Source organism: Copadichromis virginalis, linkage group LG4, assembly GCF_057382275.1.
Source record: "Copadichromis virginalis isolate Kocher_CV1m ecotype Utaka linkage group LG4, C_Virginalis_male_GT1.1, whole genome shotgun sequence".
Lineage (NCBI taxonomy): Eukaryota > Metazoa > Chordata > Actinopteri > Cichliformes > Cichlidae > Copadichromis > Copadichromis virginalis.
In genome coordinates, this window is record NC_140621.1 from 26,712,847 (window position 1) to 26,835,786 (window position 122,940).

The 122,940-nt window shown below is 39.3% G+C and overlaps 2 protein-coding genes across 2 annotated transcripts; one reads left to right on the forward strand and one right to left on the reverse strand.

Moving 5' to 3' along the window:
• Nucleotides 1–21,881: 21,881 nt before the first annotated feature.
• On the reverse strand, nt 21,882–71,439 carry baiap3 (BAI1 associated protein 3). The gene is made up of 34 exons (XM_085454617.1): nt 71,245–71,439; nt 60,500–60,645; nt 49,455–49,542; nt 47,730–47,813; nt 47,430–47,537; nt 46,854–46,913; nt 43,757–43,823; nt 43,282–43,495; nt 42,970–43,014; nt 40,589–40,666; nt 39,864–39,969; nt 39,004–39,111; nt 38,824–38,916; nt 38,419–38,522; nt 38,212–38,329; nt 37,908–38,032; nt 37,026–37,116; nt 35,319–35,375; nt 35,116–35,213; nt 34,900–34,951; nt 34,621–34,772; nt 34,401–34,524; nt 33,426–33,566; nt 33,185–33,280; nt 32,705–32,920; nt 32,505–32,573; nt 32,340–32,419; nt 29,304–29,412; nt 28,790–28,861; nt 27,683–27,766; nt 27,351–27,471; nt 27,155–27,278; nt 26,865–27,070; nt 21,882–26,629 (listed from the first exon to the last, which is right to left on the reverse strand). Exons 2-34 carry the CDS (start codon nt 60,634–60,636, stop codon nt 26,526–26,528), a joined length of 3,531 nt encoding a protein of 1,176 aa, XP_085310743.1. The 5' UTR covers nt 60,637–60,645; nt 71,245–71,439; the 3' UTR covers nt 21,882–26,525.
• Nucleotides 71,440–77,949: 6,510 nt separating this feature from the next.
• On the forward strand, nt 77,950–96,912 carry usp31 (ubiquitin specific peptidase 31). The gene is made up of 16 exons (XM_085454618.1): nt 77,950–78,916; nt 79,566–79,700; nt 80,064–80,158; nt 80,249–80,341; nt 81,787–81,922; nt 82,240–82,387; nt 82,496–82,676; nt 82,898–83,009; nt 84,898–84,992; nt 85,980–86,057; nt 87,302–87,431; nt 87,674–87,793; nt 87,993–88,218; nt 88,818–88,976; nt 89,104–89,256; nt 90,341–96,912. The coding sequence occupies exons 1-16, from the start codon at nt 78,392–78,394 to the stop codon at nt 91,825–91,827; spliced, it is 3,873 nt and encodes a 1,290-aa protein (XP_085310744.1). The 5' UTR covers nt 77,950–78,391; the 3' UTR covers nt 91,828–96,912.
• The last annotated feature ends 26,028 nt before the right edge of the window (nt 96,913–122,940 follow it).

Sequence of the window (122,940 nt, forward strand, 5' to 3'; positions counted from 1 at the left end):
TTTAAAGTTGTTTTTAGTTGATTCTATGCTGTTTTATCGTGTTTTCTTTTTAATATAGGGCTGTTTTAATGTTTACGTATTATGTGTTTTATTTATTTATTTATTTTTGCTGTTTTCTGTTATTCTATTGTTTTTAACTTATTTTCTGTACAGCATTTTGGTCCTGTGCTGGGTATTTTAAAGTTCTTTATAAATAAAATTGGATTGGATTGGGATGATGTACGTTGGTCCACCAGTTAAGGGGGAGAGGCAAAATAGAGATATAGATACTTACATGTGCCACAAACGTTATAGTATGGTATTATTTATATTTTTTATCTGATGTAAATCAATCATTTATTATAAATGATTGTCTGCAAACTATTTTTGAATGAACCCTAGTTTTATGTTGAGGGAGAACCTATTTTAAGACCAGTTTGAGCAGATGGTTAGACATCCTTTCAAAGATGTTTTAATTGCAATGACAGTGTAAAAATGTGACGCAGCTTCCAGGTCTGAAAAGTGGACCAAGTGCTGAAGTGTCTTAAAGCTCTTTCTAATAGCTTGTAGGTGGTGAGCAAGATTTGTCGATGTCTACGGGGACAATAACCCTCAGCTGCCCTGCTGACCAACGAACCAACGAACTTAAAAAAGGTTCGTTGGTTGAGGCCTTGTCAATCACAAGTCACCAGCCAATGAGATGGCAGTGTTAGAATTAGTTCTAGTGCTGTTTCCTTGCCAAAATTAAACTTTTGTCATTTGACATGTTTTGGATTTTTTTTTTTTAGTTAAATTATGCATTTTCTACCGATTGCAATATAAAGTGGCAATTGATAAACAATATCTCAAACTAGAAAGTATCCCTGCAAGGTTTAATGAACTTTCCCATACAGCATTTTTACATCTATAAATCTACAAAGTTGTAGTCGGACAGAAATGTTAATTTGAATTCTTTTTGTGTCATAGCAAATTCAGGACTGACATAACAAATTTAGGAAACTGAGTGTCTTTCATATATACACAAGTCTACCTTCATCTGTCTGAGGGGGAAGTCGCCAACTGTGATCAGCCCAAACATCTTTGCTTTCTCTATCAGCGTTCAGTTTCATTCTGCCTACAAATTGTGGTGCCACTTGAGAGTGCAACGCATAAATCAGTTTTTATTGATATTTTATGCCATATCTCAGTATACACCGCTTTCCACTGCCTAGACTTCAACAATGGATTGGCCTCATGATGACTAAAGTGTTATGTAAACATGCAACTAAGAAAAAGTTCCATTTGAGCACAAGTGGATTGATTTATGAAACCGCATACTTCTGCTTTTAAATTTTCTGTGTGGAATCCTGTTGACAGGGACATGCATTGTTTTAAAACAGAAGTGTTTTTTTATTGTGAATATGTAATGCCCTAGGGCATGCCAGTGTGGGTTCCCCCTGAAGTCATTGTTAGAATAACTAAAGCAGAGACAGACAGGAACTTTGCAAGGACTGATTGGAAGCGAGAAAAAGTGATCGGGATCTTGTCCAATCGAGGACCTCTGTGTTTATGACTTTTGATCGGCATGAGGAGTTTGTCTCTGCTGCTTGGCTGTATGAGCTTTTGGCTGTGACTCAGGGCAGCCTCTCTGAGTGTGAAGAATTGAATTGGTGTGGGTATTTGTACAAGGGACTGGATGATGGCAGGGGAGGAAATGCTAATGATCTTTATGGGGCAATAAACAATAAACTTTGCTGTGATTTAGTTCCACTGAGTGAGTGTCAGGGGAAGAATGACGTCAAAAGGCATTTTGGCTTTTTAGTGAAGCAGAGATGACAAAACACAGAAGTTGAAAAGCTCTTTGCCAGGACATGCTGTTGACTCTAGATCATTTCTGTTCTTCTGAGCATCATATTTCGCAACACCTACTGTCTTAAAATAGTTTCCCAACTTCCCAACTTTCAATCTATGAATGACTTACTAACGTTGATGTGTCACCTTTCGACTACATCTGTGTGTGTCATTTGTTGTAACATTATTGATCATTCTGGTATATCCCAGTTATTGACCTCTGGTTTACTATTTAATAAGGTAAGGGAAGACTAGTAGGACACTTCACAGTATGCACACTCCTTGGTGCCAATTCTACAAGGCCTCAGTAACACAGGCCTAGAGACCAGTGGGTGACTGCTTGTCATCCACCAGATGCTAGGAAAATAGGTTATTCGTGCACACTCATCAATTGCTTGCCAAGTAGTAAACAAATGGTGAAAAGTGTGACAAAAACCCCCAGAAACAGTTTGCCTTCAGAGTAAATGTGCCTTTTGAAACTTGTTGGTTTCATTGGCAAGACACCAATGTTAGTTGGTGAGTGTTTTTACTTACTCTTCCGTGCAAGTTAAGGCCACCACTGGTAATCTGCTGATTGGTCACTAGGCCTGTGCCACTAATGGTGGCATAAGTCTTATGCCTCTTATGCCGCCATTAGTGGTGAAGAGATACAACTGATTTTGAACTTCTTCAAAAACATAGTACTAACTTTCTTGCTGATGCACCACCAATGGCTTTATGGTCAAATTATAAGTACTACTAAAACATAATATTTAAACAACAGTCACTTCCTCGGCTGGAACTTGCTTCTTCTTTGCACAATTAGTTCCTTTGGAAAGAACTGGTTCTAGTTCATACATTAGCTTTAAAGCCTCTTCAGTAGCTTAGGCGATTGTGCTACAACTGTTGTATAGTGTTGGAAAATGTTAGTGTTAATTTGCAAACTGCATAAATAAGTCAAATAAAGTTTAAGAGCTGTGAGAAATACCTTTCCCAAAGAAGAATGATTTACTGCCTGAAATAAAAAAGCTTTACTTCCTGGAGCTTAACATACATACCATAGCAGTCACTTTTTTTGTACAAATTAAACAAACAAGACGTGACCTGTTTAGTGTCATTCCTAAACATGTCATGTCACACCGTCACCCTGTCTAGGGTTAACATAGCTACTATAGCTATATTAGGGTAAGCTAGTAAGCGATAGAATGGCACATATTTCATAAAATTCTAAAGTCAAATACACAAGTAATCTCACCCTTCTACTAGTTTCATCAACCTGCCAGTTTTTTTTAACTACTTAGTGATTTCTGCATGCAAAGATATGCTCTATTGTGTAATTTAATAACAATAACCAAAAAGCAAGACGTTTTATGACTTCATGCTGTGGTTGTGGCAAATGTTGTAGCTTTAACACGAGATCAGGCTGAAACCATAATTTGTAAGACGTTTCTCTTTTCACACCGTTGTGGTGTGCCAAACAGCCACCAGCGGGTGATCTAACATTAACCATGCATTTTTTGGGAAAAAAGCCGCAGAATCAGACCACATGTTTCATGCACAGTCCCATAAGGTACATGCTGGCTCGCAAGTGTTTGAATGAAACAGCTCAAATAATGATTTCTACATGGGGAACATGTACTGTGTAATAATATACTTCAGGGAGAAGTTGACTGTGCTAGCAGATGAATGCAATCCAGCCTTAAATTCATTATTTATGCGGCTTCCTCCTTTTCATCACCCTCAGCTGTTAGGCCTAGACTTCTAGATGAAAGCACTCTTAGTGTCACTTGCCTATACTTGTGTTTCAGTTTTTCAGCCCCATATACCTGATAGTACAGTCAGTGTATGAGGTGGGACTATTTAAATTCTGAATTCATTATCCTAAGCTTCTTTTCAAGTTGTTAAAATTTCTAAAGCCACAAAACATACAGCTGTCATTTTTGCACAACCAGCTTCAAACGCTGATAATCCACATTCCTGGATTCAAGTTCAAAGAGTGCTTTTTCTCTCAGAGCTCAAATTATATGAAACTACATACGCATGAAGTCCATTGATCTCGCGCTGATGCTCATTATATGGATGACTGGCTCCATGAGATCTCTTAGTGTTAAAAGCTAGCGCACCCAAATTAAAACATCTGCTGTGTGCATGATGTTTAAGTGGCTGTAGCACCTGTTCCAGCTTGATGAATAGTGCAGATACAGATCAGGTTACACTTGCACAAAAGTTGATTTTGTATTATTTTTGTCTATTTTTCTCAACTTGAGCTTTTCCAAGCAGGGGAATGCTTTTGTTAAAGGAGAGGAAGGAAAGCGAATGGATGTGAAAACATGCGCAAAAACAGTGTATTCATCAGAGACGAGGTGGGTTCATGTTGAAATAGCCCCCGAAAGATTAATCATTAGCTTCCTTACAAAATACACATTTCTGCTTTGACTCATGTGGGGATAAAAAGGAAGGTTAAACAATATCAGCCTTTCTGGCACACTAAGTTGTACGATTAAAACATCTTCTTGACTGTAGGGAAATCTTTGGTTACCATGGCTCAAGCCACAGTTAGGGAGGTCTGGACAAAGTTACCCAACATAGCGTGGTTGAGAAAAGGCAATAAATCTGAAGGCTATTATCATAACTCAAACCTGTCATATTTCTGTATTGTGTGGTAATAGGCACTTTAATACTGTGAAGCAAAGCCGTCAAGTTACAAACATGTAAATGACTAAAACAGCTGTGTTTTGTGCATAATGCCAGAAACATGTCTTAGATTCACTGTAAACATGTACTGTTCTTGCCTTTGTTTTTAAATTCTGCTGGCAAACATGATATAACTGGAAGTGAAATCTTGCAGCTTGCTGTTGTTTTACTAATGTTACACAGATGCCCTGAGAAAACACTATAATTTTTGTTATAAAAAAAAAATCAAGTTCATAAGTGATGTCATAATGAGTAGAGTTGGGCGTGTAAAGGCTGGGCTGAAGCTGTACAATTTGAAATGCGCCTTTTTTCTTGTTTAGAAACACACACACACACTCACTACAGCTTTCTAGGACTTGTTTGGACCCTCTTTTGCTTTTAAACTGCCTTAATTCTTTGTTGCATACATTCAACGAGATATTTTCAGATATTTTAGTCCATATTAACATCATAGCATGATGAAGTGGACCAAAAAAGTGTTCCCCACACCTTACACCACTATTACTAGCCTGAACTAATGAAACATGGCTGGCTGGACACATGCCATCATACTGATAACGCCGAAGTTCTGATCATACCATGTAGATGTTGCAGCAGAACTCGAGACTCATCATACCAAAGCAGCTTTTTCCTTTCTTCTGTTGTACAGTTTTGATGAGCCTGTTCGAGCTGTAGCCTCAGTTTACTCTGAGACGAGTGACACCCAGTGTTGTTTTCTACTGCTCTTGGCCATCTGCTTCAGGATTTTCAGAGATACTCATTTGAATATGTTGGCTGTAGCCCGTGGTTGTTTGAGTTACAGTTGCCTTCTTGACATCTCAAAGCAGTCTGACCATTCTCCTCTGACCCCTGGCATCAACAAAGGATTTTCACCCAAAGACCTTTTGCTCACTGGATATTTCCTGTTTTTCTCTGTAAATTCCAGCAGATCAGCATTTTCAGCAACACACATGGCACATTCAGTCACTTAAATTAATCTTTAAGCCTATTTTGATTCAGCAGGTCAGGTGGCTATGTCTGCCTTATAAAGTGGCCTGCTGGTATAAAAAGGAGAACTTTTCCAAGTTTCTCACAGACAAGTCTGAGCTAGCTTATTCAGTTGTACAGTGAAAAATAAAATAAATACACCAATAGTCCACCTGAGTCAACTACAACCTTGGTTGTGGTTGTTCTGAAGAACAGCCAATAAAACCAATTGTGTTTTCAGCAAAAACTAATCAATGTGCACACTGAGCTTCCAGATGTGCTTGTAGGCAGATGTTGTTTTCTTGAGAGGGAGTTAAATCAAAATGCTTCTTAGCATGCAAAAGAATGCTGTTAATCTTTTCATCCAACCTCTTTCTTATTTTGACTTTAGCTGGATCACTATAGAACTGACCCGTGCAATAAGCTGTTGGTCTGTCTGTATCTTGTACCCATTTGGTAAAAAATCTTCAATTAGAAGATCATTTGAAATGGAAAATAAAATGGACTCTTTTCAGTAGTACTCTTGTCTCCTAGAGAAAAGAAACGCACACAGTATTTGAATCTAACCTTGGTTGGTGTTGAGAAAAGATGCGGTTTAAATGAAATAAACACATCGTCTCTCAGGTCACTGTAAACTTTATTTGTGTAGACTTCAATATTTTGCCAACCTGACCTCAAGGCTGTGAGGGTTGCAGTCACCACAAAAGTAATTGTACTGCAAGATGCAATAACTTAACAATTACTTGATGAATTAAGTTAGAAAATGTCATCCTTTCTTCCCAAAACATATTACAGTTGCAGTTTAACTGTTAATACATTTCTTTTCTACATAACTGTTTAAATTCTTCCACAAAAGCCCCTTTTTAATGAGAGGTCTGCTCAACACACACACATACACCCAGTACTAGTCTGTTGCCTCCATGTTAGTGACATGATGACATGACAGACTTAAAAAAAAACCCCATCAAACTTTGTATTTTAATTTATTCCAAGCTCCAGAGTCATTCCCTAAAACCAGTTCCTTTCATCAGCTGATCTTACGGTTGGAATATTGGCCGGTTTTGGTATCTGAGTTACGAAATGTAGTTGCTGATCTGTGAAATAGTGCAAGCAAAACACATTAGCTATGCTGTTTTCAGAGTGGTGCTGTGTGTGTGTGTCTCTCTCTGTCTGGCTACACTGTGGGCCTTTTCAGTTGCCCCTCTCTGGGCCTCCTTCCCCTCCAAAACCCTCCTACTCGCTATTGTTCATCTGTTTGGTGCTTTGTTTGAGGCTTTCTCTTATCATCTGTACAGGCTCCAACTGTCCTATTTATAAACATCTCAAATTCTCCCCCCGTTGTGCACTAACTGCCTGGCTCCCGAAAGCTGCAATAACAAATATAACATTAAACACAGCTAATTAGTTGACAAATCTGCAGGACATATTTGTCTGCATCCATCACATTTACCAAGTTTTCCTCACTCTCAGGACATTCTCCACCCTTTGCCTGCCAGCAGCCCCTTTTATTGGCCCTTTTAGTGCATTGTGGGAGGCTTGTGTGGAGGTAGAGTTAAGGCTGCCCGCCCTTGTCTGGAAGGTTTGTTTTATGGGAGGTCTGCGTTCACCGCACAGGATTTTCTAGAGACATGCAGAGTTTAGCAGATGACAGACTTACCTCTCTGTCTGCACGCAGAGTTAGAATCTACACGATGCAGGTACATAAGGGATTGTTCCCATGTTTGTAAAATTCTTATTATTTATATGCTTAAGCTGCAAGACCGGAAAGTCGTGTTGGGAAAGTAAAGCTATATAGGTGCGACTAGGACCACTGAACCGCAAGGGTGTCATTACACAGTTTTGCTTACATCAGCCACATATCCTTCACACCCCAAAACACATGACTGTAGTGCAAACAAAGAGCATGTCTCCGCTCTGTCCAGAAACTCAAAGGCAGACTGACTGCCCTCACCGCAAAGTTTGACTTCCCAAAGTCCTGGGTTTTCCAGGGTGACATCTTGAACTTGAGTTACTCCAGAGCAGCTGTGCAGGAGAGGCAGACTTCAAGCTTAAATGACTTGTACAAGAAAGCCTGAATAAATGCATGGGCCTCCATGTGCTTTCAATCAGATAAGAGTAAGTCTCTGAGCATTCCTGTGCTGCTACACAAGACGGCTTTTGTCTTCCCTCCGTAGCTGTGGCCCCTATTTCACTGGGAGTGTTAGATGTGTGCTGTTTTTAAGATGCAAAAGGCTTTATCTGCTTGTGCCTAACTGGATCACACAGAAAGATGATGCGATTAGAGCCTACATCTACTGTAGATAATGGGCCACCCAGCTGTACGTGGCATTAAATGCCATATAAACTCCAGAGAGACAGTACTGCATCTGCATATTAAATAACCAACTTAAAGTTTAATTTAGCTGCACTTACATAATTATTATATACGTACAACATTTTATGTTTTGTTCACCTTTCAATAACGATTCCCTTTCGTGTGTCTGAGAAACTGCATCAGACAGCACATGTAAGTTCGAATTCATCTTGAGCTTTGCACTGTAGCATTCAGCTGGAGATACAAGGGGTTAATGTTCTTTGCTGGGACACAGGGAGAAGTACTATCATTATATTCAAAGCCCTCTAGGGCATTTCTGAATTTCCGACACCTGGCTACATTAAATTCAAAGAAAATATGCTGCACAAGTAAAAAAAAAAGATCATTTACATTTCTGTGGTAGATGTAGTCTTACCTGCCAAGACTTTTAGGATCTCTTAATCACAAAGAAAAGGATGAAATATAATCTGGCCATTTGATTAGGTACATATCACTAGCATTGGGCTGGACCCCCTTTTTCCTTATGAACTACCTTAGTGTTTCATGATTTAGAAATAACAAGGCAGTCGAAACATTTTGAAAGTGAAAGCAGTTTGAGATTACTTTTTGACGTGGTGCGTTATCCCGCTGGTAGCCATCAGAAGATGAGTACACTGCGTTCATGAAGGGATGGAAAGGGTCAGCAGCAACACTCACAATCCAGCCTTTAACAAGCCTGCTGCGCAGTCAACTTTACAGTAAAAGTATAAGGATCACTTGCACATTTGATTATGTTATTTTTACCATATGTTCACTTTATTACTTCGATCTTGTATCCTGTGTTTTATCACTTTACTATTTTGTGTACCTGCAGGGAATACAGATGGAAATTAACTAGCAGCTAAATCTGGAATGAGAAATTTTTTTTCTCATGAGATCAATATTTTTGTGCATAATCCCTAACAAATAAAGAATAAAACTAAATTAACATAAAACATCTTTTCGTATCTAGAAAGTACATCTTTCTTTTTAGTCAGAATTTCTTATTAGGTAATGTCTGCATATAATTGCAGGTTCTAACTTTTTCCTTTAGACTCCTGCTTCCTGATTTTCATACATTGCATCTAAATCTTCTGTCCATCAAATCAAAAGTCACACTTATGTTGTCAACCAGCTTTCATCACAAATTGCTGTTAAAACTGTAAATCTTTTTCCGTTTACGGTAACACACCTCCCGAGTTTTGCTGATGGATGAAGTCATCATGAAGTATTTCCATCCCATTAATATCTGATGTCATTATGCTGGCGTTTATTTTTGCAGCATTCAGTTTTCCTTAAGTAATATTTCATTAAGTCTAATGGCTTGTTTACTAGTTTTGGCTCGACGAAGAGTGTGATGTATGGTTCTTTAAATGTTGTGCACTACACTGCAGTTTAGCCGGGACAGAGATTTATGACACCGATTATTGTCTAAGTGTGTGCATACAAGACAAAAAAAATGATTTTAAACTGAGGGGTAACTATGTGTACGTGAGGCTCGTGAACTATTTTGAATTCAATTCACTGAGAACATTGAACATTTAATGGTTTCTACTTTTTGTGTGCTCTATCCACCTGGGAAACTGAAGATGTAGATTAACACAGAGCCAGACTAACCTGTTTGTTATCTCCATTCAGACATCTGCTCCTGCAATAACGGCGAGATAAATGTTAGATGAACAGACAGAGCATGGTTTTACAGTAGGGTTTCATCCTCAGATGATAAAAAAACAACCACTCCCCACTCTCCTCACTTCAAAGAGAGCAGTGCATTCTGGGGCAAACTGCAGGATTTTACTGTTGTGTAACAACCATGGGGTGTTTCTAGGATCTGAGTGAAAGGGAAGCTGTATGTGTGTGTGTGTGTGCGTATGTGCGTGCGTCTGGCTGGCTGGGTTGATATGTGTGAGCGTGTGGATGTTTGTATGCACTTGATCTGATAAAGTACAGTCTGTCTGCTCATGCACTGATTACCGAGGCTGTTTGGTATTTTCCATTGAAGCTTTGGGAGATGTGCATATAAACGAAGACTGGATAACCTCGGTTTACATTCACGTCAATTGTTCAGCTTATATAAATGTTATTTCATGACATAATACGTTGTTCTTTTTTTGTCTTATTTTGATAGAGAATCCTGACAATTTACTGACAATTACTAAGCTTTGAAAAAGTGGAAGACCTGCTCACGTTTTTGTCTGATTTTGGATAAATTTGCTGTTAAAGCAAAGCTCCGCTGCTATGTGAGGAATCAGCCATGTTGTTAGTGGAATCCACTCAGGGGTATAGGATGAGACAGTGCTGGTGTTGCCAAATAGCAGGCATCTGGATTGAGTTTCATCACGCTGAGGCCTGGTCCTCAGCAGATGGTGCTCGCCAAACAAGCAACGCTGATTAGAACCAGAGGGGCAGCCCTCTCACTTATATGCACACATTTCACGCATGCTTGTCCAAAGGCCAGTTTTAATAACATGTAAGGAAAGTGAGTGCCGTACACGCCTCTGTGATCAGGGTAGGGGAAGCTTCATTTACAGTAAAAAGCTGGTGGTGACTGATTAACAGCATTGTCTTTCTGTTTCTGTCCACTTTATTGCGAACCTTTGAGTGCTGATTGTAACCTTTACTGGCATTTTGGGTAAGAACAAAGTCTACAAATTTGTTTGCATGTTACTTTAGGATTTAGGGGAATTTAGGGGCAAATGGTCTTTGTCAAGCATGCCAGCAAGAACAAACAAGTACATTAGCATAAAGAACTGCATACTACTGAGCATGAGAGGGATGCCCGAGCTACATTTCCACTGGAATACAGGATGGCAATTTTTTCTTTCTAAATCTCACCACATGATGTCCACATGATATGAAAATACGGAGCAGTGCTTACCCACAGTGGCCACAGAGTTTTTTAACTGCGTGGGAGCTGATGAGAGCAGACTGTGAGTGTTGGCAGCTGCCATGGTGGTCCCAGGGACTCAATGATGGCATCCATTGGGGCTCTGAGCAAACTAAATAGGCTGAATGTGGGTTTTTGGCTGAAGTCTAACTGTAGAGCATTTTGACTTGTCGAGGCCAAATAGTTTGCTTAAACTGTCACCTTTGAGCCGTTTGTCTCCTTCTGTGTATGCATCTTTGTTCCAGTGACACACTCAAATAATATACTGCTTATACAATACAGAGAAAAGAGCTTTTTAAAATTTTTGAATTTCTTCAGCTTTGTGGTCACATACTGTGTTTAACTGAGGCTGTTTATTTATGCAGACATGGCATGGCTGGAAGAATGTTTTGGAGACAACAGGACTATTTCTGACAGCCTCAGCTTTCCCCTTTGGCTCATGTGAAATCATTTGCATGTTTCAACACCAGTAAGACAAGCTAGGGTCTGTGCCTTTGTTCCCGCCTTTCGTGGTAGATTTCCTACCTGCTCTGATGATCTGTTAAGAGGCGTTTAAAGTCAAGATCACAGGAGACTGCAAAACAAAACGTGGGACAGCTGAGCCGGCTGTAAAATATGTGATTGGACAGGGTGTTAGGATAACATTTTAACAGCTGCTCCCGTCCATGAAAAAACACACAATTTGAAAGTGCCAACACCCCCATAACTGAGACCCCATCCACCTACTCTCCACCACCCAGGGAAAGTTGATTTGGCTTATGTGGAGGTCTGGGGGCATGGGAGAGAGGCTGACATTTATACACTACACCCACAGGCCGAGTAACCGCAGATTTGTGTTAGATTTGTGTTTCTTACCCTTATTCTCTTTTGGGAGGATTCTTTGAATCTATTCCCACAGCCTCCATGCAAGAGGTCCGGTCAGGAAAGAGAAAGGGGGGCACTGTTTACAGCTGTACCCTCTACCTTGTGAACCTCGACTTTATGGCACTTTCAGGAAGTGCTGCAGGAATAGCCCCCATTATTGCAAATCTCCTCATCGTCCACGAAGAAATGTGTGCTATTTTATTTCATCTGAAATTGTTGAGGATATGCGTTTCCCTGTTCAATACAGTTATATTTCACCACTTCATTTGCACACTGCATTGTTCAGTCATCCAGCTAATGCTCGCAGTGAAAGAGGGCATGAGATCCTTCATGTGAGCTGACTGGAAATCTTCCAAGGAAACGGAATAGCTGGCACTGAAAAACAAGACAGCTCTTTAGAGCTCTCACGTATACTTTATGAATTTGCAGTCATACAAAAGCCCCCAAGGGATGCGAGAGGAAACACATTGTGGTGGAGTCTGCTTCGGCAGCCAGCGTTTCCTGTATGAATCATCACAAGCCTATGAAAGTTATAAAGGAGCGGTAAAGGTTTGGTACACAATTTATATCTTGTCCAAAAAAAAGTTGGGGAAGTGTGAAAAGTCTGCTGACCTTGAAATGAACTGGGAGATTTCAACTGCAGTGACTGGTCACATTCTCCCTCTTTCACCACTGGTGGCCATGGATACAGTTGTCTTTATTAGTTAGTCACCTTCAAAGACTTCAAAGATGGAGCTGTGGGCACTTTGGCTTTAAGACTGACCACTTGACCCTCAGATGCCCTGCTCGTGGAGAGCTGTGATAGGAAATGAACTGAAGATTAGTCTGCCTACAATCAGTCAGGGGATAAAAAGAGGCTTTACACCAGAGGATATTAGCCTTTGCAACAAGAAGCGAGAAGAATACACCGGGCACTCAGAGATAAATACTAGGGTGGTGGTCCTTCAGATTCAATTAATCCTGACTTTGGGTGGCACGGCGGCTACTTTGAAGAATTCAGACTTTGGTTCTGTTATTTCTTGCCTGTGAAAAGGGCAGCGGTGACAACGAATGAATAACAAGAGGTCTAAACAACTCTGGTCAAAATGTCATCTTTAATGTCACCCCAGGCATTGGTGCAATGGTTTGCATTCTTTGATATGCATGAGATACAGATCCATTCTTTTGGATGTGGTCCCCACCTTTTGTGACCTTCTTGCTCTCTCGTGAAATTAGAGTGAGCGCATTTTTTTTTCTTCCCCATTTTTTAAAGGAAGTGAAATAACTTTCATTGCATCCATCAACACAGCCAGCATGAGCCAGAAAGAGGAAAGGTTTAGGTTTGCTTGTGCAGTTGTAGTAAAAGTAAGGCTGCGTCACATCGTATGACTAATGTGATGAAAAATAGATTTAGTGCTGGATAAAAATTATTCACTTTGAACTTTTTTATCAATGCCAGATTGCTGGCACGATCCCTAAATTCAGTTCTCCTTAAAGCCTGCCAATGTTCTCTCTCAGTGCCAAAGCAAACAGCATGAATAAGTGCACATTGTGTTGAAATAGTGTGTTTTTCTAATTAATGCTATTGACTGCATATAAGGAGTGAGGTATCGAAAGCTATTAGGGAAACACGCAACAATTAAAAAGTCGTTTATTTAGCTTTGCTCTTATAATAAGCAGACCAGAAGTATAAACAAGTAGAGATGGCACGATACCACTTTTTTATGTCCGATACCGATACCGATATCATAAATTTGGATATCTGCCGATACCAATATGAATCCGATATAATGTTTTTTAATCAACAAAACTGTTTTTTTAAATATCTTGCTGCATTTTGTATAAGTTCATACTCAAGTTTAAAACAACAACTACACTAAAGCTATTCTGTTATACCTGTATGCAAAAAAAAATATTTCATAGTTCAGCAATACTGATCAATCTAATAAACTCAAACCTGCACCATCCTCCCTATTCTGGTATTTTAAAGAGTACTTAGCATAAATATTAAGCAACCTAACTAATAGGGTTCCAACTCCCAGCAACAACAAAAATAAATAAATAAAAAATAGGGAACCACCCCTCACACTCCACCTCATGATGCTTAATCAACGTAATCAACCTTAATTTGATGCAGTGTGAAAAAAAAATGCACAGAAATCAATTATTTTTCAAGAAATATTAAATAGATTCAACATCTTTCTTCAACAAAATTGCAGACTGCACAGATGGTACCTTCCCAAAGGAAAAAGTACTATAGCTTACTAGGGTATATATATTAGACTTAATAGTCACTATATACAGTAATGGACTTCTATACATTTTACATCAGATTAAAACTTTGGGTGTAAGATTCAGATAAATATTAAATAATTAAAAGCTCGACATTTTAAATGAGAATAAGAAAGAAAAGTATGTCTTTGTGCCCCCTTTTCCCTGTTAATGCCCTATCGGCCCCCCTGGCTAAACTTTGCTAGATCCGCCCCTGCACAGTTACCAGCGTCAGCTACGTAGAAAAAGATCCTGGAGTAGAAAGTAATATTAAATAAATTCTAACAACAGCTGATCAAGCTTAAACGTGCTGCTGTTGTTCAGCCGCTGGTTTCCTCTTTCTGGTGCAAAGTGGGCCAAAAACAAACAAGAGACACGGACTCGCGACAGAAAAGCCGATCAGCTGATCATTAAGCAGTTTCATGACTGAAGTAGCAGCCGGAGAGCGAGAGGCAGTCGCTAGTTAAGCTTAACGCAGGAATGCTTTACAAACATTCAGAGATGGACTTACACACTTGCTTTACTTCTCTCGGGGTAACTTTGTCGGAGATGAAATGCCGGGTTGCTAGCGAAGCTCCACATGCTATCCAGACCACCGACAGGTCCCGCATGCCACAGCCGCTCTATCACGTGATGCATACTGCTCCGACGTGCTAACGTTCTGAGGTGAGTTACGGCGTGTTGCAAGTTTTGTGAGGTGCTTTCGTGATATTTAATGGATCGGATTACATTTTTTATTTTTCTCCGATATCCGATCCAGTAATTTAGGTCAGTATCGGACCGATACCGATACGTAATATCGGATCGGTCCATCTCTATAAACAAGTCCCCCTGATTGTAAATGAAACTAAGAAAATAAAAACATCCTTGTGGTGAGATATGTTTTCTCATGTATTCAAAACCTTAAATACAACCTGCATTTACATCCAAAATTAAAATCACACACATTCAACTGAAATGACCATTTATGGTATGTGTTTTTCTACCAAGCGCTATATTGTGGCGAGTTGTGCACAGTCTAGCGTCTAGCTCAGGTTTTTAATCTCAAACTTTCCGTCATTTACCATTTTACATCTGCTCTGAACCATATGTTCGCTGATGAACGTTAAATTTTAGCGGCATCTTACTGATGAAGACTTGAAGACTCGAAGAAATCAGCAGCTTGAGGCCAGCCTTGCATGTAAAGTCCTGCCAAGCAGCAAATTATGTTGGCCTCCTGTTAAACTACGGGCTTATTTTAAGACTACAACCAAAGTTAGGAACAGTTAGTCTCTCCATTAAGACGCACTGCCAAGAGAAAATCAAGCATGAATGCCCATACTGTAGACAAAGGAGAATACCAGGGGGAGATAACAATGTTTAATGCTCACTTTCAGTCATATAATTACTGTGCCAACATGTTTTTCTTCCAGCGTTGTGATTTGTTTGGGAGCTTTGTGTAAGTACATACTGCTGTGGAAGTATAAGTCTTTTATAATGTTGCAGAAATAGCTGGGGATAGATGTGCGTGTTTGAGACCAACTGAGTGAACTGCGGTTAGTGTGCTCCCCGCACTGAGTGGATAAACAGAGGATTCATGTGGACATGCCCTGCCACAATAATGACTTCTTCACAGAAAGAAGAAAGAAAACCGTTCTGTTTTTATTTAAGTCCCAAAATGAACATCCTTCACCGACATCAAAGCGCAGAGCTGGCCTGCCTCAACTGTGAGCTCCTGTCTCTGCTTTTTAGGTTCTGGGTTTGTGCAGCTGACCTCCTCAGTCCATGGTCTACCAGCAAAGGAGTCATTCACATGCAAGCTGTCTAGTAATTCCTGGAGTATGACTAGAAAAAAATCCTCTGATAACCTTTTACAGATATCATAAGTCAAAAAAGGCCAGAATGCTGAATGTGTGCTGAGGCACTGCACATTTTTTGTGTATACGATCTATTGTTTAGCTGTCATAACTAATTATTTACAGCTCTTCAAAGCTTACAGCACAATTACTGTGTGAACACAATGGAGACATTTGAACAAGAGCATGAACAGAAAGATGGAGTGAAGGCTTTGAGGCAGACTCTGCAAGGGCACCAGCAGGGGAGGAGCGAGACAGCGGGGTGTCTCCTTGATTAGTTTGTTCTTTAAACTACTTCCAACTGTCACTCCTTCAAGTGAAGAATGAGGAAAAGTTAATTATTATTGCAACCCGGGAGTCATGTCATGTGGAGCAATTGTGGACAAAGAAAACAACAACATAATGCACAACACAGAGAGAAGAAGGGAGTTCAGTGGCGTGCGAGTGCATTGTGTAGACACAGGGTTAAACACAAATGTATTGAAGTGTCAAATAGTGTTGTGTAGGTTACTGATATTCTGACTTCTTTTTGTAACTGAATTGAAGAATTTTCTGGCCACTTGGGAGCAACTTTAACAAACCACTGGCATTTTAATATCTTTCAAATTCATAGGTAACTTATTGCAAATTCCTTCCTGCTCTCTCACAAATGTCTCAGAGGAATAAATATCTAAATGCTCTGCATTGCTAGGGCTGAGAAATTTAGCAGGACAAAAAAAACAAAAAACAGTTACCTGGTTTAAACTTTGAATGCTAGATGAAAATTGACAACCAGCCATTCACAATTTTAAGGCCCCAACGCTCCTTTTAATCTGAAAAACCTTCTGCAGGCCACCCAAACCTTTGATAACACCTCTGATCATCAAGCAAACCCAAAATAAAGTCTTTGGGGTTTTTTTAAAATTCATTTTATTCTAAAAATAATTTACCTCTTAAAGTCTATTCTACTTTAATGACTGTTCTTCGAGCACCATCGATTTAGCTCTATGACAATTAAACATATCTTTTTTTAAAAGCACAAAATTTAATGTAATTTAAAAAAAACAACTTTCAATAGTTTTCATTCTTTTAAAATAAATTTTTTATCACTGTTGAGCAAACAAGTTTTATTATATTTATTTATTTCAAATGATGTCAGCAGTACCTTCGCGACCCATCAGGGGGCCGAGCTCCACACAGTTTACTTACCCCTTGTGAAGCAATCTGGGTCACATTTGATTACTTAATTATTTGCAGTCTAAATTTGAATAGGTCCGGATGCATCCCTGACAAGTACACATCAAGGAAATATGTCATCACCTCAGTACTCTGAGGCTGATGTGGCAACACTACCGGTAGTAATTTGTATTTATGTAAATACATGCGCGCTAGCTTTTGAAATATTTCTGTTTTATTATGTAGCCTGGGGGTTGCGTCAAGAAGGGCATCCAGAGCAAAAGTCTGTGCCAAATCAAACATGCAAATCCATCCATTGTGGCAACCTCTCAGGAAATGAGGGTATTTAGCCTGTGCAAAATAAACCTGAATTAATAAATGTGTGTGGATCTCTTTCACTTTCTAAAAACACTGTTTCTTGGGAAATGAAATGAACAGTGATGTATCTTGGTAGTTGTTTCAAGGTAGTTCACTTGTTTGAGGTGAGGCCACAAGAAACTGGTAATCAAACAATATAGCACAGCTTTAATAGTTTAGAAAATCTGTATTTAATGGAATGTATATGAACTTTGCTGGTTTTGCTGGTCAGCCACGGTGGTTGGCACTTGTCACCCTTTGCCACGAGTGGTGACCTACATGCTTGCACTAACGTCACGGACAGGATAACATGAATGCATGAGGATAATAGCTCAAAATAGCATATTGCTCTTCATAGTGACCGGAGCGCAGGCATTTCTGTGGTCAGGGAAGTGAGGCTCATGTTTTGTATCTCATTAAATGAGTGTTACTAAAAGGGGGGATAATAATAAAGCCATATTGTTATTGGCTGAGATCATCTATAAACATTAGAAATTTGCTATTATTGGATGAACTCACTGCAATGGTGCCTGGCTATATTCTTGTAGGCCTAAACTTGTTCTTTCCAAATCTGGGGTCAAATCCAGGCTTTGGGTTTCCCTTGTTGTTCATTTTAATAATTTAATAACGCTATGAATCATGGGTAATGTCCCGACCAGCTGTCGCTCCCGATTCTTGGATTCTGACCTGGTGGAAACACACGACTCGAGGCGGACTTCTCAGTTCAAGAACTTCTTTATTCACCCATGAAGGGGAGATGTGCACAGCGCGAAGTCCCTCGATCTGTTACATTTATACTTTTTCAAAGTTCCTCATTCAGTGCCTACTTTTCCTGTTATTTAGTACTCTGTGTTCCTGTACCCTTCATACACAGTTTTGATCAAAACATCTCCTCCTTCCTTTAACATTCTTATCTTTTCCTTTTACAGTCTTACATGAATTCATCTCTCCTTCTCTGCACGCCCTCATTTTCTATGCACGTGGGTGCTGCATGTAGGGTCTCTAAATAAGCTAAGCTTTCTACCTAGTTCTACTTTTTTGATCTATACTTATCAAGATGTGTTAGACGGCAGTTAGTGCTGCCCTTTTCACCCACTCCTGTAATGCTGCTTCTGAACTCTTTCCTATAATGCTGTTTTATGTTGTAACTACTTGCTCCTGCAGTTACAAAGGGGCCTGCTAGTAGGGCTGTTCGATATAACGATATGTATCGGATGATGATATAAAAACGTCTATCGTTTCATTTTACGCTATCGCTTGTTTTGTGGTGTTGCAAAAGAAACTGTTTACGGCAATATTTTTTCATCGTTTTGATGGTCACTGTAGTGGCTCTATTAATTTCTTAAAGTTCTCTCTTTCTCTTATATTTAATATAACCACACTACCAACAGACAAGCGCCTGTTTTTATGTGTTGTCGTTAGCAACAACGATGGTAAAACCATCATGTGCCTGCGTGTTTATTTTCCACATAAGCCTTTCACAATAAAGCTCAAGATCCTGTTGAGACTTTTCAAAATAAACTGAATCGCGTGAAATAGTATGCAAAGAGTTTATGCATGAGAAGCAAAAAAGAGCCGCCAGGTGCTAAAAAATAAACCTTAGACTCAAACGTTAGAACAGGTTTTTCCCCGCAGCACGCGTAATAAATACTCACAAAGAAAACGGCGGCCGTTACAACCTATGTCTAAAAATGTGTAGTTTCGTGCATCAATAAAACACTCGACTCCAGGTGCACACTGGAAACACTTCAGCTACCCGAGAATTCACAGAATTTACAGAAAATGTTAAATTTTTGTGATTTATATCATTATCGGACGATAGATGTTTTATATCGGGATATGAGATTTTGGTCATATCGCACAGCCCTACCTGCTAGCAGTATAATACTATATACAGTTCCACAGTAATTCTTTTAAAAAGTGTTGGTGGGACTGTAGACTTCAGAGAGACCTCAAGCACTTATTGCTTGAACATTGGGTTAAAGGTAATGTCTATGTCAAAACCCATGTGTCTATATTGATGGACCAGGAATAGACTCGCCTTCTCACTCTATAGAGATCAGTCGATACAACTTTGTGTGAAGATGATTCTGCGATGGGTCTCATTAAAAAGCTCACTGGCTTTGGCCCAAACACTGTCCTATTTGCATTCCTCATAGGCAAGCTGTCCAATATTATCTCTACTCACTCCATCACAGGCCCCTGAAACCACAAAGGACTTGCTGTGTTGGCTTCTTCCCACATCATATTTGCCGGAGAGGAGAGTCCAGACAGACTCTCCTCTCTAATAATGCTGACGCCACACCAAAGGATGCACCTGCAGTCAACAGGTGTTTTTGTCCTCAGCCTGCGAGGAGCCTTCCTTTATTCTGAGGAAAGCTTCTGAGGTCCTGCCAGTGTGCTGTGTCTATATATATTCACATTTTCCGTGAAGCCTCAAAGGTGGATCTTTCTCTGGAAGCGATTCAGATGTGAATTCTTTTCATTGTTTGAAGTGGAAGTTTTTAAAGATTTTTTTAAGTAACTCAAGCAAGCGAGTGCATGCTGATATACATGACAGATTGGTTAAGCTGAATTAATAACCTCCCTCTCCTCCTTCAGCACATGTATCAAGCTACAAAACTAAACCTGTGATATCAGTCTAAGAAAGCCATACAGTGCCATGTCTGGAAATCTGCAGGTGTGAAATTTTACATCTCAGACAAACAAAACAAAAGTGTCTGTGTGGGGGATCCAGGCTGACCTGCTGCAGTGGGAGGAGACGGCCTCTGCAGCGTAACATTACTGTGTGGAGTTGGAGGGTTGTTTGAGGGAAGATAAGAGATTGTGGGATCAGTGCGCTGTTAAATGTATCTGCCAGAGCCAGCAGAGGAGCTACAGCAATGCAGTGACTCTGCCAACATTCCTGGGGATCAACACGAGCTAAATGCTCCCACCTCTCTCCTCCACAGCCAGAAGTTAAAGAAAACCTGATAGATGGAGCTCACTGGAGCTTCCAGCACACTAAACTGTCTTCTTATGTCTCTATTGCTTTGTTTTAAATCAGGTTACTGTCCAAAAATAAAAAACTAAACTCTGTTGATGGAAAATACTTACACTGTAAAAAATGCCCCTGATAAAGAACAATACTGGCAGGAAAACACATCACAAAAATGGTATTATAGGCCTATTCTATGAATGAATATGGACTATACTTTATGATGCTGTCTGTTTGGTTGGTATTAAGTGTATTGATGTAATCTCCACAAAGTTTATTACTGTAAAATATAATTGCACACCCTCCCCCTGTACTCAGCAACTGTTGCCCATTACTTGCATTGCAAGGGGACAGAAGTCTGAATGTATTCATTGCAAATGTCATTCACATTGGCAGCTATACTTTAACACTGCTCTTGGTCACACAAACAGTGCAAACTGCATCACACTTCCACAACAAAGTCTACATATATTGTATTTTAAAAAAGTACAGTAGTTTGCTCTTATTTTCTTTTACCATAAAGGCCACCAATCTTGCAGTATAGCAGATTATTTTAGAAAACGTCCTGGGTTTTTTGCAGCAATTTGTTACATTGTTAGTACTTCATGTACTTCTACACCACTAAAGCTCAAAGAGCAACATTATTTCTCTCATTTCTGTCTCTCTGTTTGGTCCATTAAGATTTATTTAAGATTTGCCACACAAACATGACGATAAGAAATAATAACATGCATTTTCCCACAATTATTACACTTGCTTTTTATGTTTTGACTGAATCAAATCACTAGTCACAGCAGCAGGCGCTTATGTCTGTATGTCTGAAAACATGCATGCATGCATGCCCCAACACCCAGCGTCACCAGCTGAAGGCTGTCTAGTCCTTTCGATAGAGGAAGAACCTTAAAAGGATAAAGTAGTCACTTCTTATTCTGTGCTCCTATCACAAAATAATGTAAACAATCAAGTGACATCAGGCCTAGGGCGACCCCTATAAGGCTGAGTGAGGATTTGTAAAGTTACGACTACATCTAGTGGTTAGAACTGGAAATCCTTGGGACCATTTCTGTCTACTGAGCACCTCTCTAACACAAATACATGTTATCGCGCAAACACTGAATATAGCTTGTATTTTAGAATCCAGAATAGATGACAGTCAACCAGCGAGAGCATTAATAATCTGTACGTCGGCTCACAGGTGCACGGAGACAAAGACCAGAGAGCTGTCATATGCACCGACAGATGTAGTGAGCGCTGGCACTGACTAGAGGGCATAATGTCTGCATTAGATGACAAGTTCCTCTCCACACCTGAGCCAGCATGCAATTCAATACCCTTCAGTCATCACCAGGCTTCTAATTTAGAACGTATCGACTAGTGTTCAGTAGAGCACAAGCACTCGCAGACATTCATGTCCTCCAGCTGTGAGAAATTCTTGTCTAATCTACTATCACAGCAGCTCCTTGAGAAATGCGAACAGCAAGGCGATTGTGTCGAGGTATGTTTCACTGGCTGTGGAATATGATTTTTGTGGTCGTATGCGATTTTTCTGAAGGGCTGCTGCTGCGTTACAAGGTGCATTTGATCTTCATGTAACCGCTGCCAAGGGGATGTAAAACATTAAAGGTCATCCGAAAACCAGGGACACAAAACTTGGGGTGGGGGTGGGGTAGGAGGGCTGATGGTCGGGATGACGGAGTGAACAAATAGGTGTGAGCCTATAGCATGCCTCCACACTGACACAGATGCAGCAAATGCTATCTAAGTGACGGCACTGAGTTTAAAGTTAAATACAATCTTTATTGGGTTTGTAGACATTTCCCAAAGGTATAATCCAATAAACAGCAACACAGGCATTTACAATTCAAGGACAAATAATTCACTTTCACAATAACAAATTGAAAGAGTTTTGCCTCTTGCAGATACTTTTCACCAGCAGTGCCTTTGAATCGAAACGACCAAAGAAAGTGCTCAACTCAGCAACATATCACATAATAGTTTAAATAAACTATTGGTTAAGCCGTGACACTAGGTCATAATGACGGTGTGTTGATTCACAGTCTGATTTCCTTTGCCACACTTCCTGTATATTCAGAACTAAACATTTTACATCGTTTTCAATGAACCAAACACTATGTTAACACTTTGACTTAACTGAACATTTAACGACCAAAATGTTTCATTTGCTTCTGAATAATCAGCAGAACAAATCCATAATAATACTGACCGGATCTGCCTGTCTAAGGGCAACGTTAGGAAATTTACAAAACTGTGACTGAGTATAGACAAATCTTTAATAACTGGAAAATATAGTTGCGTTCTTCAACTGCATTCTGGAAAAAAAGGTTTTTGCTTCTTTTTCTAAAATTTAAAATCATCAGTGTTAGTTTTAATTTGACTATAAATATGCAACTTACTCCTGCATGTTGATCCTACAATATAAGACTTATCTTATAACATTTATTTGACTTTAAAATAGTTGCTTACGCTCAAAGTGAGGTTGCATTTTTCTTTGTAAACATCTGGCCCAGAAGAACTGGTTTTAAAATAATACGGAGAAAATATAATCGCAACACTGGTACTCACTCAAATATCACAGTTACATCCTTTTATCACGCCTATGAAAACCTGCAGACTTAACAGTGGAGATGCTGGGTGATTTTTTTTTCTGCAACAACGCCAACACTATTCTACCTGAAATATCCTAAGAACTAAATGTAAAGCCAAGTGCTCTTCAGATGGACTGAAAGCATTCCCAGCTCCTGTTTGTAAGGCAGGCTTATCGAACGCTTTAATAATGCCTGTAAATGCAGCACACTCTCCAGGCATAGATATGGTTTTTTGGGTGCTTCATCCTCACGACTCCACAGGTTAACGACAAAGCACTACACAAGCAGCTACTGTAAAGTTACATCACTATCAAAATGCTGTCGGTGTGAAGATTTTGGTGCTAAGTACTTGCTACAGTGTTTTTTCAGTGTTTCTTCACTACACCTCTGTTACTACTCTGTGATCCCGCTGTCTCGTCTAAAAAAGGTTCCATTCGTAATTAGAACTGCGATTTTAATACTTTCCAATAACCCGAATGTATTCCTGTTTTTTAAATGCTTTTAACATAGGTCTCAAATCCCCTTTGGGGTCACGTCAGGAAGGGCAACTGGCATGAAACACTCTGCCAGATCAAACATGCAGAGCTACCCGCTGTGGTGACCCCTTGTACCAAGGGAGCAGCTGAAAGTAGCTTGTTACAACAGCAGATGACTGTTCAGAGTTTCTAGTGCATTACAACTGTAAAACTTGAGCTACATTTTTGATATTAGGGGCAATTTCCTAGAAAAATATAGCATTAAACCTCCAATTTAAAAGTTCTGGTTGTCAATGAAAATAATTAAAGGTACAGTACTCGGCAGAACTCTTGAGCCACCCCTCATTTGTTTTTATTTTCCTTCCTTGCAGACTCAAGTGGTCTTGAGCAATAGTTCTCCAGCCTTTCTGATGCTCTTTCTGATTTTTTCTTTTGACATTGACTGCTTGTTTGTTAAGCCACTTAACACTGACCTATGAACCTATCAATTGACTCATTCAAGCATAAAAAAAGGTTCATATCTCAAGGTGTGGAATTAGTGTTGAGTCAGACCTTAACATTTTCAAGAAACCTGGAGAACTATTCCAGCAGACAACTTAAAGAAAAAACAAGAAAGCTGCTTAAGAGAATTTGGCTTGTGTCGAAGAATAAAGGTGGTCATAGCGAGTACTGACTTCTAAAATATGTTGTATTTCCAGGTGTGATAAGACATGTTTCAACAAATGTCTGCATGTATTTCTCAATTTCCTAGCAAAAGTCAAATAAATGAGGGGCGGCTGATTTCTTTGCAAAGTACTCCGCTCGTTTTCAATGTTTTGTTCCTTTTTTAAAATTTTGTTTGCTGAAAGATGGCTTGAGTTGTTGATATTATTCTCAATGTCACCAGACCTCTAACACTAAAGACTGAAATTAAGCTCATTAATCCACAACCTCCCCTTTAAAAGTAAATATGAGGTTTACTAAAAAGCCTCTTTTTAAAAGCATAATTGGCTAATTTTTATTTCAACCTTCCTAGGAAACGAGCCCTTTAGAATTAAATGAGTGTGAAATTGAGAATACTCCATTATTATATATTTTTTTAAATAAAATGGTTTGTTAATCTTTAAATTGCATAAAAATATAACAACAATCCCATGTGGTTAACAAGATAAATAGTGGCTGGATTTCTGGGTGTGGTTTAACCCTCACCTTAACATCCTAACCTCTCAGTTACTGGCACAGCTTTGAGAGACTGGCTAGTGTTATTTCTGTCAGCCACACGAGAGCAGCTGCTGGTAAGGAGAGCTTTCTTTACCCCTTAAGTATGATTAAGCCCCTGCGCAGGTTCATTAACCTTATTTCCTTTTGACCTCAAGAGATTAAACTTCAGAACACGACATAATGTTCATTTCTTTTCCTCGCAAAAGGACTACGATGAGTTCAAATGTGATCAATGGAGATCTTTTGATGTTTGATGGTTTTCTGAACACTACTGTTTCACCTAATGAATATTTTTTAACCTCTTTCATCGGGGTTTAGGGCCACACACTGTGCCACAAAGTGTATTACTTTTTGAGAGTGTCAGGGGATATATTCCCCCACCCATCAGATTGATCTAGATCTGATGTAGCAAAGAGTAATAGTTATTAAGGATTTCACATGTACTCAGTTGAAAAAAACAACAACTAATTTATCATGTTTAATAACGAAAACTTTAAAAAGGTGTCCTGCCTCTCTCTTTCGACTGTTCTTTGCAATTCCACTCTGCAATTCCCCGCGGCCTTGCAGATGCAGTGAAAGTCTTTTGGTGGTGAGTGGGCTTGATTGCATGATTTTCCACACTTGAGAAGATGTGGATAAAAGCATTACTAAGGTAACAGAGAGGGACACCACTTTTTACCATTGCTCTCCTGACTGTGCTTTTCAATAGCTCGCTCCTAGATTAGAATTTTGAATGTGCAGCGAGTTCAGTGCTGCTGTTTTCATAAGCTCTACTCTCCATCTCCCAACCACACTGCCTTGGATATCAGATCGTAATAATAAGTGACTAATAAGTCGACATGTGTGTGACGCATTAATGTAACAACACCCCCTGGATATCTGCTGTCATAAATGAACCAACTGTCTGTTTAGCAGGAACCTCTTATACTCTTTCATAACTGCATCTTTATTCTTGGACTCTACTAGAGTATCTCTGGATGAACAAGCTCTTTAAGCTCCTCTCACTTTGCCAACTTTCTACTGATTGGCTGCCTCTTGGAAACAAAAGCTTTGTACATCAGATGGGGAAAGCTTCTATGCTGAGATGACCATATTATAGATATCCCTCTCAGTGACATCATGTCAGATTGAAAAGCAGAAAAAAGTGTCTGAAATTGAGTGTTAGGGATTAGCTACACATATGATGCCCTCATTATCTGAAAGTTTGTCCATATTTTAATGAGCATCCACTAAGGAAATGCACAAACACGCAACATTTCAACCTTTTGCACACGGAGGATACATTTGTTTCTGGCGCTATGTCTGTAAAGTTAATCTGTCAGTTGAGGAGGTGGTGTCGCACAAAATACGGGAAGGAGTTCAAATGATAGAGCTTTCCAGCACTAAGGTAGCACTGTCTTTGGTCTCTTCACTGACCCATCACAATCTTTGTGAGGAACAATCTGAAAAGTTGAATGAACCCGAGCTGTGGCGTGTGCCTCAGGGGAACGTTAAGCCTTCCTGCTGCTCCTCCTGCTGCTCCTGCTGCTGCTGAGTGAATGACTGGTGCAGTTTCCCAAAGCTGTGCATTATGTTTTCATGAGTTCTACTACAAATTTCTATTTAAAATTCAACTTATGAAATGGAAACTAAATGCGGGTTCACGGTTTTACTTTCTTAATAGTCCTTCCCACAATTTATCTCCACAAAGTCATGAAGAATGTCAAACTTCCCTTCAACTAATGAGCATATCTGAGGTATAGACTTTGACTAAATACTATTGGATGTGTAAGCTACTTCCACAAAATAGTTCTAAAATGTTAAATCTATCATATCAAAGAGTATACAACAAAGATAACGATTACCTCATTACAAAAAATATAGACTAGTAACATTTAGGATCAGCTATCCACTGAATTCTAAAATATAGTTTAACTGAGACAGCATCGAGTTGCACAGTGACAGGACGTTCAATCAGTAAGAAAACAGAAATATGCTTCACTGTCTTCCTTTTCTTTTCATTTTGGTATAATTACTGAACAAACAATACATCAGGGAGGGGAAAAAATAATTTCAATAGTGTAAACATTGTACCAGTACAAAAGCACATGTCGCAAGACGTGGTCAGAAAACACCAACACAGGCAGCGCTGTCACCCTTTACTCTTCCTCCATTGACTTCTCAATCTCTTTCAGCCTGCGGACAAACTCCTGAGCCTCCCGGTCCCCGACGCGAGCTTCCAGCATCCCCATGATTGGCTTCTCTGGAGGCGAGAGAAAACAGATGAGCACAGTTTCTACACCTGACACAAATATCTCTTGATTGAATGGCTTTTCATGCTGCATTGAAGAAGTAATTGGAAACCCAGACTTACACCCCCTGGTCTTCAAGAAGCAAACATTATGTTTGAGTAAACAAAACGACGGCATAACCCCCCCCCCAAAAAAAACAAAAAAACAAAAAACAAAATAAATGATACAGCCCGGAGCCGTATGTACCGCTGGGTTTACTGCGAGACAGATGCAGAATGACAGGCTGGACGCTCTTGCCAGCCGCTGAGGCGTTCGGTCTCCCCGGCCAGCAGAAGTCGCTGAGAGGAGCGACGGCTTCTCCAGCGAAGTCGTTGGTGGACAGCCAATCGTAGTCCATCACAGTAAAGGTCAAACAGGCAAACCTGTGCCTGTACTGTTCAGGACTGACGTGGCTGGAAGACAATGGAATCAAACAAATCAGCCACAGGGTGTGTGCATATAAACAGGGAGACCTAACAAAAGGGCAGAGTACTCACAAGTAAAAGAGCTCATCGAACACTGGGTGCAGCGTCTTAAGCTTCACTTGCGTGCGTTGACTCTTGGCCATAGGAAACAGGTGGTGAGGACATAACTCCACTATGACGAAGGGATCACTCAGACCTGAGGAAGTAGTGTTCAACTTTAATATTTAATTTAAGACAAAAATTTAAATTCATAAATTCACATATTTACCATTGGCATCCAGTGCAATGATATCAGCAGCATGCAGGATCTCCACTGTCAGGCGCTGCTCTGGAGCATCATAGTAGCACTTCACGCTGATCCGACCGTAACGTGTATGTTTGAGAGTTTTCTGCAACATTAAGTATTGACAGAAATATTAAGCATGCATCCATCCTCATTTCGCGGGTTGTGTCGTGTCTTCAAAGGGCCGACGAGAAGGCAGATTTTTAATCAGAGGTATAACAACAGAAGAAAGAGCACTCTGCTGTCCAATCAATACTTCCTTCTTCACTTCAAAGGAGAACAAAATGAGATTGTCAGTCTTGTAGGTTGAAACGCACCTGGTGGGAAATCTTCTCCAGATAGTACTGTTCAATCAGCTCAAAGGATGAACATTTATTCAGCCTCAGCTCCTCATCCAAGACCTAAAACAGCATCGAGATTGTCACAAAGCGATCAATAGCATGATGGATAACGCAACATAAATCTGACCTTAAACCCATTTATCAAGATACCAGGAGCCAGACTAGTAGATGTACTAGTAGATGTTCACCACTAAAAGTGTGTGTAATGGAAAAAGTGCAGAAATTTGCTTCTTTTATAAATCTTTGGACTTTACAGAAAGTGGAACTTGTAGAGTTTAACAATTTAGCAGAGCATCTGTCATAAAAACAAAAATATTTTAGAAATCTTTCGAAAACTTTAAAACTAAAAACTATATCACTTATTAGCCAAATAACAAACTGAATTTAAATTTTTATACCCAAACTAAACTTCTCTGGAAAATTAGGAATTAATCAAGTGTTTTAATGACATTTTTTTTTAAATAAATAATGTATTTTACTGTTTTTTCCTTATGTAAAACTGAAAGGCTGCAGTTTTATGCAACATTTTAGCATTAAAAATATTATTTTAATTAAAGACCTTGCACATACTGGTGAATTAACCATAACAGAAACATAAAAATATTATTATTATTATTTGGCAATTACCAACAATGACAATTGAGGGCAGCTGTGGCATGTATAAATAAACCTGGCATTGGGTGCTGGTCTTATAACTTGGTTAAGCACTGTAGAAAATTTCCTTCCTTATGGAATCATGAACAGAAGAAAAATGCCAAAAATGTAAAAGTAAAAGTAACTGAAGCCATCAACTCTGTAAGTTCAGGGTAAAAGATCACGGCAGATTTAGGACTGGAAGACAAACATGAACCATTAGTAAAACAGAAGGACCACCTGCCAAAATAAGTATAATATTAAACGCAAGTTTTGTGAAAATTGTCTGTTTTGTTGCACTTTTTAAAATCTCAACTTTTTCATATCATGTGCAGTGTGCACAACATTTTTCATGCACTTTTTTGTTTATAAAAATCAGTATATGTTTGGGAAAAGATGTACATTATTTATACAGCCGGCTCCTGGTTGACAGATTGGACGAGTTCCTACCTTGTAGTCTCCGCTCTTCATGTCTTCCAGGAATAGACCCTCTCCCCTAGCATGAAAGAACTGCAACAGAGTCTAAAGCGATTGAACAAAAGCATTAAACTCGGGAGCTCATAACATTTATCCCTCTATTTTTGATAGACTTGTTGTTCACACAAACAGCATGAAACCTCTGGCAAACATTGCATCTGTCTGCCAGCCTCCGAATTCATGCCATGACTTTTCATGCAAATATGTCACGTCCTCTTCCAGCTGGTTAAATTGGAATTAGAATATACAACAGTTCCCACATTGTCATTCATAAGGGAGCTCACTTTGGCACTGAACTATTACCTAGTGTCTTCATGAATATCTGATATATGCTAATGATTGCACGCCAAAGGGCATACCGAGATAATTAAAGAATGCAAGTGGCAATGATAATCTTAACATATTAGACACGTCTTTTAAAACAGACCATTCTTTTCAGTGGGCACACAGACTAAAAGGATTATTGTGCGATGCAGTAATCACTGACCTCTACTGTGTACTGGAAGCGGTTGTAAAACTCCACCTGGACACCCCTGTTTTCAGTGACCGTGTCCAGGATCATCCGCAGGAGGAGCTCCCACATGCTCTGGAGAACTCTACCAGGAAGCAGACAATGAGACACCCACACATGTGTGTTTACCAGCTCTTCCAATTACACCCCATGTACTCTCACTATGTTTTCACAGATAATAGGCCGATAATGAATACTTGTAAGTAGTGTAAGTGCTAAAGGCTATTATTATTATTGCAACGCTTACATTCATACACAAGCGCAGCATCTTATTTGCTGAGCTGTCACACATTTTATGTAGTGCAACAGAATAGGGAAAATCTCTTTTTAAGACAAGGAAACAATGGATTTTGTTGTGTAACTGCGTTTGGAGTGAACCAGAAATCTATTTTGGGTTGGCTTGGATTCATTGTGGTTTTAACAATCAAATATATGCTGATCATGCAGTGTTTCATGTGCATGGGAAACATAAGGAACCAGGGGATATTTGGTGTGGTGCATACTGGCTGAACTCATATAAATCATATTTATAGTACAGTGCAAAAATCTTGAGCCACCCTTATACAGTTTGTACAGTTCTAACAAGCCTAAAATTCATATTTTGTATGGCCTCCTTTATTCTCAAACACGACCTGAACTCTTTTAGGCAAGCTTTCTTGTAATTTCTCTAAGTCGTCCTAAGGAACAGTTCTCCAGGCTTCTTCAGGGACATTAGAAGTTCTTCTTTGGAAACTGGCTGGCTTTTCTTTTGTTTTTATCAAGACGATCCCAAACTCCTTTAATAATATTGAGGTCCAGGCTTTGGGGATGCCAGTTCTTAACCAATAGTGTTCCATTGTGGGTTTCCCTATCCTGGTATCTTTCACTGCAGTGTGTTTGGGATCGTTGTTATAATGAAAAATGAAGCCGTGGCAGATGCTTTCCAGAGGGCATTGCATGATGGATCTGAGTTCATAATCCCATCAACTTTGACAAGATTCACAACAACACTGACTGAAATGTGGCTGAAATTTATGACAGAGCCTCTGCCAGATTTTATTGGTTAGTCCAGTTTTGTGTAATTTCACACACCTCAGCCTCCTTGATTCCCTTCCACTGACACCATTTCTGTTGAGGCTTTGGTGAACAGTAGCTGGATCAACTGGAGGGCAGATACATCTCTCAGGTCCTTCGTCAGGTCTTTTTTTGCTATTTCTTAAGGACATGACTTTGAGATACTGTTGATCTGCTGTAGATAGTTTTTCAGGCCTGCCACTTCTTTTTTTTGTCCTCCACTAGTCCAGTTTCCTGTGTCAAGATGTCAATTTTTGGCTAATAGCTCTTTGGGAATAACCTTGTTGTAGTGCAATAGGTGAATCCTAAAGCGCAAAAATAAAATCTTGCTATTTTATGCCTGTCAAACTGTGTTATCTGTGTCATCATTTCCCGTAGATTAAAAAATGGGGGCAATTATGTGCTTTTTCTGCAGGCTACTGAAAAACAAAAGGGTAAGAGTTTTAAATTTGACCTTTGTTTTTTTGAAAGTGGTGATTTGCTAAATGCACTGTTACATGTCTTTTTAGGCTTGAATGATTCATAGATCTGTGTTAAGTGGCTTAAATAAACCAAAAAACAAATAAAAACATTCCTCTGAAAAAGCCTGGAAAAGATACAAGCACTGGACGGAAAATTAGTGAAAAAGCAGTCAGTGTTAAAGAAATCATCCAAAGCTTCAGAAAGCCTGGAGAACTTTTGCTCAAGACCACCTTGAAACATTACGAGAAAGTCTAGATCCTTGGATGCTTGCATCAGTGTTATGCACATCTTAAGTTAGTATAAAGATACCATACTTTGAAATAAGCCTCAGAACAGTCTTTTCCTGCTACAGTCAAACTTATTTTCACAGTATTTTGACTATCACTCAAATTAATGTTGTGATTAGTTTTGCATGTATGCCTAAGGAGCTTGGAAAGAAAAGCGTCTGGACTTCTTTAAGTTGCTTGAAGACATTTCACCTCTCATCCGAGAAGCTTCTTCAGTTCTAGGGTCAAATGGTGGAGAGTCCCAGATTTAAGCTTTGTGGGAGTAACCCACCAAGAGGGACAATGAACCCCCTAATGATCCTCTACCTAATCACGTGAGCCAAGGTGTGGAAATAGGTGTAGGTCACAATCAGCCAAGGTTTCGGGTGAACTCATTGTGAAACCTAGCCCCACCCTGTGAATTCCTGAGGTCAGGTGACCCAGGATGTGAGAGGGCGTTAAGGCGTCTGAGAAGGGATCTCAAAACTGGATTGGCAGACAGTTGGTGTCGTAAACCACCGACTCTGTTCAAAGATGGTCGCTCACATCAGACACCAACTAGGGAGGATAAGAAGGACAAACGCAACAACATTGCCATCCCCTATGTAAGTTTCACAATGAGCTCACCCGAAGCCTTGGCTGATTGTGACCTACACCCATTTCCACACCTTGGCTCATGTGATTAGGTAGAGGATCATTAGGTGGTCCATTGTCCCTCTTGGTGGGTTACTCACACAGAGCTTAAATCTGAGACTCTCCACCATTTGACTCTAGAACTGAAGAAGCTTCTTGAATGAGAGGTGAAACGTCTTCAAGCAACTTAAAGAAGTCCAGACGCTTTTCTTTCCAAGCTCCTTAGACTACGATGACCTGGATGACTGAGAACCTTCACAGACATTTGCATGTATGCCTCTTCAACTATGAGCTCTATGTGCCCATTCTGATTTCTCATGTTCTTTGTTATGTTCATGTTTTGTCTTGTGTATGACATGATTCAGTGGTTTTGTACTGAATGTCTATTTCTTTTAGCACATTGTGACTCACAACAGTTATTAACACATTAAAGTCTACCTCCCCCCTGCCTTTTTTGGCATCTTGTGATGTCATTGCATAGTGACTCAAAAAGCAAGTTTTGCTGAAGGCAACAAAAGTCTGTGTGCTGTTTTTTTTTTAGAAAGAAATGCAAGAATAAGAACTTAATATTAATAGTAAAAAGAGAATTAAAAAGTACCTGGTTAGATTTTCTTTTACAAGGTTTTCTGTCAGGATGACCATAGTGTCTTGTAAGTACTTCATGAGAGGGGAAACAGCCTGGGAGAATGTCACACATTACATAAATACCACAAAACACCGCTAATATAAGGATAAAAAAGGCTAGGCGGCTATTGCTACATACATCATCATTGTTGATGGAGTCAGGAGACAGGCTGATGTGCTGGATGTACCTCCGCAGCTCAGGCAGCATCTGCACAGGAATATTTAGTCACAGATGTTCATGAAGGTGCATACTTCAAAGTATATAGATGTCCGGATACGCTCAAAAAGTTCTACAAACTGGTTTGTGAGAAACAGGAAAATTATACTCCTCGTGTTCACCTTGTCAGTGAGCAGTGTGATGAGGCGTTTAGCTTCTCTCTGCAGATCCAGGTCCATGTTGAACAGCTGTCCATTCAGAGCCTTGTAAACCTGCTCTTTCCCCTCCACCCCGCATGATTCCTCCATGGCGCGCTCCACACCCTGCCAGTCCAGGTCCCGGGGCAGGTGACCCAGGAAAACACGCACATGCTCTATGTTGTTCAGGGCGATGCAGAGCTAGCAGAAAGCGAGGAGGAGCAAAGGCGGAGAAACAGAGGGTAGAGATGGAGAAAAAAAGAAGGAAAAGAAGCAGGGCTACAGAGAAGTGGAGGGATTGAGTTTGAGTGTAAATGATTGATGACGACAAGAAGCAACTGCTTTGTTTTTGTGTGTATAACATATCTGCTCTCCCACTGAGCCCTTTGTGTTGACAGAGAGCTTGCTGACATCGTTGACGTAATTCTGTGCCCACCCCCGGTTCTGTCTTGCTACAGGCGTTACCTGCACTGTGAAACTCTTGTGGTCTCGGCCCAGCTGGTTCCTCTCAATCTTGTGCGTTATCATCTCTGAGTAGCACACGGCCTCACTGCAGAAATTCTGCAGTAGATAAAATCAGTCTTGTCATTACGGCACAGCTCCCTCAGTTTCCTTTATGATTTTGACTGATAAACTGTATGTGTCATGTTTCTATGTGCACAGAATATGAGTATGTGAGTGTGGCAACACTATAAGTGGCACTCACGTCTGTCAAACGTGTGACAAAGATGAAGGCCCCCGCAGAGTCTGGCCAGGCCAGCTGGACCCAGATCTCGCGTACCTGGCTGAAGCAAGCTGTCACTTCAACTGCTGAGGAACTGTGCTTGGCTTGCTGCAAAGGTCCAAGCTACTCACAAAAAATAAAATCAATCTTAAAAAAGACAAAGCATGGATTTCCTAATATTTACATTTTTTTTTTTACATGCATGAAAATCTGTAACATTTTAGCATATTTTGCAAGCAGGGAATGAATAACTGTTTTAAACTTAACACGGTAAAACATTTTAATGTAGTTCCAAGGAGGTACATGACCTGCGATTAAAAAATAGGCAGTTCATTCATAAAAAACAGACCTGATTTAAAATTTCCCCTTTAAGGTCATATAGTTGTAAAGCTCACTTCCAATGCTGCTCCTTCTAATTGGATCACTTCTATTACAGCTCATCTCAACTGATCGAGGGACTGGCTGATCAGTTAATGAATGCTAGCTTATAGCGCCAGACAAATAATTTATCAGCAGATTACTGCTTCTCCTTAAAGTGAATACTGTACATGTTTAATAATGGTGAATAAATCATTATTGTACAAAATATTTTAATTCTTAGGAAAAAATATAGAAAAACAAGAGAGCTGGGGGTCTCATAATTTTTTTACACCTTTGGTAACAATGGAACACCTTTGAGCAATAAGGATACAATATATATATATATATAATTAATTACAGGTTAATTGTACATTGATGCTGTGATAATGTGTTAATTGATAACACATTAAAGGTGCCTTTTACAGCTATTCACAGCTACAATCCTAATGGGTTTTAGCTTGTTCTAAAGCTTTAGACCTACTCTATGTGGCACACAGCTATATTTTACACACCTGCGTGTTCAGTACTTCTGTAAGTTGACTTGTTTTCTGAGAAAGAGTCTATTATGTTCCTTCTATTATTCATGCCATTTCTCACCTTATCTGTTTCCACTGCCTTGCGAATCCTGTCACAGGACCTGTCGTGAACAATCTGCAGCCACTTGTGAATTGAGGACTTGAACCAGTTATGGAAACCTGTCAAGGCCAACATTTTAGCATCCCTGTAAAAGAGAAATACATTCATTAGGACATGACTTCCAGTCAGAGCCTTTTACATTGTTACATCAATAGACGTTGGAGTCAAAAGGATAACCAACTTGAGAGGAAGAAATTCTCGAAAGCCTTTGAGGATTTTCAAGGACACGAAGAGCTCGAAGATGGTCTCTCCCATTGTCTGAGACAGTCTGGAGCTCTCCTGCTCGAGAGTCCCACACACCCGCTCCATCGCCACGTTCACATCATCAGCTACCTGTCAGGTCAAAGGAAGTCAGCGTGTTTCATCCGTGTAAAAGTTAGCAGCAACAACAACATATGACTCAGAAAGACTTGTCATGTCATGTTTACAGTGACCTGTCGCATCATTTTCAGTGACATACCTGCTTTTCCAACAGTCTGTATGATATGCTGAAGAAATCTACTTTCACTGCACTGTGGAGAAAACAAACAAACAAACAAACAAACAAAGAAAAATATAAAAATCCCATCAACAACCAAGCACACAAATCAGTGTGTCACCACTGAATAATATAGCATGACACTTATTGGTTGTTTTTTTTTCTCCCTCGGATTTCTTGCAGAAAACTGCTGTTCACCTGTAGAAAAGTTTATTGTAGATGTTCTGGGCCCTCTGGACATCTGCACATGCAGCATCAATCACCTGAACCAGCTTCTTCAGCTGTTCCTCCAGAGTCTGCATTGTCAGAATATAATGAACATCACCCTGGATGAAAAAACTCAAGGTACACTGTGTAAAAGATGTTAGGATATCTATGATTTAGGACCAAAACAAGCTTACTCCTTCCTCTGGTTTATATCGAGTGATTAAGCTCTCGTACCACTCAGCAGTTCCTTTCTGTTCAAAAGATTAAAAGGAGAATAACTGGGCTGAAGTAAAGGGCTCTTATTGACTAGTAAGTATTTCTTACATTCATCATTTCTCATCAAAAACACTCTATGAATCAATAAAAGCTCAAGTGTTAAACACATTTACTTCCTCATTTAAAACTAATATCCATATTTCCATATTTTATTGGTACTTTGCTCCATTAAGACCAACAATGACATCCACAGATATGCAGTACATCACTACACTCTGTACACTAAATGACTAGGTTATTAGGTACATCTGTTCAACTGCTAACCAGCTATGACAGCAACTCAAAATATTCACGTATGGTTGTCAGTTTATTTCAGAATTTCAGAAACTGCTGATCTGCCTGGACTTTCCCACACAACCATCTGTAGGTTTTACAGAGAATGGTCTGAAAAAGATAAAATGGCACTGGGTGCCACTCCTGTCAACTAAGAAAAATATCTACACAAGGTCAACAGACAATAGAAGATTGGAAAAACATTGCCAGGTCTGATGAATTTCACTTTCTTTCCGATGCTAGTGTCAGGATTTCTCATTAAATACATGAATGCACTGATCCATCCAGCCTTGTATTAATAGTTTGAGTTGCTGCTCTTGGTTTAACAACGTGGGGAATATTTTATTTGGGACACTTTGGGCCCTTAGTACCAAATGAGCATCATTTCAGTGTCACAGCGTACCTGACCATGTCCTCCATGGCAAGGTCACAAAATTCAAATCATCTCAAACAGTTTTTTAAACATGAAAACGAGTTTGTGTTCAAACTGTATCCACACCCAGCAGATCCTTCATGACAATATAGACCAAAATCTGTGAGGAACATTTCCAGCACCTTCTTGAATCTACACTATGAAGATTTAAGGTCAAGGTCAAATTTATTTATATAGCACATTTCCAGATAGATGATGCTGCACAAAGTGCTTAACAATATAAAAATGTCATAAAAAAGAAACAACGTAAAACAATAATAACAATATAAAACAATGATAGGACAATAAAAGAATTAAAACAATAACTAAGATTATTAAATAAGACCAAAATGCTTGGGTCATAGTGTGTTAAAAGCCAGGGCATAAAAATATGTCTTTAGTAGTGATTTAAATTGATCAAGTGTTTGTGCAGATCTAATATTTTGGGGAAGACTATTCCAAAGTCTGGGACCTGCCACAGAGAAGGCTCTATCGCTACGAGATTTGAGATTAGTCCGTGGGATGGATAGCATTAATTTTGAGCTAGACCTAATGGATTTTCCTGGAGCATAAACAGAAAGGAGCTCAGACAGGTAAGAAGGGGCTCCAGCGTTAAGTGACTTAAAAACAAAAAGTAAAAGTTTAAATTGGATCCTGTAGGAGACAGGAAGCCAGTGTAGAGAAGCTTGACTAGCTGTCTTAACTGAAAAAAGCAGGATTAGACTACTGCACTCACCTGCTTATTCAATTTAAAAGAACCATCAAGGTAGACACTGAGGTTTTTTACATGCAAGGTTTTTTTAGGGCAGTTCTAGCACCTGGTACCTAATAAAGTTTCATAAGTACATGCATGAAGGACAACAATTAATTTATGTACTACATTAAAAAAATCCTGCTGGTCAAAAACTTCATGAGTCACCCACACAGGTTTTCTTGTTACCTTAATAGCAGTAGTGATGTCGAGATGCAGGTCATTTCGAAGAGGACACACAGTCTTAAAGGCACGCATGTTTTGCATGTACCCAATCCCCCTGACAGTCACAGACAGAAAAAGCCAGCGACAATGTATGAGTGCGATTATATCATAAAGCAGTTATACAGTAACATAATGTTCTTTACACCTCAGAAAATATAAAAGCTATATCTATTGCACTTTAATTGTATGCAAGATTCTGCATATCTGTGGAGAAAATGAGAAAGATAACTTTAACTGTTAGTGAGTCACTTTATGTGTGTGTGTGTGTTTCAGAGTGTAGAAAAGAGTTCCCTTGAGGTGCTGATAACTGGGCAGAGCAAGACTTCTTACTGTAAAAGCTTCTATAAAAAGCCAGTCGCCTCTAAATTAGTCCAAACCAGGCACATGAACTTCAATAATTAGCTGCTTTTACTGCAATTTATAAGATACAGACTCCTCATCTCTGTGCTCTTACTTTCTTCCTTTGGTCACTGCTACGTACAAGCAAAAGCCAAAAGATGGCGATTCTTCTCTTGCTGATCCAGATTTTGCTTGTCGATGGCTTCTCATTTCTAGTTATCCAAGACTTCTAGTTAAAATTTCCCTCTTGGTACATTAGTCAGGTGTTAGTCTTTTTTTTTTTTTTTTACAACAAATTGGGCTTTGAGGAAAAGGTGTTATAGCTCTTTTGACATGAGTAATGAACAATGACATTTAAAACATTGTTTAGTGAGTAAGGAACCCAACACTGCTTCCTCCACAGAGTGTGACTCTCTGTAGTCTCTCTGTGTTTGTTGGGGTGAATGGCTGAACATGTTGGTATGAGAGCACGGGCGAGTGCGTGATGTGATGGTGGTGTGCCTTTACCTCAGCATGAGCTCGTAGCGTGTAATGGCAGCAGCGCTGGTGCAGGGGAAAACCTGACGCATGTTCTTCATCAGGCACAGGCAGTGCTCTGTGTACAGCCTGAAGCTGTCTGACAGCTGCCTCTCCTGGACACAGGAAGGGCCCTCAGTTATAGCTTCTAGTACACTGGCTGTGAGACATTTTTGGCTGAACCAAAAACCTTGATGAATGTCAGTGAGGAGCTGAGCTAATGAGGTGACTGTTTCTAGATGATGAAAGGTTTTTGTTTTTTTCCCTGTTGGGGGAGCAATGGTGTAGAACCTACTAGGTCTCCCCGCACAGCGGGAGGGTCCCACTCTGCATCGATAGTCCTCAGGAGGCGCAGCAGCAGGGAGTAGCACACCCTCTGGGTCCGATGGTGGCTGCTGTAGCACTGCCAGCGACTGCATTAAAAATAAAACACGCACCTTCCTCCTGATGCTAAAGCGTTCATATAACATTTGATCAATTTTATTCCTCCATTAATACTCACATAATAGCCTGTTGCAGAGGTGAGAGATCAGTTTGCACAGCATGGTGAGTTAGCACAGTCCATGCTGGAGGAGAAACCTGCCCGTTCCAGTTGTACGGCTCTCGCTGGAAATACATGTGGAAGATTACAGTCATTTCAACCACACTTCAATGTAAGAAGAAACTCTTTGTACAGTTTGTGCACTTTTGAGGCTTTGTTTCTAAATACAATCATTTTAGCCATGTGATAAACTGGCAGCCTATGCAGGGTGTACCCTGCCTTTCACTCTCTGACAGCAGGATTATTTCCATCTGTATAAGTTTACATTTAATGATAAAAAATATGACTAAATAGTTAAACAGAAAACAATAGAAGCTGTTATAAAAGTGTGTGCGTAGAAAAAAAAACCATCTAAAGGAAACTCACCTTAACATGAGCATGCTCATACTCCACAATCTGACTCAGCAGTTTCTTGTGAATGGAGACATTTGTCTCCTTCTTAGACAAAGCTGTGTCTCTCTGAAGGTCAAATGAACATTTGAAGTCTTATCGTACACAGAGGAAGACACATTTTTATATAATGAATAACTGTTGTACTTTTAATACCTGGCTGGTGAAGAGCTTCAGAATCAGGTGACATTCTCCCTGAACTTTAGATGCACTCGAGCGTGGCTCAAGCTTGAACCAGGTGTCGTAGCCCATAACGGGAATTTCCTGAAGAAGGAAAGCAGCTTGACTTGACATACTGACAAAACTTTTACAGTATGTCCTTTAATGTATATGAGTTTGTGTGAGATTTTGAAGATGCAAGGGGCAGGGGTAGAATTAATGGGCTAAACCATCTGAAGCCACAGATTGAGCATAAGAGAAGGGAAGAAGCATGGAGCGGGTGAAGTATTAGAGGTGATTCGTGACAGAAGGATAGCAGCAAGAGAAGGAGATGATTTACAAGATGGTGGGAGACGTGCTATGATGTTTGCTTTGGATGTGGTGGCACTGGAAAAAAACAAATAAACAATAACCAACCAATCAACAAAAAAAAGCCCAAAAGAGGCCAAGCGGAAGCTAGCAGAGTTAAAGACGGTAAGACTGTTAGTGACCAGAAGTGACAGGACAAAATTAGAAATGAGTATATCAGAGTGACATCTCAGGTTCAGCAGTTTGAAGACAAAGGTAGAGAGGCAAGGCTGACATGGTTTGGACATGTGCAGAGGAGGATGACATGTACAAAGGATGTTGAATATGGAGCTGCCGGGCAGGAGGATAAAGAAGATTTGTGACAGAGAAGATTCAGGGATTCAGTGAAGGAAGACATGCAGAGGGTTAGTGTGATGGAAGAAGATGCTAAGGATTGGGGTGAGACGGAGGCAGATGGTTCGCTGTGGTGACCCCTAAAGGGAGCAGCTGAAAGAAGAAAAGCTTGTGTGTGGTTTCTCTGCGGAGACAGTTGCACTTTGTTCACTCACATTCAAAGGAATATTGATGCATCCGAGGAAGTCATCTACATTCTCCTCAGAGCCCGATGATGCAGATCCATTCGCACGCACCGACTTTGCTATTTGCTTAAAATACCTGAGTGGAAAATGCGAGGAACAAAGTAAATGGTGAGTTTTCAGTTTTTCTGCATTTAGCTAATGCCTTCATTATGTGTGACTCACAATTAGAGATACTGCATTTATTTACTGATGCCAGCTGACCACTTGTTACTTTCTTGTTGGATTAAAATTGCAGATTTTTCACCACGGGATGAGGATCCTTTAATCCCTTGGCTATGGTTGGCATTCTCAGGTTTTCATTAGACATGTCTGCTATTTATTAGTCTCTCTGTGACCTGGCAGATCTCCTCATGTTTTCTGTGTGCACAGATTTATTGGCACCAGGGTTTTCTGTATGTCAGTCTTTCAAAGGGCAAATACCAAATGATCCCGTAAAATTAACAAGTAGGCTGCTATCAGCTTTTTGAACATGCGGAGACAAACCAGGTCTCTATACTCATCAGCTGGAACTTCTGGAATAATTCACATGGAAATTACATATTTAATGACTCATATTTTTACTGTTGCAATGTCAACTGGACTCACGAATTAACAAGTTTAATTGTTTCCAAAATTAGGAAAGTTTTAAGGATTTCTGACAAAATTACGCTGGAAATCCAGAATTACTGTAGTTAGCATGCAGTACTTTTTTCTACCTGCCCATTCCTCGAAGTCCACTGACTTCATTGAGCTTTTTGCAGGCCTCAGCAACAGATACGTCGTCATCGTGATCCCTGAAGGAAAGAAGACGAATAAAAGCTTGTTACACTCTCACTTACTGCAAAACATGAGAGGCTGTAAGACGCTGTAATAAACTGAGAAGAGAAGGTCATCTATAATCAAGGCCCATTGTTGTTTAAGAAAAGCAACTTTTACCATGACAAGAGGCAGGAAATGTTTCGGTAACAGCTGAATAATGGGGACATTTTGTAATTTAGAACATCACATTTTAACAGGCTATTTGATTTGCATAGTAATGATATTCACACTGAATGATGCGGATAAAATTGTTACATTTTTGCATAATTAGAAAGGATGATTGCTTCGCTTCACTTTGGACGTTTTCTCTTTTGCTTGTAAAACTTTGATCTGCTAAAATTGACAAAGTGAGCAGAACCAGGCACTAAACTGGGAAGATTGTAAAGCTTTTGACAAAGTAATAAAAAAGATAGAGCTCTGTGACTTTTCTAGAGCTGCAGTGATGAGCTATTTTAGAGGATTTTGTTGCTCAAATACAAAATATCAACTTTTTTTGACTGTTAATTTTCCAAAAAACCCAAAATGTGATGATTTATGTTTCTCAGCTGAAAGAGTATGCTGCCTTACATTTAATTTTAATTGAATTGATATACCTTTATTAGTCCCACAAGGGGAAATTTCATAAGGCTGCCGACCTATTGCACTCAATGGCAGCGCCATCTTACACTCTGACCATATATACATTACACAAAACATCACATGGGGAAGACAGGTCAGAGAGGTATAACAATGGAAAATGCCCCACATGAGGAAAGATAAGGAGAAAAAAATAACTCCAGACTGAGCTCCAACAGGGAGATCAGTTTGAGAACAGAAAAAAACACCTCTGCACATAGCACATGAAAAAACTCTTAATACACCAAAGAAACACATGACAAGCAACAGGGGTGGGTAAAGGGTGCAGCATCGGAAGGGAATAAGCGTCGAAGGCGTTTGGAAAGGGAGGGGGGATGAGTGTGTGCATATCAGTGTATATGTTTGTGTGTGCGTGTCCAGAGTTCAGCTGAGACAGTGTCCTTCGCCCTGCTAGGCTAAGTAAACAGTCTTCCAGCCAACCCAGGTGGCCTTGCATGGAATGGGAAGGAACAGACTAAACACAGTCGTTATCAGGGTGTTTTTGTTCGGCTCCAGCCCTGCGAACGCAGCTGGCGCCAAAGGGGTATCCGCATGAGGTGATGGTGCTTTTTACGTTAGTGCGAACAGCTCATATGAATTTCAAAGCAGTTCTACAGTCCAACACTGGTCTCTCAATCTCCCGTTGGAGAGCCGCGAGCTTCGCCATACTTGCGTTCTGTGATGTTGTCATTTCTTGTGCTCAAGGAGCAGATTTCTGAGAACTCACGGCAGTGTGCCTCCCCGAGATGTCATCCAATTTGCGCCCAGAGATGTTATTCCGAGCTAGCCCTTCTGAGATGTATCCAGTCTGCAGTCAGAGATCTTATTCTGAGTATTCACAGCAGCCGTAGCCTCTCCAAGATCTTATCCGTGCTGCACTCAATGAGCCCATTTTGAGAAACTCACGCCTCTTCCCATCGTTCCAATCCCAGCGGGCAGCCTTGTGGGGGTTTGAACAGCTGGTTCCGCTTTCTTAATTCTTTGATAAGTCAGGGCCAAGCCAGCTCCGATCCGCCAGAACCCTGTTACCATGGTTCCAAATAGGTAGATATCTTCAGCACTCAGGCTCACCCAAGCCCAAACTTCTCGTTGAGAAAGGGGTGTCAATTGCATTTAGGGACCAGTTGATCCAATCCATAATTCCTCTTTTAGGTTTTAGAGAACAGAGAGAGTGTTCCAGGGAAAAGTAATACAAAAAAACACGAGACTAGACAAGGACATAAGAGGCTAAGCAGGGAAGCTGAGGGAGAGGAGGAGGAGGAGAGGAGAAAAGTGCGACCGCCTTAGTCAAGAGCAAGAGCAGAAGAATTAACTCAATTGTATATCAATAGATTTTGACAGCTAACTGATCAAATCAAACACATTAGTTGAGAATAATTCAATTTGTCATGTTTTTCAAAAGTTTGCATAGATCTAATTATTAACTGATAAAGTAATCAGTTATTGTATACTTAATATATTTATTTACCACCTCTTGTTTCTCTGCTTCCATATATGTTTTCTTTTAAATTTCTGCAATGCAATGTAGTAATCTGGCATTAAAGCAAAATCAAATATACTGTAGGTTATGTTTGTAGCTGTAAGAGCTTGGCATTACTATGCACAGTCTCCTCAGATCACACACTGCATTAATAGGAAATAAAGTTGAATTGAATTATCTTACCATATGTCCAGATGTAAGAGGTCATTGTGGACATCGTCTATTTCACTGGAACACAACAACAGCAAAGCAACAATAAAAAACTAAAGACCCGGAAACATCATCGTTTAAGCGCTCAATTTCATCAGCAACACTGACAATAATCGGCTCAATTCTTCAGTGGCTCTTTTCACAGAAATGACATTGTGGCGCACTGGTCACATAACTAGCAGCTTTGGGCGTTAGTGTGAAACTAATGAAACCGTGATTCCTGCATATCACACATACCAGCGTGTGCAGCTCTCTGATAAAGGTTAGAATTTGTCTTATACTCACAACACGAAGTGCTCGTCCCACACTGGGTTCAGAGTCTCAGGTTTGACCTCAGTCACCTGAATACACCTGGCTGGTAACACTTCCTTGGTGCTGGAGCGTTTCTCCAGCTTGTCCTTCCTCTTCCTGAAGCTGAACTTTCTCTCCTTCTTCTCCTCCGTTTCCCGAGGGCTCTGGCCCACGAGGATGCCCAGCATGCAGTACGGGTCACTGTAGCCTGCAGGGTGACAACCAGAAGACAGTGTTGGATAGTTACTGTTATTGCTGTTTCATTAGCATAGTTCATTGGTCATAGAGTAAACATGATATCAGATTACTTGGATTATAACATCAGCACTCATCCTTACACTTTAGGCTTATTGGCTTCTTTTTGTACAAAGTGTCAGAGTAGAGAAGTAAAGTGATTAATCACAGTGAGTGGATGAAGCATTTCAATTAAATATTAGAAAAAGAACATGTAATGAATGAAATATCTCACCATTTGCATCCTTGGCCATTAGATTCTTTGCTTTCATAACAGAAACTCTCAAGGAAAAATTAGCTCTCTGTGGAAAAAGAATTTCATGCCTGTTTAGTTTAAAACATCTGAGTATATTTCAAGGATGATGGGCATGAATTTTAAAAAACAATAACTTCCTATTTCCTGATAAACTTCAAGTAAAAAGTCAGTAAAACTCAGGCAACCTCTATTTCAAAACACTTCAAAGTTCTTTACGTGGATATTAAAAAGTGCAAAGTGGCAGTCAAGTAAATAGCCAAAAAGCCCCAAAAAACATGCTGTAGCTTTTACTTGTTACTGTCACGGTTCTGGGTCTTTCTGACCCAGCTTTTTGAGTTCTTGTGTTTTTTATATTATGGTTCATGTTTTGAGTCCTTTGTTGTACTGTTTCTTATTTCCCTAGGTTTCAGTTATGGTTATCATAGGTTTAGTTCTTAGGTTTTGTAATATGGCTTCCCTGCGTTCCATGTTATGTCTACTGTGACTTTTTGTACCATGTTTCAGGTTCCTATGTTCCGTCTCCCCAGTTGCTGTTAAGTTGTCTAGAGTTCAGTCAGTGTGTTTCCTGTTTTACTTTGAAGGTCCGTGTATCATGTCAGTGTTTCTAGTTTTTCTTCCCTTGTCTCATCCAGCATGACTGCTCCCAGCTGTGCTCTCCTTCTGTCTCTCATTCCCTCGTTATCCCTCAGTGTATTTAAGCCCTGTGTTTCTCTTTGTCAGTGTTGTGTTGTAGAGTCCCTCATAGCTGTGTGATGGTCCCTGTGGCTCCTTGTGCTTTAGGTTTTTTAGTTTAGTTTAGTATTGTTTTTTGTGTCCCCCTACACCAGCAATAAAGCTGTGTTTTTGAGTTTACCTTTGTCTCTGCGAGTTTGCGTTTGGGTCCTTCTCTTGCCTGCACACAGCCGTATTGTGACAGAAGACTACGACCAGACAATGGACCCAGCAGCTCACAATCCCTCCGCTGAGCTCCAGGAGGACATGATTTACGTGGTGGAGTTTCTATGTCAGGAGTGGTTTGCCCTGCCTTTTAAGGAATACCAGGAGGAGCTAGCTATTCGGTTACAGAGAATGGTTTCTGGACTTCCCTGGCTATTTGGCGCACTACACCCACTCATTCAAGACTTCCTTGTTTCCATCGTACGCGTCCACCCTGAGCAGCCGCTCCTGTGTGAAGAGCTGGAGGATTTTCAGCCAAGAACGCTGGAGGATTCGCGGGCCGACCCGTCTCCTCCCTCTTCCAGGAGAAGGCAGTGTTCACGCCGCCGTCGCTCCACGGCAGCTGAGCAGATGACTTTCGTGAGTGAAAATGACTGTTTGCCACATTCTCCACATTCTGGTACCAGACTTACTGCCATTTCATCCATGGTTAATCACGCTCCTTCTATGAACACTTTGGTTTTTCAACCGACTCCTCTGAACCTCGATAATCCTGCTTCTGTGTCTGAGACTCCCAGTGTTGCTCCGCCAGTACCTCACCGTATTTTTTTCTGTACCTCAGTTGGAAAATGTGACTAGCAACAGAGTACCATCTGCCTTATTAAAACTGGCTAGCTTGGACTCAGTGCCTCAGAACCATTGAATCAAGTTGAGTTTTGTGTTTCAGAACCATTTCACCTTGACCCAGCTCACCATGCTTTTGTGTCCACCGTTAGAGTGGCTTTACCCCCGGACGGTGCTACTCACCAGCCCATTTACACAGAAACTGTCAGTGAAAATGCTCCTGAGCTCCAGTCCCTGCACCCAGGGCAGCTCGGGCCCAACTTTCCCCTGCACTTGTACCAGTCCCTCAGGTGAGGGAGGCTGAGGTCCAGCTGGTCCCTGCTCTGGTTTCCAGGCTGGCTGAGGCTCTGCCAGTCCCTGCACCTGTACCAGCTCCTCGGGTGGGGACAGCAGCTGCCCAGCTGTCGCCGGTACCTGTCCCGGCTCCCAGGGTGAGGCCAGCCAGGACACAGCCTACCTCTGCACCCGTACCTACTCCTCGGGTGGGTGGGCTCATGTCTGGCAGGTGCCTGCACCCATTCCTGTGTCCGCTGGAGGCTCAGGCAAGCCTATCCAGCCCCTGTCCTTGTGTTCTGGAGGCTCAGAGTTAAGTCAGCAACCACTACCACAGTCACTACAACCTCTCATTTTTTCCATAGTTCAGTCTGTTGCTCAGTTATTATCTCAGTCATTTGTTCCGTCATCAGTTTTGCCTCCAGGTCAGGCTTCAGTTTTGTCACCTATACCCCTTTCATTAGCCCAAACATCTGCACAGCCAACTGCTCAACAGTCTGTTCAGCACTCCGCGGCTCCCATGTCGCTGCATGTTCCAGCTGGAGGGCTCGGGTCTGTCCAGCCTCGTGCCACGTCAGCTGGGGGTTCTGGAGCACCCACCCAGCATCTCTCCGTGTCTGCTGACATCTCTGAGTCCGTTCAGCCACCACCTGCTCCACCACCTGTGGCTTGCAGCGCCGCCATCTGCTCCTTTGCACACAGCTGGACCTGCCTCGTCTGGTCCTGCCTCGTCTGGTCCTGCCTCGTCTGGTCCTGCTATTGCCACGCCACCACCTCGTCCACGCCTAGCACAGCTGGCTTTTCCACGGTCATCTCCTCGACATCACCGGCCACTTTCCAGGCCTCTGGCTGGGCGTCATGGCCATTGTGGGCGGCCCCCGGACCTGCTCCATCGCCGCCACTGCCGTCCGCACGGCTGGCCCCCTGAACCGTTTGATCATGAACTCCTGTGCCGCCGGCCTCTAACGAACTATGGATTTCTGGACCATCACCCTCCGGGTCGGCCCCTTGAGGGGTTATGAACTGTTCCCTGCATTCCTGTGCCTTTGATGGACACATCAAACACACATTTTGGACACATTTTTGTTTTTGTGCTCTGATTCTGCACCTCCTGCGGGGGCATGGCTGACTTTTTTCAGGATTTTTTTTTTTTCTACAATGTTTCACTTTAACTTAGGGATATCGTGAAAGGCTCACCCGAAAAAAGAATATTTGATAGAAGTCACATAATACTACAGCTGAATTCTGCCTGTCCTATAACAGAAGACACAAAATTTGCTTGAACACCACAAACAAATCTCACCTTGGATTCTTGAACTTTTTGGAGAATGATTTCATGTTCTTCCTCACCCATATCAAAAACCTTTAAGGAGGAGAGTGTCAGTCAAAAAAGACCTTTTAACCATATCTGACTTAGAGTTTCTTGGTAGCAAGATTAAAACCTACAAAATAGATAACAGAGTTACTGCTTAAATCTAACAAACCATCTCAGAAATATAAAAAAACATAATTCGGTCAAAGTCCCTGGCAGAAGCTAACCTTCTGTTAAAACAAGAAAGCCAGAAAAAGATGCCCACTTCAGAAAAAAACAAAAGGAGACTACGATTCATAGCATGACATCATCTGAATGAATGTAATATAACAGCTGAATATCAGTACACAGTGTAACTGGGCTTTGATGTTTAATCAGTTTTGAGCCAAGAGCATCTGCTCTGATTCTTACAGCCCGCTCACAACAAATAACGCTCTCTCTGAGGCTACCATCAGTGTTACTGACAGAGATTTAATGAAGCTCAAGAAATACAGTCTGCTCTTCTCATGTGTCCACGAGACAGAGAAAAAGACGGATGGACGGACGGACAGACAGACAAATAGATACCTTCAGCAGGTAAGCAAATAGCTCATCGTCACTTTTCACATGTTCGGGTGAGGGCACTCCAACCCTGTTGACCACCGTGTACACAGCTTCCTCATAAAGCAGGTCCAGCTACATGAAAACACACTCCAGTTAATAACAACCTTTCAAAAATAAAAAGCTCGTGTTCTTTTGCCCTTATGCGTTCTGCTCCACTGCACATCAAAAGCAGGAATAAAAAGCCTCAACTGTGTTGTTATTGTGAGTTTTGAGATTTAATCCCTGCTGAAATAAGATGAAAACAGAGAAGCTGAGCTCACGCACCTCTGTCCTGCTGATTCTGTCGGGGATAAAGGCCTGGTCCACATGCTCTTGGGGTGGTGGAACTGTGCAGGCCCCTCTTTGGCACTGCGAGAGGACAAAACCAGTTCAGCCAAAATAAAATTGGCCTTGGATAAAGGCTGTGTTGAGAGGAAGAACTTATAAGATACATGTTTGGCTTTTTTTTTTTTTTTGTTTTTTCAACCTAAAAAAATCTTCCAGTGGTAGGAGAAGTACAACGCCCATTTATTTGGGTAATAGCATCAATACAACAATATAAAAATAATAATCTTTTTGAACTAAAAACACAAAAGCAAAAATTACAATCTAAGACGTCTCACTGAAAACTGAGGAAATTTCATGGAAATTATCTTCAAGACACATATCTAATTAAAAAATTCCTACTGTGTCACAGATTTCAAATGATTTGCAGTTTTTCCATGAATGCACAACTCATCCTAAGAGCTGCTCTCTTTTGCGAAAAAGAATAAAAAATGAAATAATTTAACAGGATCTGCAGGTAATTGGTGGTGTCAAAAAATCATAAAAACTGAAGGGTAGTCAAATGCCTTTGTTCTCCAAAAAGAACATTACAGCAAACCTGCCACTGAACACAAGGATAAAAACCGTGCCTAAAAGAATGTGCTCTTGATGATGGGTCAAAGTCATTGGCCAACAAATATTTGTACAATATTTGTTTGTTGTTGACCAATGACAGCTATGAAAAGAACCTTATAAAGGCATAAAAACATTATGGTCTTGTCCCCATACCCTCAGGAGCCAGTCAGGTTGTAGTTATTGATTCAGCAATGTATTCTGCACAACATCAAAAAGTGCTGAAAGACAACATGATCACAACCAGACCGAAAGTTGAAACGGAACTCAAGTTGAACTTCCACTGACGACTGGTTCAAGAATGGAGAAATGGTCAATAGTTATGGACAGGTTTACAAGGGACAACTCGTAAATCAGTGCCAACATCAATGTCCAAACTCTTCTGAGCTCCTGGAAAAATGGTCAAAAACTTCTATAAACAAACTCCTAAACCTTGTGGAAAGGAATGGGCTGAAATCGGATTAGACCCAATGTATTAAGAATGGGATGTCACTCAATTTCATTTGCATGGAAAGCCCTCTGTAAAGCCCTTTGACTTACCTTGTGTTTGAATAGCACTATACAAATGAATCTGACTCAACTTGATCCCTCTGGTGGAATAGAAATTCAGAGTTCAATTGTCTTTCTATCTTGCACACACAAACAAAATAAATAAATAAGCGTAAATTTAGCCACCGACGGGTAGGGGAAAAACAAAACAAACAAACAAAAAAATCATGTTTCCAGAAGACAATATGATAAATGGCATGCTGAGTGAATATACCTTCTGTTTTGATCACAGTCAGCAGTTTGCTTTGGGCTTATTGGCTATTTTGCTGACAGCGATACAGCAATTTGGAAATGAAATCATCAAGCATTTGCTACAAATTTTTAAAAAGCATCACTGTCTAGCTTTGGCAGTAGGAGAAACTGAACACAGCCTCGACAGCAGTTTGTCACAGCCGAGTTTCCAGCCCTTTGAGCGCCCTGCTTGACCTAGTCCGTCTGTCCATAGACGTCAGAGTGGTCATGGTGGTGGGCTGAAAGACAGCGCAGAGATCTACACTCGCTACACATGCTGTACATGTTTCAAGCCTGTAACAGACAGAAATGAGGAGGTTAGGTGGGGGTTACCTCCGCCTGGGCCGCCCGCATCATGTTCTCCTGTTTCTGCAGGATGGCATTCATACGCTCAAAGAACTCCACGCTCTCCTCTGAAATCCTGCCAAGTAGACGGAACACATTGAAAATCGATTATCTCTAAAGATAGAGAGGGAAAATAAAAAAGTGAGTTGAAATGCATGTTGTACTCTGTTATACACCCACACAATCTGATCAACCTAAATTATTTATGGATGGTAATTACAGCAGGATTCAGTGACATTTGTGGGATCACACAGCATCCTGTTTGCAGACACTTTGAAGAAGCATCTGTCAATAAAGAGGATCTTTTTCTTTTAATGTTGAACTACTGGACTCCATCGCCTACCGTTCAGCTTTTTATTACTTATCAAACACCCTCTTGTCTCAAGCTTAAAAAAAGAAAAAGTGAGCATGTCTGCACCCTGCATGAACCATGTTAATCTGCTATGAGCCGGGCTGTGTGCAAAATGCAAATGATGTTTCTGTTTCCTCCAGGTGTGAGTGAATCCCCGGACTCCCGCCAGCCCCAGTTGTCATGGTGATTCGGGCACATTCACTGAGCTGGCTGAACACCTTGGGAATCCCCACCACCACCACCACCACCACTTACACCCCATCTCTCCCAGTATCGTCCAAATCTCTCTAGGGGGAATCTTCCCCTCAGCCTTTATGGAATTCACAGACACCGGCAGCCACTCTTATGTGAGCTATACACTGCAAAAACTCAAAATCTTACCAAGTATATTTGTCTTATTTCTAGTCAAAATTATCTCATTACACTTAAAATAAGACACAATCAGCTACAGGGCAACATTTCAGTAAGCTAATTATTATTATTTTAAGCTAAAATATCTTGTATTAAGTGAAAAAATCTGCCAGTGGAACAAGTGAAAAATCTCTAGTTTTTCTCTAGTTTCAAGATTCACTGTCTTGAAACAAGTTCCTTTAGCTTACTGAAATGTTGCCCTGTAGCTGATTGTGTCTTATTTTAAGTGTAATGAGATAATTTTGACTAGAAATAAGACAAATATACTTGGTAAGATTTTGAGTTTTTGCAGCTGTAGCGGAACCATCAGGATCAGCCATGCCGTCTGCCTTTAACTTCTCACCTCCACCACCTAACCCTACCACCACATCTACCTCTTTTCTTATCCTGGCATACTTTAAAAGAACTGTCCACAGAGGCCCTGACACACTCCTTTATTAGCATCCCAGCATCCCACATCCCAGCACTTACTGAATATCACAGTGGTGGGGCAGCAGATGGTAAACCCATGAGGTTTTTAATGGATACTAATTGCTGCCATGCTGGGTGAGTTGGTGAAGTTTCCACTGGGGTGAGGCCCAGTTGAACTGGAAAAGTGAAAGTTTCCTTGGGTAAACTTTTATAATCATATCAGAGTCACTAAAACATTCATTTTAACATAACACTCATGCATGGCTATAACTATACCACATAGTGTTTTTTTATGGGTTTATAATTGTGAACAGGGATAAAGAGAAAAACACTGCATTGCAATGGTATTTGATTTATCTTTGAGTGTCATGCCTTTGGTATACCCCCCCAAAAAAAAGAAAAAAAAGAAAAGTGAGGTGTACAGCTTGACAGTGAGGTCAGTCCTCCCAATATCAGTGTCTAATGTTAGGCCTTCAGTGGTTGTTTTTTTTTTAAATCTACAGCCAAGAAACCATTTTACCAAAGCAGTTTATTGGCATGATGCCATTTCATCTGACTCTGTTTGTAAAATTGATGGAGTTAGAAATCTTTTTTGTAGGTAAGTGACAGCTTATAGATATTTGGAGGGAATAAATCATGTATGAATATTTTCTAAAGAGTATTTTCTTCATTGCAGTTTCAACCCATAAAAAGTCGACAACTCATTTCAGGTGACTGAGCCATTGCAGCCTTACTGGTCATTATGGCAGGATTCACATGGCTGTATTTCAGGCTTCAGTGTTCTCACTTCTTGTCACTTTGAGTTGGTGATGTCATGCATTGCTGAAATGAATTCTCTTTTCTTACGCTACACGTGGCGAAAGTCAAGAGAAATTCAACTTCTGAAGTGCCAGCATGGCTGTTAGTCAATTAAATTTTTTATGCAAATATCCTGAGAGCATGAATTGGCCCGTCTGTTTATTTTTTATAGGAGTAATTGATCATTGCAGTGAATAATCAAGCTGTTGGATATAAACAAAGTTAGTAACAAGCATTAGCTAGCTTGGCTAATGCTAACATTAGTCAAAGCCCTGCTAGCTAGTCTTTTGATGACTGGTTATAGTTGCTATGACAATTGCCCTAGTAAAGATATCCTGACCTCAAAATTCTGGAAAGCCTGAATCCTCTGTGAATCTTGCCTTAGTGATTTGATCCCCAACTAATCTAATCTGAAGTTTCTTTGGGTCAGATACTAAATCCCAAATTTCCCTCAACACATCCCCAAAATAAAAATAAAACTTTTAAAAAACCCCAACCTTTTTGAATATGTTTGGAACTTGTTGAATGTCCATTAGTCAGTAAGACTAGCTAAGCATTATTTAATGTTTACTCAATAAAAAATTCGACACTCAAACTTGCTTCAGGATTTCTTGCCTATTCCCATCAAAAATCCCAAAACAAATGGTATCTTCTTTTGTCTAAGTGACATTTCAACAACAACAACAACAAAAAATCCAGCAATTAACTGATAACCAGGACAGCTGCTGAATTTGCTCTACATTAAAACAGTTCTGAATAAAACCCATAGCTATACTTTTCAACCACCCTCCTGCATTATACAGAAAATAAAACCACAGCTGTTTTTCGTAAGTAAACCTCCTCAGACAGCATTTGAAAGAAACCCCCAAACCGAGTCTGTCAAAGACAAAGCCTGTTCCACTAACAAGGGATTGGGAGCTTTGTTTCACGGAGCTTCAGTTTTCATTTGCACAAATAGTACAAATAAGCTTCATTCCACACTAAGACTTGTGTTTAGAGACACTCGGTTCTCTCCACATCCGGGTTGAATTGAGAGTATTTTTGTATCCAGAAATCTGTCCCATCTTTTGTCAGTCAGCTTGAGGATTTGTCCAAACAGTCTGGGATACTTTTTTTTCTTTCTGGGGGCTTGGGACAACATGTTCATGGGAAGCAGTACAGCACAAATGATGCAAATCAAGTCCATTTTAACATGATACATCAAAAAGATATATTAAAGATGTATTAAGTTAAATCGTTCTCTCCATCTCTCATCCACACACACACACACACACACACACACACACACACACACACACACACACACACACACACACACACACACACACACACACGCACGCTACCAGAATAACAAACTGATTTGATGTTGCTAGGAAACAGGTCCCTTTTTTTAAAACCTCATTTTATTGTAATTTATTTTCCGAATTCATTCAAATGCTTCAATTATGATTTCCTGTCTGGAGAGTAAATCAGAAGGAAAACAAATAAAAACAAGAATGTCTTCTGTCTAAAAGAATATCTCAGAATAAACCTGAACTGACTGAGAGTGCGAAGATGACAGAAGCCCTTCACTTCAAACCCCAATACATGATGGCAGTGCATACATAGTAATTAATATTGCCGACATCGCTGTCATCTGCGTCATCTTCTAGTAAAGTTAAATGTTGTTTTATTTATTTATTTATTTTTAATCTAATTCCTTATGGATGTCAATCCATAATATAAGCCTGTGGCTCCAATCATAAACTGAGATCTCTATGACAAGGAACCCCTCAAAACAACACAGAAGACTGTTTGTTATACTCTAATTACACATTTGATTAAGCAGCAAAACATTACAGGTGGAAGGCTTCAGCGCGGAGATAAAATCACAAAAGCTCTGATTGAATCTTTCCATTCAATACCGTGGAAGAATCTGCAGTCGCTCATGCAGCCAGTGGTACTGACAGACATAAAAGTAGCCTGGTGTGAAATTATTTCCAACTCAAGACTTCTTGGTTGCTTCCCAGTTGCGTTTCACAGTTTTTACTTTCTCATTCCGTGGGTCAGTGGCTGACTGTGGATCTGACATATTTTAAAACAGACCACTGTCAGGTTTAAAGTAAAGGTTTGGCATGCCTTCTGAAAACAAAAGCAGTGTCAACAAGAAATCTGACACAAAGACACAATTAAAGGATTGCTGAGGTAAAAGACAATTCTCCTGGATACTTTGAGTAAATGGCTATTCCTTCCTTCAACTTTTTCCCCACTTATCACATACTGTTTTCACAATTTTAAGTAAGATGTGCCCCCTCAGAGCTCTTTGAGCATGCACAATCTTATTCTTCTTTTGACGGCTCGCTTTAGGGGTCATTACAGCGGATCATTTGCCTTCATCTAACTATGTCTTAGTATCCTCTTCTGTCACACTAACTCTCTGCTTGTCTTGCTTCATTACATCCACAAATCTTCTAGGGTGGTCTTTCTCTTTTCTCCTGTCTGGCAGCTCTATATTTAACATCATTTGCCCAGTATATCCACTATGCTTCCACTGTATGTCCAAACCATCTCAGAATTTTATCGTCACTTTTGTCTCTGAATGTCTCAACTTCAGCTTTCCCTCTGATATACTTGTTCATAATTCTATCCATTCTCGTCACCCAAATGATAATCTTAGCATCTGCATCTCTGCCACGTCCTGCTCTGCGTCATGTCTTCTTGTTAGTGCTAGTGTCCCCAGGCCATGCATCACAGCATGTCTCATTACCATGAAGAATAGCGCATCACTATAACATTTCAAATGTTGTAAAAATGTGTGGGACCACTTTGTTTTTTTACACGTTTATTTTTGTGTTTGATTTGTCTTCTCTGTTGTTATTTGGTTATTTTTAAGGGAAAAAAAATGCAATTTAATGCATTTAGGCATGGAGACATGGTTAAGGCTACCGACTGAAGATCAAACCCAAAATTAGCATTGGGATAACAGGTCATTTAATAAATGACTTTGAATGTGACAAGATTGTTGTTGAAGACAGGCTTGTCAGTGTTTTTTTCCCACACCACCATCTCTAGGATTTACAGAGAATGGTCTCCAAAAGGGAAAATATCTACTGGTCTGCAGTGAAAGAGAAAATGCCTTGTTGATGCCAGAGTTCAGAGAAGAATGGCCAGTCTGCTTTGGATAGCCAATATTAACTCAAACATAATGTTGAATCTGGAAGCAGATGGGCTATAGTGGCAGAAGACCACACTGTGTCACTCCTATCAGCTAGGAACAAGAAGGTGAGGCTGACATTCAAAAGTGGACAAAAGAACTTTGGAAAAACATGATGCGGTCTGATGAGTATCAGAGCAGATCACCCCTTTTATCTTCAAAAATTAAGGATGTTTTGAGGGTAAAAGGGAGACCAGCCCAGTATTAGCAAGTTTTACCAAATAAAGTGGCCAGTGAGGGTATACAACATTAACCAGGAAATCTTTTCACATCTGCAACAAACCCATGATCTCATAAAACTCACAGTTGGCCAAAGTCTAGCTATTTAATTCTGTGGAACTATCCTGCCCACTGAAAAATGAAGTTAAATGGAGTCCCAGCGTACTACAATGCAATCCTTACAAGTGCTGACCAAGCGTTGTAACATTGTGCTTACTGACACAACTAAATGTGCATTAGAGGTTGCCTGTCTGGTAGTATTTTAGATTTTCATAATTTCCACAACTCCCACAACTAAAAACCAAATCCAAAACTGAACTTTAAACTAAACTAAAGCTTAACTACAAACTGAGTAATTTTCAAAGTGTTCCAATATCTGATCCAGAATGCTCTAAATGCCAGAAACCGGCTAATTAAATTTGACATTTTAATTCATTTTAATTCATGAAACATCCTTGTGCAACAATGTTTCACTCTATGTCATGTTCATTCATTACAATTATAATATGTACTGTGATATAAGATACATTCTGATATTTATATCAGTTAAAGGAAAGGCATTAGAAAAATGCAAAAATAAAAAAGTAGTGATTCTACTTTAAAAACCGCAGGAACCACATGTAAGCCAGCAATCCGAGAGGATAGGGTTTTATTGAGGTGACTATGAGGTATGGTACTATGAGGTCTTTAAGATAAGATGAGGCTGATTATTGAAGACCTTGTATGTGATGAGAAGGATTTAAAGTTAAAAAATTTGTTTGACTGAAGGACAAAAATAGGATCAGCAAAACATACTTTGAGGAAACCAATCAAGGAAACTTGATCATTATTATTCTGGAGGTTGGAGCAACCCATCAGCTACTTTTCCTGTGAATCGCTGTCCCTCATAAACAAAAATGTAAACACGTGGGTTAAGCTATCTGAAATGATTACAATATTGCCTCTCAATAGTGTAAAGAGTTAAAAGAAACGCTTAAAGCCTAACTTCTGAAACCTAAAATTTTGTCTCACTGTGACTACTTCCACATATGGTCATTATTTGGAACTTGTGTAATATAAGGATTCCCTACGGGAACCGTATATAAATTTTATCCTGATCAGTGTGGTGTCATGGTCTGTGGGTTTTGTTTGGTAGCTTTTTGTTCTCAATTATCCCCAGTATTTTGAAGATTTTAAAATTTAATTACTACACAAAGAAATAAAGTTTTACTAAGATTTTCTAGGTTTTGGGAAGACAGCCAGGAAGTCAGGAAAATAAAGTAAAACATGGTAGGTCCTGCTCGTTTCAAGGACTTGTAAAGCAAAAATTAAAAATATACTAGTCTTGGCTGACTTTGCAATAGCAGGTGTTGACTTTTATTGCATTAGGGGTTTCTGTTTAATGTCACTCTCAATTGACTGTGTTATTCTGCATTATTAAAAAACGAGAGCCTCGATACCGTGACACTGAGAAGTGAGAGCCATTAAGCAAGCTGGGGATTCAAAACACAGTGAAGGCAAGTGTGAAATATGAAGACTACTTCTCTTGACGGATGTGGAAGTGGACAGCAAAGTAATCAAGCAACAACAACAACAACAAAAAAGCAAAATATAAATTTAAATATAAACCCTGGTGGGTTTATATGCTGTACCGCCAGTCGAGCTGATTGCTGACAGTGTATTGTGCTTTTCCACATTGTTAAAAAAACCAGCTCACATAGAGGTAAAACACAATTTGCTCTACTGAATTAAAAAGTTCACCTCCGATGTGCAGGTCTCTGCTCGGAAAGGGCTCTGCTCTGACAGCCGACTGTACTACTGGGTCAACAACCGTGGATGGAGCAGCCTAAATCCACCCGGCCTCATTTGCAAATTCTCAATTAAAGTGAAAGTGCATCCAGGTCAGCAGGCGTCTGAATGGATAACAAAGATCAACAGCCTGACTCTAATGATGAGGGCTCAGGGTATGCACACAGCTGAGACTCAGTGGGGAAGCTGCAGCACCAAGAAGCTGGCATGGGAAATGAGAGAAAGGTGCGATACTGTCAGGTCGAATCACTGCTTAATGAAGACAATAAATCAGGTCTTTAATAAAGAGCACAAATCAGCTTCTATTATGTGATATTAATTTTGCTTAAAAATATTAAAATTCTAAATCAATAAACCTCTTTAAGTTATCTTAAAAAATACAATGAATTAAAATGTATGTGAAAAATGCGTCAAAAATAATCTGTATGTTCAGCATCACACTTTCAAATTCAAATTCGATTAGTGTTCAACGCAGCGATTGAGGTTATCTTCAATGTTAAAAATAGAAATGGTTGTTGTTACAAGTATAAGTTCACATCACGGCAGCAGCCTGTGTTTAGGTTGCTATAGAAACCTCAGGTTCATACGATTACTTTTGGCTTTATATAAAGCTTCAAAACACGACTGAAATAAATCAGATGACTCTTTTTTTTTCCTATTCCACTTGTTGCGAAGAAAAAACTAAACTCCACTAACATAACTAGCATAAGCTAATGGTAACACATTTAAGAAATTAATTAAAAATGGCATTATAAGAGAGAGAAAAAAATAGAAAACATCACAAGGTATCTAGTGGATATACTGCAGAGTATAGATAAATATGTATGTGTGTATGGCATGAAGATGAACAATACAGGGCAACCACTGTCTATACTGGCTTAAAGGGTGACTAAAATACTGGATTTAGATTAATGTGCCCTTTCAGAGATTCAGATAGGTTTTATCCATTTAGTTTTCTATTGTTGGCTATCTGCATAAAAAAGCTCTGAGGTTAGCATATTCACTGGCCTGTCACAAGGTTTCTATCTACCATAATCTCATTTCAGAAATAGGATCTGTAACATTACTGGCTTCATCAGACTGTCACCATCACGGCGCTTTTGTCATGTGAATGTGTCACTTTTACGTTAATGATCCTCATAACTCTATACAGACATATCCATGACAGTAACAGAGCCACAGTAACCAGGCAATGTTTTTCATACACTCAAGAATACAGTGCCTTCAAAAGAGAAATATATAAGGTCTCAGTTTTCTTGCTAGTTTTGTAGTTACTTAGAAAGAACTGCGATGAAGCTGAGGAAGACTAAAGTATCTGCAGTTAGTCACAAACAGCAAATTATTTAACAGTAGGATATAAAGCGTGATGGAGTTTTGTCAAATCCTGACTCTACAGTCTTTGTGGATGGATCTTCAGTGCAGTAAAGGTTTTACTTAAAAGTTGTTGTTTACAGGTGTTTCAATTTGTAATAGGAAACTGTTAAATGAGGGAAAACTCAACATCTATTAAATGTGTTTTGTGATTTTGGAGAGGTCTAGTTTAAAGCAACTGAACTATGTCTTTTGTGCTTTCACTGCAGGTGCCAAAATGTGGAAAAAACATTTATTTTTTTTCCTTAAATGAGCTTTGAGACTTCCGCTTATCATTAGGGAGATTATCATGAGCATTATATATCTGATTCTACATCTGGCAGAGATTTATTTTTGCCTCATGGTAATGGTGTTTAGGGCTTTTGCAAAACCTGTCATGTTTGTGCGCTGAGTAACTCTTGAGTATCCACAGGAGACTAGGGTTTCACAATACTAGGATTTAAATGTTTCTGCTACTGTAAACATTACGTCCGGATCAACAGAATGAACCTTTTGGGACTAGGGTTTAAACTTGACACGGATACCCAGGAAAATCCTTGACACCATTTTCAATACCACAGGGGGAAAAAAAGACAAAATAAAATCAAGATGCACTTTTTTCAGTTACGTAAATGAGAAAACTATTTGTCAAGCTCTCTGCCATAGTGAGAAACAAAACAGAAGCTGTAAAATAACCATGCAACCAATTCTGGGTTGCGCGGAGGCTGGAGTATATCACACATTTTAAAAGAAAAGATCAGGTAGTTCAGTAACTTTTTAATACTACAATGCTACATTTCTTTTTTAAATGGGACCTTTACTCACTTTTAAATTCCTCATAAAGTGTAGTTCAGTGGTATGAATCTCAACGATTGCTGAAGTGTTCAGCTGCTAGTGAGGGGAGGGGGCTGTGATAAGGATGGTCAAGGCCCACTTCCCCCTTGGAATGAAAAGTTCGTACAAATCAATGCAAAGTTGTTTGGAGTGATCTGTCCTATGACATAACATTTCTTAATGTAAAACTACTACTGCTGCACGCCTGGTTGCCTAGCAACATTTTGTTTTTACACATAATTAGATTTGAAGGCTGCTATAACATGACCCAAAATTAGATAGACGTTATTGATAACTCTGCATGCCTTTCTTCATCAAATCCTAGAATCTTCTCTGTGGTCTTCATCATTTCCTCCTCTCTGGCAATTCAATATTCAGTGTTTCCAAACCATCTCAACCTTGCCTCTCTAACCTTGCCTCCAAAACACTCAACCTGTTCTGATATACCAATTTCTAATCCTGACTGTTCTGGTTGCTCTCACTGAAAACCTTAACATCTTCAACTCTTCCAGGATCATTCATCACAGCAGGTCTCTAATTACTATCTTGTAAATTTTCACTCTATTCTCCTTCTCCTCTCTAGTGCAATGTCAGTTGCTTTATATGGTCGACACCAAGCATTTAAACACATCCACCTTCACTACCTCTGCTCCTTGCAGCTTCTTGTAACACCTGTCTCCCTCTCATTTACATAGGTATTCTGTCTTGCATCTCCTGACTTTCATTTGTCTTCTCTCTAGAGGATACCTCCACCTCAGACAGACCACAACAATGTCTATGAATATACAGTCCACAGAGACTTAGCTCAACTGTCAGCCTATCCATTACCATTGCAAACAAAAAGGGGCTCCGAGGCGATGCCTGATGAACCCATCTGTCACTCCTATCACACACCTCTCCACTGCCTTGCTGTCCTCAAACATCTCCTGCACAGAATACTTCTCTACACTCCTGACTTCCTCATAGAACACCACAGATGTTCTCATGTTATCCTATCATATGTTTTCTCTAGATCCACAAAGAAACAGCGCAACTCTTTCTGACCTCTATACTTTTCCATCAACACCCTCAAAGCACATATTTCATTTGTAGTGCTCCTTCTCAGAATAAAGCCATACTGTTGCTCACTGAACTCTTCTAACATATCTTTAACAACTCTTTCCCATATTCTCAAAATTTAACCAACTTAACCATTTTATTCCTTTGCACATCCTTGTTCTTGAAAATCAACAGCAGTACACTTCTTCTCCACTCCTCAAACATCCTCTGACTCTCCAACTTTGTGTTAAACAGTCTGAATAAAAAGCTCACTGCCCTCTCTCCTAGACATCTCCATCCCTGCACAGATGTGTTACCTGGGCCAACCATCTTTTTAACCACGTGATTCACTAACCTTCCTCCATCCATCCATCCATCCATCTTTTCATTTTCATCATTCACGAGCTTCTCAATGTACTCCACCTTGACACTCTCTTCACTCGTTGGTACATTTTAATATCCCTAATTTGCTGCACATCCTTTCCAGGTCGATCTTTCTGCCTAACAAAAGTCCTTTTCCCCAGAGGTGGCGTGGAATGCGGGTATGGAAATCTTATTCTCGGTGAACATATATGATTCAATGTTTGTTTATTTGTTTGTGGTACTATTTGTACATGTATGTGCATCCGGCTGACTCACCTGCGAGGTAAGGGGTCAGGACAGTGTGTGAGGGGGCTGCTGGCAGTCGGAGGAGGAGGTTCCCTTCGGCTCCTTAGCGACTGGCTCCTCTGCACCTGCCTCAGCACACTACTTTTTAGGTCCAGCAGCGTAGTCATGATGTTTCACTGCAGAGTGGAGACAGGAAGCACATGTTAAGACTCTGCAACTCGCTGCAACCCCTGAGAGTTAGTAATTTGCAGGCTCAACTCTGGGAAGGTTTGTCATAATACATTTGATTTTAGGTACAAGACAATATTCATAAAACTACTTGTTTCTAGAAATACACTTGGTCTGAAGGCTTCTTTTAGTTTAATCAGCTGCATAATCACCCTCTTTCACCTTTAACATAATTATTCTCTTCCTCAACAGGAGCTGTGTTCTATTTCTGTCTGCACCTAACCGATGCTGCAGGGTATGCAATTTATCTTTCACCTTTATGTCTGGCCTGCTCAGAGCCAATTGAACCCTATTTTTTCCACTGCACTTTGTAAAAAAATATGCAAAACAAAAGAGAGAGTGGAAAAACAAGGCTGCATAAAAGTAATGGTCACAAAAGATGTTTTATAATTAAAAGAACCATAAAATATATGTTAAAAAAATAATGAGTTACGTAGAAACTAAATTTGGAAATGAATGTCTTAATTATAGACCTGGTCTTTGTGCGGATGTAATTTTATGCAATTCTACATCGTACTGCTAAAACAGTTCAGATTCCTCGAGGCGCAGACTTCGCTTGATCTTCTAGCGTGTCAGGAAACCAGACGTGAGTAAGAGGTAGAGATCTGTGGACTGGACTGAGTTTCCACTTTACTGGTATCTGGTATCTGGTTTACAATCATTTTAGGTAAGTGGTAGTTGGCAGTGTAATATCTGCATGAATGCCAGGAACAAGGATTTCTTAGCAGAACTTTAGCCAGATCATCACACCATGTTCACACTACAATATGAGCCAGCCTTAGCTTTTCACAGGCGTCAGTGAGCTATGGCCATCCCAAAACCTATAATGGGCTTAACATTTGTCCTTCTTGGGAATTAGTAGGTACTTATTAGGTACTAACAACTGCATATCACAAAACCAGCTGCTTTGACCCTGTTATAATTTGCTCCTTTGCTAAGTCATCCACATTTTTTCCTGCTTCCAGTACATCAAGTACAAACTGACTGTTCACTTTGTTCTAGACTAGGATTGTACTCGCTTGCAGACACTAACACCGACAGCTATACACACGTTAACCAAGTATTTGTTCCTGTTATACATTTTAGAAGTCAGTGTCTGCACAGGCTGTCACAATAATTCAGCAGACACACATAAATTTTCATGGAGCTATGATTTTGACAAATATATAACACATAGACCTGGGCAGACTTTCTCTTACATACAATACTTATGTATCCCACTCCTTATCAACTACTATTGTATCAACATAATCAGTGTTATTCACTTCCTTTTAATTTGCTGCTAATCTGTCTAGCATGTACCGTTATTAACCCTGCCTGCAGTGACTGGGGAAAACATCTTGCATAATCAAAACCAGTTTACATGAAAGCAGTAAATATTAATGTAAACGTAATTATTCAAGTTCTCATACCTGACCATTTTCGAAGAATTGATTTGTTTTTGTTTGTTTGTTTGTTTGTTTAAGCCACTTAATGTTGACTTAAAATAGACAAATAAGACAACTTAAAAAAATGATTTTAATTCCTTTAGGCACGTTATTACTAGGTGCCTAATGCAAAAGTATAATTTGTTCTGAGGTATGCCAAATTACACAAGAACTTATGAGATCTTATGGAGGGATGAGTGCAAATTTGAACTCTTTAGTTCAAATGTTAAGCAGTATGTGCATGATCCACCCAACAATTCCTGATTTGATTGGCAACATATTCATTTTTCAGCTTAACAATAATCCCAAACATACTGCCAGTGCAGTAAACGGAAAGAAAAACACACAATGGAACACTATTGGTCAATAAATCTCTTAATAAATAAAGATTATATTCCCAATTTTCCTAGCAAAATATAGACAAATAATGGGTGGCTGATGTAGCTATGATGTAGCTGCATTTTGGGGGATTCAGCATTGTGTGATGAATGGGAATTTTAACATCTCGAGATTTTGCAACTTTTACACAGGATTGTTTTGCATTTCTTGGCAATTAACGTTATTGTTTTGTCGCTTAAATTTGATTAATAAGATTGATAGCAAGTGTTGTGTCTCTTAGTAAATAAGATGCTGGCAGCTTCAGCTGCTCTTCTTGGCTTAGCTCACAGACTGATAACTGTACTGGCTGCCTTTACCTTCTGTTTTATGTACATTACACAAAACAGATATTACGGAATGTGGTGACTAATGATAGGTGGATTTTGAGAAATCAGAGATTGGCAATTCCCTGTAGGTTGGAGCTCAGAAGACTACCAGCTGCTTTCTGTCGTTTTATATTCATTTTTGGGACAAGTGCTATCAGTCCTGTCATCTGTCTTTTGGCTAGAAAGTCAGGATCACAAAAAATTATTTATTAATTCCATCTGGGTAAAAAACAAAACAAAATCCCCTAAAGGAACTTAGTGATCTCAAACTGACCTTGGTCATTCAATTATTCTGGATGATGAATGTTTTAACTTGTAAATGACCCATTTGTAACAGCATTAATTAGACTTATTGAACTAAGGAGCCATTCATCAAGCTATGCCACACACACTACTGAAGCATTCAATGAGTGGACAGCTGAGCTACACAGGATGAAACCAGGTTGACTGTTATCTTTGCAAACAATAACTAAGAGTTGTTTGCATATAATACATTTAATTAAACAAGATTATGTCCAATAGTTAATTTCTTATATAGTTATTTCATAACATGACAGTTGTTTTTTTTAACAAATTCAAAAATGGCATCTGAGCATATATAAAGAAAGCTATCCTCAGGCTGTCATGAGTATGAAATATGAATTTAGAAATCTGAGCCTATGCAACATCCTGAAAGAGATTGGCACTGTGTTGCTAAGCGATTCTCTGAGACTGAGTAGTTCTCTCTCAAAGCCAATTGCCATAAAGTGAATTCTCATTTTGGCTTCATAGTGACTTTCAAGTGTAACTAAATTATATGTCCTAATAACAATATCATATGCTGTCACAGCTCCGTGCAGAGCCAAACAATCAAACAAATTCTTCTGGATGGAAATATCACATGCTGTCATTTTCACCATGTAAAGGAATAACACAAATATGTGAAGGAACCACAATATAAAGCTTAAAATATCAAGAATATCAAAAATCAGCTGTGGTTAGCCTATAACCACAGTTTGCTCCAAAACTATGGCACACAAAAATATTTTTTTAAGCTTCAGTTTTTTTTGTCTTAGTCAAGCAAAGAACTTCATTATGTATGTCGGAAGCACGTGCTGTTTATTAGGACTTAATCTACAAATGCTTGCAATTTAATATTAAAGTTAGGGTGTGGATGATTAAACATGTTTTATTTTTAATTGTGATTCTAGGCTCTAGTGATTATTTAAAAATACAATCAAGAGACGATGATTATCCTGCTGTATTTCATTTCCTGTCTTGTTTTGTAGAGTGATATCAGATGAACGGTTAACTCTTTTCACTCTATTTCCAGTCTTCAGTTTCACACACACTCTAACCAATTTCAACCTTGCTGACCAATTTCTAAAGGCAAAATATAACATCATATCAATTTGTTACTGATCCATAATAGGGGTACCGGAAAAATATCAATAGAGCATCATTTTGTGATATTTTGCATGGTGATATTCTTTTCATACAAGGACACTAAATATCTATATTTTATAAAATAAATTTAAATACTAAGAAAAAGAAGCCTCATCTCAGACACCACTATTGTGAGATTACGTTAGCAAATTGACTCGGCCCAAAAAGACAACCAAACAAACAAAATAAATCCAACATCGGACACACTTAGCTTGATAAAGCTAGCTCCTAATAATGGCTCAGTGACAGGAGTCATCAGTCACAATTAAAAAATAAATAAATTGGTGGCTAAATGGTAATTACATGGAATTGTTTTGGGGTTTTTTTTACATCCTGGTACCGATCACTACTTGTGGTGACTAAATAGGCTTGGACCGACAGCAATCCTCCTCAAAGAGATAGCAATTATTTGCATATCTCACAATCTAATTTATAAATGCAGACAGATTGCCAACATTTTGCTGTCATTCTGAATTAGTCTTTATCAATGAGGACAACCTAAGGGCACTCAACTCAACATTTATGGCAGGTTTTGCTGACAGTGTCATCAAATGAGACAGCTTTATCTTTTTGATAAAACAGATATTGACAAACTTTTAATTTGAGGACATCATTTGCAGTTGAAGAAGGTTACAAATCTCACTATATGTTATTGCAATACTTACCATACTGAAAAATGTCAAAATATTGTGATCACATTGTATTTTGTGGTGGCTGGTGTGTCCCACCTCTGATGTTAACATACTGGTTTTTCCTGGAGTTTTAAGAGTGGCAAGCAACAAAGTAAAATAGTCTTAAATGACCATATTAAGACCTTTTTTTTTTTTTACTGTGTTATGAATTCAGCACACGCCTTTTCTTTGCAACATTCCACTTTGACCTCTCCTTAAAAGCCCAAACCATGTTTTGAACTGTTTACCTCAGACAGCACATGACAGGAAATGAGCTTTGGTCAGCAAGATTGATCTAGAGGATGTAAAAGTCATAAGGAGGTTTTCAGAGGTAGACATCTGGAAACGTGATTAATAGTTACCTGCCTGATCACCACCTGTCCTCCCTCTTTTGTGCCTGGATCAGCCACAGGAGTATACCTTCAGGCCTCTGCAGTTCTTATCTGTCATTCATTCACTTGAATTATATGAAAAATTGTGATTTAGCAGAATATTATTTGCTCAGCCTTAACTGATGTTGATTACCAAACTTTCACAGGAACATAGCACACTTATTAGCTGCCACATTTCTGAGCACTAACATTACATTTGTAATCACCGCAGCAGCAAAACAGTTTATAGTTGTGTTTACTTTTCATTTCACTCTTCATGTCAAAAGGCTTTACAATGATTGCAACCTCATTAATCACGCAGCTTGTATCTTTCTAGTAACTGATGAGGAGAGTATCAAGAATCCCCTTCACATCTTCCCATCGACACTGCTTATGGCTTTTAAATTTTGATGTGAAATTTGTATAAAAGGGACTGAGATTGCAGCTCCACCTGGATGAATGAGTGGCTTTTGTGCAACTGCAACAGTGTCTGTGCCACGAAAAACAGTGAAAGAAGAAGAGACAGAACACTCAAAAAAAGAAATGACAAGGACACAACGGAGAGAGGGTCTGATTGATGGAGAAGTTGTTTCAGAAGACAGTCAGACAGCCTCAAACAGTCAGACTCCTTTTCAATATTTGACAGCCAGTGTCTGCGCATCGACGAGAAAGAAACAGAGTGAGCCAGGGGAAGGGTTTGTTCTGACTTTTACAAGACACAATATCAACGTTAGAGGATAATTAGCTTGGTGGGTATGTGGGAAGAGATTCTGAGCTGATGGCACCCATTTTACTGGCAATGTTGATTTTTTTTGTCTTTTTAGGATGGTGCTGATGAAGGTTGCCTGTTGAATTGAATTTGCTTACACCAAATGAATCCAGAAAATGAAACATACTGTATTTGTGTGTGTGACTGTCAGTCGGTGCACCAGGCCAACTGCACAGAGAGAGCAGCATGCAGTCGGCTTTCCGGTTCGGAGTAAGCCAGAAGCTCGGGGTAGAAGTTGCATCATTGACTGTGCCAAAGGAGAGTATGCTATCGATCCTGGAGGCTGGCATCTGTTGTCCACATGGAGAATTCACACTTTACTTTGTTAGACTCAAGCGTTGATACTTCTTCTCTGCTAGATAACATCAGTGTTTTGTTTCCAGTGCACCACAGAGGGAAACTCTTGGAATTTCCTCTACTTCGACGCACTTAGCAATTTTCGATGTTTCCCAAAATGGTAGCGATAAGGCGTAAATTTGCTGTTTTGAATCAGTGGTGGTGATTGTACATATAGACATGCCAGCAATTACAACAGGACTAATAAAGATTGCATGTTTTTAAAATGTAATTTTAACTCCTGACTATAATATCCTCACATAATCTTTCCTGGTCCTGGGCACTTCGAGCCAGCACTTAATTAAAACTAATTTTTGTTGTGGACTTGTGATTCTGTTCTTTTGGGAAATGAAACATTCAACTTCTATATTTTGTCCTTTGAAGTATTATATTGTTTGTTTGTGTGTTTGTCTTTCTTTGAGTTTTGTTTTCTATCCTTCTATCCTTGTCTTTCCTGTCCAGTCTGCCCTAGGCTTGTCAGTATGTCTGTGTGCCTTTCTGTCTCCTCTGTCGTGTCCCTGTGTTGGTCTGGTTTCTCAGTGTGCTGTCTTTGGGATCCCTTTTTAATTCTCATTCAAGTTTGTATGTCTTAGTCCTGATCCCAGTGTTTGTTATCTCCTATTTTACCTCCTACTTTTGCACCCCCTTGTCTCATTTGTTAGATTCAGTTCAACTGTGTTTTCTCAGATGTTTCCACTCTACCCCAATCTCCTCTTGTCTATTTATACCCTCAGTTTGCCTCTGTCTTTGTTGTGTCCTCCCTTGACATTTATCCCGATAGCAGACTTGTTGTTTTGGTTTCCTTGGTTTTTGACCTGCATTATTTTGTAGTTAGTTTAAGTTCAGCAATAAAGCTGCGTTTTAGTTTACCTCTTGTTTTAGAGTCCTGTGTTTTGATCCGACTCCTGCCTGCCACACAGCCAGCCTCGACAACACCATTATTTTTTTCATATTTTACAATATTTGAGTAAACTGTAAGACCTGCTATGATATATGGTTTAGAGATGGTGATGCTAGGGATATGGTGAGGAAGAGGAACCACTGCGATGACCCCTAAAGGAAGCAGTCGAAGAAGAAAAGTTATTCGTAATCGAATGACTTCCCGTGGTTTTGAGATTCTCAATGTTCAAATATGTTTGATCAGTAGGGTTAAGACTCCTAGTCTCCTACAAATGCAATTATTAACACTTATTTGTTTGACTTATATTGACATTTTTTTTGCATGATAATCAAAGACCACACTATATTCAAGTGGTGCTATAAATGAGGCATTTTTAGTTTGCTTCCTATTCATATGATACACTTGTAATTTACTAGGTTTCCTGGTTGACTGCCAAAAAGTAGCTTATAAAGGAAGCAATTGTGGCCTAATTTTCAGGGTGCTTTTTTCAAGAGCTTAAATGTTGCTTCTTCAGTGTTTGACAGGAAACAACAGTTAAGTCCTTCCAGTTCTTTACTGTGAGTTGTAGGTGAGAGGAAAGTGACAGTGAACAATGACAAGTTTTGCAGTTATCCAGAGATTTAAGCATTCAGAACAGAAAGCACAGTGCAGTGGAAAAAGAAAAGGCTCATGCTGAGGGTATGTATGGGATACTTTGTACTTGTAAAGCAAATATTTATATGATTTGTATAAAAAACAGATATTGCAAAAAAAAAAGTTTTTTTTAGTCAGTCAGTTAATATCACAAAAATAAAAAAATTAATTCAAGCCTAGAAAAATTTCAAAAAGCATTAATTGTAACATAAATGTTATGTTCCAGCTGGCTTCGTGTGCACTTGCCACTTGTCACAGCTTTATTGCAGAGCATCTATTTAACAGAGTTATGCTCTGTGGATGACATCTTACAAAGGCCACACAGCTGAAATACCCGAGGCATCTCTTTCAACTTCCACACTATGGCGCCACCAGTGGAAGACTTGCTCAGGCATCATATTATATCTACTACATGCAGACTGGCAAGCGTGGACTGTTGACAGGTAGCAGGCGCCGCAGAGCAGCTGTCTCCCAGGTGAACTCATTTCAATTACGGGAGTGGATTTCTCCCAGCTGATTTCACTCTGTCTCGGCTGTCAACCCATAGTGACAAAATGGGTCGACGTGCCACTATTGGTGTGGCGCCAGCTGCCAAGGAAACACTGTCAAAGCCAAGCAAATGCCTTTCTCACTACACTGGTGCCGAAATCAAGCCAGGGAAACACTGGCTCACCAGTGTCTCTTTCCTGTGAGATCCAATGAGCCCGGCAGCCAAAGGCGACTTGCTGATAGGGATGGTTAGTCTCTATGGTAACAGCAGCGGAAAGGAGTCGGTAAATACAGGTAAATGGAATTCTGCAAGGGCTGAAAAAAAGACCCTGGGTTTTATAATGCATTCACTTTAATGCTGCAAAATACAAAGCTGATACTGACATTACATTTGCCTATTTAGTGCCAGTCATTAGTTCACCTAATGCTCAGTCCTGAGAATATTTCAGTGTGACTCATGAGCTAATAACTACAGTTCATACTTTTAACTTGGTCCCATTTGATATTTTCAATTCTGTCCAAAAGACAGCGAAAGAATAAAAAATCAATAACCTCAAAAAAGTGTAGCGCGTTCTGCAATAGTTGATTAACAACAGCTCTAAAGAGACACCTCGATCAACATAGTTGAAATGCTATTACATTCCCCTTGAGTCGCTGAAATAAAAGGGAACAATTAACCATCCCTTTGTGGCAGTTTATGTAATTGAATAAAACAAGACGTGCTTATTTTGACCTGCATATTCCTCAAAACTTAATTTAAGCATGGCAGCTTACACATTCAGATCATATCATAACTCTAAGTAGATTATTCTGCAGAGTTGCCCGTGTTAAAAACCACCTTTAAGTCAAATCCAAGAGCCTCGTCACTGGAATGTTATTATGTGGCTGGCCCTTGGGGACACAAAAGGCTAAATGGATTAAACTGCCAGCTCTCTGTAATATCTTTTCAGTGGGATCAATGGGAAAAAGTGCAGACATTACATCGTAGTGACCTGTCCTGTATGCACCTGCAGATAACACCTAATCTATGATTCACCTAAAAAACACTGAACATTTAGCTGTCTATTCCCAGGAGCTAACAGAGTCGGTGTTGTCAAGGCACATGACAGGCACTCCGGCTTGGAAATTGATTGCCAGAGAAAATCCCAGGAATTGACGGCAGAGAGCTTTTGTAAAGGGCATCTGCAGCACAGTAAGGCAGCAAAAACCACTGACAGCCACGCACAAAATATAAAATTTAAACAATAGTGAAAATCCCTGCTTATTATACTACACACAATGCATCTTTTGTCACCCTGAAAGCGCTCAGCAGCAGTAACACTACTCTCAAAAATAGAAACCACTGACTTATTATGCAGCGGCAATAATGCTCTATAGTTTACGCAAAAACATCAATCTGCATCTACAAGACACTGAGCTACAATACGATTCTCTGAAGACATGCAACACTTCACAAAGGCTGTAATTAATGGCGTACTACCAAACATCTGAATACTCTGTTTGTACAGCATTACCATAACCTTTTGTCATGCCTCTATGAGTGTGCGCAAGCTGCTTTTTACATAGACAGGTTTGTGAGTAATAACCACTGAGGCCCTGTATGATAAAAAGAGGTAACGATTAATTAATGTCTAATGGACTCATGACTCTAAAGTGGGGCTATGACCTGCACCAGCAAGGCTCATAAGGAGATAGCTGAAGGGAGGCCACAGAGAGCAAGGAATTATGAACTGGAGATGATTTCTGCAAAATTGAGAATCACTATGTTTGTTTGTTTTTGTTTTGTTTTGTTTCATACACCACCAGCGCTTCGAGTTTTATACAGATGGTGAATAATGAGATATAATCCTTTTTATTACCCTTTTAATCTGCTGTACATGTAATTATTGTCAATATAAATAGCTCAGGTAAATTACCAGCTCACTATTGCTGCGGCTTTCACTGGGGAAAAAGACGCTTCAAGCAGAGAAGTCGGTGTTTGTGTGTGTGTGTGTGAGAGAGAGAGAGAGAGAAAGAGAGAGGGTGCGCTTCACATACATCTCTATGACAGAACATTGATTTATACATAAAGCTCAGTAAGCATTACAAATAAGCTCAATAAGCTTTAGAACTGACATGATTAAGTAGTAAAAAAACAAAAACAAATCAAAAGGTTTAAATCCAACTTACCTTTATCTTCCTGAGTGTGTGTGTGTGTGTGTGTGTTTTATGGGTGTGGGGCATTGTATCTATAGAAATTTGAAGAGTAAACAGCTTTATATCCTCAGCTCAATTATAAAAACCACATGCATAAAACATAGTAGTAATAATACTAATGATGATACCATACAATCATATCTACCTGTGAGAGTTTAAGGCCAACATAATTCTACTAAAATGAATATTTATTATTAAATGTATACCAGTGTTTCCTCGAGCTTCTGATCAAGCTTGCAGCACCATGTTTATGATCTGTATGTTTATCAGTGGGGGCAACTTTTGGCCATATGGCAGAGAGATTGTGCAGGATCTTTTTTCGAGAAATGCCATAAATGCTGCCCAGTGCATAAATCCTCACGTCGTCCTTCATGTGCTATTCCAGTAGAGCCTACTTTCATATCATCAGTGCGTCAACAGAACTTTATCATCCTTTAAAAAGACTAATTTTAAATGATTTCCAACTAGAGGAAATGCAGATCAACAGGTGCCAATTTAACATCCTTATAAATGACGATGAGTCTGCAGCTGTGTGACGCATTTTTTCTAATTTTTTTGGTTAATTAGTTTAAAAGGGGGGTTTTTGTAAGGTGTTAAATGATTCAAAATAAAAAAAACACCTTACCTGTGTCTCCTGACAGTTTTCTCAGTGTCAAATGTTCTTTTGTTGCTGCGTGTCAGAGTTCCTGTGAATCAAAGCTCACTGCAGCAGGACGCTGCTTCCCTCTGTGAACGCGGCGCAGTCAACTTATGTGAAAACAACGTTTGGATTTTTTTTCTTATGACAGACGACAGACAAAAGCTCATTTTAGTCCTTCGAAATGCTTTCCTGTGCTCACGCTCCACCGATGCTCACTCCAAATATGGCCATAGGAAGTGCCGCGATACTTCAATGCCCTTGAATACGGTCGGATGTATGGCTATTAAGCGTTGACCGTTTTGTGGACAACCGATCGTTAAACAAAGTGTACTGCGTAGATTGATTGTTACTGTTTATACACGAGTAAGTAATATGGCTGGCCGGGTTAACCGATAAGGAGAAAAAAGTATAAGGCAAAGGAAATAGAAACGAAACAGTCGAATCATTTATCGTGTAACATGGCCAACATTTGCTACCTCGACTTAAAGTGAAAATCAAAAATAAATTTAAAAAATGTAGGCTACATATTTTTATGTTAGTAATTTTATTTATTTTATTTTTTAACTTTTGAGGGGTGAGGTAGGTTTAGCAGAGAATTTGTTTTCTGATGACAAGTTGGGTAGAATACAAGAGCACCCTTTTCTTCTTCTACTTCTATTTCTCCTCCTGCTGCTGCCTTTAGGGTTCGGCCCAGCGTATAATCTTCCTTACTTTCACATCACCTCTATTATCTTTCACACCAACGTCCTCCATCACTATATTCATGAATTTCCTCTGACTTCTTCCTCTTTTCCTCCTGCTTGCCAGCCCCATCTTCAAAATGCTTCCCCCTTATATCCACTATCTTTCCCCCGCACATGTCCAAACAATCTCAGCCTTGCGTCTCCAACTTTAATTTCAGCTCAAACCTGTGCTGTCCCTCTGATCATTTATCATTAATATTCAAGTCACTTTTTTAGTCATATTCCACTTAAGTCAGTAAAATTACTAGTCTACTTTCTGTCCTTTAAATGAACGCTTTCCAACACTGATTTACAGTGCAGGTATGTCTTGTCCCCTGCCCGTTTCATGCTGATTGTTACTAACCAAGCTACTTTAGTGAAATTCGGAAGTTTACATTGTTCACCTGAAGGCATCATTTGACTGTTGCTGAGGGATGTCGCCGAGAATAATCCTCTCAGCGGCAGAGGGGAGCAAGTTCAGCTGTCAGTCAGATTGAGATTCATGTACTTTTTTCTTTGCTTTGCTTAATTAGCTCTTCCGGTGCTCTGACAGCGTTGTTGCACCTAAACGGGACTTTAATAAAAGTAGAGTATGCCCTATGCAGAATACCAAAAAGGCATTAGAGGTTTCTCAAACTGAGGTCTCATTTTCATACAAAAAGACAATATTTCACTTTTTCTTTTCTTTTCTTTCTTTCTTTTCTTTCTTTCTTTTTTTTTTAAATACAGAGTATTAGTTCTGAATGTACATTATGTGTTGAACATGAAATTTCTCCACAGGCAGAGCAATGTGGGACAGAGGGACAAAAGAAAACATGCTGCAACCAAAAAAATTCAAGTAGACTACAAATACACAATTGGATATAATGGCCACTGTAGGTAATCCATTATTAATAATCATTTGCCATTTAATTTAAAAATGTGGGATTAGTATTTAAATGATAGAAATAATCCTTTTCTTTATGTAGCTAAATTAGACATCTTGGCAATACGCCTGCTTTGATAATAAGTTCAGGGCCTGTTTTTCATTGCAGTAATATAATGTTACTCTGAGGGTTAAATAGATAAAACACAGCATATGGGAGTCATTTCTTTTATGACACGTCAGAAATTTTCTCACACGACACATGAGTGAACGTGCATGTGCTTTAAACTGGCTCAGGAACATTAATCATACCATTGCTTTTTTCTAATTATAGATATCATAGCAGAAGGTGCAAGCAGGCATCATCTTGTAGCGTAGGACTGGCAATTCACTAATGTATACTATTCATCAGCGTCAACAAAGTCAAAGCTTATCTTATTAGGGGATTTCATTTATCACAGTTTACTGACAATAATGTACATAAAAGCCTGGAGCAGTTATTGTGTTACAATGGTTTTAAATTAAGTAAGAGTGACCTTTGTTTATAAAGCCTATAAAGCCCATAAAACATAGACATGTTTTATGGAAATAATTTAGCATATTATTTCAAATCACGGTAAACAAAAAAAAGTTTTTACATCTATTTTAGAGCCTCTTGACATTCCAATTAAAACCAAAACAATACCAGAGCACTTCAGCTGTATTTTGAGTAAACACATTGGCATTCAAGAACATAAGAGCTGTAGTTCAGTCTTCAAAATTAATCTTATATTTTGCTGTTTTTCTGCTCAAAGCCTTTCCTAATTGATACTTGATCACTGGGAGGGTCGTGATGGGATAATTGCCAATGTTAAAAGCCTGTTTATTTGATTTATTTATTTATTTCTTCATTTTTTTTTCTTTTCTATTTTTTTATGAGAGGTATTTTTTTCATGACTGATTGCAAGTGCCTCCTGTGAGTAATACAAAAATAGACTGACAAGGACTCCAAAGCTGGAGTCGGAAGAATAATATCAAAAGCCTTATCAAATCTACTAATGAGGAAAACCAAAAAGGTAGACTGTTCCTTGATTTTGATGTATTTTGACATCATTTTAAAATCTAAGAAAAATCAAGCACAGGGCTTTTCCTGTCTTGAGTGATAAGACACATGTGACCCTGTGCCTTGTTTCCATGGACACATCATTAGCGAACTTCCCCAGCTGGCTCCAAGTGCTTGAAGTATTGGTGGCAAATAATAAGAGAAGGATTTTTCAAAAGGAAGACAAAAGCAAAAGTGACTTTCAAAGTCCAGCACTTGAAGAGATTAAAGTCCTACAGATGCCACATGATTGAGCAGTTATAGTATATATTCAATATAGTCTTGGAATTTAGTGCATTGAATCATTTCCTTCCATTGAACGAGACCTTGCACTTTCTTGATGAGAACTGCACTAACAACGTCAGTTTTTTCAACCATTATAAGGTGGTTAAAATACACTTCCTGTAACTGTTACCTTGAAATCCCCAACCCACCCAACAGCGTCATATTCTCAGCACATATGTATATTAGTTGTAACATCGTTCTCTGTACAGATAAATCCATTATACATTGCATAAAGGGTGTCCAGATCCAGTAGGTACGTACAGCTTTATTGATTTTAAAAAACAATAACTGGGATTACAAGTTGGATTCTTTTATTTTCTCTAATTCACAGAGGGTTAAAATTTTACGTACAAGCTAAAATGTATACTTACTCCCCACTAATATTTTTGCTGAATGTCCCTTAGAAAGTTGTACCTTGACCAGACATTTTTGGTAGTCAGGAGTAAGCTTCTGAATATATGACCACTCTTCTTGGCAGAATTGAGTTCATCTAAACTGGTTGGTTTCCTAGCAGGGACCTGTCTTCTAAGCATAAATTTTGAACAAATTTTCAATAGAGGTGAGGTTAGGGCTTTGCAAAGTACCAGCAAAACATCCCTAGAGCATGATGCCACTGCAAACATGCTTGAAATCGGAGGTTTAAAAGCCTCAACTGCACTCCTCCAAATATATACCTCTTGTCATTGTGGTCAAATAGCTCAATGTTTGTCTGACCATAAAACATTTCTCCGAAGTGCATTTGGCTTTTCCATGTGGATAACTGCGAAACTGAATTTTAAGATTTTTTTCTTGGTCTGCACCCTCAGTTTATGATGATAAAAAACTGGCTTCACGTGGGAGATGGGACGCTGGTGTTCTAGCAGTGTCCAGTTCTTGGCAAGGTTGAGTTTTGGTGGTTTCTAGGTTGTTTCTGAAAATCCTTAGCAATTTTATCCAAGGGTGACAGTTTGTGTCTTCTTCCAGACCTGGGCAAAGTGGTGACACATCCAAACTTTTACTTCCATGCTGCCTTTTTATGCTGCCACAGAGAAAACTGCCAATTGGAGTTCGTCACGATCACGAATGAGAATTTAATAGGTCTTAGCCTTTATCTGCAGCAGATGAACAGTATCTGAAAGTCACATTTTTAAGAAGGATGTGACACAGAGGACCTGAGAGATGCATCTGTCCCTTCATTTGACTCATGTACTATTCACGAAAGCCTCACCAGAAATGGTGTCCATGGGGTGGCTGTCGAGCAATCATTCTTAAGAAAAGAAAACAGGGAGAAAAGACTGATGTGTGCCAAATTACTCAATAACTGGACAGGAAATCAGTGGCAACAGCTCTTATGAAGTGATGAGTGCGAATGGGAACTTTTTGCTTCAAGGAGACAGGTACAGCAGAGAAGATCGTGGTCTGGAGCTGCATTTCACTCAGTGGTATTAGGGATCTTGTCAAAATTGGTGGAATTATGATGCCACACCATCTGGAAAGTAAATGATTGGCAACAGCTTAGAGAGAACAGAAAAAAAAAGGCAGCCAGCATCAAAATAGGCCTGGAAAGGTTTTCCTAAAGACTACTTAAAGAATTACTAGAAACCTTCTAAAGAAAATTTAGCCTGTGTTGGAGAATAAAAGTGATCATACCAAATATTGGCTTTAAAGTACTTTAGAAGTGCACAAACTCTTTTTTAAACTACATCTATATACTGTATTTCTATGTACGACAAACATCTTTCAATAAATTACTGAGCCTAGTTCTCCTTTTTCTAGCAAAATATAAATGAATGAATAGGGTGGGGTGGCTCGGACTTTTTTACACAATGCTTTATGCTTTATTTGAAAAAAAAAAAGAAGCTCACATTTGGCCCTGTAATCTCTGTAATCTTTAAAAGGATGGCTGGAAGTGTCACCCTGTTAAGGTTAGTAGCAACAATGTTACCTGACTGTTTTGAGAGCATCAAAAATATCCAGCCTGAGTTAAATTATAACCCACAAAAACACATGTACAAAAACACTTCACAAATAACAGTCAGTTTGACAATGTAGCTGCTACTAACTAGCTAAGAGTAAAATGCATTGACCCTTTTCAGACTGAACACAACCGATATCAGATTTGACTTGGACACAAGGACATTAGAAAGTCTGACTAAGCAGCTTTTAAATAAGATATTGCTGCATTTGGAGTGATAAATAAAATACAATCTTCTCTCACAGTCACGACAATGTATTTTATCAGACATATCCTGCGTTAATTATTTTGATTCTTTGTTTGAAAAAATGTACAAAGATATGGACAACCATATGCTAGCATGGCCATACAAAATTCACACACGTGTAGATATACACATACCACCTTCTAATATATGTACTTCAGTTACTCAGATAATCAGATAAATAGGCACACTTGTGGCTCTCCTTTTCCTTTTTTAATGCTAGTTGCACCTCCTTCAGGCACAATAGTGAACTGAAAGTAATGCATGTTGAGACAATTGCTTCCAGTGTGTACACATCTTAACAACTTAACACTCAATTCTGAAATACCCTTCCCAAAGCCCTGGTCTCAACCCTACTAAGTTGTGTTGTAAATTGTGGACAATGCTTAAAAGCCAGGTCTATACCAAGAAACCAGCCAACTTAAGTTTTGCCAAGAAGAGTGGTCACTTATCCAACTAGAATTATGTCAGAAAACTGGTTATTAGCTACCAAAAGTTTCTGGTTGAGGAACTTGCCAGAGGACATTTAACCAAATATTAGTGCTGGTGTATGTATTTAGAGCCTGTATGTTTACTTTTGACTCTTTGTGGATTAGAGAAAATCCAGCTCCTGTAAGCTTTTGTAAAGTACATAATAGATGTATACCCTGGAAAAAGAACACTTCAAAGAAATCATTAAAATCCCCAAATTACTCATGTCCATGATGTGTGTGAACTTCAGACTACAATTGTAAATCCCAGAATAAGATGTGATCTAACCAATTTGAGAAAGATTAAGAGATGCAAAATGATTACAAGAGAAATTCACTAAGCCCAAAGTGTGGCACAAAATGAGATATAAAAACACCAAATGAGAGACAAAACCCCCAAAACAAAAGAAAGTATAACACAAAGATACACAAAATGACACTAAAGATGCAAAAAACAAAACAAAAAACAAACAAAAAAACAACCCAACCAAAAACAGTGTCAACAGGGCAGACGCAGAGGAGCAAATGACTGTAAACAGAATCATAAATGATCAATATAAGAGACAGACGATGACTGGTATCAGCATGGTTAGTCCTTTGCGTGTATTACACCCCTGTGGTGAGTACAGCCCAATACTGTCACTAATCTGAATTCTTAAGATCTCCTTCCTGAAACTAATATATCTCTTAAAAATTAAACCTTTGATCAGACCTTTAGAGTTAATTATAACTGAATGATAGCCACGGTAGGTACATTTTCCCAGTTAACAAAAGAATATAATCTTAAACCGCTGATCCAACTCCTAGCCAATAGGTGGCGGTATATTAGCTCTAAACAGAGTTATCTGCCGACTACTCGGACAAGAAGAAAAAGAAGAAGTAAACGACAAGCTACTTGGTAGCTTATCCCGAATGTGCCTCTGAATGTGCTAGAAGATGTGAGGTTTAACTGGATTTCGTACACACTCTGCTTAGAGTGTAATTGCCTGCATACCATGGCGGACTGTCTGCTCGTATCGGACCGTGGTGGCTGGGCCGGGAAGCACTGCCGCGGTTTCTGCTGCTCTTGTTGAACCGTTAGCTAATTCAGCTAACGCTGCTGTTTTTACTTCAGCACAGCCGCTGTCGCTTCGGTGCTGCAGGGCAGTAGATCGCAACAACACGGTAACTTTGAAGCAAGTTGCAGGCATAAACAGCTAACCTAAGCAATGTCAGTGCTGCATCTCTTCCGCCATTAGGTCATTTGTTTTGTTTTGTAGGCAGGATTGTTGTGGAGGATTAGCTAACGTTTTTTGACAACATAAAGACCGCTGCATGCTTTTGGAAGACACAACTTAGTGAACATGTTACCCGCTAACGCACCTAACACTCCCTGCAGCTCTAACGTTAACCACTGCTGCTGTCTACATATTTTGAGATGTAGCATCAGTTAGCCAGCAAGATGACTCGGACTCCGTGCAGCACATCTGAGTTTTCCGTCTGCATGTGAGCTGTCTGTGAGAGGGGAAATCATGTCTTGTAAAGCCGCAACCAAGGACAAGAAGTCCAGCTTCAGCAAGAAGCTGTTCAGGCGAGGCTCTGTGCGCTCTGTGGGCAGTTTTATGAGTAAACTCCTGAGGACACTCACAGCGCTGTCACACTTTGGATCCGAAGTGCAAACCGAGGATGACAAAGATGATGGAGGATTTTCCACGTTTAAATCTGGAAGTAAAGATGTACCCATGGAAGATGGGGACCTGGGGGGCTTCCTATCCAGGGAAAGGGTTCCTGGGGTGTCCGGTCTAAAAAACCACGGCAACACCTGCTTCATGAATGCAATTCTGCAGTGCCTCAGTAACACTGAACTCTTTGCCGAGTACCTCGTTTTGGAGCACTACAAAGGCGAGGAGGAGGACGAGGACCAACCAAAGACAAATGGTGTGCATTTGCAGAAGAAGGGTCTTCTGGCCAAAGGAGAGGTCACGGAGCAGCTGTCAGGACTTGTGCGGGCTTTATGGACGTTTGAGTATACCCCCCAGCATAGCAGGGACTTCAAGGTAAGAGTGACATCAATAAATCAAGGCGAGATAAATAGGGGACCTATTATGCTTTTTCATGTTTTCTGTCTTATATATACTCTTACAGTAGTGTATACAGTCATATTTAACATGACCAAAGTTTCAAAGAATGAGGGCAGTGCACTGTATAAACAAGGAATTCCTTTGGGCCAAACTTAAGCTTCTGTCTGCTTTAGATGCTTGGATGGAGATATGTTTTTCTACTCTTGTCTCTGTATGATGTCAGTGATTGCAGTGGCTGCTTTTGTTTGTTGATGCAACCAACCACTTCTAATAAAATAGCTTAAAGGGAGGTTGAATGGGCTCGTTTTAGACCGTGGATGAGCAGGAGTGGTGATAAGGGATCTGAGATAAATAAAGATTATTTTGAACCGTTGCTGATGCAGAACTACTTGCATAGGATAAAAAAAGTATTGAGTTGGACTTGAGCATAACAAGCCCTCTTTAAGTAAAGATGACCAGGATTATATTTTTATAACAGTGTATGGTAAAAACAATGCGTACCTACACCACACAAGTCTTATACCTGTTGTTAATAAAGCTTTACTCAATGATCTAGATATTCAGAGTGATTTCAGGATAAACGGTGGCAGGCATCGTAACTTTTGGACCATGCTGTTTCTTGCAGAATGTTGTGTCAAAAAATGCCACACAGTTTAAAGGAAACGCTCAGCATGATGCCCAAGAGTTTCTGCTGTGGCTGCTGGACAGAGTACATGAGGATCTCAACACCGTCAACCCCAACAGCAGGCCTGCTATTAAGGTGAATCCAGAAAATATTTGGTGTTCTAATGTACGTAACCCCCCCTAATCAAGCCACAATTGTGAATCATTAACTGGATATTTTCTCCTCATTGCAACTCATCAGTTTTCATTCCAAGGCTATTTTGTTTCAGTTTATATCTCATCAGTGTTCGGGGTGTTTTGGTCACTTGGTGCAGCTTCCAAATGAGCGGCATTCACAGTCTGGCTCATCTAGGCTTGCCAGGCTTTGTTTTCTCTTTTTTCCCCAGAGCTACTCACTAACAAGACTGTGTAGCTCCCACAGCAGCTTGTGAACCCTGATAGACCAGAATTTATTATGATGAAGTAATCAGACTAAACAAACCTGTTTGTTTTTGTTCAGCCACCTATTGAAGAAGACGATCAAAGCATAGAGGGACCATCTCCTCCCCTTTCTGCTGGGTCGTTTGTACAAGAACTGTTTCAGGCTCAGTACAGGTAAGCCGTAGATGTAGAAGCTCTGTTGCTCTGACAATGTGACAGGGAAGTCTCTGCACCACATTAAGATTTTTAATGTTTTCCCAACAGGTCTTCTCTTACCTGCCCTCATTGCCAAAAGCAGAGCAATACCTTTGATCCCTTCCTCTGTATCTCATTACCAATCCCGCTGCCTCACACACGGTGAGTTTCTCCATCTGAGCTGTGCTATAGGTCAGGGAGTAATCAGTTAACAACACTTTGATGACATGTTCTTACATGTTTCTGATGTGTTTGTTGCTCTACCAGGTTGTTTGCATTTCTACACTTTAAGCAGGCATGTTTGTTTAAAGGTCTTTAGAGGAATGATACCTTTCACTGGATGTAAAACAGAATGTGTGTGAAAATATGCAGTATATGTGATTGCAAAAGTGGGCGTGTTAAATGTCCAGGAGTAGATTTGTTTGTTGTTGTTGTGTTGTAGAGCATAGATCTCATTTTATAAATTAAAAAAAAAATTGTTCTTCAGGCCATGATATTCACATTTTATTTCAATTAAAATAATAGATTTTTACATGAAGGTCTAAAGCCATGATTAAGTTTACATCAGTAGTGAAAGAATTTGATATGGCCCTCTTAACATGAATTCCATTAGCTAAAAAGTAATCTCTTCCCTAAAGAAAAGAGCTCACATGGCTCAGAGGTGACAGAGTTGGAATGTGTATCGAGGTTGTCTGACATTTTAAGGAATAAAGCCCTTTGGAGATGAGTTGGAAGGCCAAAAAGCACGACTCCTCCCACGAAGAAGAGAATTTGAGAGTATGTGACTAGAACCTTAAAGGATTCATAACAGAAAACAAACACTCTGTAAGCCTCAGAGACTGAAAGACCCAGAGTGAAATTTCAAAAGCATACAAAAGAAGCGCAGAGTTTTTGAACAAAGCTTTACTGTTTGGATAAAGTAAAGATGATTCCCTAGCTAAGTGAAAGAAAGAGGAAGATGTCACCAGGGAAGCTACAAATTGTATGGCGATGTCTAAAGGTCACTGACAAACAGAGTTCCACAAACTATGAAATATGAGGATTTTGGCGTGTCACCATCCTGTTACTTTTTAACCTCTGGAGCTTGGGCATCACCAGGGCTCTGCTATTAGAAGTCTCATAGACATTTCTGTTCTATGATATGATCCTATCCAAATATTTACTTTATTGTGATATCCATTATTATACTTTACACTGATTGTTCTGGACTCGCAAAGAACAAATATTGCCTAACTGTCCAAATGCTTTTAGGCTCAAAGTATTTGGATTACATATCAAAGTATTTTTATGGTTGCAGTACGATAAAGATAAAAAGTGGCTTTATAGCACTTGGACACAAAGACAGCGTCATGGACTAAACAAACCTGGCGTAATGTTATCTTAGCATGTACTTTCAGGTAGCATGCAGAATCAGAGGTGTGATGTGTTACACAACAGTGCCTGCGTCTAGTGTGGCACCTTTCCCGTCATATCAGTTCAGCTCCGGCTTACTTAAAGGCCAAGCTGCAACACCACACCCTCCCCATTTTGTCCAGTATTAAATAGGTGTGTGAATTTTTTGTGTGTGTGTTTTATTTGTGCTGCTCATTCCCGTTTCTTTTTGTTAGGCCCTTGTATGTGACGGTGGTGTACCAGGGGAAGTACTCTCACTGTATGAGGATTGGAGTTGCTGTTCCGCTCAACAGCACCGTGTATCGCCTCAGAGATGCTGTGTCACGCGAGACTAAGATCCCAATGGACCAGGTGCTATTCCTGTCACTTATCAGGGTCTGCCACAGTGAGACTATATTACGGGCACAGTGTCGGTACAGCCAGTTCTAAAACAGAAGCGAGTTTTGCTCCAAGCCCCTGGCTGTTATAGGTTATATTTGGGAGGTAGTACGCAATTCTAACATTTGTTCTTAGTACTACAGCAGCAAAAAAGGGCTTGAGAGCATATGTAAATTACAGCTAAAGCAGGATGCAGCTGCTAATAAGATTACTGAATTGCTGTAATACTGATATGGACTTGATACAGAATAATTGCTACAAGGTTTAAATGTGCTGTTTTTCTCTTGTAGTTTGTTTTGACTGAAATGTACTACGACGGCTTTCACCGTTCGTTTTGTGACGATGATGACGATCTTGACATCATACAAGAGAGCGATTCCATCTTTGCCTTTGAGACACCCGAGACCTTCAGGCTGGAAAACATCCGCACAAAAAGAGGTTACTCAGTAGTTTTACATTTTTATTTTATTTTATTTTTTTAAAAGGTGTGTTCTGCATTTTCCACGTTTAATCAAAAAGACTCGCGTGCCATTCTGTCTTTCGCAGGAAGCCTTCTGGCAAATCTGAATCATAACAACTTGAAGTATGGGACAGAAATCAGCAGGACTCCGTCTTTTATGCAGGGCGCTGTGACACCTGTAACTGCATCACCCAATAAAAACCTGGGACCAGAAAAAATGATCCTTTTGGTGTGTAACAGAGCGTGTACTGGCCACCAAGGAAAGAGGTACTGCATCTCAGAATGATTTTATGTTCTGCATTTCTTACTCATCCACTCTGCTTCTTCTGATTATGTAATACATGCCCTGTTCTTGTGGGTCTGTCAGTGATAAAGAAGGGTTATTGACATAACCCACAATTTGTCCCTGGCATTTACCTAATAACAGGCCTGATGGAGAAGCTGATAGCAGCTAATGGAACTTGTGCATTTTGTTTTTTTATTTTTAGGTTTGGCCTGCCTTTTGTACTGTACTTGGAGCGCACTGTGACCTGGGATGCTCTGCAAAAAGAGATCCTTGAGAAAATGCGCCATCTTTTGAGGCCTGGGGTCTACATTCAGGTAGGATGACAACCACTCACTGCCTTATACTCAGTTTATTTCCTTAAGTAGTCCTGCAGCCTTTATTTACCTGAACTGCTGAAGTCAAAGGTTTTATTTGGAGGTGGTTTATAGTAGAGATGGACCGATCCGATATTACGTATCGGTATCGGTCCGATACTGACCTAAATTACTGGATCGGATATCGGAGAAAAATAAAAAATGTAATCCGATCCATTAAATATCACGAAAGCACCTCACAAAACTTGCAACAGGCTGTAACTCACCTCAGAATGTTAGCAGTCGGAGCAGTATGCATCACGTGATAGAGCGGCTGTGGCATGCAGGACCTGTCGGTGGTCTGGATAGCATGTGGAGCTTCGCTAGCAACCCGGCATTTCATCTCCGACAAAGTTATCCCGAGAGAAGTAAAGTAAGTGTGTAAGTCCATCTCTGAATGTAAAGCATTCCTGCGTTAAGCTTAACAAACGACTGCCTCTTCTTGCTGCTACTTCAATCGTGAAACTGCTTAACGATCAGCTGATCGGCTTTTCTGTCGCGAGTCCCTGTCTCTAGTTTGCTTTTGGCCCACTTTGCGCCAGAAAGAGGAAACCAGCGGCTGAACAACAGCAGCACGTTTAAGCTTGATAAGCTGTTGTTAGAATTGATTTAATATTACTTTCTACTCCAGGATCTTTTTCTACGTAGCTGACGGCTGGTAACTGTGCAGGGGCAGATCTAGCAAAGTTTAGCCAGGGGGGCTGATAGGGCATTAACAGGGAAAAGGGGGCACAAAGACATACTTTTCTTTCTTATTCTCATTTAAAATGTCTAGCTTTTAATAAATAATTATCTGACACCCAAAGTTTTAATTTGATGTAAAATGAATAGAAGTCAATTACTGTACATAGTGACTATTAAGTCTAATATATATACCCTAGTAAGCTATAGTACTTTTTCCTTTGGGAAGGTACCATCTGTGCAGTCTGCAATTCTGTTGAAGAAAGATGTTGAATCTATTTAATATTTCTTGAAAAATAATTGATTTCTGTGCATTTTTTTTCACACTGCATCAAATTAAGGTTGATTACGGCGATTAAGCATCATGAGGTGGAGCGTGAGGGGTGGTTCCCTATTTTTTATTTATTTATTTTTGTTGTTGCTGGGAGTTGGAACCCTATTAGTTAGGTTGCTTAATATTTATGCTAAGTACTCTTTAAAATACCAGAATAGGGAGGATGGTGTAGGTTTAAGTTTATTAGATTGATCAGTATTGCTGAACTATGAAATATTTTTTTTTGCATACAGGTATAACAGAATAGCTTTAGTGTAGTTGTTGTTTTAAACTTGAGTATGAACTTATACAAAATGCAGCAAGATATTTAAAAAACAGTTTTGTTGATTAAAAAACACTATATCGGATTCATATCGGTATCGGCAGATATCCAAATTTATGATATCGGTATCGGTATCGGACATAAAAAAGTGGTATCGTGCCATCTCTAGTTTATAGTGATCGTACCCTCTGTTTGATCACAAGTAAGTACAAACCTTCCTCCAGCATTCTCCTGTTTATACCGACTATACAAGCAGTGACTACCACTTGTGGGGAGATTATTAAGAAAGCTTTATTTTAAACAACAAGGTATCTAGACCCATCAGTCTAGATACCTCCTGCACTGATGGGTCACATCTTTGCTAGCTTAACATGAAAGTTCATAAAACAGAAACAAATGTCGAGTGACACTTTCTGACAGATGATGTACAGCTGGAAAGACAATAGTCTTAATTTATTTTTTAAGTGAAGTTGAAATTTTAATAGGTATCAAAACTATTTTTAAGACAAAAGAGTTTAAAGTAGTTGGATGACACTGGGGGGGTTTATATTTCATTTTCATTCTGTGTGCAGGTTGGACCTTTCAGTCTTCGAGTGGTTGGCGTTGTTGGCATCACCTACCTCCTGCCCCAAGATGAGCGACCACTGTGTCATCCAACTGTGGAAAGGTCCGTTCAGATAGCCATTGTTATATTTGATAACTTCTTGATTTCAGATGAGAAGTATGACCTAAAATTTAACTAAGTCGGGATATGTTTATTCAGAACGTTCTTTAGTAAATTTCAGCTTACTCACACTGTGACTTCTTGTTACAGCTCATAAAAGCAACTTATAAGGCTAATAACCCAGACTATAAAATGACTGTTTTTCTCTCTAAAGCCTGTTTACATTGCCATAATTATATTGGATCACTGAACTTAAAAAAATAAATAAAAATGCAACCTTGCCTTGCAAAACAAGTATAGCCGTTTGACATGTCGTAGTCATGTAATGTAGTAACAAACTCAGCAGTTTAAAAAAGGTGTATTACCGGTGCCAGGCTCTCCAAATGCCTTAATGTTTTGCAGCAGTCACAGCACGTCAGTGAAAGTGAGAAAATCTGAAATCCTAATAAATACTGGTGCATAAACACAAAGGTAAAGGCAGGCATGAGCTTGAGTAAATAGTTTGAAGTTGTAATTACATCAATTTTCAGCTTTAATCTCACCTCTCCACACTTGCCCCATCAGTTCTACTTCACTTATGACCTGAGCAGAGGACATGCCCTAACAGGATTTGAATGTTAAATTACCAGTTTGGCCTGTTTGACTTAGAAACTGAATGATTTCAGAATAACAAAACAAGTCACAACACTGCAGATGCACAAACCAAAGTGCAATTATATTTGATTTTATTATGATCATGATTAATCAGTGGCGATCATAACTAGCATTCTTTCTTTTGTTTATTGATTACAGTCCTGAAACATTTAATAAAGCTCTGTTCTCAGTATAAACTATTAACTCTCATACTGTATTCAAATGTCTGTCTGACATAAAGGTGTTTTTAAATTACATTTAAGTGAATGAAACTCTTGTCATACAGTGCTTGGAAGAGGGGAAAAAACCTTTTTCACTCATCTTACTTTGTTGCTAAATTATTTTTTCTCATTACAGAGCATACAAGTCCTGTGGACAAGGGGGACCACCACATGTGAAAATTGTGGTTGAATGGGACAAAGAGACCAAGGACTAGTAAGTGGAAAAAAATACGGATGTGTATGTGTCCAGTTTCACTTGTCTACAGCACAGTTGTTCTGCAAAGGATAAAAAGTTTGAATTGGAATTTGTGGGCCCTTTAACCAGAGCTAAACAAATATCATTGTTAAATTAAAAAAGTATAGTTTTTGTTAGCCATGACCTATCTACCCAAATATAAAAGCCAGCTTTGACAAATAGTAAGAAATGAGGTCTTTACTATAGGCAGACCAATTCTGCTTAAGACCCATTTTGAGATGGGGAAATGCTGAAAACTGTTCTGAAAATTGGTAAAGCCACTGGTTATAACTGACTTTGTTGACATAACATTGACTCTGTAATTGATTATGATTGCTACAGACAGCCTAGTTTTGCTTCGTAAGCAGTTCCATTCAGGCCACCATAGAAATGATGGAACATTACAGACAAATGCGGCTGAACTTCAAAGTGTTTTGATGTCTGCAGTTGCAGAATTTTGACCCGTTTCTGGTCCTGACTTAATGTAACTGCCTTTTGACTTTAAGGGCAAAATCTGTAGTGCCACAGACACAGAAAACCCCCCACCTTCCCCACTCCCATCTCTTCTATTGTAGCTGTCAGGGCTGTGGTTTAGCAGTTCAATGTGTCTCAGCATTTTCAGTAAAATTGATGGTGACAGTAATTGCTTTGCCGAGTGTTTCTGAAAAGACGTTCAAATTGAGCAACACCTCAAACTTAACTAAGGATGTTTCAGAGGACGTGGCCTTTTCTGTGCGTACCTCCTAACATATCGTTTGCTTGACAGGATTTCTTTTTTCAAGAACTAACTTATGTAAAATGTCAAAAAATTCACGCTGCATTTGAAGCAGTTCCTTCTTTCTCACTAAGCTGACTAATATGTCGAGCAGTTAACACAAACGCCCATGCTGGCCAAATCAAACTTTTTTTTCCCCCTTTTTGGTACTTGGATGTTGATGATGGCTTTGAACAAATCCTATCGAGTTCATGTGTAATGCATGTCTGCACAAGTGCTGATTGTGAAGCCCTTTAAAGTCTTAAATCCTTTAGTTGCACTGCTGGGTGTGAACCGTTAATGTAAGGACAAACGGCATTCTTATGACATGGTAAACAATTACTTCATCTGTCTCAGTTACAATAAAATACTGGTCAGTTTATTTTTCTTTTATCAATCTCAGATCCTGTGATCCTCACCTGACTGCGCTGTTACACGAAGGGTGTGTTTCTTTTTCTGTTTCCCACAGTCTGTTTGGACACACCGAGGAAGAGTATATTCCAGATGCTGAGAGTGTCTATCTGCATAGAGAACAACATCACCAGCCGCAGGCCTGCACCCTTGCTCAGTGCTTTCAGCTGTACACTAAAGAAGAGCAGGTAGACACACGAGCATGTATGCATGCGTGCAAGACGGCACTGTTAGTAGTTTAAGTTGAATAAATAAATCGTAAACTGGCCTTGGCACATGCGCTCACAGTGGTTTTACTATGTTTTGCTCTGGAGTAAAAGAGAGAAGTTGGAGGGAAATTCGGGGCCTCATCCTGTGTGAGGTCTATTATATAAGCTCTGTGGTTGGGGCTTTCTCTTCATAGCTACTCCTTGGGTCTTGTGTGTTTTAGCTGGCCCCAGACGACGCCTGGCGCTGTCCCCACTGCAAGCAGCTGCAGCAGGGCCGGATTAAGCTCAGCCTGTGGACGCTCCCGGATGTACTCATACTGCATCTCAAGAGGTTCAGACAGGTATTTTAGTTCATCTGGATATTTTCAGTAAGAATTTGTAAGTAAGTTTTTTGCTAAATCCTATATGTTGACCAGCAGATATTAAAAATTAACACTGTACATCTGCAGAACTTAAAAGGTTAGAGTTTTAGTCTAGGTGGACAGCTGATGGTCAGATAACGAGACTCTGTTGCAACATGCTTCTATATTTTTGTTTCAGGAGGGGGACCGGAGGGTGAAGATGCAGAACATGGTGAGGTTCCCGTTGATGGGGATGGACATGGCTCCTCACGTGGTTAAGAGAAGCCAGAGTAGCTGGAGTTTACCTTCCCATTGGTCTCCGTGGAGACGGTCCTATGGACTGGGAAGGAATCCTGATGACTACCTGTATGACCTGTATGCTGTTTGCAACCATCACGGGAACATGCACGGAGGCCACTACACTGGTAATGCGAGCAGTTCTTTGCTTCAGACCTATTTTAAAATGGATCAGAAATGCAAATTAAACCTTTTTTTAATGCCTGTCCTTATTTTCTCTCATATGTGCAATGTTACTGTGTTTGAAAGTCAAATGAAATGTGGGCAAGCTGTCAAATAGTGATGTAAAAGTATATAAAAGTAATCCCTGTAAGCCAAAAGCTCAGAGTCAGCCTCCAGACTACTGGAATATAAGCTTCATGCCAAGCTAATGTCAGCGAAGCACATGATTTCCTTATATTTCCAAGTGTTATATCCCAGTAGAGTCAAACTACAAGCTGCTTGGTAACATTTTTGCTGAGCAGTATTTTGGGATTAGGAGAAAGTGGGCTTTCAGACAAGCGGGCATTTAAAGGGACAAAACCAAAAAATGGCTTGTTTCAGCCTGAGGTAAAACTGAGTGGGACATCAGGGGAAGGAGTAAAAAAGATCAAGTCAAACAATGAATCACTGATTTGCTTTTAACTGTGATAAGATGCAAATTAAACGTTGTATTGGAAATGAGCATATCAAGCAGCTGAATGTGTTTGCCATCCATGTTAACTCATTCTTTACTTTGTGCTCACAGCATACTGCAAAAACTCCATTGATGGTCAGTGGTACTGCTTTGATGACAGTGAAGTTACAGCAATAGCTGATGATGACGTGTGCCAGCAAACAGCCTATATACTGTTCTATCAGAGGAGAACAGTCATCCCCTCTTGGTCTGCCAATAGCTCTGTGGCTGGTCAGTATTTATTTATACACCATTTGTCCACCTAGCATATGTAATGTATACCGTACCATAAAGTGGCATAATAAGCTTTATGTGACATTTAAGGCTTAAAATGTATCCATGTTTGTGTTTTAATCAGGCTCTACTAGTTCATCCTTGTGTGATCACTGGATCAACAGGCTACCTGGCAGCAGGCCTGCTAGTTTGGCCTCTGGAGCCTCATCCAGACGCACTTCTCTGGCTTCACTGGCTGAGTCGGTTGAGTTTCCAGTCGAACGTAGTGAGGATGACGGTGAGAAAATGCTGAACTTTCATTTATTTATTTATTTTTATTTAAAGGTTCCTGATTGTTCATTTTCATTGATTTTCATCATACACACATCTACTGCCCTGAGCAGGTCATAGTTTCAGAAATGCACAAAGTTCAGAGTTTGGTTTCAAGGTTTTTAAGTCCATCGCATTTATAGGGATACTTTAAAGCTTCCTCTAAAGACAATATCTAAAGTGGGATTAAACATTACAGTCAAGAATTACAAACTCAGACCTTAAATTTACCAATCCCAACTCTAATAATTAAAGTCACAAGGCAAATATGGCATTGGAGTGAAATGAACAAGTCCCCACAGATCTCTGAGGTGTGGGAAACCTTCACTAGCCAGTCTGCAAGATATGGCTTGCATGTTGTAAAATTTCAGAAAACTATGCATGACTTGTCTTGGATGCTCCCTTTTTATTAACTTATAATTTAACATGGTTTTTACTAGTCATCGTGTAGGCCTTGGTCTTGTACTAAGCGAGAATAACATTACAGGCACTGTAAATGTGATAAAGTCCTTTATTATATAGCATAGCTTTGTAGCAATGTAGAAATATGGCCTGAGTGATGTTTAAGGTCCAGTGGGTTATAGCTGTTTGCAATTTTATTGATATTGGCTTTGATAATGGCTAATAAATGAAAATTTAAAAACTAGAGAGTATTACATAGTTTGTCCATCAGATGGCACTCTGCAAGTTCCCTGTTGGTAACATGTGTTTATAATGCTGCAAAACAACCAGCTGATCACAGTAGAGTCAGTGTTAATGAGCAATAGATAATCTGTTGTGGTAATAAAACAAGATTATTTTTTTTAAACAACACGGTCACATCATCTAATAAGGACTCAAAAAAAGAAAACCAGCCAAAATGTCTATTTTTTAAATAATCAAATATCAGTGTCAGTATTGTTATTGATGTAGATACACTGATGGATTTACCCCCCCAAAAGTGTGAAACAGTACAACTATTTCATTTGATTCTTAATATAAAAATAATAATGCTTGTTCATTATTGTGTAGATGTTGGTGTGTTTTAAACTAAATAATTCCCTGTTTTTTAGGAGGATTCTCTGTCCGCCCCTTTGTGAGGAGTATTCAGCGACAGAGTTTGTCCTCCAGGTCATCCATTGCCAGTCCTTTAGCTTTCAGTGACAGTGGGATAAAACCTTCCTGGTCTCTCTCTGCCAAGCTGCACATGAGATCTAACTCGCCCTCACGATTCTCCCTTGACTCTCGGTGTTCCCCTCCTTTAGAGAGGATAGGAGAGGCATGTGACGACAAGGTTTCCACATCGTGTTTTGGCAGCTACAGTAAACACGAACGATACTTTGGCAACAGGACTCCGTTGTCTATGATGGAGAGCAGTTTCCCCGACCAGGACAACAATAAAAGGTTCTTAGACATGTACTGTCGGGCTTCCACTCCAGTGGAAAAGAAGATCACCAAAAATGAGCCAACTGAAAACAACAACCAGATCACAGCTATAGACCAAAACATATTACCCACTCAAGCTACTCCCTCCAAAGAACAGAAACGTAAGAATAGTATCGGAGGATTTGGCTTAAAGGCTGAAAGCACAGGATCCACAAAGAGTGTCAGCAAAGTGGAGCAAGATAAAAGCTCCAAAAAACGATTGTGCTCGACCCACAAGACCTCTGCACCTGAGACGTCTTCCAGTACACCAGTGAAAGGTAAAAAGCTGAGCAATACTAAAGAGAAGAGTGCAAATGCTAAGAAAAGCACCTCGACACCTAGCGGGACTCCCTCCAAAACGAAAGAGTCAAATCAGCCTCCAGAGGCTACGCCACAACATAAGCCATGCGTCCGTTCCACGCCTCAGTCCTCAGCTTCTCCTTCACCAACCTCAAAGAAGAATTCCACTGTCACTGAGAAGAGCTCAACAAACAGCAGGAAGCGGCTTATAGAAAGGAGCTACAGTAGAGATTCTATGCACACTAGCCCTCTGGCTGACAACCTCAGATGCGGCTCGGTAGCACGCTGCTCACTTTCAAAGAGCGGCGAAAGCAACCGTCCTGAGAGGAGATTTGTGCGGAGTTCCAGCAGCAGTTCTTCTGTCACTAGCCTGCGTTCACCCAGCGTTTCCACCAGAGATCTGCAGCGCAGCAGCAAATCTGAGGAGAAAGGGTTGTCTTTCTTCAAGAGTGCCCTCCGACAAAGGGAAAGCCGCCGGTCGGCTGATTTAGGAAAAAGTACCATGCTCACCAAAAAAGCCTCGGAGAGGACATGCAAGCAGAATGGACAAGCCAAGGAGATCGGTGGCAATGGTGGAAAGCCAGGAGACGCGGCGTCTTCTCCGAAATCTGCAGAGACTCCTGGAGGTGAGACAAAATCAGAGACAAAGGAGTCTTCCAAGCCCCCCAGCTCTCTGAGTCGCTCTCTTTTAAATGTAGGCAAGTCCAAGTCTTCCACTTCTGAAGTAAGTTCCAAATCTCCTAATGGGAAGAAACCCCTTGAAAGAATGACATCTTCCCGAAAACTGTCATCGAGCATGCAATCTCCTGCACGAACAACACAGAGGCCTCAATGATACATCTATAGTCGGTATATTGAACAAGCATAATGCAGCTAATCTTTGTGCCTAAGTTTCAGCGAGCTCCAGATGTATTTAAGACACATTTTTGATGTTATGGTTTTGTACTCTTGGTTTAAATGCACATGTTGGGTTTGCAATTTTAGTATTGGCAGCCAGCTTTGAGTGTTTAAAGATATTTAAAAGTACTGTATCATCATCCGCCTACCTGAGTGCCAAGCACTTGTGTAGTATGCTGCCAATTTAGCTTCTTCCAGTAGTAAATATTGATACCTTTTCCACCTTTGGTGGTGCAGCAGCATATTTGATTTTGTGCACGGAAGACCTGTACGACACGAGCGTGAAACAAAACTTGATTTAAAATGCAGCAGCTTATCCATTTGAACTTGAGTCTCTACGAAATACTTATCAATGTCTTGTGCACCAGTAACTTGTAATTCAGATATTGTAGTAGTTTTGTTGTAGTTTTCTGTTACACAGGTTCCAAGTCTTCTAGTTATTCTAGAATTGATTAGCTGGCTGCTGATGCTTGAATTCTGCTGCTGTTCTGTAAGCATTTCAAATCATTGTCAAAGGGTACAAAACTTTAACATCAAAAATAGCCTCTGACAAATACTGAAACAAAATTATTCAGACATGCACACAAATACAAAAGAGTTTCATTCCGAAATAGAGTTGGCTAATAGTACATTTCATTGATTGTTTTTACCACTGATGGGTTAAATCTCTGTTCTTCAAGCAAGTTTCTCCATGCACCTACTGCTTTAGTCTATAAAGGTCTTACAAATATTATTCTTACTCCATTTTTCCATTAAGAAAAAATAAGTAATCTCATAATGTGGCTCTACTTGATAGTTCCTAGCATTGATACAGAGCAGCAGGAAGAACAAAACCAGAACTAATGTTGGCAAGAAATTAGAATTGGTTTACAATTTGTCCAATAATTCAAAACGTTATTATTTTTTTTACGAGTACCTTTTTAAATATAAATCTATTTTTCAAAATTTTATTGAAGTACTTTTGCATTAAATTGATAGTGTGTTTTGGAATGAAACCCTTTACAGTCACGGTATATAAATATATGTATATGTGTCTGTACATATATTGACAGAAAGTATATGGTATGTAACTCATTTTTTATTTTCTCCTTCCATGAGCAAGATGAAAATAATCTTAAGCGCCTTTCAATGCTGTACATGTAAACAAATAATTGCCTTTGGCAACATAGTAGTCTTCTACTGTATGCATCACTGAGTAGGAATGTTTTGTTCGCACTTTGTAAACACGAAGCAGTGTCGTAATTATTAATTTAGTAGTTTCGAGACATATCAGACAGTAGATTCAACAGGCCTTAGACTTGAAATGATAAAAGTGTACATTCATCTCGATGTTTCAGGGGCCATTTTTTTTAAGAAATCACCCCTTTATTTCACCTGGTGCTCTAAAATGCCACTGCTCCACTAGCTCTTGTTTCTTAAATGAGCATTCTTTCAAATGATGACGTTCAGAACTGTGACCACAAACTTCAGAAAAGGTATTGTTTATCATAACCCGCGGTACCTCACTGGAGAATATTTTCCATTTTGTTATTCATCAGCTTGAATCAGAATATTGATAATGAGCCATTTGGTTGATTATAGATCTACACATACATTGTCATGGAGTGGTTGTTGTCCAAATATGGACATGTATGCGAAAATAACAGATGCATTGTGGAGTAAAGTTCAAAGCAGTGGCAGAATATTATCAGTGCTGCCGTCATGATGCTTGCTGGCCTTTTTGTGAACAATCAGCTTTAGTTCACTATAGAAATGCCCCATTTATAAGGCAATACTCATACATTAGGCACCACTGTAGTGTATGTTTCAAAAGATTCAAAGTTATTTTATTATAAACCACAACTAAGTGATTTTACTTCTAGCATAAAACATTTTGAGTTTGGTATTTTGCAGTATCTTTCTCACTATTTCTCTGTAGCATATATGAGGTTTCAGGTTTACATTGGGTTCTCAGATGGTTTTGGATGCCACTCATTTTTAAACAGTTCGGTGTATTATTTCAATGGTCTGTACAGGTTGTTAAAGTTGAAATTATACCCAGAAACGTTTAATCTACCTGGTTTGCTTGATGAATTGTCACGTTTAGACAACACGATGTGCTCGAGCAACACTAGATGACGTTTCATGTCTTTATTGAAGCCACCTGTTAAACCTTTCCTTGCATTTAATAACTGGTCGAACATCCTGTTAACCTTCCAGTAATAATTAATTTGTTTATAACTGGGACACTTATTAAAGTAGCCTCAAACCTGACATTTAAGGGAAGCTTTTGAAGGTCTCAGTCAGTGATGAACATCCTATTTATCCTCAGGACGTTTTTATCGCTACTTCTGCGATTTAACATGGCGTGCTAATCTTTAGTGTTAGTGTGGGGTTGCATAAAATGGTGTCTGCTGCAGACCTGGGACTTTTCTCCGTACGTGGACTGACTATGGCATTCAAGCTGCAACAGACCACAGAGATTACATAGAGCTGTTTAAATATGGTGGTGTTCTTGTAGCTGCTCTTTTCTACTTAACATGTGTAATCTATCAGGAAGCTGACAATGGCACTTTGAATCAAAGCAGGATCATTTTAAGTACATTTAGCTTTCCCTTTCTTGTTTGCCTGTTTAGAAGTCTGTAATTGAAATGTAGTGGTTAGTGTGTATTTTAGAGAGCTGGGCCTTGGCATTAAGCTTTTTTGTTTTTTGCCCATAAATTTTCTTGCTACATAAACAATTTATTAGAACATCTCACGAAGCAGTAGACAATCTCATAATGTAATAAAGTCAAAATGTATAGTGTTTATAACACACTGTGTAAATACGGTTTGTGGTTTGAGGTGCGGATGTCGCCAAACCTTTTATTTGGCTTTTTTCCTGTATATGTTGGACACTAAAAACTGCAGGATGTTTTCACTCATTTTTATAGATTGGCTTTGTTTTGATAACGTAGGGTTAGATGAGAGCTGTTGATTTAGCAGTTGCAGTTAAAGGTCCTAATGGCAAGCAGTTTGTTGAGCTTAAAATTGGCGGTGTGCAGTCTAAACTCTTGAAAGAAAGCTGGAAGCATATTGCGCACCTGTTACAGCCCTGCTGCCAAACATGAACCATAAAAACACTACGATTGCAAAAATCTAAAAAAAAAAGAAATCATAACAATGTCTTTGTTGTTTGGTGTTCATCAGATGGATTCAGTTTGATTTACAAAAACGTGTCAAACTGCCGCATTTGAGGGCCACTGAATTTATTAACGGTTGAAGGACAAAATATAAGATTCCTAGTTATCAATTCCAGGATCGGTCATCTCGTAGCTTTATCTCCACGCCAGTTATGTGTCTGCATTTTTCATTTTTGTTTGTAAATTTGTTGTCAGTGTACAAAATCGAGAATGATTAAGGAATGCAGTATTGCATGAAAACGCTAATGCATGTATTTATTAACTATGCAAAATTCTGCAGCTGTGTTAAGTAGAAAGCAAAGCATGGCTGGTATATTCATCGCTTAATTTGCACGTCATTTAGAAACTGTAAAATCTAGCATACTTCATCATTGCTTTAAAGGATTAAACTTAATGTTGCCTATATGAAAGAAAATCTAATTAATTCCCTAACTGCATATAGCATTATATCAATTAGTGTTTTGTTTTTTTCTCACTTTGTTATTTAATTCTGCTTATCTGTGCTCTCTGGGTGCTCCTACCACAGTGGTTGTTTATTGTGTGTCTTCTTTAATATTTACTGTTGTACACCAGCAGAGACAACACTATGGAATCGATTATCTCTCTTTGATCACTATATAGACTCATTATGTACGCGTATATCGTAAGAATTCCAACTTTGGTTCACCTCAGTGAACGGTTTGTGAACCCCTGTTTCCATGTTCTCAGCTGCATTGAAGATGTGGTCTGTCTGTCATATCTGTCATATAAAATAGATACATGTAGCTCAATGCAATAAACAAAGATAGTAAATTTATAGTTTTATAACACAGTACATGATCAGTGACATTATAATATTAATATCTTAATACTTTTGAGGGTTTTTTTATTTTATTTTTCTTATTGTAAACTGTTTATCAACAAACGGTAACTTCCAATGTTTTAAAACGGTGCCATTTATTCTCTTTTTTCTTTCTAATGACTGGTGAAGTGGGTATTAAACGTTAATCACTTTAGTTGTAAAATGCATTCAGGCTTCCCTGCAGAACTTAATTAGGATTAGAGAATCCTGCTTAGAGTTGTTGTTGCGACATAGACGTTTTGTTTTGCTGTTAAATTCATGATGTTCAATTCAAAGTTGCCGTAGCAAAACTACCATAATCCTACATTTGAGGTACAGACTTAAGGTTCTGCAGATGGCGAGGTACTGCAAATACACACCTGGATGAGCTGAAATAGCCGGTTAGGATTTGAGAAGCTTTTGAGAGCATTTTCAAACGGAAACACTACAAAAAAAGGATGCTGAAACTTTTCAGAAGCCTTAAGCAAAGAAAATTGTAATGGACAGTTTCTATCTTTGGATCAGAGAATCTAAGGAGAGGTTTGATGAATGAATGTCACAAGTCTCATTTTCTTTTAAACTATTTTAACACTACAGTGCTTAATGAAAGCATGCCTCTTCTTTTACTTTCTGTATAAATTGTAATGCGTTTGTACACTGCATTCATGGAGATTTGTTTTCATTCTAAAGTCTTTTACTGTACTCCCTGCTGAACTATGTGGTTATTATATTGACATCTGCAGTGTCTGAATAGACCAATTTTTCTTTCTTTTTTTTTTTTAATTTTAGTTTACATTAGAATATTTGTTCCAGCATATGCCTGCTATTTCACTTTTTTTTAATATATATTTTTACAATTGAAACAACCAGTTTCAAGTTCATTAGACTGTGTCCAAGCATTCTGTTAATTTATTTGTATTTGTCGTTTTTTTAAAAGTCATATATGCACTTTTTTTCCCTCCAAAAGAATGAATGTGTATATACTTTGTTGGTTAATCCATGCAAGTATAAATTGAAAAAGATTAAAAATATTGAAACTGTCTTGGTTGTTGTGCTTTTACTTTGTGTAATGTTGAGGTATAGCTATTCCTACACTAGGGGGAGTGTTTCTCTAACAAATCTGTCCACAGCATGACTCCTAATGCATCTCATGTGTTTTCTTGGTTTATGCATCATTAAAAAAATGAGGTTTTGAAATACATAAGAGGCTCTAAATTTCTGGACAGGGTTATTATTTCAAGCTTTCACTGGTTCCAGAATATCGAGGTCCGGGGGTGGGAAGTGCAGATGGGAGCAAGTCTGAGCTTAGCTTTTACTCAAAGACGTAATCACTTGTCAGATTTTTGTTTTTTTCCATCCACCTTTTGGCTTCTGTGTCAGTGAAAAGGGATTTAAAAAACAAACAAAAAACTTGCATAGCAGAATAGCAGAGCATGTTCCCAAGACAAGTTAAAAGAAGATCATTTTCTGCCAATACTTTGCAACAAATTAGATAAAACATATCTTTTTCAGGCAGGAGGTAAAATATGAGGTATTCCCAGTAATACTTCAAACTTCCAGCTCTGAGACACTGCAAATTTACAATTATGTTTTAAATAAACTGATTTTTTTTTTTTAAAAGAACCCTTAAAAAAACATGAATTTATTATTAGTTTAGCATAGTTTCTATTCTCCTATAAAATATTTCATAGTGGTCGTATTAATACTTTGTGTAAAGATCTTTGATAAATGTTCTTTTTTTTTTTTTTAAATCAGATTCTTCATTTCGTTACCAGATAAGAACAATCAGCATTTAGGTGCCACATGTAGAGGCCTCGTTACTGGCTCTCTGTCATGGGTCATTGTAAAGCAGCCGTTAAGCCATAGTGGTGTTTGCCTAAATTTTGAGGCATCTGAATATCTCTTACTGTCTGTCTGACTGTTATCAACTTGTCAGCTTACACTATCAAACAGGACAGCCAGTCAGCTGCTGGCTGACATCCACTTCATGCATCATTTGAAATTTCCTGGTAAACGAAGGATGCCATTTACTCTTATTCTCCAGTGCTTTTAAATGGAGTCAGAGCAGCATCTGAGTCTCCTCTCACGATAATACCAGTCCCCTGTGGTACAGTGAAGTTACTTTAGCAATTCGCCTGTGGTTTTATCTTCTTTGTCCCCTCTTTTGACTCCACCCCAGAGAGTGCAGCAAAATCAATAATAATTGATTTTAGAAAGCAGGAAAAGGAGGTTAGAATTCAAGGGAAGGACCAGAGGAAGACAGAGACAGAGAGGTACGAGCAAAGAGGTGCAAGACCCTAAGCATAATATGCATGTGCTGGCACAGATAAAGGTCACCAACATGAACCTGTCTGTAACAACAGATTATAAAGTGTCTAGCCTCGCAGTTACTGAGGTCTCGCGTATAAAAGAAGAATAGTGGCAGCTGCAAACAGTTACAGTGACAGTAAGTCATTTTATTCAATAAAAAGGTAGGTGTGTTGAGTTCAGTAAAAGTCAATTTTAGAGATTTTTAAAAGAGAAGACATTTTTTGGCAGTTGTGCTTATAAACGCTGTAAGATTTTGACATTTTCTGTTCATTTAAAAAAAAAATGCATTAAATCGGATATAAAACCTGCTGCCCTTGTATAAGCATTCATGGTGATGTTTCTCCTTGTAGCAGCCAATTAGTTGCTTATTTTCCTGTTTCCTGTTGTCGCTTTTAAGGTTGAGTTTTTATCAGTCCTCTATTTCCAAGACCACTCAATCAGGGTAATGTTCAAAGCAGGACAAAACAGCAACAGACTTTCAGTACAGAGAAAAAAGGCTGTTTGATTTCTATTGCAGGATTTGTCTGGGGTCTGATGGGTCAGCATGGCTGACAGCTTGGAGATTGATAGTTGAGATCTTTCCCAGGCGGAACAGTGTTGGACAACATGAGCAGTGATCCAAGGCACCAGCAGAGCAGAGTGGAGGTGGGGCAAAAACTGCAGATGTGGTGAAGAGTGTATATGCGAGCGGGCCTGTGTGTGGTCTTTTGGCTGAAGGCCATATCCCTCCTGTCATCAGGACTGCTGAATGGTACTCAGTACCTGCAGACTCAGATCTAAGCACCTGGGGATCCACCAGTGCTTCGGGATGAGTAAAATTTCAAAGAAAATGGAATCTTTTTTTTTTTTCTCTTTTTTTGTTCTTTGTCCTCTTATTGAATTTTTTTTTTATTATTCCCTGCTGTCATTTCCTTTCCTTTCTTATCTAGTGTTCTCAGACAAAGCAAATACCCCAAGATTAGCACTGAGAGAAATCGTCACTCTTCCTGATGTTGATCAGAGCCATCCGAACGGTGAGTTGATTTTAATATAGATACATACACACATGCACATCCAATCGCAGTGCAGCTGCAGTGTTCCACTGATTTTTCCTCTCTTATGAAAACAACATGCTTATAAAAGTGATTTTAAAAGTTGATATCGCTGGGTTCTCCACTTCAGGGTATGCATTGTGGAAAGGTGGATGACCTTTCACATAATATTGTGTGCGTCTCATAGAGGAAACATTTTCTGACACAAGATTTTGACTTCAGCCGGCAGCTTGTTATTGTGACGATATATGGAAGTATTCATCAGTATATGGCAGCATAAAGTATAACTGAATAAACAATTACTATACAGCGACCATGTATCGGCAGGACTAGGAATCTTCAAAGTTTGCAGCATAGCTTGCAGTATGTATTAAAAATCCCTTCTTATGTTGGTTGCATGACCAGAATCAGACAGGTGCAATAACCTTTTGTACAGCTCAGCAGATTTATAGTGAGAGCCTTTTCACTATGACTTTGATGGCCAGTTTCTATTTTGGCTGTATTACTTTCAGTGTGGGATAAAACATAAAGAACTCAAACCTGGCACTGAGCAGGTGACAGGTACTTGAATATTGCCTTTGCATAGATGTATTTGCATACATTTCTGGAATAATGATGTAAAATGAACATTAATGTTGTAAGCATTTTCTTGAAAATGAGTACTTATTCAGTTAGTGTAGCTAATGCAATTGCTGCCCTACCGTTTCACTAAGAGGACAAAATAATTCTCAACGCTTTACAGAAACATACATTTTAAATATGAAAAATATCACAGAAATAACTCATTTTCATAAGGCCCACAATTAATTGTGTATTTCCGCTAGAACGGAATCTATTATATCTGAAATATGCTAAAATAAAGGGGTAACACTTAAAGTTTATACATGAAAGAAGAAATAATTGAACTATATGTAATTTTAAGTAGTGCATAATGTCTTAGAAGTATATAAGATAGGCCTATAACCTGCAATGTTTGATGGTGTTTATTTTTTTTTATTGTAAGTAGGAAAGGGAGATTGGTCATTATCACAATTTATATGTACTATAAGAGTACAGCTGAAGAGTCAAAAACCCATCATGTGCACTAAAATATTGTGCAATTACGACATAAGACTGGAAGGTTAAGCTACTCTAGAATACAGCCCGTGGCCCTGAAAGTACAGTGCATTCACAGAATAAGTTGTGGAAATATTGCTTATTTTTATGCGGGAATACGTGGAAGATACTCACTACTTGCTTGCAGGATAATTTGTGTCTTCTTGTATCTTGTGTAGATAAAATATATTTAAATTCCTTTTAATTCTAAGGAAATTACACCCTTAGCCGTGTCCCTCATTGTAGTTGTAACAAATCAGGAAACAAAAATCTTATAATGGATAATGCAATTTGTCTCATTGCAGTTCAGCAATGAGACAAATTTCATTATTTTTGCATCTGTAAGTCATCACAACAGCTTTAAAAAAATAAATAAAGCAAGATGCAGTTGAAGTCTAGACTCTCACTTTCGCAGTTCCCTATTTTACGAGATTAGAAGATATCAGTGCAAAAGAAATAGACCACCAGCTGCAACAACAAAGCAAATCCAACATTGTGAGAGCAGAAACTTTAGGGGTGGTTGGATAAACAGTTTTAAAACAATCAGGGGGATAAAAAAAAATCAACTTGGCAACATCAAACAGCCTGATTGTCCACTGAGCACAACGGTGGTTGTTGATCACAGGATCCTTTCCATAGTAAAGAAAAACTCAAGCCAATTGAATAGCACTTTCCAGCTGGCAGAGGATGTCCTTATGCAAGTTGACCATAGAGAAATGACCTTGTGATAGCAAATACTGGGAGCTCATTACACTGGTGTTTACTGATGATGTGGAAGTTGGATGAATTCTGATGAATTCTGAAGTGTGTAGAGCAATGTGTTCTGCTCATATTCAGGCATATGGGATAAAGTTGATTGTGCAGCACTTCGCAGCACTTCGCAGCACAGATACAGTGACCCAAAACATACGGCAAAAGCTGCCAGGAGTTTTTGAAGGTCAGATAGTGGAATATTATGCAATGGGTCAAACACCGGATCTCAACCTCATTGAGCATGCATTTAATTTGCTGAAGATAAAACTAGAGGATAAAGACCCAAGAACAATCAACTGAAGCGTATCTGTAACCGGAAGGTCGCCGGTTCGATCCCTGGGCTCTCTGTCCTGGTCGTTGTGTCCTTGGGCAAGACACTTTACTCTACCGCCTACTGGTGTTGGCCAGAGGGGCCGATGGTGCGATATGGCAGCCTCGCTTCTGTCAGTCTGCCCCAGGGCAGCTGTGGCTACAACTGTAGCTTGCCTCCACCAGTGTGTGAATGTGAGAGTGAATGAATAGTGGCATTGTAAAGCGCTTTGGGTGCCTTGAAAAGCGCTATATAAATCCAATCCATTATTATCATTATTAAGATAGGCGCAGTAAAAGCATCACAAAAATGATGAAGTTTGAAGGATAAAAAGATGGATTGTGTACACAAACAAATGCAGTTCCTCAAAAGTTAATGCAGTTATTCTGTTCAATGCTTTAAATTACAGCAAAAAGCCTGAACTTGTATTTATCATGTTTCGTTTAACACAAAGGAACACTGTGTCACTGTCTAGAAATCTCTACACATATTTATGTGATCGCCCTTTGGACAGTAAATAATCAAGGCAGCAGAGTAAAAACTGTAAAGGTCATGCATGGTCAAGTGTAAATTGTATATCTTAGACTAGATCCAGCATAAACTTTGCAGCCTGACCTAATATATGTTCTGTCAGTATTATATCTGTTTTTGCTGTGAACCATCACATTGCTGGATTTGGACAAGAAATATAACATGACTCTTAATGTTATGTTTTTCTACAGGAAGAAAAGGCTTGAAGGAACAATATTTTAATGAGGCTCGGTGCTATGAATCCTCTTTATCATGATACATGGTTTTACGAGCACAGCAGCTATACGGATATAAAGCCAGATGTCCCTATAAGCTGTTTCACCATTATTTATTCATGAATGAATATCCTCCAACTTCACTAATACATCCCTGGGCTTAGGGAAATGGCCTAATATTTTTGTTAAGCATGGCCTGGGATTTTTTATTGCCTGTCAAATCTCTAAAGTTAACACTTTGTCATTTGTGTTTTTTTTCCTGTTTTCTTTCACCCCCTACTATACAGAAAATCTGCAGGAGCTGACAGTGGATGACAGTCGAGCCTGTAGAGGCACTAAGATCTAAATAAGTGCTTTTGTTATTATATCCTGCAGTTGATGCATTCTAAAAACAGAAATGAAAATTTGATCATAATCGTCAGAAGCGCAAATGCTGTTGATTGCTCACCAAAGCAGGAAAGCAGTAAAAGCCCGAGCAAATAGTTTCTGAGTATAAAGAAAATAGAGTCCTTTTCTAATGCAGCTTTAAAAGAGGAAATGATCTTCATTTCTTTATGCCCCCGATGCAAATACTCCATCTTCACTGACATATTTACGTAATAAACATAACCTTGTGCTTTGAAGTTGAATGAATGATAAACCTAATAGTGTCTGAAGGGGATATATCCCTACTCCTGTAGTTCTACTTTTGTAGCATTTGAGAAGAGCGCTTTGGTTGACACAAAGATACATTTAAAACTGCTTTACTATTCAAAACAATCTCTGGTGAATTCTGTTGGTTTAATGTGGATGAATACAGCAACAAAGTACTTCCCTTGTACTGAGTTGAGCTTATTTATTCGGTTCTGAGGTTCCCATATGTCTTTGAAACCCCTCAATTAAGCTCAACCATGAACGCTGAGGCAGTGGACAAATCCAGGACTTGATTGGCCTTTTTTAATTTTTTTTTTTTTTACTGTTATTCATATTTCCTTGCTGAGAGATAGCTTAAAAGATAGCTTTTACAAAGAAAAGTGAACTACAAATTGTACCGCTGCTATATGGCAATGAATCAAATTCTGCACTCAGTAACGGCCTTGTGTCATGTTCATGAGAAGTGAAAAAAAAAGCCAATCTCTCTGCTCTGCTAATTAATAGTAAGAAGAGACCCTATCACATTCCCCAGAGTCTCCTTTTCACCAGTGAGAATAACAATGAACCCAGCTGAATGAATTATAGATTGCCCTATACTCTGAAGAATAATTCGAGTGCTTTAGTACACAGTAAATTTTGGTGACCATTTAAGGCACTTTTAAGCTGTTTTCAGCACCCACAGAAACTGACTAATGAGTGTACTCATGGTGCTGTAATGAGTCAGCCAAGTGTTGGCTTTAGCCAGAGCAGCACCTTAAACCAGAGCCCATGCTCCTGCTGATGTGTGTATGCTGTGTTTCAAGCGTTCTCCTTCACTTCCCACCAGTTTCTGGCTGGGTTCCCAAACAGGCTTTCTTCGGTGATAAGCACTACCTTTGTTGTTGTTGTTTTTTTTTAAATTTTGTTATTTAAAATGCAAATAAGCAATACTTGCTGCAGCCTCACAAGAACAGCACATTCTTGAGACATAGATACCAACAATTTCAGATTCTCAGTGGATAGCATGAAACAGAATTTCAGATTTGACTATTTTTTTCAATTTTCCCATAAAAAGGGATCTTTTTTCTCCAGATTTATATACTCAATATATTCTTATCGTCTCCAGCCAGAATGAGTTCATTTAGCTGTTGATGTAAAAGATCAGATGAAGCTCATAAGTGCTGGAGAAGAGTCACTGCAGTTTGCTCCTTGAAATGTCAGCATTGACTTTGAGGCAAGCTCCTTAAGTCTACCTCTATAATTATGACGTGAGGAAACATGTTAATGAATAAAACATCAAACTGTGCCTTGAGTGTGTAAACTTGAAAACCCCCTGGCAACTCACGAGGATCTTAAAACTCCTACTTTCATGCATTTTTAATTGGTGGTAAAATAAAGGGAACGGGAAAGAAAACAGAGCAAAAATGAACTCCACAAAAAGTCTTTACATGTAATGCAGAGGCAATTTACAGCAATTTAGTATGGCTGGAATCCAGCAGCCTCCTCAGGCGCCTCTTTTATTTTCATAGAAGATGCAGTGACAGTAATGAATCATAGTTAAGACCATACTGCAGTGTAAGCTTGCAGTTTATTAAACAGTCAGCAGCTCATTGCTTTTGATCCTTGGGAACGTCACTGTAATAGATTACAGTCCACCATGTTGATAGTTCTTCCACTGATTTGTCTCTGGTATTCTTTCCTCTCTGTGGGCTCAGAGGAAACAACAACAAGCAAACAGACCTAAGAAACCATGTTTTGGAATGTGAATGCGGTGACCTTAGCTTGCGTTATCCTCTCGAGCGTCGAGTTTCCCCGTGGCTGAAGGCAGGAATTTAATCATTGCATTTTTTTTGTCTCTGAATCGGGTTCGCACTGACATCTCGGTGAAGGACGAGATATGTTTGGAAAGAGTTATCAGGTCTTACAAAGAAGCAGAAGACTTTCACTTTCCCTTGACTGCATCATTTATCCTCACATGACTGATACTTCTATCTGGTGCTAACATGAAGCCATTATTCTTAATTCTTCCCAGCCTCTGCTATTTAAGCCAGAGGAATGAGTTGGAGTTGGGTTACATTGTTGATTACTGTGACTCATCAGTATTGGTGAGATTTGCCACATTAACATTGCCTGCCAAATACTATTGATTATGAAGGACACAAATATTGTTCTGTAACTCTCAAATGGGTAACAAATGTGTGTCAGCTGAACAACATAAGGAGGTGCCAGTGCCCAATGAAGAAGACATCCACCTTCATGTCTTAAGTCACAGCTTTGGTTCTGGTTACTAAGTGATCAATGCCAGGTTTCAATTAAATGATATGTATGAAATTTTATAGCTTATACTATTCAAGTGCTTGTTCTCATCTTCACAAGCTTTCCCTTGAAGCCTGTTTTGAATGCTCTTCCAGCCACCATTCAGTGTTAGCATTTCCTTATTACTGTAGGAGCTATTTTTGGGTTGATACCCTATGTATGCAGCTAGAAGTCACTTTTTGATGTGTTGAATGTATTTAAGGTAGACACGCGTAATTAGCGGCAGGTGTGTTGTTGATTGGAAGGAGGCAAACAGTTTGTGACCACTGCGCTGCTATGTTAAATCGTGGAAGGACAAGATGAGTAAGGCTGGGGTTATTGGACTGTATCAAGTTTAATAATTTCAAGCATACCAGTGGCATCGCGTCACCCCCGTCAATGAACACCTCAGTGGCTTCAAGCGTAGGCTTAGCCCCTACAATTGCAGTTACCCACATTTTACTAAAAACAGTATTTTCTTTTATTTATTGCACTTTTTACACAGGACAGTTGTTTGCTAATCTTAATTTGCAGAATATATCAGTGATATTGTGCATACTTTGCCTCCTGCTCTATAACAGCTGGGACAGGCTCCAACCCAACCACAACCCTTAGCTGAATAAGTGGAGCAAAATGGACGGATAGATGGATACTTATTGTTCACTGCCTTACTGCTTGCTCCAGCAATTCTCCTTAGTATTCTCTTCTTGTCCTCAGCAGAGACTTTTTGCCAGCTTCAAAAACCACTGTTCAAATCTTACTTTTTCCCCCCATTCCCCTTTTATTTTTTCTCTCTTTAGTGCTTACATGGGTAACTCAGTTTTCCAGACAACTATCGTCACAACAAAGAAAATGTATACATATAAAGAAGTGGAAGCCAGAAGACACGTATAGAAAAATGTAGAAAGTAAAACACAGAAATGAGATAAAAACACAGTTGGCTATTGCTGCGTACCTCCAAAGCCCCCGACTGTCTGCGCTGGCTGTTGTGTCTGTCATGAATCTCAGTATTGATCTCAGTTTTGAATGAATACCTTTTGTATAACATTGTAGGTGATGGACCACACAGTGGTGCACAAGTTGTGCACACAGTCTAATATTTCAGTGACTAAAAAAAGCTTTTGTAAAAGTTAATTTACAATATTGTGCACAGTGGAAAATATATAGTGAAAAAACCAGTGATCAAATATGAGGACATTTATGTTTTTGTATTTGGTGATTTAAAATAATTTTTTCTTTCATATACATGAAACATACAAAGATTTCCCTAAAATTGTGTAGTTTATGGGTCTTTACTAAGGTAATATGACCTTACAGCTCTCTCTTCTTTACTCTTTAAATTTATTTGTTGCCCATTAATGAATGTTCATCCAAATATTGGCAAATAGCTAATAGCTCTATTTTTTTTTTACACTTTGTGTAAACCCATGCACTAACAACCAAACATGATAAAAAAAAGATATATAAGTGATAAAAAAAATATAATCACAATAGCATCTATAACATAATCATGTGTTTATGTTCTCTAGTGCACCAGAAATAAGCCCAGGCATGTCGAGCAAGAGACGTGTTCAGCCACCATAATTATTACTGAACAAGGGCGCTACTTTAGCAACCGTCAGCAAAACACAGTACTTTTGCAAAATATGCAAGAAAACTGTGGAACTGTTCAAGTTGGAAACAGCAAATGTGTTTTAGCACTTGACCACCACTGGTCTAGTATTACCAGGTTATGAAGGAGTGAATGCTAGTAGCTGGTGATGTGCAATGTAAATGTAAATAAATTGCACCACCCAGTACTACCCAGTGGAGTACCTGCTAGTTGCTCTCTATATGACACAAAGAACAAAAAGATGGGAAAGCAGGTCTTTAAGCAACTGGTTAAAAAAGTTCGGCCCTAGATACAATATCCCAATATTATGTGACAATAATATGTGAAGAAGAGTTACAAGGTTAAGTTACTTCAGTTAATGTTAAACTAAAGTGTGACTGAGTTGTTTTATACTGTTACTTAGAACTTCAAAAGAAAACACTACCTAGGCTACTTTTGTGCTTACATTTGACTTATGTTGTGTCACTACTATCGCACTATAATGTTGCTGCTGCTAGCACCTTTTTCAATAGATTCACACTTCAAATTAGGTAGTGTATCATCAATGACAGTAGCTCACTGGAAAAGAAAAATGGGAAATGCTCTTCATTTCTTACACTTACTGTATGAATGCTGCTACCTGCAAGCCGCAAGCATTGATAAAACATTCAGTAGTTTTTCTGTATCATCAGAAATACTGCTATCGCAAGTTTTCTTGAAATATCATGATATAATTTTACAGTACCCACCCCTACTCTGGACCTTCATCCTTGATAATCCAAAACTTTACATTGGGAACAAACTGAGCACATGCGTGCTGTGTCATACACACCATCTCTGCAGCTTGAAATATTCGTTTTATGAACTGATACAAAATAGTAGAGGTGCACTCTTTTGGGGCCTGTTGTGTTTAGATTTTGGATTCCCTTTTGTCCTTTTGCCTTGAAAGCATTGCATTAGTCATTAGCGTTCTCTTCAAAGTCGTTCTTCAGAACTGAATTTATTCAAATTTTTGACAGAGTCTGTCATGTGTGAAATGGTTTAGAAGCAGCCACCAGCTGCCCAGCTCAGCTTCCATCCTTGGTGAGAGGATCGAACACAGTCCAGGACATAATGGACATAATGTGTCACAGACTGCAAATCACAGCACACAGAGCTGCACAATGAACAATGAGGAGGTTGCATTGCATAACATGCCAGGTGCTACACTTTCCTCTGCTCCCCTACAGTTCTCTCGGCATGAATTTTCCCTTGGTAATGTTCACAGTGGGGGATTGGGTGGTTGAGCTGGTCCAAGTTGGTCAAAGCTTTTCCTCTAATACATGAAGGGCCTTTGATGCTGTTTCTGCAATGATTGCAAAGAAAAGTCTGTGATAGTCATCAGTCTACTGTCTGCGTGCAGCTTTGACTCAGAAAAACACAGAAATGTTACGCATATAATCCTAGTTTCAGAGGCACAGTGCATCAAATTTTGAGCTAAATATGCAGTAACAATGAGGCAAAGTTTTTAACATAAAGCAGTTTTGTAGAAAGACGGTCATTCCACTTGTGTTAGTTTGAATAAAACATCAGCTAAAAGATAATAACTGGAACTTTGAAGCACTCAAAAAATGGGCAGCAGGTCTTGTGCAATGTGATGCAAGATTTACAACATCTCAAAGTAAAAACACCAAAACAACAAACATGAAAGTGACATGTCATGAAATCTTTTTTCTTTAGGGAAGCTGTGCTAATATATAGAAAAACATCCTTGACAAAACCTGAATTAATTAATAGCAAAATAATTTAAATGGTTTCAGGTGCTAATGAACATCAATTTGCTACTTTATTACAATTCCAAAGTCAAATCAGTACACACTTCCCAGCTGATTGTTTAGCAGTCTAGCCCTCACTGTCATGTTTGACTGTCATGTTTCACTCTCACCTTTTTCATAGTAATTTAGCAGACAGCGCTTTTCAAAAATAAAACAAAATTAAATAACTGAAAAATTTAGCTTACCAGTAAACATAGTGACACATTTTACAGATTTGGTCTTACATTTGGCAGCTTGCTATAAAAATGAATCGTGAATGGATAATGGAATTTAACATGGAAATGTTGAATTTTTGAGTAACCGTATGCTAACAGGTGTGCTGTATTAACTTTAAATAGTTGTGTTCCTAATTTATTTCTACTTCCTCTTTGCCTCCAGGTAAGACATTCCCACAATACGGTTCAAAATGCTACCGGACACATTTATAAATTCTGTTTGAATGGAAAAATTTGTACCAACAATCTGATCAGAACACACAGAGCCGCATTGTTTCACTGTGATTAACAACTGATTAGAAAAACAAAGGGACTCCAGCCCCCACCTGGCATGGAGCAAAAGTTTCTTTAATCAGTGTCATCATATCCCAAGCTGCCTCTGCCAGGTATTATCAAACCCATAGAATAGACCAGGACAGCCAATCCCATGCCTGCTTTGCTCAGCATAAGAATATGCAAGAGCAATCTAAAAGCTGTTCTACTAACTGAGACAGAGCATCTAACGGCCCCGTTCCTGGGGGCATATAATTTCCCATTTCAGCATACTGGCCGCTTGTGTAATTAATCTTAATATAGGGACAGGAATTGGCAGGACAGGGTGCTATATGAAAGGTTCAGAGTTTGGTCTGCTGTCAGGTTGAACCTTGTGTCTCAAGAACACAAGTGGTTGTTTTCAGGAAAACTTAAGAGGCTGCAGGAATGATTTAGCGTCTCTGTTTGGGTTATAATGAGACAACACATACATGTGGCTGATTTTGATAGGATATCTAACTCCACAGCTCCAATCAAATCAAATCAAATCAAATTGCTAATACTTTGTTATACATCAATTGTCTTATTATATCATTTCCTCAAACAGAGAAATACATTTGTATTAGCACTGAATGCTACTTCTTTATGATTTCTAAAACAGCAGAGTCAACAAATGGGTATACTGTGATGATCGTATGTAACGACAATGCCCAGATACACTTAAACATGGCTGAATGGAGAAATGTGCTGTAATGTGTGTGTCTATAATTACTTTTGCTTTCACTAGAAAAGAAAATTATTGGTTATTTTTAAATTTTTCAGATGTTATTTTCTAATTAAAGCAATGAATACTGAGTCACACTGTAAATATGTGACCGCCCATCTCCATATTTACTTGAAATATAAGCCAAGGACTGAGATGGAAAAGGACATGGTGTTTAATGTGTTCTGCACATGCTAATGCAGTATCTAATTTATGTTTGCACATAACTTAACAAAAATGAAATACGACTTGGGGCTTCAGGGAAGTTACTCAAATGTCAAATGTTTAAAAATAGTGTTAACATTCTGTGTGTTTCATCTGAAAAATCACCCAGAGCCAGCTCCAGTTTTGTAATAACCCCACAAATGAAACTGGACATGAGCTCCATCTTCAAAATGTAGATAACCTCAACTGACAGGTGAAACCTCAGAGCTCAGAGGACACACTGCTGTGTATAGGGGTTTAATTGCAACAGTTTATTTATTTAAATCTGTTAAAGGACACAATGTACTGTAGGATTTACCATTAGGTATCTATATGATGATTAGCTTAAGAGATGCAGATCAGGACAGTACCCAGAATTCTCTGTGAAGTTTTTAAGGACTTGTATGTGTTTAAAGTGGGAATCAGTTGCTCAGTAAGGCCACATCCTCCCTCACAATGCAGACTAATGAATGTGTTGTTTAATACTACAAAGATTATTGGGCTGATCCTTTTGCAAGACTGCAGCTGGTTATACTGAGATTCCAACCACAGTCTGAGGTTCAAGCTCAAAATCCCCGTGACGTGTCTAAAATATCAAGTAGCTGTAATTGTGCATATTTGCATTGATGGACTTGCTGTTATTTCACTTGGATGATATGCAGGATATGTCGTTTGGGAGATATTAACTCCTCACCCCACTCTATCTCTTCCCGTTTCTCCTCCAGTCCTCCTTTTCTGATTCTCCCTCCCCCTTTCATCTCTCATCTGCAGTTCTCGGCTGATCTGCCATCTTTAAAGTCACTCTGGATCACTGAGACTGTTGCTCACTCAGCAGCTATGGTTGAGCTTATCCTTACAGTCTGGTGCATTATAGAAGCCATGTAAGTGTGTGCGATACCTATAGCTTTACTCATATACTCTCTATGACAGATTTATAGAGTGCAAAATATGAAAGATCGCTATCAAATGGAAACATGAAGACAGCGTTTTCCTTTATAAGATTAAAATTGTGAAAACCTTTGTTATCTATAATGGGAAAAGCAGAGAGACTTTATTTTACTTATCACTACAGAAAGTCAACATGTCTGGTTTTATTTGTCTAGACACTGGTAACATACAGGCCTGAATACTTTCAAAAATCTGATGTAGAGCAATCCAAACAAGATAGGCTCTTTTCTTCTAATCAGTGCCTTGATTGTTATCGATCTTCTCTCCAATCTGCAAACAGAAGTCCAGGAGTATTTTTATCATTTCAAAGTGGAGAAGCTTCTCTCCTGTGACTGTGTTGGTTCAGGAGAAGCGGTTTGATTTTTTTTCTTTTTCTTTTAATGTATCTATGTATTTATTTATTTATTTATTTAGTGTCAATAATTTGCCTTCTGACTAGTTGGAATGAGGCAAGAGCAGACACAAATGCGATTTCACACGGCTGTGGGTTTATTAAAGTGATGGACATCATCACAATCAATAATGAATACGAAAAAAATCTTAGAGCTCCTGTAAATTTTCTAAAGTGAAGCGAGTTCGCTTTATAATGAGAGCTATTTTGCAGCCAACTGATACTTAAAAATCAGGTCATTGTTTGAAATATGTCTTTGACCTTGTTATAAGAGTACACTGCAGCAGCAGCAGACGCGTGTTAAACTGTGATGACCCTTGGACTTTGCTGTCAGTTCTTTTCTTTGTCTGCCCACGTCTCAGGTGCCTGGTGGGCAGGGCAGGGATCCTGTAATCCTTCTTTTGATTTTGTTTTCCTGCACCACACAGCGCTCACCCACTACGTCCAATCTCATGCGCATCTCCCAACCCTGAATCCACACTGATCCTCATGCATCATGTATTTTCTTTGTTTTTTTGTTTTTTTATTTTTATTTTTATTTTTTATTTTTTTTAGGGGGGGGGGGGGGGGGGTCGTATTTAATCAGTCTCAGTGTTTCTTTGCTTTTTTTTTGTTTTCATAAATTATTTTTGTTCATTGCATTGGACTTGAAAGCCAAATGACAAAGCACTCCAATGATTTGGGTCAAGTTGTGTCAAAATGCCACTTTTTTATTGTGCAGGTGGATAATATGTTATCTATAACCCGATGCCCTTAGTGAAAATGACAGTCATTAAAGATAATGATCGTCAATCTATCAATCACAGTTGACAGTAATTAGCACACTTTATCCAGTCCTGTGAACCCTCAGCAATTAGTTGGTGTTTTACAAGAATGTGTAATGTCTGTCTGCAGGCCTTTCTGAACATCAAACAAGTTGGGTTTTACTTCTGATAAATTATATAAGACACGATTCTTCTCCTCTCGGGCATATCAGTTCAAAAGAATCTTCTGTACAATACCCCGCACTCATCATTTTATAAGACATGAACTCTATATGAAAAATCAATAACAAGGCAACATAAGTCTACCTAATATACTTTATATATAAGACTTCTTGTTTGGCTCAGTTTTGCCCTTTCTTGTTTGTTTTCAGTTTCTCTCTGGCAGAGCTGAGGCCAGGATACGCTTGAGTGTTTTTGAGGGCACTGACCTGTCCGCCTTCACTCCACTTCCTGCCAACGAACAATGTGTCACTTGGACATGTTATTTACCAGACTTTTGCTGTTCTTTAACGCAACACTAGAGCGAGACATCCCATGGATGAAAAGAGTGTTTTCAAATCATCTGTATCCCTAAAAGAGACATGACAGCAAGGGGTAATCTATGGTGCCTGTCAGGGATTTGCCAAAAAATAACACAGAATAAATATCTCGTGGTCTTTCTACATAATGAAGTGTTATTGTTACTGCCTGCACCCATGTAAGTTAACCTCCAAATAATTTGCTGTAGATACCAAAAGAAAACACTGCGTTCATAATCAGAACTGCAGTAATGCTATATTTGTTGTGTGCAGGCATAACTTTCCTACTTCTCAGTATTTTTTGCGTCAAAGATTATGTAGTAAAATACTTTTCTTCTGGTCATTTCAAAGTTTCAATGACCAAGAAACACTAAAGGAACAACTCAAATGGATTCATTTATGCTGATACGAAAAACGAAAGGTTTTCATAGGATTCGATGCAGGAATTTGAGCCACTCTTTTTTACACCGGTGTTTCATTTCAGGTACTGTGGCTGCATAACTTGCTCAAATCATCACCCCTTCACCGCTCTACTGAACAGCTGGTTTGGGTTGCTTGCGCTGATATGCTGTGTTTGGTTTTCTGTATATATGATGGTGTGCACTATGGCCAAACATCACTACTTTGGTCTCATATGTCCAAAGGCCATTGTTCTACAAGTCTTGTGGTTTGTTCAGATGTTCAGAACTTTGCAAACCTAAGCTATGCTGTAACCCATCACCCCACTATGCTCTCGCGCTGCAGGCTTACTTGTTGTTCCTAGAGTACATAAAAGTAGAATGGGAGGCAGAGCCTTCAGTTTTCAGGCCCATCTTCTGTGTAATAAGCTTCCAGTTTGGATTCAGACACAGACGCTCTCTCTACTTTTTAGGCTTAACTTCTCTTTTTGCTAAAACAGATAATTAGGTCTGGATCAGGTGACCCTGAATCCTCCCTTAATTATGCTGCAATAGGTGTGGGGTGCTGGGGGATTCCCATGATGCACTGAGTATTTCTTCTTCAGGGACCTTTCTCACTCACTGTGTGTTAATAAATTTCTCTGCATTGAATCATTGCTTGTTATTAATATCTGTCTCTCTTCCACAGCATGTCTTCTGTCTTGTCTTCCTCCTCTCTCCCCAACTGGTCGCGACAGATGGCCGCCCCTCCCTGAGCTTGGTTCTGCTGGAGGTTTATTGTTAAAAGGGAGTTTTTCCTTCCCACTGTCACCAAAGTGCTTGCTAATATGGGGTCATATGATTGCTGGGTTTTCTCTGTATGTATAATTGTCGGGTCTACCTTACAATATAAAGCCCCCTTAGGCAACTGTTGATGTGATTTGTCGTTGCATAAATAAAATAAAATTGAACTGAATTTTAGCGAGATGGCGCTTTCTCTTGAAAACTCTTCCAAAGTCATATTTATTCACTGTTTTTCAAATTTTACAACCATGAACTCAAACATGTAGTCTTGACTACTGAGCTCTATAAATTTGGAGATGTAGTTCTTGGGGTTTTTGGAAATTCCCTGCCCGTTCTCTAGTCTGATCTTGGGGTAAATTTGCCGGAATGTCCATTCCTTGGAAGGTTTTAATATTGTGTTATGCCTCTTAATTTCTATGTAAACAGTAAGGATCTACTTTTTCACAGGACTGCATAGAGCCTGGAAAATGTTCTTTTTAACATGACTATACATGTAGAGGGCAGCACAGTGGTGTGGTGGTAAGCACGCTTGCCTCACAGCAAGAAGGTCCTGAGTTTGACTTCACCACCTGGCTGTGGCCTTTCCGTGTGGAGTTTGTACTTTAGAGATGTTGAAATGTAAATAAAAATAAAATATCGCATGGAGTTGTTACTCAAAAAAGATGCTTCTTTAGCATTTCCCCCCAGCTTATATCTGTAAGGTGAAAAATATCTCCACTAATGAACATAAAGGAGTTTTTATGGCCCATTTACTAGGTACTAATTCGGAAAAAAACCTGAATGAGTGGGAGGCTAACTGAGGAGTTTAAAATATTACTTGAATAAAAAGAAGATGAAAGCAGAGATGCTTCACTGTTGCTAATTTTGCTGGTCAATTAAACTCAATCATTACCATTAGCCTCCAGAAATCATAAATTCAAATAATGATTAATGTAGTTTGAAAGTAGGGATTATAGTTACACAGAAGAAATATTTATTACAACTAGCATCAGCAGATTTCTCCTTCAGTGGCTAAAACAAGCCTATATTAATCTCTTTGCACTGAAACTGACCTCTTATGCTGAATTTCTATACATGACAGTCTCTTTCTATTTACACTGAAGAATAAACAATATATGTTTTATGGATTTCCATTCAATAACATACACGTTCATGTTTAATCAGAGAAAAAACACAAGCTCTCCGGATTGCAGCTTGGAAACTTGTTAGAATGTCAGCCAACCATTCCTAGTATGTAAATTAGCATAGGGCCAGGAAGCCTAGCATGAGGAATTGTCAGTATCAAGGCCTCTTTTTTGATCCCTGACCTCAGTGGGGCCACTCAGTGCATAACAAAGTGACCCGTGTGCTTCATTCACACCCTTGCAGCACTCTCTGTCCTCTCAACATCTGATTTAGGTGAAGATATACAGTTTGAAAAAATGAAAAAAAAAAATCTACCAAACACACACCTAACAGATAAATTCATCATGCGCGCTGCAAGTCGCACCACTTGTGCAATCAGAAGTGTGAAGCCAGTGCAAATGAGCAGCTTGTGTGTGGCTGGTGTGCAGTTACAGAGCTGCAATCTGAATCTTACAGCAGAGGCTTGTGATTGTTCCTTTAGGACAGTTTGCGTGCCATAAATATTCAGGATCACTTTCAGTGTATCTGCACCTACCAGATATTTGTTTAACCAAGACCAGACTCTTTATTTCTATACTTGTGCATTAAGAAAGCTTATTTGACCAAAATCCTAGTTATGCGTTTTTGCATGTTTTTCTTCTTCTTTATTAAGCTAAATTATAAGGCAGTGTCTTTGGACCCAGAGTGTTTGGCTCAAACTCTCATTCAACTTGAGACTTTTTCATTCACACCAAATGGAGTGTTGGTTTGGTGTAAAGACTTTGGAGTGCATGCACAATTACTCCAGGCTGTCCCATTTTCTGAACATGTTAAATACTGATGATAAAACTGCCAGGGAGTATGCCAGTGCTTGTTTGTTTTTCGGATATGTTTCTCGAGGCTCTTGCACAACAGCCAGGTTTCCTGAGGCTCCAGAAAAAAATCCATCTCGCTGCCAAGTTGAACCTGTGTGACTTTAAGGGTTTGTGGTCATCCCAGTCTGAAACACTGGTGAATGAGATTTATACTATATCAGTACACTGGTGCTCTTACATTTAGATGAATACATAAATGAACATATAAATGAACAGTTTGATACATTACAATCAGTGGCGGTCCGAGCTTGTTTGGTGCCCTGGGCGAACCCCCCCCCCACACACACACAAAACTGTTGTCGGGACCATACTGAATTTCACCAGAGAAACATAAACACACACATATGAAGAGAGAGAGAGTATGCAGACAGTTACCAAACAGCCATCATAATTTGTCATACAATGAGAACAGGACAAATCAACAATTGACAATGACTAATTAATATTAAAATCTGTAACACAATGTGTCTTTTGCTCGTTCCTCCTTCTCTTCTTTTCTCTTTTTTCTAAAGTGAGCACCTGATGGCTTTGAACTTTTCTTGTCCATCTTTCTTTGGTTTTAATTTTGCACTCCAGTATGAACACAAATCCCCCAACCCGAGAATCACCACAACAAAACCTAATAGACCTACACCTTAGTTCACAGATTTGCTTTGTCTAGGGTTTATTTCTGGGATTTCGCACAACCCAGGATTCAAATCATGAATACATAATGGGCTTGGATTGACAATATTATGAATCAAATGTGCTCTATTTGGAAGCAGCCGCCCCCCCTTTTTTTGACGGGTTGTGTGTGAGACTTTAAATCATCAAACTGTAAGTTATAAATTTTAAATTGTTATTGATCCCTTTACCCCGAGTCCTAAAGTCTATATTTATTTTCTTACTCTTCTTATATTTATTGTTTGTTTTCTTGCACTGCTGTAACTGGAGCCTCGTCGTCTCGTCTCTCTATATACTTGACTGTATGTAGCGGAGATGACAATAAAGTTTACTTTGACTTCAGCAGCGAGCAGGCGCACCGAGGGCTCTCGCGCTCACTTTATAGAATTGCGAAAAAACATCGGTGCAAATTATAAGTCTGTATCATAATGTCTGGTGTTTTCGTGTTTGTTGGTTTGTTTTGATCTTGTTTTATTTTGCGAGTTGGTTATTAGATGCTGCTCCAGCCAGCCAGAGACTCCCCCGCCGCCCCGCCCTCTCCTCCCTGTGCCGCAAGCAGCAGGCGCACCTTGCAAACGGAGGGCGCCCTTACTCCCAGCAAATGGGCGATAGAAAACCGATCTGTGCCTATGCCATTCCCAATATGCGCTGGCATGATGTTGGGGCAGCATGAGTACGAGCAATTTTTATTTATTTATTTATTTATTTATTTATTTATTTATTTATTTTTGCCGATGCCCGTGATGCCGCCCCCCACCACGATGCCGCCCCGTATCAAAAACCGCTACACTACCATTTCAGTGTGATCACTCTTCATCAAAAAATACAAAATTTTGAATTATTTTAACATTTCATCTAAAAGAGGGATTTTCAACCTATAAGAAAAATGTATTGGTCCAGCTAAGGATATTATATTATAATATTTTTTAAAATCAAAGTCTTTACCCATGACGTGCCAAATGTCCACCCTGTTACAGGACATTCAATTTTCTATTAATAACTGTTTTGAATACACAGTTATAGTAATATTTACATTTTCTAAAAGCTACAATGTCCCTTTTTAAAATCTGCAAGGAAATTTCATGTTACAGTGCATAGCAATAACAGGGGTGACGGTAACAGGGGGGAGATTTTATGCTAAACTTAGCCATTACTACTAGTATGATGAACAACAAGCTAGTACATGGTGACCACTAAGAACCCTTTTTAACATGTTTATTAGCCATATTATAAAAATTACAAAAAAAAAATTGTTTCCACTATTAATAAGCGTAACAGGTTGGACGTGTTATGCTTTGCCACATTACAAAATCTTGCTAAAACATTGAAAAAAGGGTTGATTAAAGAGTGGTACTTACTCGTCTTCTTCTTGAAAGTTTTCTCTCCAAAATATGTTACATCCGGGAGTGTCATGTGACTAAAAGAATAATCAGGTGATGTGTTCTATGGAATTCTTATCAGAGTAACAGGGGTGACAGTTGATTCAGGGACACAACATTTTTTAAAGATTTTAAGTATTAAACATGCATTAATAATAAAAAAGAACATTTGATGAGGAACATTAGAAATAAGCCAATCCAGAAATGATGAAAAATTTTGATTTTTTTTTTTTTAAAGTTATATTTGTAACTGAAGTCGAGCAAGCATGACTGGGGACATAGTACTTTAGTGACTTGTGCTAAAATAAAAGTAATTTACTTTTAATGTATTTATCCTGTGTATATATCAATGTGTTCTATGGTAGAGGGGGGTTAAACATAAAAGAAAATGGTTTAGAAATAAGCATTAGACAAGTTTTACACTAAATATACCATATTATGTCATTAGGACTCAAATGGCACCGAATAGTAAGAATGACCCAGCTGTACTAATCTATTGGTTATTAAACACTAGGCTTCAATCATCATATCTCCTATAGACATATTTTTATCACTACAGCCATGATTTGCCATTTGTCACTGTTTTACAGCAGCATCCTAAACTCTTCAAGGACGGCACATCTATATGTGCCATTGCCAGAAAATTTGCTGCATCACCCAACATCAAGAGCATAAAGAAATTTCCAAGAGACAGGCAGCTACTCTAGGAGACCTGGACAAGGATTTAAAAGGTCTTTAACCCAGCAGCGGGACCGGTAACTGCTCCTTTTTCCAAGGAGGAATAGGATGAGCACTGCCAGATGCTTACAAAATAACCCCAGCAAGACAGTGGTGTGAATGTCTCTGACTAAGCAATTAGAACCAAATTTGATAAGGGTGGCCTGAAGGTACGGCATTCCTTAGTGGGGTCTGTGTGCACTGCCCGACACCATGGAGCCTGACTGACATTTGCCACAGAACACCAGAAATAGCAGGTTCACTACTAACACTCGTTGTTTTTCAAGGGTTCACCCTGTGACAGATGTGAAAGGGTCTGAGAACATTGAGAACATTATGTTGCCTTTAACATTATTTTGCATGACTGGTTTAACGGTGGGTCAGGGAATATCAGTGGAGGGACACACAAAACTCTACAGGCTAGGTAACTGGCCTGACTCCCATTAGGTTTTGGGATGAAATCCTTGGACCCATTGTCAAGCCCTGCGCTGGTCCAGTAGGTCCTGGGTTTCTCCTGCTGCATAACAATGCTCAGCCTCATGTGGTGAGAGTATGCAGGCAGTTCCTGGAGGATGAGGGAATTGATAGTATTAACTGGCCCACACGCTCACCTGGCCTAAATCCAACAGCGATTTTACAAACTACTGACTGCCATTCTGGCAAATGCAAAGGAAAAGACATATAGTGAGGTGGCTGGACACTAAGAAACAAGAAAATGACTTATATCAGTTGGCTAGGTAAAGAGATTGAGCTGGAAAGGCCCCACAGCAGGTTAGGGTGATTAAAGAATGAAAGATAGATGTGAAAATGTACTAACAAGTGAAAAGACGGTGGAAGGAGTGCTCTGAATGAGATAAAGGAGGACAGATAGTGAATATGAAAGTGCAGAGGATTAGTAAGGAGGACGTAAACGCAACTATGAAGAGGATGAGGAGTGGAAAGGCAGCTGGTCCAGGTGACAAACCTGTGGAGGGATGGAGATGTCTTGGGAAAATGCCGTTGATGTTTTAACCAGATTGCTCAACACAGTCTTGGAGAGAGAGGATGTGTGAGGAATGAATAGATGTACTTGTACTGATTTCCGTGAACAAAGGTAATGTGCACAGTTGTAGTAACTACAGAGGGATAAGGTTGATGAGCCATACCATGAAGCTATGGGAACAGATGCTGAAGGTAGGCTGAAAAAGAGGTGAGAATAAGCTGCAGTATGGCTTCATGCTGAGAAAGAGCACTAGAGATGTTGTATTTGCTTTAAGCGTGTTGATGGAGAGGTACAGAGCAGGTCGGAGTGTTTTTGTGGATTTAGAGAAAGCATATGGCAGGGTACTGACTGTGGTTCTACATGTATGTGAGGCTGGTGCATGATATGTGGACAGTGGTGGGATGTGCAGTAGGACTAACAGGTGGACTCAAAGTGGGGGTGTGATTTCATCAGGGATTGGTTCTGAGCCCCTTCTTGTTTGCAGTAGACGGGCAAATGGTAAATAGATTGGTTCTTGCATAGCACTGTTCTACTTTACTTAAGCACTCAAAGCACATATTAGATCAAGCAGCAAGAGAAAAGACATCACATGCATGTTAGGCTAACTGGTGATTCTAAATTGGCCATAGGTGAGTGTGCATGATTGTCTGTCTCTCTATGTTAGCTTTGTGACCTGCTTGTGAACACTAAGATAGGCTCTGACACAACCGCTATCATGCACTGGATAAGCAGAAGAAAATGGTTGGATCAAAAGAGCATAAAAATATATTAAACAAAAGAAAAAAGAAGTATTTTAAGTGCATGAGTGCAATTGCCACAGATGCAAACCTACACTTAACAGTGTAGTGTAGAACAATCACCTTTACTGCATTTTTAGCGCTAACTGTGTCTATGAGTGTCTCTAAGCATCCATCCAACTGATTTAATCCTCAGACTGTCTGGAACTGACTGCTGCTGAACATGAAATTTCTAAGTAATTGCAGGAAAACAGAAAAATCCCAGAACATATACACTACTGTACTATCAGGAAATGATTTGAATTTTTCTTGACATTGATATTACAATCACACGCTTCATGGCAGGTTGTCTGAAAAATTTCTGAGGGAAGCCTGAAGCATAAATATTCTTTTAACACTAAAGATCAATTGTCTCCAATGATCAAAAACTACAGTGCTGAGCTGATTCCCTTTGAAGTTTAAGGCAGCACGGCTGAAGGCTCCTGATTTCAAACATTGCTGATTCAGTGGCATTTCGTAACCTCTGCAGTACATTATCACACACTTATCTATTCTGAATAATACAAGGATGGCATAGTAGAAACACTATCTTGATCAGTCTAATGCAGCATGTTATGCAGCATAATATATACAGTTAGGTGCATAAATTTTTGGATACATATCACATTTATTGCTGCACATATTGATAGTGGATTTTAAACTAGTTTAAACTATTCGGGTTGTTTTTACAGTGTGCTTTTTATTCATTACTGGACAAACAGGTTAAATCCATGGAGGCCTCACCTTGCATCTCACAGGATTTAAAGGATCCATCTTGGTGCCAGATACCCCAGGGCACCTTCAGTCCATGCCTCAAGCCAGTCAGAGTTATTTTGGCAGCAGAAGAATATTAGGCAGATGATCATAATGTTACCCTACATTAGAAAGAAACCCCAACAATCAGATGACTGCCTGTAAGCAAGCACCTGGGAAAGAAAAAACTTTCCAATTCCAACATTAGGCCGGGGTCTTTCTGTGTGGAGTTTGCATGTTCTCCCCATGTTTGCGTGGGTTCCCTCCGGGTACTCCGGCTTCCTCCCACCGTCCAAAGACATGCAGCTTGTGGGGATAGGTTAATTGGATAATCCAAATTGTCACTAGGTGTGAATGTGCGAATGAATGTGAGTGCAAATGGTTGTCTGTCCCTGTGTGTTGGCCCTGCGACAGACTGGCGACCTGTCCAGGGTGTACCCCGCCTCTCGCCCCATGACAGCTGGGATAGGCTCCAGCGCCCCCCGCGACCCTGAAAAGGATAAGCGGAAGCGAATGGATGGATAGTTTAAAAAAAACTGTGCAAAAAATAGTTTTCTTGTTTGTTTATCAAATAGTGCCTTCTAGGCTTCATAAGATTTGTCTGGTGTCCCTTTTTCATATTATGTGTCAACAGTGCAATGTCAGCATTTCAGTTCATAGCACCTCATTATACTGAAATCAAACTTGGTGTGCTGAAAAATGACAAGCCAGCTCACGGTCACTAAATGGGGAAAATGCAGCAGCGGTCACTTTAAAAGCTGGACGGGACAGTGCATATTATTCGTAGTATTTTGCGATAATCGGTACCAAACTGCAGCTCTGTGTTGAAATGCATCTCCTGTCGACTTAACATGGTCTCTCTCTTTGGATGCTCATCAGACTCTCTGTGCAGCAATATGTGTGACCTTTACATGATGGACCATGTGGGGCCACGGTTCTGACATATCGTTTTGTCTTGGGAGTATTTGGCAAAGAGGCTCAACTCTCCTCAGTGCAAGAAAGCATGACAGAGTTCTGGAGTTTTTGAAAGGCCACTATCCATTTTCAGAACATTTAACAAGCAATTAGGACACACTGCTATTGCTTGGCCCCATGAATCATATCTCCTCAACCACATCATACCCCTTTATTTGCTCTAATGTGTTTTTAGCTTGAGGAAAAAACATTGAGTTGTCTTAGTGATAAAACAGAGTTGAGTTTATGCTTGCCAGTTCTACTTCTCTAAGTTCTGTAAGTGCACCATGATGAACTTCAGCGGAAACTGTACCCTCTACATGCACACTGTTCTGTTAGTTAAGTGGGAAAGTATTGTTGCAAACATGATGTGCATAACATATTGAAGTACTTTTTTGATGTTGACATAAAAATGATAAGAAATAACAAATTAGTTTTAATGACCAAATTCATTATTAAATAGCACTACAAAGTTCACTAACTGTTATATAATTTCTTTATTCAGTGTTTTTTATTCAGTTTTAATTCTGCCAGAATTATACAGTAAAATGATCCTCTAACAAGAAAAAGAAATAGCTCAAATTTAGTCAGTAACATAAAACTCACCCTCAAATTATCTCTTTTTTGGAAACTTTCTGTGACGTGAAAACCATGAATTCTATTAAGGTGGGGAAAAAACTGTATCAAAAAGTTTTTGGAGCATAGTTGACTCTAGCTTTAACTACTGGAATCATACTTTGGTATTAAGACTTGAATAGTCCTTGAATTTTGATATGTCATCATTTTTTTTATTTATTTCAGTTCTTGCTGCTGAGTGAAGCACACATGTCATTCATTTTGAGAGAAAGAAAAATGCATTCGGAAACCTTCAGCATGAGCTCCTTGACGACGTTTGGAAGCGTTGGCGTGTTTTAAAGAAACAGACACTTCAAAGTCAAGCATTGATTTCTGGCTGTGTTAAAGCACCAACATGACTTCTAGAAAGAGAAAAAAAATCTGCAGCAAATAGAACTGCACTTACTTGTTCTTGACACTTTGTGGTAAGTCACTCCTCAACACTTACAGATAACACAA

Bases quoted from the DNA above. Each gene is read 5' to 3' on its own strand.
- baiap3 (XM_085454617.1), bottom strand. From the start codon at position 60,636: ATGACTACGCTGCTGGACCTAAAAAGTAGTGTGCTGAGGCAGGTGCAG. The intron at 43,496-43,756 runs GTGAGATATTTC...GTCACCCTGCAG, and splicing joins AATGGCCAAGGATGCAAATG to GCTACAGTGACCCGTACTGC. The intron at 38,033-38,211 runs GTAGGTTCTACA...TCCTGTGTCCAG, and splicing joins CCGCTGTGCGGGGAGACCTA to GAGAGGCAGCTGTCAGACAG.
- usp31 (XM_085454618.1), top strand. From the start codon at position 78,392: ATGTCTTGTAAAGCCGCAACCAAGGACAAGAAGTCCAGCTTCAGCAAG. The intron at 82,388-82,495 runs GTTACTCAGTAG...TGTCTTTCGCAG, and splicing joins AAACATCCGCACAAAAAGAG to GAAGCCTTCTGGCAAATCTG. The intron at 86,058-87,301 runs GTAAGTGGAAAA...TGTTTCCCACAG, and splicing joins GACAAAGAGACCAAGGACTA to TCTGTTTGGACACACCGAGG.